General features: G+C 37.6%; 1 protein-coding gene across 8 annotated transcripts; it reads right to left on the bottom strand.

Moving 5' to 3' along the window:
• Nucleotides 1-30,118: 30,118 nt before the first annotated feature.
• Nucleotides 30,119-121,628, bottom strand: LOC113060502 (kinesin-like protein KIF26A). Of its 8 annotated transcripts, none has more exons than XM_026229453.1 (16): nucleotides 121,153-121,628; nucleotides 118,887-119,123; nucleotides 85,013-85,471; nucleotides 78,402-78,568; nucleotides 54,798-54,981; nucleotides 52,016-52,225; nucleotides 50,723-50,816; nucleotides 48,469-48,731; nucleotides 46,113-46,296; nucleotides 40,087-40,246; nucleotides 39,344-39,506; nucleotides 34,518-37,845; nucleotides 33,854-34,044; nucleotides 32,687-32,707; nucleotides 32,250-32,400; nucleotides 30,119-32,141 (listed from the first exon to the last, which is right to left on the bottom strand). In XM_026229453.1, the coding sequence occupies exons 1-16, from the start codon at nucleotides 121,330-121,332 to the stop codon at nucleotides 31,963-31,965; spliced, it is 6,171 nt and encodes a 2,056-aa protein (XP_026085238.1). In that variant the 5' UTR covers nucleotides 121,333-121,628; the 3' UTR covers nucleotides 30,119-31,962. The 8 variants fall into 8 exon arrangements, with proteins under 8 accessions (XP_026085238.1, XP_026085236.1, XP_026085240.1 ...); XM_026229451.1 differs by having other exon boundaries at nucleotides 54,768-54,981; XM_026229455.1 differs by lacking the exon at nucleotides 121,153-121,628 and adding an exon at nucleotides 119,403-119,625 and having other exon boundaries at nucleotides 54,768-54,981.
• Between the last annotated feature and the right edge of the window lie 21,071 nt (nucleotides 121,629-142,699).

A 142,699-nucleotide genomic window follows, 5' to 3' on the forward strand; every position in this document is an offset into this window, starting at 1 on the left:
TCCCTGGCCTGTTCTGTTCTATTCTTTTTTGCTGTGTCTAGCTATTTTTGAACACATGAACATGTCTAATGAAAAGGTTCTGACTGAGTGACATTTTAAAAATAGCTTAATTAGCTTCACAGTTTCAAATGAAACTGTAAAAGAAAAATGTTAATAAAAATAAGTTAAACTAATCTTTTAGGTAAACCACTGACTAGTCAATTTTGAGAACACGTATTTCCTAACAGTGTGTTACTCTGTCTTTCTATATTTTTTTTTTTTTGCGTAAGCCATTGTGAATGACCTTGAAGCAAAGAGGACATGCAGGAAGGATAGAAATGATGATGGTTAGTGGTTCCCATGTGGAGTCAGTGTCATCATTGCACCAGAACCTCACTGCTGGAAACACACACACAAACACACGAACACACACACATGCATGAGCGCTAACACATTGCAGCATCTCCTCTCAGGATTGGAGCCGACGAAGTTGATTGCCTGGTGCATCCAGGACCCTGTGATCACCAGTGTACATTTTCAGCATGGACACTGTGGCTAACTGTAGTTTCTGTGAATCACAGGAGGGCTGAATGATGGCGTGATTTGATTCTGGAGCCGAATCTGCTTGAAATCAAGATGATACTGTCAAGAAACTCTGTCAGTGTTGTCGCGATTGCTTCTTTCTTCTCTCCCTGCATATACACTAATCCCAAAAATGTTGAAATCATTTTGTTCATTAAGACAATGAAATAACACACTACTACACACAGCTGCTTTACCGTAGCAACATCTGTGCTCTCATTGATTATCAGTGTATACTGAGTCTCTCCAATATCTTTTAACAAGTCTTTGAACATGCAGGGGGAAGAATCAAGTCGAAGGGAGCATTAAAGTCCGAATTTACCACTTCACCCAAGTGATCAAATGAGCTGACTGCTGTGTCAGAAACCTTGCACACTGAGTCCAATGGGTGCGTTTATAAAGTAGTGTATTATTTTCCCAGTATTTGTTTTAGCAAATAATAATGATTAATACCTTAGCCAAATGGGCCTCTATCGTTCAATTTTTTTTCAAATCAGTCACCTGAGCTTTAAATGCCAAATGACTAATTAGTATACAGTATAAAATATGTAAATATACTGCTAATTCGAATGTTTTATCAAAGCTTTAAAACTAGATGGTGTAAATACAGCATTTACCAGCTGGGGCAAATAGCCCTGCATTCTGCCAGCATTCAAATCTTGACCCCTTGGCCTTAACAAACACCATAATGAATGGTTCATGGTGCTGAATTGCATATGATAAATAGATTTTGTTTTGTTGATGCTCAGATACCAAACAATTAAAATTAAATTGTTGGGCCGTCTATAGAGCAGTACAATATAACAGGCTGTACTTGTTACAATATCACGCTTTCTCAGAACAATGGTGTCACTATAACAATAATTCAGTAACACATGCTCATCTTCACACCAAATTCATATGCACAAATTCTGCTCCAACCATGCATGCCTTTGGCCAAAATTAGATGAAATACACTCACACACTCCTGGCCCTCATTTTAACAGATGGGGATTTTACCGAAACGTTTGCCTGCTTGAAGGATGGCAGCTGTTCCTCCTAAACTCTGGTATCACCTTTGGCCCTCTCCATAACACTATATCTGTTACTCAGTCCTTAACTTTTTCTGTTTAAAGAGGTGACAATCTACACTTTTTTTACAGAAACAGGTGATTTAACAGTTTCCTCCCTCTGAACGCTTTGAATTAAGATGGATGGATGATTGGTCATAAATTTACTCTTTTTGCAGTTTAGTTTGATTAAACCCTAGATACCACTTTAAACTATTTTGGATGGATAGATGAACAGATGGATGGATGGATGGATAGTCGGTCATAATTATACTGTTTTGCTGTTTAGTTCCTAGTTTCTATAAATGTTTAGATATATTTCTGATTTTGCAGTTTATTTTCAATAAATGATAAAGTACAAAAAAGCGGAAAGACGGATGGACAGATGGAGATACATATATAAAATGTATAAATATATAAATTGGTATACCAATGGGTGCTGGAGATGGCAAAGTACAAAGCACAATTCAATTTCCATGGCAGCCTGATCTGCCGGGGCCAGATCACTCACCAAACACTCAATAACCTTAGGCTTATATTTCTTCGCTGCTGCAGTAGTACTACTCTGCTAGCATTATTTATTTCCTCTCGCTACAAGAAGCGCAGTGACATGTGAGCATTCTCCGATGCGCCGTCCATCTCTTGTTTAAATACGTGTCTGCCAGTACAGTACTACTCAGTACTTTTTTATTGAATTAAATATATTTATCAATAAAATTCATCTTAATATATATAATGGCTTAATCTGATGTGTAGGTAAGCAGATGACTGTCTCAAATAGAATGTAAAGTTGGGTTTTCTGCCATCTGTTGAGATTTCAACTACAAATTATTATTATGATATATATTAATATTTATGGTGCTAAATGACTATTGAACTATTGAAACATTAGAGTTATTAATGAATGCATAGTTAATATTTCATTTGAAATTAATTTATCCATTGTTTCTCTGATATGAGATCTTTTTGAGTGAGATAATTTCTCCACCTTTTTTATGTTGCATGTGTGAATTTCAAATTAAATTCACTCCTTCCACCACAGAGGAGGAGAAAAAGAACATCTATAAATCTATTTCTCAGGCCTTTCTTTATGCATGCTGAACAGGGTAAATTCCACAGAATATGTATGTTTTTAAAGAGGATGTCATTGATATTCAAGAGAGGAGGAATGGTTCAGATGAAAAGGGGGCAAAACCCCCCACTTCCTTTTTGGCACAAGAGAGAGAAAAAAAAAAAAAAACTACGAAAATATATGAGATGCAATATAAGAGTAAGTGCATGTCAGTTAGTGTCTGCTTCCTAGGTCCTGAATCTGATGATGAATGTAAGGTCTTCCGACATATATATAGGCCTAAAGCTTACATAAAAAAAATTGAATACACTTTTTCTATGGACAGCATGTTTTTAATATTTGTATTATTATTATTATTATTATTATTATTATTATTATTATTATTATTATTATTATTATTATTATTATTATTATTTGGAGGGCACAGCCTTCGTATATCAGGGTATCCAGATTTGATTCAATGAATGAAAAAAAAAAAAAAAACGAAATTGTGAAAAAAAAATGTGTCTGCTATATTAAAGTTGTGTAGTGTGACCAATATGCAGACAAAAAAATAATAATAATAATATATATATAATAATAATAATAATAATAATAATAATAATAATAATAATAATAAAACTAATAATAATAATAATGAAACATGAAATGAAGCCTCCAGCAATGATATTTGAATACCTTAATTCACAAATACAAAATAACAAATCAATTAATCAATTTTTACTTTGAATAAAAAAAATATATATATTAAATGCCTAAAATTTTTTCGAGTACACTAGTATTTAAGGTGCAGGGAAAATATGTTATTACTATTAACTTTATGGCAACACCAATTATAAGTTATGTAAGTTTTTCAAAACCAAAATGGATAGCATGAGTAATAATTCTGCTGTCGCCACCTTGTTTTTTGTTGCTTTTAATTGCAGAAATGGTATACGGCATTTATAGAATGTAACATGTATTATTTTAAAATAATGTTAAGTCTTGATTCCTAAGAAGCAAATACTGATGTATTTGACGGACTGTAAAACATAGAAATACATGAATGCACTCCCACCCCTCACATAAAAAAACTAACTCCCCAGTGTCCTTTAATTTATTAATATAAAACTGCTTATAATGCACAACACATCAGCAGCCACTCCCTAGTAATTACTGCATTCTGTAAGCACTCAGAAATAATTCATACATTACATGGAACTGCAGCAAGACATGGATTGTAAAAAAAAAAAAAAATATATATATATATATATATATATATATATATATATATATATATATAATAACACACACATAACATAAATATGTATACAAACAGAACCATAGAGAGAGAAAGAAAATGAATATTTGGGTTGGTGATAAGGTCCTTGGAGCTGTTGCCCTGTTGCAACACAGTGTGATATTGATTGTAGAGCAACACAGTTCTATAGCGCATGAGCTGGGCTTTCCATGCACAAAATATGAAGTACTAAGCACAATATACAAGAAGTTAAAATGTATTTGCTAGTGTATTTTTGTAGATAAAGACACACATTTCTGTTTTAGGTAATTCAATGGTGGTGGAGGTGAGCAGGTGTTGGGCTGTCACTACATGTGTGCAAATGTTTTGGTGGAAGCTCTTGGTTAATGTTTTCCCCCTCTAAACACTAAATTATTAATTGAGTCTGGCCATAGTAATTATCATAAAGTCGGTTTAGTTTTCTGCACACTCCCTCAGCCACCAGGCTTCTCTAAAGGTCAAACAAAACGTGCCATTTTTTGTATTGGCCACAGTGTTAATTGCTCAATGGAGAATTCTGCAAGTGTTTAGATTTGGTCTTTAACTGAAAATTACCAACCTAGGATTTCCAAATTGAAGAGGTTCATTTCCCAATCAGTCTGAAGAAATATATTCTCCGTGCTGGGTCGATTTACAAATCATAATCCATTACTGATTCCTAGTTGCATGACAAAAAATATATATATATATATATATATAATAATAATAATAATAATAATAATAATAATAATAATAATAATAATAATAATAATAATAAAAACAACAATGTACTTAGTACCATAATCTATTATGTTACATATTTTAGTTAATATAATTAGACTAATTTTTTTATTACTTTTAGATGACTTTAGAGTTAATTTATTTAGCACATTGATTTAAATAGGATAATCTTCTACCATGTTGATATAAAAAAACAAAGAGAAAGAAAATATATTCAGTTTGTTGTTTGTTGTGAAGTGCATTAAACTTTGCATTACATCAAAGTTTCTGAAGGAACTGCAGGGGGTTTGTGAATTTAAAGAAAAGCTAATAAATAAACAAATTATAGAAATGTAAAATTAAAAATGTAAAAACTTAGTAAAAAATATGAAATATTTTATTTGTTTATCTGCATGTCATGTGGTCAGAGAGCCATGAACATTAAAAATCATAAAATCTCAGGGGGTACTTCAAATAAATATATTAGTTGCCAAAGATTCAACAACCAACAAGGTTTTGGAATCCATGTAATATATTGTAGAATAATAAATTGGGTGATAATTCAAATGATCATTAAAGTGTTCAGCAGTAGTTTATGCAATGTTGAAATGTTGAGATTTTCTGTGTAATTAAAGCCACTTGACTAGCGGCTGCTATTTTTGTGAATATCCACAAAACTTATGGAAAAAAAAAGATTTTCTGAGTGTATATAAAGCATAATCCAGATTACATGTAATCAGTTGTTACCCAGCACTGTATATTCTTCCAGTCATTTTAGAATCTTCTAGCGTGTCTTACAAACATGTCACAACAAATTTCCCTGCATTTAATTGACTGATTTCAACTGTCAAACGTAATACTTACATGTCGGAAGTACCTTTTAAACATGATTTAAATGGTTGTGATGAATAGTTTGGTCATGGTGTGACAAATTATGTCATCCATCAATCAGAAAACTGAAAGGCAATGGAGGAGTCTGAGGAGTTAATCCTTCCCCATGAATAGGGTGCCAGTATGGTGGGAATGTTTGAGTAAATATGCTCCAACAAACAAAAGAACACAAGACTCAGCTATATGTGCAGCCTTTTACACAGGAAATCAGCTGTAATTTAATTTCTGACAGTCAGAGATTAAGTCTATGTCTATCATGTGAAGACTACTGAGTGGCAGCATGAGTAATTAAGTTGGAGAGACAATATTGGATCTGGTGTGAGGAAGTGCTGACACATCAGAGTGTAAATAAGGCTTTGGCACTCCCTTTTTACTCCGGAATCTGCAGACAAAATTGTTTGTTATTGTCTCCAGACAAATAAGTACTTATGACATTCATTCTAATTGTAAAAAAAAAATCATGTATTACTACATGAAAATATACAACAATGATTTGACAGGGATGTTTAGTTTTTAACTCTAAAACTAAAAAAATATATATATTTTTTTTTTTAATTTTCAAGACATTTTTATTGGTTTTTATAAATGTATTTTTAAAACTATTTTTAATAAACTGGCTTACATATTCATTACATGACTGCATAGTTATATTGATAGGTACAAACTCATTATTACACCAAATACTTGTGTGTGTCAGGTGCATTTTATTGCTTATTCAAGTGCCACATTGCTAACTTAGCAACATGCTAAGTTATTTATCTTAGTAAGGTGCTGACCAACAAAAAGACAGATGCCTATGTAGAGCACAGACAGCAAAAGCATTAGATTTTGGAACAGAACTTATATTTATGTGATCTTTCACTTTAGCCCATTGATCAAACAATGCAGACTCTTTCAAGGGCTAGTTCTGCATTGGAAAGCCTTTGTGTAATTTAACACTGGGGTACATCTCAGCTGAATCTAGAGGACAGACTGTCACTTCAAACTGATTGACTCACATGTAGAGAGCCACCAAATGCCATTTATTAGATAATTAATGTCCGGCCGAGATGAGCATTGATTTTATTGATCTGGCAGGGTCTGATTGTGCTTTATTGATGTGCTACCATCACAGAACAACATTTGAAGCTTGGCCATTTACTGAACATGTACATAGTTGGGGTCTCTGGGACCCCAAAGATGAAGACAGCAAAGTTGATATCAATATAAGAAGGTTAACATAAGCTATTTAAATAAACATTTATGCTCTTTAAACAAGCTTTCTGTAAGAAAGTTTATTTAATTTATTTTGATCCATAATGTGAAAGTTAGTGTGGTCCAACAACATTTTTTTTTTGTTTGGCTTTTTTGGCATCTATGGTTCCATGAAGAACTTTTAACATTCATGGAACTTTTTCAATGCACAAAAAAAAAAAAAAAAACCTTTATACTTGAATAATATTATTTAGTTTAGATTATAATATGTTATTCAATATTTTAAGAACCACTTTATACTTTTTTTTTTTTTTTTTTTTTTTAAAGTAATGCTATTGTAATCTGGGATATTGTATAATGTGCATAACAATCTATGTAAGCCTTACCATATTCTAGGTTGGTTGTCTTGTAATTGAGATTGGAAAATTCTAGAATCTAGACGGATTCTAAATAATCTTTCAAGAACTGAAAGCACAAAATTATTATCACAGTTTAGTCTAATTCACCCTAATATATCCAGTAAGAATACATAGTGCCAGTAGATACAGCCACAAGAAGTGAAAATGGTTGAAAGTCTTTTCCATTCGGTATTGCTGAAGTGCAGAATGTCAAAACAATATAAAAACCTTAACACTCACATTTGAGCTCTGATTACTGATCAGAAAAGCGTTCTGATCTCAATCAGCTAGGGCAAGATCAAAGGGTTACACAGAGAACAAAAAGCTGTTCTGGTTTGATTCTGTCACAGGTGGAGTTGGTCACTTTTGTAACTGAGCCAGAGGCTCTGTGGGCAGTGAGGCACTGTACCAGACAAGACAACCCAGGACATCCAGACAGTGAGTCCAACTGCTGCACCCCTGTGATGCAAACTATTTACTTAAAGTAATATGATACATTGTCCATTAGCGAAAAGGACTCCATTTGGTATAAACTACTTAAATAAAGTACCAGTTAAATAAAGAACTTTAACTGGTTGAGTTGTTAAATAAAAGGAATAATTTAACCAAAATGAAAATAGTGGTCATTTACTCATCAGCTATTCATTTAAAGTGTTTCATAACTATAACTGAATGTGGTGTGCTTTTGTCACTAAACATCTTACTCATCTTCCATTCTCATGACTTTCAAGTCTATGTCTTCTTTCTTCTTCTGTTTTTCTGTTTGCTCAACACATGGAGCAAACTTTATAAATCCAGACTCCATAATCCTCTCCAGTTATGGTTTTATGAGCATGTTCATGCTTAGCATTATTTGTGCTGTGTAATTTAAACCGACCTGACCTGGTGAGGACATCAGTTGCCTTTTGTCACTGCCGTGTTTTTAAATTCATGACCTTGAGTTATACTTATAGCCTATCTGGAACATTTCTGGCATCGGATCATGCAAATAATGAAATTTTCCCTTACTCTCCCTCTCTCAAATGCACATGCTTGTGGAAAATCCCTTCGGGTGGGGTGTAGGTCTATTGGAAATTTGATTATAATTTTCTACATTTAAAAAAAAAAAAAAAAAGAACGTGCAGTCAAGAGTTTCACACCACGAGAACCCATTTTACATGCCTTCAGATTATAAGGTTCATGTGACACATTCCTCCAGGTTATGTTTCATCTCCTTAAAAACAAATCTAATACTAGGTCGTGTACATTACAGACAATACAAATAAAAATGAAACATTTTGTATTCTATACACAGAGACGTGATAATTAAACATGTTTGAGATGAAGAAATATATAAAACTTTTCACAAATATAATTTAAAAAGCATTTAACAGGTTATTTGTATTCAAGAGAAACTGACTATAAACGGATATGACTGCTCCAGGTCAGGGTCAGAAGCAGATCGTCCCCCTGTCAAAGTCAACTGAAAGACAAACAGACAGTGCTGGACTTTCACACTAAAGCAGTATCCAGTGCAGAGGAAGGGGTCAGTTCCTTATCACATTAGAGAATATTCAGCATTCTTGATAACTGTATTAGCACTCAACCTGCAGAGGTAATTACATCACCAGGTTTATACCAGTGTTCAGCCTTTCATAATCTCATTCTGCTTAAAGTGGGAGAACCAAGCTGTTAAAGCTGTTTATTGGGTTAGTCACTATCCTTTTCAGCAATTCAATGGTATTTTTAAACAGAGTTCAATGAGTGATGTGCCAGCCTGCTACATCCCAAAGGAAATCAAAAACAAATCGAACATGATGAGAGAATCAAAAGCATCATTCATCCATCAAAACAGTGCAGCTATATTCCACTCAAGAACCTCAGCATCACATGTGTGACTTTCACATAGATTTAAAATAGATTGAATTACGGTGAGGATGGTTAAAAAAAAAATATTGAAACTGTCATTTTAAAGGTCCCCTTCTTCGTGATTCCATGTTTTAAACTTTAGTTAGTGTGTAATGTTGTTGTTAGAGTATAAATAATATCTGTAAAATTCTAAAGCTCAAAGTTCAATGCCAAGCGAGATATTTGATTTAACAGAATTCGCCTACAAAAAACGACCCGTTTGGACTACAGCCCTCTAGTTCCTGCAGTAATGACGTCACTAAAACTGTTTTTTGACTAACCTCCGCCCACATGAGTCCAATCATCTTTGTTTGGGCTTCCAGGGACGCTGTACTTGGAGATCAATGGTTACAATTTATGGAAAATTCCGGAAAATTATAATCCACATGTAAAACTATGTGCAGCACATTTTGCTGAGGACAGCTTCCTCAGTCTCAATCAGTTTAATGCCGGATTCGCACAAAGATTATTCTTGAAAGATGAAGCAGTTGCCTCTTTGTCTGGAGAAGGTGTTGTTTATGGACCACAACTGGTAAGTGTATTTTATTATTCAAGTTGGTGCGTTTAACAGGTTCTGTAACTTATTACACATAGGGCTGGGCAACGCTGTTTAACTTTGTTAACTAAATTTTAGAGCTGTGCAAAAAAACGAATGCAATTTTCATGCGCATCTCGTTAGTAAAAACGCTCCTGTGACTATAAATACATCTCCTGCACACGCTCCTGCCCACTTGCTTCTCAAAACTACTCAAAAACTGGTCCAATCACATTACCAGGAGGGCAGCGTGTTGTAAGCTGGTGTCGAATCACAACACAGGAACCGCTGGCCCAATCAGAACTCATTACGTATTTCCGAAGGAGGGACCTTATAGAACAAGGAAGACATCAGCCCGTTTTTATGACAGTGAAAACAGCAGTATACAGATAGGTGAATTGTGTGAAAAATACTGTGGTTTTTTTCACGCGAAACATGAACACGTTATATTGCCCATTGTAAACACAATCAAAGCTTCAAAAAAGCACGTAAAACGGGACCTTTAAAAAAAGCACAAATGTATTATTAATATTTTTGTTGTAAACATTTTTACAGTCATTTTATGGTTTAAGTTGTTATTGTAATAAAGTTGTATAATTGGATATAACTTTATATGTCTTAGCTATACTATTCAAAAAATTAGTTTTCAATAATGGATAAAGTACTCAATCCTCATAAAAAATCGTCTCAAGTATGAGTGAAAGCTGCAGTTTAAAAAAAAAAAAACGTTACTTCTAAGTATTAAAGTAACTTATATTAAAACTACTACTACTATAAATAATAGAAATACATTTTTTAGAAAGGCAGGAAAGTTGTCACAGTCATATCACAGATAACCAGTGTTGGGGGTAACGCATTACAATTAGCGCAAGTTCTTTCGAATATATCCGTGGACATCCATTACGTGTTGTCTAGTGTACTTCTCAAAATTTAGTTTCAGATTCATAATTGTCAAAATTAATCCTTCAGACCTCATTGCGATTGCAAATGTATTTAAAGCAGTGGTTTCAATTTAGAGTGCCACAGCTCTGCAAGTTTTGTTCGGGCACTAATCAAACACATCTGAACCAGCTAATCAAGGTCTTCAGAAATACTAGAAACTTCCAAGCAGGTGTGAGTTGGAGCTAGTTGGAGCTGAACTCTCCAGAGCTCTTGGCCCTCCAGGAATTTAAGACCACTGAATTAAAGGGTCTGGAGAAATGTTTTTTTCTCTTTAAAATATAGAAGTAAAAGTCAACAATAATATTTATAATTGAGTAAAGTATAAATATATAAATATCTTACAACTATTCAAGTATTTGCACATTATTATTATACAACTCTGCTTCAGTTGAGGAATTCTGGATATCTAGACCAATCAAAATACAAAATTTAGAGTCATGTCAATTTATCACAACAATTATCACAACAAATGGTTCCATTAATTTCTGAAACTGCACACCATCATCCATTCCCAGTGGTCTACAATGTAAGAAATACTAAATTAAAAAGATAAACAATTCATCACGAAACTTAGTAATATGTCATTACACATTAGGCCTTTATACATTTCTTACTCCAAATGAATTTATCACAGACACAGCTCACCTCATTTTCATGTTAGAATCGTGTTGTCAGGTGTATAGAAATGGGCCATCCAGAAAACAGATTATACGTTTCCAATTTAAAGCTGCAAAAGGCAAACTTGAATTAACATCTCATCCATTAACAAATAATTCTTCTAAACAAAGCATAGTTGTTCACCAGTATTGAATTACACTGTGAATGAAAATGATTGATTTGAATGTGAAGAGATTAGCAGACGAGGCTAAACCATCCATCACAAGAGAATCATTACAAACATAATTCTCTGTCAGACAACACAAACAAAGCGAGGCATCCCAGACAAACACAAGAATTGAAAACTACAGTCAGAAAGCACTCTGTTTCAACCATCACCCTCTTCCCTGTTGTATACCCATTCTGGCCTTTTTTTGGATGTGATGTACTTTGTAAATTTAGCCTTTAAAAGACTAAAGATTTGGGGACCCTAGTTAAGACACCCGATAGCTACTGCTCTTGTCTTAAAGCCTAAGCAACCGTAATAAACTTGAGCTCAAGGTACATCCATATTTATAGAAAATGTCTGGTGAGCAACCCAGAACGACTGCCCTAAATCTGAGAAATTGTCTTTTAAATATCTCAATCTTGACACTCTTAGAAGAAACAATTGATGATGTAATTAACCAAGGCCACTAAGGTGCTCCAGTAAGCATCAATTTTTAATTTGTCATCCACTACTGAGGTAGAAAAACATAACACAACATTCGATGTCATAAATTGGGAATCTTGATAGAGGGAAGAATCTACTTCGAGTGTAAACTAAACGAGCCAATGCATATAGGCATGCAGTGATTGCATCCAGCAGCCACTGATTGCAGCGTCAGTATAAATAAGGCAGCAGATGCACAACACATTCAGCTTATCACTTCGGAACCAAGTGTGTGATCATTCTGCTCCAACTGAGAACTTCATGTGTTGATAAGTCAGATCGCTCAAAAGAGCTTCTTAGTGTGGGTGGTACGGCGCAATAGTGGGTTGCTCTACCTTCATTGAGTGGGTGCAAACTACAGACTGCACTACCCCCTGTAGTGTTGTGATGGACATATCCTTTTTGTGCTTCAGCACAACGAAAAAGAGAATTCATGGGTGAATGTCTTTGTAAATATGGCATTTCACATGTGCATTTCTGGATGTGGTCATTACCTGGTCCCGGGTGATGTTCACAATCGCTTCCTCATGTGCCTGGGAATTAAGAATGCTAAAGTGGCGTTCGTGGATGATCATGTTCTCATTTCAAGAAGATGACCATCTTGGAGTTGCGGACCAAACTCCATTACCTTAAAAGGGGTGGAGCTCCGGTGCCTCTACTGCTATCTAGTTCTCTTCCTGACAGAAGTGCTGGTTTGAGGATAACAGTGGCGGCAACCCCTCCAAGGAGCCTACCTCCCAGGGACTTCCCCTCCCTCTAGCACTCCACAGTCAGTTTGAGCTCCCTCAGGAATGTGCTGGGCCCTCTACAATGAACGTACCAGCCATATCCTTTGGGGATCCTCATAATGATTGAATGTCGATCACTGCATCGGTGGGTGACCCGGAGCTCTTTGGAGAGGAAGATTCAGCTGCACTGCCACCCTCCGGGATGGTAGCAAGATCCAGAGAGGACAGCTATGCTTTTCTGGGCAGCCGAGAGGGTAGGACTCAAGTGGAAACCTCCACTAGGTTGGATGACTGGGTTCTCGGGGTGGACCACGCTGGGGTTGGACCCACTCCGGTGCCATTCTTCCTGGAGGTGCCTAAGGAGCTCACCAGGTCATGGATGTCATTTTTTACTGCCAGAAACCGGTCTGATAGTTCCTCTTCCCTCACCACCCTTGATGGTGGAGCAGCCAAAGGGTATACAGAGATCCCCCTGGTGGAGCCATTGGTAGCAACGCAGTTGTGTACTGCTTGGTCCTGGTACCGCTTCCACCTGGTGGGGCAAACCAATCCTTCCCTCCCGAGCCTGTAAGCACTTCGTCTGGTCTGAATGGCAGTGGTTATGCGGCCTGTGGAAAGGCTGCTTCCACCTTACACATCATAGCATCACTGCTGTTCCACCAGTATCAGGCACTGAAGGACCTGCATAAGTGTGGTCATGATCAGGAAGTTTTGAAAGAACTATAAGCCGCAGCTGACCACGCACATCGAGTGATGGTGAGTTCTCTGGGTCATGAGATGTCCATGCTTGTGGTCCAGGAGCACCATGTCTTGCTGTGTCTGGCAGACATGAGAGACGCTGACAGATTTCAGTTCCTTAATGTCCCTGTATCCTAGACCGGCCTCTTTGGCAATGCAAACCCAGCCTTTGCTTTGCTTTGTCCTGTCAGCGCTTTAAGATCGTATGTGGACCAGACACAAAGCTTCGGGACCTCAGAACAGCTCTGTGTTTGTTCTGCTGAGGAATGCAATCTCTAAGCAGAGGATGGCCTACTGGATAGTGGATGCCATCATCCTTAGCAAAATGTCCTGTGCCAGGCCCTCACTCGATAAATCTGCGTGAACCGGTAAGTGCTTTCGACCCTCCTTTGGGAAGGATGGGCCTTCACAAACATTCCTGTTCCAAGTTGAATGTGTACGTTTTCCTAGTGCTATCCAATATTACTCAGAGGGTAGTGCTATGACAACAGTGATTGGCCTTGTTTTGGGGACACTGGAAGTGGCTGCATCCATGATGCTTTGGTAGGGATTCCAATTCAATGGCCACCGACGGGATGTCAAAAGTGACTGACTGAAAGGGAACATCTCAGTTACACATTGTAGCCCTTGTTCCCTGAAGGAGGGAATGGAGACATCACATCCCATCGCCACTGCTGTTGTACCAGCGCTAGGCAGCCGGGTCACCTGCTCAGTTCCTCAACGAAAACCTGAATATGTGGAGCATCTGCTGCCTATTGCGGAGATTGACAATTGTCAAAACTATTGAGCAATTATTGAAAAAAGACTGATTAGAACTAACTTAAGGTGTGGTCACATTAGCAAAATGTATTTATTTTATCATTTTTTGCAAAGTATTATGTTAATATTATGTTTAAAAAATTTGGAATATGCATGGGGAAATCTTTTGCCTCACACAAAATTGCTGATTTGTATTGCCTGGATTCCTGTTAAAATCGCTGAATGTTGTCCCAGAATAAATAAATAAATAATATAAGGTGCCAAACAACAATAAATGATCCAATACTTTAGGCACCATGACCAAAAGTGTATTTTTTTTTTTTTTTTTTTAAGAATGTTGAATGCAATACAGTATAAGAGAACCTTCTGTAGCCAAGTTATCATCTAAGTTTCACTTTATCCCTGTCCTGTTATCATCAGCATTTACTAGCAAAGCATTTGGAGTATTATATTGGTGTGATTTATGAGGACTTGTGGCACATTAATGATTCTAGCAAGACTCAGCCTTCATTCATATTCATGAACAACTGTGAGGAGAGACTGAACAGAGGAAGGGGGAGGGGAATGGAGATTCTGCCAAAACTCTTGCAGGCACAATCCTGGAGAGCAACAATGCCAGTTCACCAGCCCACAACCAGGTGTCCATATGTAGGATTATCCAAGTGCTCGAGTCAGAATTATGGAGACACACAAGACTCACTAATGAATGTAACACAGCCAGAAAATGAAGGCGACACTTCATTTCTTCTTCATTTCACAACACTATTTCAACTATTGAATTTTGCTTTTGCGTTAATAATGCATAATAGATCATGATGACCTTAGTCAGGGTAGACAACAGATTTATGCAAATTTGTAAAGATGTACACAGTTTTTAAAGTCTATTGATGAAGAATAGTGATAAAGTACTTTTCATTTAGCTAGCTATGAGATTTGAAAAACGGACAAAAAACAATTATGTGACTTTATTTTATCTGTAACTCTCTTATGGTCACCAGCGTTGAGTGAATGAAATGAATGAACATGAATGAAAAAGGGAAAATTAATAAAGTTAAAGCAGATTACTCCCAATATGATTACCTCCCTATATGATGTCACTTCCTGACACAGTTCAGTATCATTTCTTTCAATAAAAGAAACACCAGGACTTCACTTCTTATTAACCATCATGTCCTGATCAATGAGCTGTAGTCTTAAAACAGCTGACACCTAATTAAAGGGGCAGTGTGTGTGTGAGTTCAGCTGTAACAACAGTCAGGTAACCAGTGGTAATTAAACCATGGAAGATATGTCTGTCTACAGCCCAGCGAGGTGGGAGGTAAACTAGACAGTTCAAAATGAATGGTTATCTTGTTTCCAGAGACAGAGTATAATTTGTTCCACCAGACAAATCAATAGAACAATTTCATCTCAGGCACTTGAGGAAAAATGAACACAACAAAAATAATGAAACATAACAGGCACATCTTTGGGGAGAAGGCCGAGTTACGTGTTTTTTATAAAGCCATTTGGAAAACAGTCCGACAGGTTTATTTTTCAATGGGGATTCTTTTTCTCATTTTTCCACAAATTTACTTGAATTTGTCAAAGTTTAAAAGGTTCATAGCATTGAACAGAGATCCCTAATTAGTTTAAGACAATTAGTGCATAAATTAACAACCCAGTTTTTAACAAGCCATTTTTGCGCTGCATCTGAAACTAAATATACAATGATAAGGTGTATTTTCATTTTTTTTTTTGTTCAGTTTTACCTGTTTCGTGACACTACCACTCAAATGTTTGGATTTTTTTATTTTTATTTTTACTTTTACTTTTATTTATTTATTTATTTATTTTGAAAGAAGTTTTGAGAAATTTATTGAGAAAGGATGAATTCAACTGATCAATAATGGCAGTGAAAATATTTAAAATGTTACAAATAAAATAAAGGAATCAAATAAATGCTGTTTTTCATAAAGCTTTTAAGCTGCACAATTGTTTTCAGCACTGATAATAATAATAATAATAATAATAATAATAATAATGTATTTTGAGCACCAAATCAGGATATTAGAATCATTTCTGAAGTATCACATGACATTGATGAATTGATGTTGCTCAAATTTCATATTTGCCACAACAGAAATAAACTACTGTAAAATAAAAACAGTATACAGGGAAATACTGAAAAAAGTGTTTATTACGAAATCTGGATATAAAAAAAAAACAGGGGGCCTTTATTTATCCACTGGAGCTGTGTGAGGGACATTTTATAACAGATGTGCACACTTTATTTCACGTCTTCTGAACTGTTGACAACATACACCCGCTTACACCAATTGAAAGGCTTGGAAGAGCAAGGACAATTTTTAATATAACTTCGGTTGGACTATTCTAAAAGAAGAAATATAGGCCTAATGTATTATACATTTCTAAAAATATAAGGCTGAGAGTCAAAAGCCTTTTGCATACATAGATACAAACTTTTTGGATACCATTTTAAGAAACATCCAAATCCAAATGATAATTCACTGCCTACAGTTCATGACATGTGCTGGCTACCCTATATTCACTGACATCTCCAGCTGTCAGTTTGACTTCTATAGGTTCCAGCACTTTAGCATGTGATCTGTGCTACTGGGTGAGGACATTCACAACTTCTTCCCAGTAGCGTAGCCAGAAAAGAGACTCTGGGTGTGCATATGAAAATAAGGATGTGCCACATTTATTGTCAGATTACTGTGCAAAATTATGGGATAGTATTTTGGTCGCACTGCTTCCATCCAACCATACTCCTAGAGGTAATTTGCAGGTAGTGTCAAACTGTAGTTAAATTGTCAAATGTAATAATTTTCTTCCAAATACGAAAATTTTGAACTTCTGGTACAATACTTGGACATTTCCAATCTGGCAACACAGTCTGTTGATGTTGGGCCCGGGGAGGGAGAAACATCCTCATCAGGTCCATCAAGCCGAGGTTTTTTGCTAAAAAAATAAAATAAAAATAAGAAAGGAGCTCTGCGACATATTTCTAGCTAGCAATGTGCAAACAAAAATTATCTCTTTATATCATAGACTGGTGGGGTCAAAGTCAGCTGCTGTTTGCTGATTGGTTGGCAGTCCGAATGTCGGCAGATATATTTTAACAAAAATAATTTAAAATGTAAATTACATTTTAACATTTTTTGCATTATGACACTATATATTGGATTCTCATTTCTGTGCCCCTGAGAGTATGATTTAGAATGTTCAGTGACGTCACAGAACTGCCAGATTCAAACAGCTTTCGCGCAATGGCTCTGAGCCAGAGACGGAGACGGACGTGCTCAGCGATTGTCTTATATCACAATTAATATGCAGTGTTTTCAACCACATAATGTTTATTTTAGGTTTCATACATTTAAATATACATAATCACTAGTAAAATAATACATTGGTAGTTTGTAAAATACACACTGATGTCATTGGAAGCAGCAAAAACTATCTAATCAAATGTAATTTGCCGACGTGTTTTATTCATATATCAGACACACATAGCAGAACAATAAAGTTTACTCTATTCTTCGTCCAGTTCAACAGCCACTTACTTTCATGTATTTCAGGAGAAACTGGGGAATTCAAGTGCTGTACGTTAAATCTGGCTGACAGGACTCTGAACTGCAGCGCTCATCTCGTTATAGATCAAGATAGTTTATAAAGATATTTAAACGAAGAATCGGAATATCAGATAGTTTCCTCCGACCTTTTGATGCTGTAGGACCCTGTGAAAGTAAATATAGAAGTATAAGATGTTCTGGAAAGATCAAACATAAAACCATATACTTGGTCTATATAGTATCCAACGGTATAAACTATTTTAAAAATCTGTACAATAATAAAGCACTTTTCAATTAAGATGATGCTTATAGGCAGATAAATAAATAACAGACAGGCAGATAGACCCTGAAATTTATTTCATGGAGGAAGTCTAGAAGAATTTTGAAAAACATGTAAAAAAAACACTTTTAAAATGTTGATGTTTTGAGGGAGAAATGAAAGTGTGGCCAGTTTTACCTTACTCCATTTGTAGTAGCCTATTTTAATGTTCAAACTCTTCTCAGAAGTGAACATTTCTGTCATAAAGTTGACTCTGCTGCATCTATAGATGTTCAAAGCACATTCTTTTCCTTTTCTCTTTTCCTTTTTATGTGCAGGCAGCCAATTTGTTTGCCAAAGAAGATTACACTATGACCATCTGTGCATTCTCTGATAGAGGAAGCAATCAAGCCACAGCCAAATCAAATGTCCACCTGCAAATGAAACATAATCAGGAATAGACGCCTTCCAGTGAGAAGAAGGGCACAAAGAGCACACGAAAAAAGACTCAATTTGTGCATTTCATCCAAGAACAAGCGAAGCTCATGAATTCAATTCTTCTTATCATGTTTCTATAATGGAGAGCAGGCTGCGAGGAAGAGAATTCAGTTAACCTGTTGCTGAGATGGAGCCTACATTTAAAGCATTTTCTCTTGACTTCTATGCAAACATCAAAGCAATGAATATGTTATTATTTACTCATAATGACTCTTCTATTGAGAAAAGTTGAATTGCTTGTTAGTTTTGCATCTTGAAAATTGTTCTATGAAGACAATGATTCAAAGTGGAAGCCTAACAGAAGGATTTAAAGTTTATACTCTTTAGTTTATCCCATTTGTGTGTGTGTATATATATATATATATATATATATATATATATATATATATATATATATATATATATATATATATATATATATACACACAGTGGGGCTCGAAAGTTTGGGCACCCCTTGCAGAATCTGTGAAAATATGAGTAATTTTCAAAAAAATAAGAGAGCTCATACTAAATGCATGTTATATTTTATTTAGTACTGTCCTGAGTAAGATATTGTACATAAAAGATATTAATATTTAGTCCACAAGACAAAAAAAAAAAAAAAAAAAAATGCTGAAATTATTAAAATAACCCCCTCAAAAGTTTGGGAACCCTTGGTTCTTAGTACTGTGTTCTGTTACCTGATGATCCTCGACTGTCTTTCTGTTTTGTGATGGTTGTGCATGAGTCCCTTATTTGTTCTGAACAGTTAAACTGAGCAGCATTCTTCAGAAAAATCTTTAAGCTCCTGCAGATTCTTCAGTTTTCCAGCATCTTTGCATATTTGAACCCTTTCCAGCAGTGACTTTATGATTCTGAGATACATCTTTTCACACTAAGGACAATTGCGGGACTCAAACACAACTATTTAAAAAGATTCAAACATTCACTGATGCTCCAGAAGGAAACAAGATGCATTAAGAGCTGGGGGGTGAAAACTTTTGAACACGATGAAGATGGCCAAATTTGTCTTATTTTGTTGAAACATATTTTTTTTTTCCATTTAGTTCTGCCCTTCGTTAGCAGCAGAAGATACTTGTATGTTTCCCGGTACACAAATAAGTACAGTTTACCTTGATCTTCAAATTCCAAAAGTTTTCACCCCCCAGCTCTTAATGCATCTTGTTTCCTTCTGGAGCATCAGTGAATGTTTGAATCTTTTTAAATAGTTGTGTTTGAGTGTCTCAAATGTCCTTAGTGTGAAAATATGTATCTCAGAATCATAAAGTCCCTGCTGGAAAGGGTTCAAATATGCAAAGATGCTGGAAAACTGAAGAATCTGCAGGACCTTAAAGATTTTTCTGAAGAACGCTGCTCAGTTTAACTGTTCAGAACAAACAAGGGACTCATGCACAATCATCACAAAACAGAAAGACAGTCGTGGATCATCAGGTAACAGAACACAGTACTAAGAACCAAGGGTTCCCAAACTTTTGAGTAGGGTTATTTTAATAATTTCAGCAATTTTTTTGTCTTGTGGACTAAAAGTTAATATTTTTTTATGTACAATATCTTACTCAGGACAGTACTAAATAAAAAATAAAGTGCATTTAGTATATTCTCTCTTATTTTTTGAAAATTACTGATATTTTCACAGATTCTGCAAGGGGTGCCCAAACTTTCGAGCCCCACTATATATATATATATATATATATATATATATATATATATATATATATATATATATATATATATATAAATCAGCACTGTTCATGTTTATATTTGGTACAAATTGTTATGCATGTTTATACATGTATACATAGTTATATTTTAACAATATCAATGGCAAACAATCAGAGAGATTTTTAGTCATAGACTCTGGTTCTGAACTGAACTGAAATTTCCGAACTTAATTTTATCAAGCATGTTTCATAAACTATGAAAAGCAGCACTGATAGCCATGCTAGAAGACATTAAAATGCAAGACATATACACACTGATTTCTGCCATCACAGCTGGCTGTTCCAGTCAACTTCTTTCCTTGTATGCAAACAATTTAAACTAATTTGTTTCCTTTCACCACAAGACACTCAAGCTTTGAAATTAATGTCTGCCAAATGACCAAACCTACAAACATTGCATTCTGCATAACAAACCAGATGCAGTTGTCTGATTCTAATCTCAAGTGCTGTGATCAACTGCATTCCAAACATTGATTATAGTGCAGTCATGTGTGCGATCTGAAGGAGAAAAAATGCTGCAGAAGAAAGCTCTAGCTGTTGTGCAACAACTGCAGTGTGAAGGTTACATATTTCACAACATATATGGGATTTGTGAGTGTCTAGGACGACATAAGTGGCACAAATATTGAAGTCCGTCAACCAAAATCCTATGTTTGTCATGGCTGATGATCTAAAATTCAGAATATGAGCAAATTGTTTAAAAAGCATCAATTCACCTTAAACTGAATTTACGAACCTTTATGCCATTCTAAACCCATATGGCAGTGTTTTCTTAAGTGTTCTTCCATGGGTACTGAGAGTGGAAGAGAGCAGTGTTCATTCACTCCCTCCACCTACAACTCCTGCCGGCACTGAGACTCAAACCTGCAACCTTCGGCTTACAAATCTGACTCTCTAACCATTAGGCCACAGCTGCCCCAAAACCTGATTTGAACCCTGTAAATCGTGTCACAAGCAAAAAACGTTGTGGCCAACACAACACTGAAGCAGTAATATATATATATACAAATGGGAATTAGTAGATCATGAGATTTGCTGAAAGAAAGAAAGAAAGAAAGAAAGAAAGAAAGAAAGAAAGAAAGAAAGAAAGAAAGAAAGAAAGAAAGAAAGAAAGAAAGAAAGAAAGAAATTCATTGGATGATGATAGCACTTTTATTTTCGTGAGAACTTTTACATGAACACTACTTTGATTTGATAAACATACTTTCCAAATTAATGTTTGCCAATGTGAGCTCTTTTTTGCACTGGAAAGCCTTCATAGCCTCCAGTTTTCCAGCATAAGACAGCACCAATTCATAGTCGCATGGGAAGTCTCAGCTTAAAGCAGTGTGTAGAACTGACCCGCTGGATAGTGATATGTGTGTTAGTTAGGGTGTGTCAATAGTTACAGCATCCCTGAAGCAACCCTAGGCAGGGTGAGGCATGTGCGAGCACTAAATCTAACCCACACACTTGGGTTGTTAAAGGTCTCTTTCTGAACCAGCTTGTTCTAATTACTTAGAGTAAGTGGCAGCATTTGGCTGAGTTTATTGCTCGTCTTAAAAGAGCAGGCCCTTGCTTCAGAATGTGAACTCTGCCTGATTGCAAAGCTGTAAATCCCTACTCTTGCTGCTTCTCTAACAAAGCTTGGGCAGACTGCTGTACCCCTTGACTGGAGGCCACTCATAAATTCTCTTTTAATTTTTCAACTTGCAGAGACAATGGGTGGGACAAACAATCCCACATTATCAACGGCTGAAAAAAAATAAAAATAATAATAAATTAGGTCTGCATATAATAATAATGATAATAATAATAAAACATTCATGACTTTTAATTTTTTTTTTTTTTTTTTTTTTACTTTGGAAACTGGTAATGGTACAAAAAGATGTGTTTTGTTGTAACACTATTTTACAGTGTCCTTGTTACTGACTATCTTACTGTACTTCCTAAAGTAATGACAGATGGTAAGTACATATTGTAATCGCTATTACTCAATACTAATACACTGTATTAAGGACACCTTAAAATAAAATGTAACCTTATTTCTGTTTGCATGTTTTTAGCTAAAAAAACAAACAAACAAACAAACAAATGAATTAAAATAAACTAAAATAAAATAAATGCAGTTTGTTGTAGAACTTTGCAATTGTATTTAATAACTTTGAATCCTTTTCAATCTACTCGAATCAATAAACATAAAGCAGCATAAAAAGTCAAGGTGTAGAATAGAACTTTTAGTATGGAAATGTAAGTAATGCTCTGGCTAAATTAAACCATGAACCTATCATGTCAGGTGTAAACCAAAATAAGTTATAGGGGGCATGATAATGTTTTCCTTGATCTTCCTAAGCAATATAAGGATTTGTTCAGTTCCCTCACAAATCAGCTGTGGGTTTTTATGGTAGTGAACAACTCAGAGACCCTGTGTCATTAAGTTGCTGAAGGCTTTACTCATTAGTAATGACAAGAGGAAGTAAATCTAACAATCATTTTCTCTTGATCTTTGCACTCAGTATTGGTGGGAGCACCAATAATGTTTCCTGCTTGGCGACGACACTTCATAATTTACATTAACAGTCTTTTTTTTTTTTTTTTTTAAGCATTCTGGTATCATTTACCATAAAAGACAAAAGTAATTCATACTAAATGTGTACTTCACACCACACTAAGTCATACAACAGATTTGTGTTAGGATCTGACTTGAATTAAGTCTCATTTATATAAAATTCTAGACTTAGAAATACTATTGAATTATACAATTCTCCTCTGTAATAACATTAAAAAATATTCATTTGCTTACAAAAGACAAGAATCACTCTGTTATAATATTCAAAAAAATTGCATGTGGTGATAAGAGACAAGAGTCAATGTAATTTGGAAAGTAAGTAAATTATTGTCTAATAAAATTATTTAGGGTAAAACATTTATTATTATTATTATTATTATTATTATTATTATAAATATTCTAGAATATAACATAATTATTCATTACATTGTTCAGTAACCTGAAATGTTATATTAAGGCTTTAAAATTTAAGTTGCCATCTTTAAAGCCTTTAAAGCCATCTTTATATTTCAATCATGAATGATACATATTTGGTCTTTTGAACTAGATATGCTACGCAAGCTGCTACTGAGAAAGTGTGGACTTGCTACTACCAGAAGACAAACAGACATGCTGCTGTGAGCATGTCAAATATGCTGCTGCATTTGTAGAGTGTAAGTAGACTTCAGTTTATGAGCAAAGTACCTTAGTAAAAAAGTAATATGTATATAAAATACATGTGTTTTATACTAAGTTTAGTTCAGATCTGTTAACCTATTTACTGACATATCACTTGAGACTTAATGATATAAAAAAATAAAATGAAACTGTATTTGGTGTACTACTTGTTCACAATGCACATTGCTTAATATTAGGCTTGCAGTGTGTTTTAATGTCACTATTGATGAGGATTGTATGATATTTGAATAATATTAGTCTTTAAATGCAAGACATTTGAAAGTGTACCTGAAGTATATTTGCAATAGTTCCACTTTAGCACATTATATGTCAGTATATCTTTAGTTGGACAGCAATACTTCTGCACAATTAAAGCGCATTAAGTACAAAATTAATTGTTCCAGTTTAGCAGACTTTACCAATACAGTACATTAAAAGTACAAATTCAGGTTAATTGTATTCATTATATAAATATGTAAATTTATTTGTAGTATACTTAGCATGAAATAAATGTATTTCTAAAACATTTTAGTGTGATTATTTTTCACTAGGGTAAGCAGTAAAATGGCAGATCTATACAGGTGGAGCTGGGGGAAGCGGAGGGTTTCAGAGGTTTGCAAGTCAAGTCACCTTTATTTGTATAGCGCATTATACAATACTGGTTGTGTCAAAGCAGCTTTCCAGTGTCAAACAGGAAAACAGTTTGTCAGGGAATGAGGGGTATCGACAGTTCTCCTCTGACAGGATGAAACCAGGATGACATGGTTTGATTCCAGGCTGCAACACGGATGCAGAGGACTCCTCTGGTTCCCGAGGTCTTGTGCCAATGGTCGTCAAAGTGATTAGGTCTTCACAGGGGATCTTGACATGGTATCTGCTGACAATCAGGGCTGTAGAGGTTGTCTTTATGTGCTGACCCACCATCTGGACTGAATATGGCCTGGATCTGATCTGGATACAGACCGGATCTCTTGACCTCCTAATAAGAATGCAAAAGACTAATATTAGCATAGACACTATTCTTCTCACAATGTAGTGAATGCATTGGGTGTTATGGGAAGTGTTCCCAGTTCCGGTTGACCTAACTAATGTAGCCTAACACTCCTTTAATGGATTTGAATTATAGAAATGTGATACTGTGTAAACCAGATTAAACAGATGGGTCTTTAATCTAGATTTAAACTGAGAGAGTGTGTCTGCCTCCCTGACAACAATAGGTAGATTGATTCCAGTGATTCCAGAGTTTGGGTGCTAAATAAGAAAAGGATCTGCGACCCCCAGCTGATTTTGATATTTGCACTTTAGGACCAGCTTACAGCAAACTCTATACTAGACTACTGTAAATGTTGAAAGCAAAGGAGTTTTATGACTGAGCTAGATATATATTCTGGGAAGGTTTGTTAAGAAATAGTGGTTTTTGAGAAATATTTAGTTGTTATTTTCCTTGTATATTCCTGATTTTATTCCAGAATTCAAACTCATGAATATATGTTGGATTGCTTTTGGACTGCTGGGGTTTCTCCTGATTTTTCCCTGCACTCCTCATCACATTGCTGTCACGTTCTGACCTCTGCAGGAGCATCCAGAGGTTCTCATTTCAGCATCAAGGTCAAAATGGCCCTTTGAAACCATAGACTCAGCAGTGTAGCACATCTCCCTAAAGCAGCTTTAGAATGTCTCTGTGGTAACAGGTCCACTTCTGATGGGTAGAGTACAGGAGCTGGGGCTCTTTCTAAAAACTGAGATCCCATAGTGAGAGCTTAGGCACAGACACACACACTCCAGAGTAGTTGACTGCACAAGTTAATAATGGATGAGCATGAATAGACATAAACTCATCAGGAAATATGACATGAATGTGACAAATATGATTTCTGCTATCTTGAGGATGCTATCATACCCTGCAAAAAATGCTATAAAAAACAAGGAAATATTTTGTTTCCATACACACTAAGGTAGTTTTGTGTACGTCTATGAGAGTATGTATGCGTGCACCCTGTGGAGGTTTGTAGACACAGTTTTTCAGCATATCTCTACAGTATATCTCTGTCTTTTCCTGAGTGCCTGTTACTTTTAAGATTTTGTATCCCTACATTCCTAACAGCACACAAATGCTATACACTCTTAAAAATAAAGGTGCTTCATGATGCAATAGAAATGAACCTTTTTGTCTAAATGGTTCCATTAAGAACCTTTAACCTCTCAAGAACCTTTCTGTTTCACAAAAGGTTCTTTGTGGCTAAAGAAGATTCTACAGATTATAAAATGGTAAGAAAGAGATGGTTCTTTAAAGAACCTTTTACTGAATGGTTCTTTGTGGAACCAAAAATGGTTCTTCTATAGCATCGCATTTGAAGCACCTTTATTTTTAAGAGTGTATGTTGCAGAGCTGTACATTTAACATAAGCCAATATTATAAGGCAACACTTTATTTTGATACATCATTTTTGACAGTTTCACTTTTGGCATTCTACTGACTATAAGTAACTTTGCAACTACCTTTTGTCATGAAACAGAAACACAATTTCTAATATGAGTGAATATAGATGGTATTTATTAGACAACACCAACATGGGGCAACAAAAGAAGAACTGTAGAAAGTGCAGAGTCTCCAGCTCAGGCAGAGAAATAAATCTGACCAGTCCAAACAATCCAGGAGTCAGAGACAAAAGCAACCAGGTGAAGTAAGGCTTAGGAACTAGAAGGAATGACAGAGAGTAAGACTGGACATTAGCAACATCTGACAACACTCTACAGAAACGCCAGCCAGATATAGGGCAGACATTAGCGTATCAGTAGACTGTCTGTTACAGTTTTTCTCAGTCGCTTTGGTACATTTCTCTAATCATTCTTGAGATTTGCAAAACAGTAAGTGCATTTCTCAAAACAACTCGTACAAATATCAAAACACAATGGATGACCTGCAAAAGCCAGTCTCTTGCTCAAAATCCTTAGTTCATCTCTCAAAAATAAATATCTGTGTCAATGAACATGTCAGTGCCATCAGAATGACAAGTCCTTGTGTCATAGTTTACGGATAAGACAGTCAAATTGCTTAGTCATGTTGTCAATTTAACAGTGGAGGGATGTTCTGATGTAAACTACTGTATTGAACAGTATGCCATATGCTTATGTATGCCATATATCCATTTCAAAACTACACATTTACACATTACTGTTTGTGGGATGTTGATTGAAAGAGACTGGATAGAATTCCCAGTTACACTTTTACTAGTGGTCTGACCAAAAAAATTAAAAAAATAAAAAATACTTTTACAATGCCATTGTGATATAGAAAAGGAAATATGGGAACAAAGATGAAAATAATTCCATTTTCAGAATTTGTAACTCTTGTGTTGTCCTTTGTCTATACAGTATAAGCTTTCCTACTGAAGATTCATGAGATGAACCTTTGAGCTATTTCAGAGAAATGGTTTATCATTGGTTTATCATCTACATTCTCTTCATTAGTAAAGATTCACTTGCACAATTCATGCCAAATTGACAAAACATCTAATAATAGTGTGTAAAAATACAAATAAAAAGTGTGCTTGGCAGTTTATGACAACTAGATTAACCATTTTGCATTTAATGACTTATACGATGAACTAAAGACTAGATGTTTTGGGGGGTAAGACTATTGCACAGAAAACTGTATAATACATTTTGAGCAACATGACATTAGCAACTGATAATGTAGGAAACAACAGATAAATGTGCGTAATCAATTGCATGAATGTACAATAGCAATCGCAACTTGTTCAAAAGAATGAGAAACTGGTTTTATGATGTGTATTAATGACTAGATGATGTGGAGGTTGTACAAGTAGTTTTGAAAATTTAATTTCTGTTTTGAAAAATGCACCAAAGTGACTGAGAAAAACTGTAACTGAAAGTTAACAATTTATTTTCATTGTCCCCAGACATTCTACTCACTATAAATAACTTTTTCACAAACATGCCAACTTATTCTACTAACCATAACCCTAACTGTAACCTAATAATCTACTAATATGCTAATTAAAGTTAGTTGGCATGTAGTTCCAAATGAATGAGATTAAGTTGAAATGTGACAAGTAAGGATATCTTCATTTCCCAACTTGCAACACCACCTTGCTAAAACACACATATGTCGGAGATATGGTCATAAAAAATACCTAAAAAATAAATGACAACTTGAATAAGCCCATTTATATTTGAGTCATGCTCTTAATGAACAATGTTTTATTTCCTCTATCAATATTTTATGAAAAATAAAGGTGTATAATTTCAATTCGCTTGTAATATTTTTTTTTTTTCAATTTTATTGTAATAATTACAATAAGTAATTATGCTTACCTGTTGCTAACCACTGTTCTAAACCTTCTTAACTAAAGCCATTTTACTTCTAAAACAAGTTTACTCAATTAAAGCACATATGCTGTAAAGTATCAAAGTATGTGATAATATGCCTAAAACCTATGTAGTCTTATTGTCACTCCCAGTTATGATGCTTATACCAGCAATAAATGACACAGAAATACAAAACAGTTTCCCAAAATAGATTGTCTGTACATTTTAATCAATGTCATTGGAGTGATTTGGCACTCTTTCCTGCTGTCAAAAAGCTCCCAGGGTCCTCTAGGCTAAAGGCTTGAGATTTGATTAGCAATACAGTGACCAGCTGTTGCAACGCAATAGCCAAATCATTATTGCTCCTTTCACTGGAATGAAGACAGAAAGGCTGAGGGAATTATAGGGCCAGGGAGATGTCAACATACTGTATGTACAATGTAACCAGCTAGTGTTAGCATGCTGTGCAGCTTGGTCAAAGACCTGCATTTTATTTTAAATGATGTTTTCGATGTGTAGTGTGCACTGACAAATACCTGAACCATGCAACCTCTTTGTAGAAGAAAGCCAAAGTGTTATCTTGTTAGGTTGATAAATTGCAAAACGTGAGCTGTGCATTTTGCATTTGTGTGCATTTGTGCACGTGTGCTCAAGTGTGTGTGGGGGTTTGTGTGTACGCCCAATCGAACAGACTATTTGTGTGTGAAAATCAGAGCAGGTGGCAACACAACAAGATGACGAGATGACAGGGCCGCGTTGAATGCATGTGCATGGGTTTTCGTGTGAATCTGTGATGAGCTGGTTTGCCGACACAGCTCATCGCCTTCTATTTTTCTCTGCAACACCTGTGGATTGCTGACATATCTTTCATTCTTTATATATCTTTTGCTCTGTTTACCAAGATGGATAAACTAAACTAGAATTATTATTTATAAACTAGAATTCGGCTGTGTTTTATTGGAAGTTTGGCATTGGATGAAATTTTAACTGTGTGTATTAATACTTCAACAGACAAAATATTTACGATTTAATAAGGCACAGTAGTTAACAATGGAACTAAACAAGTTCTGACAGATATATTATAAACTAAAGTTTATGATCACGTTTTTAGCCATGTCCTTGACATTTATCATATTTAGAAAACATTTCATGATTTAAACATGGAAAATAACATGTATTCTTTATTCACAAACAAAACAGTGAGGGATGCTCTGCTGACATGATGATCAAACATATTCAGACACCAAAATCTGCACTAGCTGTTTTAGAAAGTGTGGCAGTCCTGCTGTTTTGCAAAGAGACACAATATTTTGTCCATTACTGGCGAGATTAAAAACCTGATAGCTAAGCAAATAAGACTGCAATCAAATCTTTTTAACAATATTTTAAATTAAATTAATATTATCATATATAATTTTCATATTAATATAACTGATGTTTGCAGATTTTCTAATTATTAAAGGATTAGTTCACTTTAAAATTTAAAAAATCCTGATAATTTACTCAAGCCCATGTCATTCAAGATGTGTAGAAATGAAGGTTTTTGATGAAAACATTCCAGGATTTTTCTCCTTATAGTGGACTTCAATAGCTACCAAACTGTTGAAGGTCAAATTTACAGTGTCAGTGCAGCTTCTCAGGGCTCTACACGATACCAGACGACAAATAAGGGTCTTATCTAGCAAAAAAAAAAAAAAAAAAAGATGTCTTTTATAAACACAAATGCTCAACCTTGCACTGCTCTGCGATGCGCATCCATGACTTCACGTAATGCATAATCATGCTGAAAACTCATTGTTTACAAGTCGAACATGCAAAGACCAAGTCAAACACCGGTTACAAAAATGCTAATTCCAAATTTATTTATTTATTTTTTATGTAAACAGCGTTTGACTTATTCTTTGCAACACTGAGTCGGTACTTCCGCGTATGCCATGTGTGACCTTTTCAATGTGATTACTTATAACGTCAAGTTATGGACATGCTTCACAGAGCAGTGCAAGCTTGAGCATTTGTGTTTATAAAGGATATACTTTTTTTTTTTTTATCGTTTTACTAGATAAGAGCCCTATTTCTCATCTAGTATTGTGTGGAGCCCTTTGAAGCTGCACTTAAATTTTAATTTTGACCTCCAACTGTTTGGTAGCCGTTGAAGTCCACTAAAAGGAGAATAAATAAAAACCTTTCATCAAAAACCTTCTTTTTGACTTAAGAATGTAAGAATGTAAACATATTGGATGACATGGGGATGAGTAAATTATCAGGACATTTCTATTTGAAAGTGAACTTAGCCTTTAATGGTAATGCTAATCCACAACACCCTAGAATTTGAACAAAATATTTCAGAAAAAATAAAATAAATAAATAAACTTATGAAACACACATCTGAATAATGAAATACATATACATTAAATATTACATACTAAATATAATATGTAGAAAATAAATAGACAGACTAAAACAAATAGGAAAGACATTTTTATTCACAGGAAAAACAGTGTTATCCCAAGCTGCCATATAATACATTTATACAGAGGGACAGAAAATTCTTTACAAAAACAAAACATTTAGAAAATATGAATTGGCATGAAACATGATAAAACATACATTGTCAGCATTCATAAAATAATAATAATAATACTTAAATAATAATAATAATAATAAAGTAAAAAAAGAATCAGTTTGGTGTCAGTTAAATCCATGTTCTTAAAGTATAGCGAATGTCAGCATAATCATTTCAAAATTCAAAGATGAAGAATAAAGTCTAGAAAAAAAAATACTAATCTCATGCAGCATCTTGAAAAAGGGCCTGAGAGTGTTTATAAAGGTAAATAAATTCACGAAAAGGTTTTGAGTTTCTTAACGTCAATGTTGAATGAGATCTAAAGTTCATTCACAGCCTTTGACAGACAAATAACAGCTACATGTTAAAACACTGAATTGTTTTCAAGATAATGATTGCATGGATGCATAGGAATAAGGCTTGGATATTCATCCACAGTGTAGTTAATAAAACCTGTAATCAATGGTGGACTGGGCAGTAATGTTTGGGTACATTGACTGTCAAGATTTTAATGACAGAATCAATGTTCCCTTAGTCTATAAAAAGTGTGTATTAACATCACCAAATATGCCACTGAGCAGGCCACAGTGCTTAAAATGTCATCAGATGCTGTTGTCTGTATGGGTATGGAAAAGAGTCCTGTACCCCACAAATGTCACCTCACCCCTCTTCAATCACACCCACAGCTCTTTTAATAATGCAGCATACACTCTGTGCCCACAGAGAAAGGATGAGCTATGTTACACTGGTGAATGACCTTTGCCAAAACATCTATGTAAAGTTAACAAGAACAAGAGGGCAATCTGCATTTTAATAAATCACACCTCTCTAGCAACACGCATCCATCGTGAGCATAACAATGACACTGATTTGCATGTATTGATGCGATCAAAACCTATAACAATGCTTGAGATTTTACATTCTTGGGCATTTTTCTGTTGTTCATTCAAACGTTTAACGTACATTCAACATGGTTGAGAAAACATAGTACCAATTAGAAAATAAACTATATGATTCTCTGGATATGCATCCATTTCAGTCCGGTTTAGAAAAGTCAAGGTTTTGTACTTTGCTGAGTGATGCTGTGGTCCTTAAAAAGACAGATACTTGATTTGAAAAGTAGGGGAAAAAAAACTCAGACAGAAACCTACAAATGCTCAAAAAGATTTAATACCAATATGCTGACAAAGGTGATAGTTCAGGAGGCAAAGGCAAAACATGGAAAGACAGCTTTATTGCTCTCCTTTTGCACCCAGAATGATATTTCACACACTGATTATATAAATACACTTTGCAATGCAGTACAATAACAAAAAATATGGTTTGGCTTGGGTATGCTGTTCAAAGCACAAGCACCAGTAGAAAAAATAATGATTGACAACAAATGTACAAAACAGTCATATGAAAAAAGGCACTTTGTGGTGTGGTATAATAACTCTTCGGTAAGTGAGAATGATTCTTCTCTTTCCTTGTGTAAGGAAATGCGTCTAACGCATAAAAGCTTGTTGGATTTCCAATTGAGTAAGTCTATTCCATGTTTATTGTGAGGCACTGCATATAACCAGAACAGTTTTCTCTTCTCCACAAGATAAGTTTGTACTTCATGCAGAATTCAGCGTTCCATCCTATTATAAAGATCATCCATTGATCCATTTGTGTTTCTTCAAAATCACCGGACCGGCCGCTACATTTCATTGTCTTTCCTATTCAGACATCCTTTTCTTCCTTTATCTCTTTGTCAGTGTCCATCGATCACCAAATTCTGTTCTTAAACCTCCACCTCTCGCGGTCCTTCCTGCATGTCAGATGATACTCGGATGTCAAAGCAGGTCACCATCATGACGCGGGACTTGCATAGGTTGACGTAGTATTCCAGTTCAGCCGTAGCCTGCTCCAATGTTTCCAAGTACTCTTGCGACTCCTGATCCAAATCCTGATCCACCTCAACTGCAAAACAAACCAGAACATTACAGACCCATTACAAAGAAATGGACTGAAAGTATTTAGCATTAAATCTCATCTTTGTCTACAAGAAGCAATAATAATAACACTTACACTCTCCAATCCACTTGCTGGGATCCATCATTAATCTAGACTTTGTGTCCTCCAGCTCTTCTTTCAGAGTCTTATGCTTTGCTCTGAGATCTGTGATTTGCTGCTGCCGTTTCTCAAGGACCTTCAAATTAATGTTAAAATACATCAGGCCCTGTGGACAGAAGATGGACATAATGGTTAAAATGACAGTTCCATTTTACAGATAAATTTGGGGCTTGACTAGATTGACTAAAAGAAAATACTGTGGTACAGTGCTGGTTCAATAAAATTTCTCCAATATTTCCCTGACTGTGAAATTTTCTGCACAAAGGAAGCATGGGTTACAGAATTATAATAATACAATGATATTTTTCAGGCATTTTAATGGAATAATTATTGCGTTACAGTCTGATTCATTTATACAGTCAAGCTACATCCATGCCAGTTAATCAACATACCTTCTCAACATCCTGAACTGACTGTTGGAGCAAAGAGGAAAAGAATGTCAGATGCTATACTAAGATGTGAGGATGCACAACATACATGCACTTCTATTATCCAATAATATTATAATACCCCATGCCTGGAGAGACACACTTTGCACTAATGCTATGGAAGGCACATGCTTCAAGGTAAATCTTGTCCATTGCAATGCCAATTGGTCTCAAAAACAATGACAGACTAACTGAAGATTATCTCCTTATATTTATGCGAGAACAGATAGAAAAGATAACATTATTTTAACTGCATCATTTTACTCCTGCAGTGTAACACCCTTTCTTGCTTGCTTGCTTCTGCCAAAACCAACTATTTCCAGATAGTTAACTGGTTTTCAGCACTCCAGTGTTTCAAATGTTAACTGTTTTTTTTCCAAAGAACCAACCATTTTTCCCCTCCCCTTTTACTAGCAGGTTAAGGCCCTAAGCTGTACATTATCTTAATACTTTTTAATAAGAAGCAAAGGACCAAAACCTTCATTCAGTGTCTAGAGTTGGAATATGATACGTATAGCATATTTCTGAACTAATAATATTTCTCTTTACATACAAAAATCGAATTCATCTTAGATCAAAGCAAATCTTTGGGAAGCTAGTTATGGACAAAATTGTTCTCTGACATCTCAGTTGTGCACAGTGCAAATATAGTTATAAACAGTTTTTAACTATGTATTATTCATCATATATTGCAACTTTTCTATGTCAGATGCATAACCATGTAAAAAAAAATACATTCCCATGAGAAAGGACTTTGGGGTCATTTACATGACAACACTTTCAGATAGAAACTTTTTATGGCAGAGTACATGGTACTGTTGTTGCTGCTCAAGAGTTTTCTAACACTTCTTCAGCAAAGTGTGATTTACTTCACCATTTTTAAAACCAACAACAGAGCCGTATCATATGCAACATATAACCGTCACTTCTTTGCCCGTTTTCGCGAATATGTGTAAACACAAAACATTTTGAAAACGTTGTCATGTATAAGTTAATTTTTTTTAAAAATGCAAGGGAAAAACTTTTCAATTTTTGACTACATCGTTGTTGTGTAAACTTGGCCTAAGGTTAAAATTTATGTACTGAACTGTATCTTATTTTCCAAACAACACCCAGACAACCCATATTAACCTCTTCTATCTTTTCTTGTCTTCGTCGTTGAAGCCTTTCCACATCATCGATTTCATACACTTTGATCTCAAAAGGCTCTTTCAGTGGCCCCGACATAGGGGGAAGGTCCACCCACTGGCCCGTTGTCCCAGACTTCCCCAAAGAGGAGGTGTCTGGTAAGGGAGCTGGGATGAGACGACGCCTCTGGAGGCCTGGTCCACAGAGAGACAAAGAAAATATGTGAGATAGAAAAGTAAATAGGACATTGACAAATGGCTAAACCAAGTTAGATAAACAAAAGAAAAGATGGATGGTTAAAGAAATAGCGAGCAAGCAATAATATATTGAAGAATATAATTATTTTGTATGTGTATGTGGACATAGACTGGATGGAGATTCAAATCAAAACCCCTTGACTAAATTGCATGTGATGTGCAGATGCATAGTATTAGCATTGTATGTGCTAAAGAGAGAGAGAGAGAGAGAGAGAGAGAGAGAGAGAGAGAGAGAGAGAGAGAGAGAGAGAGAGAGAGAGAGAGAGAGAGAGAGAGAGAGAGAAGCTGTGTTCCATCTGGTCTTCAGTGTCAACATGACCCATCCTTAAGGGCCAAATCTGCAAAACTTTAATAGCAATATGACTATGAAAAACTTCTAGTCTTCATAGACAACAAGAGATGCTACTCACCATTTGACCTCTTCTTGGGTGCTTTGGAGTTCCTTGTGTGACCAGAGGAGGACATCCCACTCTCACTCATGGATTCATGGGCTGAAGAAGCACTACCAGTAGCTTCACTGTCACGGATCATGCTTTCATATCCACTGCTTCCTCCACTGTGGTAGAAGAGTGCAGTTCGTCCCATGGCAGGAGGCAACTCCCCACTTAGGACACTACTGTTATCACTTCCATGCCCACTACTGTAGCGCTGAGGTCTTCTGGGGGCTGTGATCTTACTATATGGTGATGGAAGAATGGGGATTGGGGTATGCTTGTCATCATTAAGGTTCACTCCACTGTCATTGCCACTGTCTGAATCACCTGAGATCCTTGTATGTTTTCCAGAAGGATTGGCCAAGGCCAACTCACTAACGCGACTGTTTGCTGCCCGTATTGCTTGCTTGGTACCCATTATTGTTCCTCTGGTGGGTTTACCATTGCCCCCTACTGTTGCTCGAGGTAATGCCGTCTTTCCTGAAGGTGGAAGGTTGGCATTCCTTGTTGCTGGTGCCACAAGAGACTTAGTGGATGAGCTCAGGGCTTTGGAGTTGCTAGCAGATAATGTACAAGCTTTGTTTGCATTAACAGGTATTTGTCTTGTGTTAATGCTGCTTTTAACAATCCCACACTTTACAGTGGCTACTGGGGTTATACAAGAAGGTTGAGAGGTAGCAATTGGAGAAGAGGTGGCAACAGCAGATCCAAACCTATCGACAGACTTGCCTGATTTGCTGTTGAGACTAGCACCACTGTTTTCACGACTAAGAGCAGGTTTCGACCCCAAAGATGACAAACTGTCACATCTTTCTAGAGATATCTGGCTCCCATAAAGCTGTCCTGTATTACCTCTAGTTCCTCTGGCTTTTATACTAGAGGTTGCTTTTATCAAACTATGCTCTGACTTTAAGTTAGATATTCTTAAACTATTTGAATCACCCCTAGAGCGAAGGTCAATATCATCCTCTAAACCTGTAGCCCTTGGTGCAAAAGACTTTCCAGCCTCATAAGCACACTTTAAGGCACTTGAGGGAAACAGGATTTGATTCTTTTGATCCAAACTAGATTTGCGTACTGGAGGAGGAGGTGGAGATACATTGCCAGGTTTTGACATACTCTCCTCATGCTTGCTTGATTTTCCACTTTTTCCTGAAGAGGAAATCTTTAAACTTCCTGTCAAAGAACCAATATCTTGGGCAAGCTTAACATTAATGGACGTATGTATGACTGGAACTGTCCCAAGTGTTGTTGCACCTCGTCTGAGCTGTGGCATCTTGCTCGGGGACTCCACTTTCTTTTTGTTGCTGGATTTTTCACATCCGTCTACCACCCTTTGGGATTGGTTTGACCCTAGTGTTTTGGGCATTTGAGGTACACTGTTGCTGCTTGTGACTGTTTTTCTTGCAGGAATTCCACTCATTCCATTTTTAGCCAGTCTGCATGAAGAACCTGAATTAGAAGTTATAGACAACTCCAATGAGCCGTCTATTCGGTGCCATGGATCTGGTTTGCAGTCTTGCCTTGGTGTCTCACGTCTCCAGTTGCTACTGGAGCTGCTTGCACTGATACTGCTACTCTGGGCTGTGGGTGAGGTAGGTTTTAATTTCCTGGAAAGACTACACTGGACAATTTGAGAATCTTGAAAAGAATGAGGATCATATAAATGAAAGGTATTTGCCTTTGCCAGTTTTGGCAAACTTTTGGCAGACAGTTTTGGGGCCTCTGGAGAGGATGGGCACTTGCTAAGAGAGAGTTTGCCTGATATAACACTGTCGTTGTCTAAATCTGAAAAGCTACAGCCACTATCATTCAATGAATTCTTAAGTTCCTTTTGAGGGCTGCTCTGGAACATCCTAAGAGAATCAAGGTAGAAACTGCTATCTGGGACAGTATGAGTACCTTGAGGGAGAAAGACATCTACTGTTTTGTCATCTTCATTCTCCAGATTACAGACACTTACTTCACTAAGCCATGAAGTGATAGAAGAACCCTGGCTACCAAGTGAAGTACATGCTTTCTCATGTAATGGTGTCACCATTTTAATGTTTGCCTCTGAGGTACCAACACTACATGTATAGGCATCAAATTCATCATTTATACTACTAATTATGCTTACTGGTCGTGATCCTGAGGCAAGGGCCTGTAGTGAGCAATCACTATCGAAACTCACAATACTGGAGGGTCTTCCATTGTCCACAATGTTGCCAATTGATAACTCTTCCACAAGCGTGAACACAAGCTCGTCCTCACCATTTAGCTCCACTGGCTGTTTAAAGGTTACAGTTGTCCTCAATATGTCCTTCTCCATGCACCTTTCCCTTAGACTTGACCTCATTTCCCCAGAAGTTCTGGGATTAAGGTGATGGACTTTTAGCGGTGAGTTCTCATTTGAATCATCTATTTTTTGATGACTCATCCCAACTGGCGGTATCCTCATGGCAGACTTTTCTTCATTTTCACTACTGACCCTGACATAGACTTCTTGTTGTGGTGGTGGGGGAGCAGGCTTGGGAATCTTTTTACTGTAAAAACACTTTTCCCTAAATACAGGTTCCAAGTTTTGGGATAGTATTGTTTTACTTTGTTTGCCTGGAGTGCATAAGAGTTTTCCATTGTCTGACATTTGGACCTTTTCACCATCTGCACTTGTCCTACATAAACTTTCATATTTGTCTCTGAGTTCTTCATCTGATGTGGCAATTTGCAACTTGGAATGTTCTAATTTGGATTTGTGTTTTGGACTGCTAGGCAGTTTACTGGCTACAGAAATGGAATTTTTGGATATGCTGTCCTGTGTTGATAAGAATGCTTTGATAGGAGTTTTGGGAGAAACTGAAATGCAACCAGAGCCTTCTTTCAACTTGGTTGCATCATGGTCCATTTTAGGGCTTGCAGAATTTCCTCCAGATTCTCCAACAAAGTCTTTAGGTTCCTCACTACCATCAATACATTCTAATCGCTCTTGAAGCTCAGCAAAGGTGTTACATTTGAAGTGATCATGGTCAACTGGCCCTTCTTTCCCTCGTTGCTTACGGTTAAGAGAGGGGATAATGGGAACAAAGGTTGGGGGTCCTTCGTTGTCGCTGAGCTCTCGATCAGAGATGGCAGCACCACCAGGGCCAACATAAATTACAGTGTCACATGATTGCTCACTACTTGAAGAATAGTCAGGATCACTGAGGAATGATGGTAGATCTGGGTCAAGGGCCACAGTGCGAGGATGGAATGGCCGCAAATGTGGTGGTCGGCGGATCCTTCCCTCATCACAGGAACTCTCCCCTCCAGAGGAACTAGAGGCATACTTGACAAAAACAATGCCAAAATATAATTTACAAATACTTTGTAAGTCTGGTGTGGTATAGTTTTAATATATACTAAAGTATGAACACTTTAATGTCTAATTAGGTCATGCATTGACTGAATTCTGAAGCCAAGTGTTAAGGCCCCGGTATACTTCAAATGAAGTTTGTTTTCATTCTTTGTTTGGGGGCAAATAGAAGTTCAAAAAAGGCTGAGCGATGGTATACTGATTCCGAATGTTCCAACACCCCTGCGCTGCTGGAGGCGGGTAGTAGATTAATGTAAACATTTGTTGGGATTCTCACGTGTATCCTCTAAACACAACAATGATGAAATGGAGAAGTGTAGGCAATCTAGGTGTGTGAAGGGCCCCAATGCTCAAAATATTATAGACAAAAGAAAAATGATTAGCAGCAGTTCAGTTCAGGTCAAGTATCATGTTTGAACTGTCGAACTAACGAAACAAACTCAAAATGAACTTCGTTTCGGCCTGATGTTGTTTGAAATAACAAGGCCTCTATATATCAAGGCCTTTATACAATACCAAGACAACACTATGAATATAACTGGTTTTCAAAACCATTTATCTGATGCAGCACTACCCAAGGGCAATACATCAAGTAAATTTTTTGGTAACTCCCTCTATGAAGCCCATATTTATGATACATTATGAGGGTATTCTTAATGCATTATAAAAGACCTTATATAATATAATAAAATATCTGCACAGTATCTAACAACATTATGAGTGTTATTTGAGCATTCACTGTGAGGCTAATATTATTTTTAATGTCAGTTAATAATTTAAACTGAAAAAAATGCAATGTTTATATGTTAGGTTGCATTTTATTTTGATGGTCCCCCTAGTCTATGGACTATAAGCAACTTTGCAACTACATTTTTAGATTAGATTAGATTCAACTTTATTGTCACTGCACATGTAGGTACTAAGCAACAAATTGCCTTGTAATATAATGTAATGTAATGTTATCTAATGTAATCCAATCTAATGTAATCTAATCTAATCTAATCTAATCTAATCTAATCAATATAATCCATTGGACTACTCTGTTATAAATAATCATATAACCACATATAAGTAAATATTATGATACATTAACACTGTCTTATGAATTTTCATAAGATGATAAAACATATTATTAAGGATTTATTTTAAATGATGCATTATGTATTCATTACAATGCCTTAAGAATATCCATATAATTTATTATAAATATGGGCTTCATAGAACGTGTTACCAATTTTTCCTATGTCAATAAAAGTTATGTCAATTACAATCTTACTGTAACTGTTGATTTTAATATGCACTAAACAAATTTCTCTGTTTTTATCACTAGACAGTTTTTTTTTTTTTTTTGTTTCGTCTATAACAATTGAACATTTATCAAAATATTAAAATCAGTATCCTCAATGATCCTCAAAGTACACCATACAATTATCATAAAAATTCCTAAATTATAGTCAGTTAAAAAAGTCACCTTTGATTTCTTTTTCCTCATACAATGGATTCGGGAGGCCATCTGAATGGTGGTAAGAGATTCTGCATAATTGGCAGGGGAGTCAGAGATGTGGGCAATCATGGTTGTCCTACAGTTGATGTTGCCCAAAGAATCTTGCAGTAACATTGTGAGCTTGCTATCCCTGGAAAAACATTTTTTTTATTTTTTATAGCATAAACACAGGTTGATAGATTGTCAGCAGAAAGTCAGCTGTTTACACAAGTACTGTACAAGTAACTGTTCTCTAAAAGTGCAGAAACATCGAAAGGTTCACTATACAGTCCTGTTATGATATTAATCACAAAAAGCTACAAATATGTCTATATTGCATTTCTATAAAATATGCAAATATTTTAGAAAGGTGAGAAATAAGGCATTGTGTGACCTGACAAGACCCACTTAAAAAAAAAAAAAAAAAGAGTTGCATGATCTATGAGGCCAGCAAAATACAAATAAACAGCAGTGCATTAGTCAAACAATAAACATGTTTGACACGATATCTTTGTTTATGCGCTCAAATGCTTCAGGATAACATCTTCAGTGGAAACTCATAAGACTTCAGGAATATATTCAGAATTATCATATAATTCTATTTATGCTAGTTATGCTGTTTGAATAGAAATTTGTATACCAAATACTTTAGAACAGTATCTACACATTTATAGCAACATGACTCATTTTGATTTCTTATTGTCTTGTGGCAAAGATTTACATTTTCTTACCTGTATGGAACATGTTTAGCTCCATTGGCCAAAGCCAGTATCACATTTCCTAATGCAGCCAGAGACAGACACAGACCTCCTCCTGCGTCCCTGCTCTTACAAAGCACCTTCTCACAGCTTCCTAAGTCAATCAGATGTAATCTGCTTCTACCACCAGACACTGATAGAGGGGAAAAGAAGAGAAAATGAGATGTGATCCCTGGGGTCCTACACCACAACCAGTGCAAACAGACTGTCCTTTCACAAATTTCAGTTAAATTGGCACCAGCTCAGCTTTGATTTGGCAATTCACATTTATTAACATTCATATTTTGTGCTTGTTAATAATAACAGAACAGAACACAATAGCGTTTATGAATATTTTGATATATAAAATTGAATTACAGTCTTATGGTTGCAGACAAAGCATACTTGACCAAACAAAATAAATGATTCTAAATAATAAAGCACATATTGTAATAAAAAGCACTTAAGAGGGTAATATTTCATCAGTATATTAGATAAAAAATAACTGTCAACCCCACTCATTACGGGTATCACTGAAAATCAAGCGTAAATGCTGATTTATACTTCTGTGTCAGAGCTACGCCATAGGCTAGGCGTCAGTCTTCATTTATATTTCTGTGTCGTTTTCCGTGTTGATGTGCAGTACACATGTACACAGTACACAGTGTTCCCGGGGATGTTCCTGGTATAACCTGCAGTCCCAGACGGCGGCAAATAAATATCAAATCATTATTTAAAACTTCAAGAGGAGAAAACAACGGAACAGGAGAAGATGGCATTCTTTCTCCACAAGGACTTGTATGATGGCATATCTACATTATTTGTCGCGGACAACTACTGATGTATAATGCTATGTAATATAATAAGTGGTAAGACTATCGTTTTAGAATTGACGTGCTGCTAGATTTTTGGAGAGGTGCACATCAAGCTATGGTGTAAGGGAGTGCGGATGACGCAGAAGTATATATCAGCCTTAAGCGTTAGTTCTGGCAGGTCACGTTAGTCAAGCTCGCATCAGCTGATCCCCATCTACCTATGGGAATACAACACCTATCTGAGCATTCATATATAAGGTTCCTCAGTATTATCAGCATTTTTCGCATTGCTCAAAGGCTAATTCCCTCCTCCATCCCCAACTCCTCCTCTGTCAGTCAGGATTCAGCCCTCTGATTCCCCTTTGAATAAGACTGATTCCCCTTTGAATAAGAGCCATCTTAATGTGTACATTAAATTATTGAACTTTAATGATATCTGCAATTAATTTATGTTGGTTCTGTTCTGTTTACTCTGGGGGGTTATCGCTGCTCTCCCTGCTCTTATCCATGCTAGGGTGCATGGATTTGCAGGAAGTTCTTGCCCAGAACATAACCACACAGCCAATCCAAATTATATGCTTATTGTGAGTCATCTTTGATGATAGTGGTCCTGACAGAAGTTGGAGACACTGCCAGTGCAGTTCCAGAGACTGTCTTGCTATTGGGAGATGAGAGGGACTGGATTTCTTACTATTGGGAAAAGTGTAACGGTCAACTTGGATCACGTGATCACATTATAGCTTTGACATCACTGAATTTCAGTAGGAGTTGTGCAACACTCAATCTCCATTTACAGATAAAATAGGAATGAATGAGAAGTGCCATAAGATGAAACCCACCTGAAGCAAAAAGTCAGTGACTTCTATAATAAAACAACATTTTATTCTGTGTAAACTAAAAATAGTTAAATCCAAAAATATTGTTTAATGTAAAACATGTTGAATATTGGCTAATATGCTGTCAATTCATTAAATGATAATCTGTATCCTCATAAAAAGCTGTTTATTCAGTGTAGTGAAGAATATACTCCATTTACATACATTAAAACAAAACTACCTCTGGTCTCCTTCCCTGTGTCCTGCCAAAGCAGAAGTGTTAGCATTAGCCATTATCCTTTTTTGGCTAAAGGTTGCAGGCTTGCCTTCCAGTGGCTTTGGGGGTCCCCCCTCAGGGAACTCGAGCTGTTTTCAGAAAACTTTAGAAATGTGTGAACATGTTCTGAAGCATGCTCGGGGTGTGTGTTCACAGTGTGTGTGTGTGTGTGTTCACTGCTCTGTGTGTGTGCACTTTGGATTGGTTAAATGCAGAGAACAAATTCTGAGTATGGGTCACTATACTTACATGAATGTCATGTCACTTTCACTTTCACTTCCACTTTCATGTGTGAAATCATTTCAATGGAGAAGCCAGAAATGTGAGCACGGTGACATGAGAATCCAGGAAGCTTAAAAGTGCACCCGGCACAGCGCGTGCTAGCATGTTGTGGTGTATGTATGTGTGTTTCACAATCATTCAGTCAGCCGGTATATCGATGTTAGTAAAACAGTGATAATGTCAAAGTGTAAAAACGGACAGCATTATAGATTGTGTATTTCTCCCTGCCACTGTAATTTTACGGGTGGGGATAAAGACAATCTTTGTATCATCTGTTTTGGGAGCGGAGCATGCACGTTCATCTCTCAAGGGAGCTTGGGATCGCAAGTGGATTTAGTGGAGGGATCCATTATGTGATGGAGAAAGGGACTAGCCGCCACAGTTCCTTGCATAGGAGCTTGTGAAGGTTGTCACTTGTGCTGTAGCCAAGTTGAAAATGGATTGGCCAGTCGAGAAGCAGGACATTTGACAAAATAATAAATTTGTGTGATCCTGTTATGATTCTGCCTTCATGTCCTGACTTTCCTCTAGTCTTGAGGTAGGATCATGACAGACCCGTGTTTTGTGTACAAGCACTTGGCCTTGTCTTTGGGCCATGTGCTTGTGTTGTCTCGTTCCCTTGCCCCACCCCTCTTGTTATCCTAGTTGTCGTGATTGCCTTACCTGTGCCACCTGTCGTGTCTTGATTAGTTCTCCTATTTATTTCCCCTAGTGTGCTCAGAATGAACCGACCAACCAAGAACTCAGCAGACAGGAAGTCCTCCAATCTACAACATCAATTGGAGTTCCGCCGGCAGTGCTGGATGTCTTCCCCCACCGACAAGAAGAGGGTCGCCCTCCCATACTCGTCTGAGGGTGAGTGCGTTCTTCAAAACTATGCCCGGCTGTGGGAGAGTTTCTCCCAGGAGGAGCTGCAGAGGTCCCCACCATCTACACAGCTGCCAGTGATCCCAGAGGGTCATCTCCTGGCCGTTACAACACTGGGGGAACAGGCAGATCCCTCCCCGAATCCTGAGGTGCCTCCCACACCCATCAGTCTCCCCAAGAAGCGAGGGAGACGGTTCTCGTGGGAGTCTGCTTCGGAGGCCTCAGCGACAGAGTCAGCCCTGCCAGAGACCGAACTTCCTCAACCTGTCTCAGACCCAGCTGTGACCTCTGCACCGCGACCTAGGAGGAAGAGGAAGAAGGGGTCTTCCGATCCTGCGTCTCTGTCTCCTCCTGAGTCGGCCATGCCGCCCGAGCCAGCAGCGGTGAGCGCTGGCGTGCCCGAGCCAGCAGCGGTGAGCGTTGGCGTCCCCGAGCCAGCAGCGGTGAGCGCTGGCGTCCCCGAGCCAGCAGCAGTGACCCTTGACCCCGAACCGGCGACTAAGAGAACTGTATCCAAGTCCGCAGTCGTGAGGGTGGAGAGAGCTGCGGCTGACTCTGCAGCAGAAGCATTGTTACAGTCTGTCTCGGCTCATAAGGAGATGCCTGTTGTTATTGCTGTCTGATTATTTGTCTCGTCTTGTTCAGATCCTTGAAGTCCCTACCAGTCCTGTCTTGTCCCCAGACCCTGTCCCCAGAGATCCCGAGCCAGCCGCAGTTAGCGCGGTTCCAGACCCAGTTTCTGTCTCCACTGATGGTTGTCGAGTGTCCTGTTGATGTTGCCCCGTGTCCAGAAGATGTTGCCCCGTGTCCGGAAGATGTTGCCCTGTGTCCAGTAGATGTTGCCGTGTGTCCAGTAGATGTTGTCCAGTGCCCTGTGATTTATCCTGTCATGTCCCCTGATGTTGTCATTTGTCCTGAGACCACTCCCCACCCTAGACCACCCAGACCTGCCCGGACCCCTCCTGCCCGGACTCCTCCTAAGACTCCTGCCCCACCCTCCCACCCTTGTTATCCTAGTTGTCGTGATTGCCTTACCTGTGCCACCTGTCGTGTCTTGATTAGTTCTCCTATTTATTTCCCCTAGTGTGCTCTGTCTTTTGTCGGTTCATTGTTCCTCATTGTGATTGTTTCCACATTGTGAGATGTGTTTCTACATGTCCCTGTGAAATATTGTTACTCGGTGTTGCTCTTGGAAGAAGACGTTGTGAGACCTGTTATTGTTTATTTGTAGTAGTGTTCTAGTGTTTAGAGTCATTGTTTTCCCCCTCGTGGGTTTTGTTTTCCCCCTTTTTTTGTTAATAAATCCTGTGTTTAGTACATCCTGTCTGCACTTGAGTTCCTCCTTGACCCTCCACACAACAGATCCTGCGGGTTAGATCACAACCTCCATGCCGGAGCCTTCTGTTTTTCTCGAACTCCACACTGAGGTGTCGAGGTAATAGAATAATACCTATTCAGATTATATTTCATTATATGACTAATTATATAATCCCTCTAATAAAAAGTGAAGTGAGTGAAGTGATATCTGGCCAAGTATGGTGACCCATATTTGAAATTTGACCCATCCAAGTGCACACGTACAGTAGTGAACACACACCCAGAGCAGTGGGCATCCATGTGCTGCAGCACCTGGGGAGCAGTTGGGGGTTCGGTGCTTTGCTCAAGGGTCTCACCTCAGTCGTGGTATTGAGGGTGGAAGAGAGCAATGGTTATTCATTCTCACCCACCAACCATTCCTGCCGGACCAGAGACTCTAACCTTTGGGTTACAAGTATGACTGACTAACCATTGGGGCACAACTGCCCCACAGGTTCAGACTATTCTTATATTGTGGGGCTGAATTAACAGGGATAATGGACAAAGCAGAGGGTGGAGCAGCTGCTTCCCACCAAGCTCGTCAGAACAACGTCAGCCTTGGTGGTGTAAGCATATAAAGAGGAAGGTGCAGCATGCCTAAATGGATAACAAGAACAGAACAGACTGGGCATATGCTTACGTAACTCTAGGTTCACACACTCTGTCTGTGATGCGTATTTTTTTCAGAGCCAATATTAATCAATCAGAGCGTTCATACTGCTGAAAATATGCGAAAGATGTGAACAGAAAAGGTTAGAAATAGAAAGGTGTGAAAATATTTACTATCTACAGTACTTTCGCATTACAATAATGCACTCTCGCTGCTGCTTTTGCACCACATACACATACTGTATATGCACTACGTGTAAACCTGGCACAACAAATATATTTCAACACCTGAGGCACCGCTACAATAGGAAAAAGAAAAAAAACATCCCTGGACACAGGATTTATTTATTTATTTATTGTCATATGTCTAGACATTTTGTCACACCTTTACTTAGTGATTATTTTGACTTATGTCTGTTTTAGAGACATGTTATGATTTTTTTGATAAAGCTCTAATTGTTTTTCTCTTGGAAATATGTTTCAAATTCATGCTGAATGCATTTATGACTGTAAAACATGTCTGTGTGATTCAAAATCATTATTAAAATCGAAATAGCAAAACTGATCAAAGAAATCGCGATAGTTTTTTGTCCATATCGCACAGCCCTAATTTAAATCTATTGACCTAAGCAAATTTGCACCATGATGGCACAGTGACATGTACCTCTATACTATGATTAGAGCTGTTAGCTGCTCATGAATTCTTACTATCTGTTAAAATTCCCATTAAAGTTTAATGAAGTGGTCAAAGCAGACATGATTGATTTCCATCCTACCATGCTGGAGCGAGAGGCAAATTGAAGGGATTCTGCTAACTCTCTGATTTGGCCTGTAATATCACAGCAATTAGATTAATAAGCGTAAAATGAATTTTTCCTTTTACTGAGAAAATTAGGAGGAGGAGAAGGATTTAGACTACTTAGTATAATCGATTCAGCACACACAGAGCCTTCAACAATACAGCAGTTTAATTTCACACAGAGCAAACACAAGACTTACTTCCACCCTTGCCACTCTTATCCATGCGGTACTGGTAGATGTGTAAGGTGAACAGCATGTGGGAGTTGCGGCGGTCTTCCTCATCTGAATCTGGCCGGTTTGTGCTACGTGCTGTAATGGCGGCATCAAGAAAAAGGGCGGCCTTCTCTGCAGTGGGAGCCCTTAATTCGCTCTGGTTCTGGAGCTACAACAGGGAGAGGATTTTTAGGTGGGTGGGTTGTTTGTGTGTAAGAGTGGGATTTATTCTGGCTTATATTGACAAGTGAAACAAAACATGGATGCGTGTGTGAAAATTTTAGTTTTGGTCATTTTGGTAATCATGAGAATTTTTCTGTAAAATACTGTCATTTATTTATTTATTTTTAGAAATAAAAACTATGAACTATCATATAATTTAAAAATAAATATTATAGTCATACTCATAGATGTCTATGAGTATAACATAGATGTTATTCAAGTCAAAAATATTATTTAATATGACTTAAAACATAAACCATGTAGGCTTATGCCCAGTTGGTGGTAACGCAGAATATCAAGATAACTGAGCCTCTTTACACAGTTCTAGAGAATTAAATCAAATCTTTGGGGCAATAAGGGAAAGAAATAGAGGGGGCAGGATTACTGATGAGAGTGAGTGGTGGAAAAAGTGGGCAAGAGGGCAGAATATATGCTACTGCAGAAAGCCTGATGAAACGAAGGGAATTAAACATCCACTGGCCACATTTATTGTCTTCTTCAAGGAAACAAGCAATTAGGCTGAATGTAATGGATCAGTTCCCTGAATGTTTTTAATTGATATTCCTGATATGCTTACTGACTTAATCAGTTTGTATTCTTCAAAAAGCAGCCATCAAAAGAACAATAGTGGCCACTTTCCTATTGTTTGCCAACCTCCTGTGGCTAGCGAGACACTCTAAAACTAAAGTAAGTAGAGAATGCTGGGAAGTAGTAATGTGCATAAACCCAATCCCCAGATTTGAAGTTCACAGACCTCTAGCTAGTCTTTGATGTGCTGCTTCATATGGATCCCCCCAAAAAACAACATCTGATGCCAACACCTGGCAGTGCTTTCAACTACCCTCTACCTACCCCCAAACTCTACCTATCCCCTCCTGATATTTACCCCCTTCCAATAGAACGCAAGGGGGAGGGGGAAACATCATAGGAGCTCACCCATAGGGATCCTGATGGTGCACTGAGTAAAAAGAACCACCACAACATCTGGCCTTTAATTTGAGATTGAGTGATTAAGTTCAGCTAAAAGTATTCTGTGTAAACACTACTTAACTGATAACAAGTATGATACAATGATCAACAGAGGCATGACCTAAGCATTTCATGAAGTCGTGGCTTAGTGGTAAGAGAGTTTGACTCCTAACCCTAAGGCCATGTCCACACTAATACGTATATTTTTCTCTCCCTTTTGGCCTTCCGTCCACACTGAGACGGCGTTAGTGTGGACTGTGAAAACAGAGGCTTTCTGAGTCTTGGGCCGTCAATACCATGACTAAGGTGCCCTTGAGCAAGGCACCGAACCACCAACTGCTCCCTAGGTGCTGCAGCATAAATGGCTGCCCACTGCTCTGGGTGTGTGTGTGTGTGTGTGTTCACTGCTGTGTGTGTGCACTTTGGATGGGTTAAATGCAGAGCATGAATTCTGAGAATGGGTCACCATACTTGGCTGAATGTCACGTCACTTTCACTTTCTAGATACTGAGTTTTGAACCCATTCCCCTGCCTCTCTCCAACTCTTTACTATCTTAAAGTAGAAATATATTAAATATTAATTCAATTGCATACTTGCTTAATATTACCCCAAACTAGCATGTTGAATATATATTGGGTTTTACGTTTTTATATTATATGATATTAAAATATATTTATATTGTACAATTTGCACAAAAGCAACAATTTGCACAAAAGCAATCATTCAGCCTTTAGCAGCAACTATTCATTTCCCCTTTTTAAAGTGTATGCTACTACCATAAACTGTTGCATAAGATGGATGGTGTATCTTCATGATTTCATAGCCCATTTTTATAACATCAAATAACAAAACAAAATCAAATTTATTACAAAATTGAACATACATCAGTGTGATAACAAATACCTAAAAGGACGGAAAATTATTTGGGAAAAACGTTTATTTGAAGTTTAATTTGGTTTATTTGTTTGGCTCATGTCCCATTTGTTTACATGGAGGGGGCAGGGCTTATGACCTATAATCCAGGGGAGTGAACAAAATGTTTTAGCTTTCATTTTCAGGACATATGTTGCACACTTTGTTACTACATGACAAATAAGCTTCATCAGGAAAAACAAGCTAAAGTTGACGTCTAGTTGTGGTCTTACTGACCTGTGTGCCACAGATGGGGTCCTCGCGCAGGTAGACACCAGGCGACTGGCCGTCCTGCAGACTTCCTGTAGGCACATCAGAAAGCAGGTCATGCAGGCTCTCGTCCTTGCCGTAGATTTCCACGGCAGACACCCGTACCGAGAAGCGTGTGCCAGTCTTCTCCTTGCGCTCATCAATGAGCTTAAACAGCCAGGAGATGGCACAGGGTGCAATGCCAAGGCTCTGCATGGAGCTGTCTGAGCCAATCATGGTGTATGTCTTGCCTGATGAAAGAAAGAGAGAAAGCTGTTGATTCTGGCAAGGTGATGATGATGATAAGCACTTGAGGAGAAAGCATTTCAAGTACTGGTATTTCTACAGCTGATTCGATGAGATATGGTTCTTGGATAATATTAAACCACCAATCATAAAACATTATTTGTACTTGGATAGCATCTCTGACTCAGTATTAATTCAGATTTCTTTTTTTTTTCTTCTTTTTTTCAGTTTTTACTGTACCCTTTCAAAAGCTGTGGCAAGGGGTGTGGTAAAAGTAGCAGGGAACAAGAGAACGAGCCGGGATACGAACGCTAAAAAAGTAGGTCAAGCATTTGATTATTACCATGTGTCTCTGATTTCAGTAATTTGTCTGGAAAGAGTTGATATAAAACGCGATAGAACCAGGGTGTGTTTCCCAAAAGTTAGCCAACTATGGTCGCTAATTCCATCGTTATTGGTCTCAGCTTTAGATGTCATGTCCAAGGACCAGAGGCTTAGGGTTTGATGCGTAAGGGATGCAAAATGGGAAACACTTCGGCAGTTTCCATCTGGAAACAAAACGCCAAACACCAAATCCCTCATTGATGAAGGAACCGTCATGTTTACGACTGTAGCAATGATTGCTTATCAGGATCAAATAAATGCAGGATTTTCAAAAGTATTTGAAGTTCACAGCATAGATTATTGATGATTGATTGCTTTACATGTCTGTCAGACAGTCTAGTAGGTGGCCCTTGCCAATGAAAACTGCAATGGAGTCCAGACCTTCTGCTGCAAGACTACATCAATGTCTTTTCAGAATCAATAGTTTCAAAGTTGTTGAAAAGTCTCAACTACAGCACTCGACCTGAGGTTAGAAACATGGTTTCTTAATAATATGTGGACAATAGATCACACACTTGAACATACAATGCTAACATGTAGTATAATTTCATTCCTCCTCTTTAAGTATTTTAAGAGAGTTAAAGCGCCATTTGTGAAAAGTGTGCATGTGGGCTCTTGCTCTAGTATCACAGGGGAAACCCAGAGTGATGAAAGGAAACCCACAGAATAATGGAGAAAAGAAATAACAAATCAGTCCCCATGTGCCATATTAATTATTTACTTCAATAATCTGAAATCAGTTTGATCTCAAACTGAATAATTAGCTGAAGTTATAACTCCACCACCGCTTGACGTCATTAATGACAGTTATAACCAACATGGTTCAAATAACAACGTTTATGGAACACAGTCCTGACGCACGTCCTTTACAAATCTTACACCAATTGTGAATATGACAATTGTATTATCTATTATAAAATAATAACTTCCTTTTTTTTCATCACAAAGTAATGACCTTTCTATTCCGTGAAAGTAGATTTTTTTACATTGTGTGGAAGGGTAAAATAATAAATAATTGGATATGTTAAAAAGTAAATAATTCATATGTGGAATGTGTTTATGTTCACAATAAAATTATATCTCATTTACAAGTAAATTCCTACATTATTTCTATTGAAATGTATATTTTTATATGTTACATTAGAGAAGTTAAAGAAATGCCATGGTTAAGAGCATCATTTAAACAAAAATAAATAAATAATAAAACAGACAACTAGAGATGAATACTGTAACATATGGATAGTCTGGCTTTAAAAGAGACATACATAATGCTTAAACACTTAGACTGCATGTAGTAAATGATGCAGGAAACCATCACAACATCTAACAAGCATAATTGGCAATAGTGCAGTGGCAAACTCTGATGCAGTCTAATGTGAGAGTCAATTAGCCAGCTTTTAATTACAATCACTAGCCACTAGTCTCTCTCTCTCTCTCACACACACACACACGCACACAATTAAATGCCCCACTCATGCCCATTCTGAAAAGCAAAAGCACCTTTTTTGTAATTTTGGTTTTGATATTAGACATCAAAATGTCTTGCAAACTGTTTAACAAGATCAGTGGGTGTCATATTTAATTAACTAAAGAGAATTTTGGGATAACTTACCAACATTGACATGACCAAAGCAGAAAATACACCCATCTGCTCCGTTGACAACTGATTGAATAACTTCAGCCACTGTCCCTGAGCAAACTTCAGCCTGTGCAAAACAATTAAACACTCAAAACATACCTGACATTATAATAAGTTAACACATGCATCATATAGCAAGTCTGTATATATATATATATATATATATATATATATATATATATATATATATACACACACATAAATAAAAGCAAAATCCATGTAGACATCCAAGATCATTTTAAAACATGTACAATATTGTACTATGTTCTGATGGTTTTTAACATTCAGTTGTGCTGTGAAACGTAACCAAACCTTTTTTTGGCACAGTAGAAAGTAGCTAATCTTTTCTTTGATCCGGAGATAATTGATTTATTCACTAGCAAAAAAAAAAAAAACTACAAAAAGCTCCAACAAGGCAGATTCTCATCACAGATTTATCAGATATGGGGTGCTTTACACCGGCTGCACTGTACGGCCGTAACACTACAATCTGTTCCACTAGCCCCAGTCCCTGGAGACAATTTGCTGCAATTTCCTTCCATACATCATAACATACACACACATTCTTACACAAAAAAAAAAAAAAAAAACCTCAGTGATTATTTCCCAGCAGTCTCACTAAATCAAAAACGTAGTAGATTTGGAGGATTTACAGTTACATGACTTCACTGGGATTGAGAACCGAGACCTCAAAGCCTTCTGCTGGTCATGAGTAAAGGAACTCCTAAACGATAAGCTCCATAGATCAAAACTGTCAAAACTGAAGTATACTTTGGGCTTAAAAAATTTAAAAGACACCACAATGTCCCTGTCTGTCTTTGCTTATGACTATTTTGAAGCAGACGTACAATATCTGGCTTCAGTACTTTAAGATTACAACTTTAAATTGAAATATTCTAAATTGTTCACACTTAATCATCTTCAAGCTCGTGTGTCTCCTAAAGTTCCTCTTCTCTATTTGTGTCCATTTGTTAGCCACTTATCTCAAGATGGATGCCACTGCAGTTTGGAGGACAGATAATGAACTGTGAATAAGCTGCTAGATATGCGTGTCTGGAATTCAAACTATTTTCTATACTTAAAGAAACAGCTGTTGGGCTCATACTTTGAAGAAAGATGGTATCCCAAAACAGGGCTTTTTACATTAAGCTCCTTGCCCTGCAAAGAATGTGTGCTTCTCAAATATCTTCTTGACACTAACAAAACATTTTCATTTCAAAACTCAAAAGCAAAAGGCAACAAAATGATAAGATCTTCACAACTTACTTGAGAGGCATCTTGGGAAAAAACAGCGTCGAAGGCAAACATCTTTGGGACGGGAAGCACTGCTCGTCTATGTACTGAGGTGGGCTGTATGTTGAGAGAGGGATCACAGAGGGTGAGCTGTTTCTTACGAGTGTCCACCTTCAGGAAGGACAAGGACTCCGATGAATCCACAACCCCCAGAGATGGACAGATACGCATCATAACTTTGACCTGGAACAAAAAGAAAACGATGCTATTAAAATATAAGCCGAAGCAGAGAATTCCATTGACACTGTAGGTCACATAAAGTGATTGATAAGTCAATGTCAATGAAAAATCCATGATTACCAAAGAAAAAACTACTTTAAACACATGCCAAATTCTTAGTATGTAATCTGTGTATTTATGTTGGTTTTATACAGTTAGGGTTAGGTCAAAAATCGTAAAATTATTTCAATAAAAGCATCTGCCAAATTTACAAATGTAAAATGTGGGATAATCATGAATGAAAAAGTAATTACATATTTTCCTTACACTCTGTGTAACCATGTGAGTGAACAATGTATTAATAATTGATAAATTATTACTAGGACCAGTTTTATTAACCTGCAGTGAATTTTAATTCAGAAATCAATCATGGATAATCATTAATATATTTTTTTTAATCATAGAAGAGGTGTATTTGAATCATTGTCCGTATGACTTGCAATTTTACTGTATTTGTTAAAATAAATTAATAGGCAATAATAATAATAATAATAATAATAATAATAATAATAATAATAATAACAGCCATTAACTACCATTAACTACTGGTAATACAACACATTGTCACGGTTGTGTCACGGTGCACTTCTAAAACCATTTGCAGCAAATACTCTAAAGCAAAACAAACTACTGTAAGAGAACCTCATGCCCTTAATACAGCATTCAGAGCTGCACAAAGCCACAGTATTCCACGGCTGATTTGTAGCAAAGATATAATTACAACATTCGGCTCCAGAGCTATGAAACAAGGTCTGCACTGCTGATCCTCTTCCATGGCACCCGGAGCCAAGCGGCATGCCTGCGCCACAGCGGCGGCCGACGTGAACTCCCTCTCACCGCTCCACAGGGGCCGATTACACTGATGGACATGTGCACGTGGTGAATGAATTACGCCGGCCGTGACAGTGGAAATAAGCTTCCATATATGACTGGCCGCTGAATGGGACCAGCCACCCACACACCACAGAAATGTGGGCTTGGGTTGAACTGTTGAGTTTTACATTTGTTGGCAATTTGATATGCAAGGAGAGTTTGATCCCCCTAGCACGGCTGCTGGCTTCACACCTCCTAAACTCTGGTCTAGAGATGAGATCCCACAAGTTTATGAGGCACTCCAAACAGTAATTATATTGATGTGTCAGAATCTACCGACAACTTGTGCTCTGTAATAATTTTAAGTTTTGAGTCATATACAATAGATTTGTGTGAGGAACTGACAAAAATATTTAGTCTAAGTACAAACTGTAGTTTTTGTGGTGTGTTTTGCTTTAGTTGGAGCGCCATCAGCAGCTTTGTAAGCAGCATGTCAGCATGTTAAATCATTGTTGGAGCCTGTTAGTGAGGGAGATCAGTCTGATTGGCTGATTTGCTTAGTGAACCAAAAAAACTAGTAAAGAAAATCAATAGGACATCTATTTTTCATCTTCATCCCATGATTTTCATGAGATTTCATTTTGAAATCTGTCTTTGATGAGCGAGATTGGTGTAAAAATGGTGAGCAAAGTGTTGCTTTATTTATGGTTTGTATATATAGCTCATCTGGGTTTTCCTAATGAATGATGAATATAGACTACTGCTGCCTGCAGGTATGGAGAGCGACTTCCTATCACAGTTGGCTGTAGTCATTTTACAGCACTTTGAGGTGTATTAATGCACAACATTTTGCTGAATTTTGGGGCCTTTAGTCATTTTAACAACAAAAAAAAAATAATCATCACATACATCATTCACTCAATCACATTTGCACCCATTCAAACTTGCATGTCACAACTGGTCATGAGACATGTGAGAACCAATGGCACCAAATTGACATCATTAATGGCATGTGAATGGGATTTCAGAGCTCCATTAAAGCTATTTTCAGCTAATTTTCAGCTTGTTCTTCACACAGTTCTATTGCATGGCTTCTGAAGACTTGGAATATAGTGCAAGAGTCATAAGATCCACTTTGATGTTGTTTTTGGAGTGTGCCAGCTGCTGGAATTACAGAACATGTTTGACATCCTTCTGGACAATTTGGACATTGTGCACATAAAATGGTTACAGATGACTAGGCCATTATTCTAATTAATGTAGCTTTTTATAGATCGCCCAAAAGCTGCCAAGAACTGGAGTCCATTCAGGCAGCTTCAGTTGCGTGTTTGTAGTAGTAGAAAGAGGAAGCTCATTACTGAGGCTGGGATGTAATGATTCCATTCTCAGTGGGTACTTATCAATCATTTCAGTGGGCTACAGCTTTTGGCATGATGTTCTACAATCATCTCTCGGAGCAGGTGGCATCTAATCTGGAACAAATCCTCTCCATCACAATAATATACTATAATATGGTGCTAAAGACAAACCCTCTGGACAATGAGGAGGAGTGGTGTGTAAATTCTGAACAATTAGCTACACTTGGCCACAATCGTAATCTGGGTATTTCAAACATTTTGTAAAAGACTAATGGTGAGAATTCCCAATCAACAACCTAAGTGTTGCAGTTAAAAGAAGAAAGTGTTTGTCATACTGCTCTGATGTGGTGTGCTGGGTGTCTGACCTTGCCCATGCCAGGGTTCTCCTTGGCCTTTGTCCCCGCCCTGAGCAGACATGGTGGAGCAGGTGGAGGCGAACTCTGGAGGACAGCACTAAAGTTAGTAGGGTAGATGTAGGGCTCCTGGGGGTATACCAGAGGCGGCTGTTGCTTCTTTCTTTTGGATGATAGATTCAGCTTCTGAGCAGCCCTGAGATAATAGACAAAAAAGAAAATAAATAAATAACACAGAGCTTATAATATTGAGTCAAATGAACGTGATAACTTTTTTTTTTTTTTTTTTAGGTTTGTGCATTATTTTTTGGTTTGAGAAACAGATTGTCATTCAATTCATGCCAGAACCAGAACCAGAACCAGAACTGCGACAACATATGACCACCTTTGCAAAAACAATACCTATTCAGGTTATCCAATCACAACAGAGGACATTAACATATATTAGTCTTAAAGACACAGTAGCAACAACTGTGTGTTCAGTTTTAATGTGCTGGGCAAAGGTTGGAAAACCGTCATGAAAAACAACATTTTGGAACATTTGAACTTCAGCTATAACACACATACACATATGTAAGCAGTCGACCAAAATCTTCCAAATCCAATTGCTCTGTCAATGGGGGTTCCATTAAAATCAAGCCAAATCTCTTTGTCACCATAGCGAAGTGATTTTCCAATGAACCCTACATGTTTCAAGAATATTCTTTTGTCACTCAGACAGAAGTGTGTACATCTGGAAAAGATCTTTGGTCTTTTCCTGATTGATTTTACGGTAGAGCTTGACATTTAAAACTCAATGCTATAAAATTAGACCTGAAAGGTCAAAAGCCCCCTAGCGCATTGCCAAAGTAAACAAAGACCAACTCCGTCTTTCTCCACAGGCAGCCTTCCCCTCTTTATTTCACAACTAAATAGGCACACTGTGCTCAGAAAACCTTGAAAAATGTCCTCTAAAAATGAAAAATGGAGTCTAATGGAGTCAGCCCTGTGGTTAGCCCTAACATTGACCAATTGCTTAGTTTGGCTTTACAGTGACCCAGTTACAATCTGGAAATTAATCTTAAAAAAATCTATGTGAGATATCACTCCTGGACCCCAGAAATAGTAGAGCAATAAGAGTAACAAGCAACAAAACCTTTAACTTCCCAACAAGCTGAACTTTTCAACTATTCTTGTGATTGAATAAACCTATGAGTAAAACCAGTGTGAGAGGAACGAATGAGTGCAAGTGAGGGAAACTAAAAGATTGAGAGTTAGAGAGATCAAGTGACGTTTTGGGGCTTAGCTCACATTAAGAGGTGTATTAAGGCTGTTCTCTTGGGCTGAAGTGTAACAGCTGTCCACACCACAGCAGTCTTTAATGAAATCTGACTGTGATCACACTGAATGCAGTAATAATCAAAAGTGAAGTACACCGAAAATCACACTCTGAAGAATACCTTAATCCAAAGAGCACCCAGTAGCACATTGGACCTCTTACGTAATTGCTATCCCGCTCTTCCTTTTTCATCCCTTACAGAGAGCAATTTTTAAAAGAAGACAAGAATAACACATCCGGTGAACATGCACTATTAGTATATTGGTTAGATAAGGTTCTGAAAAACGTTATACTATTTTTTAGATATAATTTAAACTTACTGACTCTACAAAAATTTTACGAGTATGGAGTAAAAGTTTCTTACATATTCAGTATACATAATAAATATATTCATGTGCACGTGAGTGTACACATCTTAATCATTATTTTCAGAAATGTTATGTTTTTTCATGTTTTTTATGTAATGTGCTCTTTTAATTATTATTTTTTAAGCAAAAAAAAAAAATCTACTATTAATTAATGAAGATAAGTGTGATTTTGAAAAGTCACAATATTCATCGTTTTACAACCAGAGCTACCCTGAACTAATGTTTTTTTTTTTTTTTAGCATGTTTGTACACAATGGTCACACCACATGACTATTAGATGCTATATCAGTTTTCTTTTTCTTTTTTTTCTTTTTTTTTTTATGAATACTTACTACAAATTATTAATTTAATTCATTTAAAATATACGAAAAAATAAGTGTCACGTTGATTTATTTTTTATTTTTTTATTTTTTTAAGGTTTACCATAAAACTATGCTCTCAGTTACTCCTACAATGCAAATGTGATGGATTTACAATTACAAAAATTATGGGACATTTGTGTGCTAATTATGTTTGTGCAACCTGTGGTAAGATCAAATCGAATAAAAAAAATAATAAGCCAGGAGATGGGAAAGTAGAAGAGAACAAAAGAGAGCCAAAGCTGGGCATTATAGAAAGTGCTTGTGACAATAAATGTCTTTCTTGTCTTTTTTTTTTTTTTTTTTTTTTTTTTCTCTGAGACACATAATCCCTGATCATTAGTGTAAGCACCAGCCCTTGGGATATTCATGTGTGTGTTCCCCTGTATGTCTGGCACTTCTACATACTTTTTTTTTACCCCTCTCTGCATCAGTCCAAATCTCTAGAAGTGACAACCCCTCTCGTCCTTTTTACTCTCCCTCCATTTTCTCCACCCCACCCCTATTTTCTCTAGCCCCTTACAGCTATCCGCATCACCCCAAGAGTACACTCAGAGAGCACACTGCTAGCTGATGAAATAATTATAACATCCAGGAGGAATACAGGAGCGGCCCCTCCCCAGGGAATCAACGCCCCACAAGAGGATGCAAGTGTGTGTGCCTGCATGTGTGCAAACAGACGAAGAAGATTGAAGAAATGTGTGAGCACTGCATTCATAAAGCATTATGAGTAAAAAACAAAAACAAAAAAGGTATAAATGCATGAATAAAATAAATAAAATTTTCTTATGACAAAAAAAAATGTAATATGAAAATATGTAAGCAAATATATGTATTTAGGTTTAAACATTTTGAAGTCGACATTTATAATCAGGTTGACCAGAAATGTTTAAATGAATGAATGAATGAATGAAAAAAATACTTTAGGGAAGTTCAGATACTTTAATGGAAAATTTTCTTTATACTTTCATGGAAATTTTTCTTTTTTTTCTTCTTTTTTTATAGTGAATGAACAATGAATATTCTGTTATTGTATATTCAATCTATGGGGAAGTAATAATAAGTTGGAAGGGTTTTAGATTTCATTCTCTCCATCTCCTAAAGAAAACTGGCTCAGTTCATGAATGGAGAGCAGCTATAAATCACACGTCCATGTGCTTGCACTTTTTACTTGTCCACCTGCTCAAACTCACTGCAGCAGGCGCACGCTACGCTAAACAAACATGCTTTGACATGTTCCACAGTCAAGGAGCAATTCATATCCTAGTTATGTATAAACAATCAGACAGCAGCCTTTGTAGAGTTTGGCAGGTGAGCTCAGAGGACGGAGAAAGAATTCCTGGCGTTAAGACGGGTATGTTGCAACTAACATCTATGAGTCAAAACCCACTGCACACATACAGTATTGTTCAAAATAATAGCAGTACAATGTGACTAACCAGAATAATCAAGGTTTTTAGTATATTTTTTATTGCTACGTGGCAAACAAGTTACCAGTAGGTTCAGTAGATTGTCAGAAAACAAACAAGACCCAGCATTCATGATATGCACGCTCTTAAGGCTGTGCAATTGGGCAATTAGTTGAAAGGGGTGTGTTCAAAAAAATAGCAGTGTCTACCTTTGACTGTACAAACTCAAAACTATTTTGTACAAACATTTTTTTTTCTGGGATTTAGCAATTCTGTGAATCACTAAACTAATATTTAGTTGTATGACCACAGTTTTTTAAAATTGCTTGACATCTGTGTGGCATGGAGTCAACCAACTTGTGGCACCTCTCAGCTGTTATTCCACTCCATGATTCTTTAACAACATTCCACAATTCATTCACATTTCTTGGTTTTGCTTCAGAAACAGCATTTTTGATATCACCCCACAAGTTCTCAATTGGATTAAGGTCTGGAGATTGGGCTGGCCACTCCATAACATTAATTTTGTTGGTTTGGAACCAAGACTTTGCCCGTTTACTAGTGTGTTTTGGGTCATTGTCTTGTTGAAACAACCATTTCAAGGGCATGTCCTCTTCAGCATAGGGCAACATGACCTCTTCAAGTATTTTAACATATGTAAACTGATCCATGATCCCTGGTATGCGATAAATAGGCGCAACACCATAGTAGGAGAAACATGCCCATATCATGATGCTTGCACCTCCATGCTTTACTGTCTTCACTGTGTACTGTGGCTTGAATTCAGAGTTTGGGGGTCGTCTCACAAACTGCCTGTGGCCCTTGGACCCAAAAAGAACAATTTTATGTTCCTCCATTTCTCTTTAGGCCAGTTGATGTGTTCTTTGGCAAATTGTAACCTCTTCTGCACATGCCTTTTTTTTAACAGAGGGACTTTGCGGGGGATTCTTGAAAATAGATTAGCTTCACACAGACGTCTTCTAACTGTCACAGTACTTACAGGTAACTCCAGACTGTATTTGATCATCCTGGAGGTGATCATTGGCTGAGCCTTTGCCATTCTGGTTATTCTTCTATCCATTTTGATGGTTGTCTTCCGTTTTCTTCCACGTCTCTCTGGTTTTGCTCTCCATTTTAAGGCATTGGAGATCATTTTAGCTGAACAGCCTATCATTTTTTGCACCTCTTTATAGGTTTTCCTCTCTAATCAACTTTTTAATCAAAGTACGCTGTTCTTCTGAACAATGTCTTGAACGACCCATTTTCCTCAGCTTTCAAATGCATGTTCAACAAGTGTTGGCTTCATCCTTAAATAGGGGCCACCTGATTCACACCTGTTTCTTCACAAAATTGATGACCTCAGTGATTAAATGCCACACTGCTATTTTTTTGAACACACCCCTTTCAATTAATTCAACTAATTGCCCAATTGCACAGCCTTAAGAGCGTGCATATCATGAATGCTGGGTCTCATTTGTTTTCTGAGAATCTACTGAACCTACTGGTAACTTGTTTGCCACGTAGCAATAAAAAAATATACGAAAAACCTTGATTATTCTGGCTAGTCACATTGTACTGCTATTATTTTGAACAATACTGTACACACACAGAGAGAGAAAAACCTTTAAAAGTACTCACACTTCTTTCCAATCCATCATCTAATGTATTCACAACTCATAGCCAGAATGATGCAGGGGGAGATGCAAAAAAACGGAACTGTCTGTGTATCCATACCCACGTTTTGACTTTAAAAAAAGAGCAATAAAAAAACAGACACTTAAAAAGTCATTGCAAGTGGTTCTCTGGTGATCACTGCCCATTCTTAATGCACAAACATCTGCACATTACATTATCTCCAGAACTTTTTCTTCTTCACATTCATGTCATTTTATTCCCCTTTGCACCATTCAGCGTGCACCGAGCCACATTAAGCCTTCTCTCTGCTTTTAATGCTCTCTCTCCCTGGAGCAGTGTCAGTTAGTCCATTTCTTGTGTCAGGCATCCTGGTCCTATTTGTCATCTACCCCTCTTCTTATCCCTCTTTTGCGGAGGAGATGGGCTGGAATCCAGCAGTCAGGATTCGCCTCTTGCTGCCGGAGGAGTGCTGGCAGCTGCCCTGCTCTCAAACACATGCACACGATTCCTCCCTCTCTCTTTCTTTACACAGTCCAGCCCCTTTCCACTCCCCACGGCCAGAAAAGGAATCAGAGCTTTGCGAACACTCACTCTCTCACTTGCTCTCTCGCTCTCGCTCTCTCTCATCCTCACACACACACACACGTGCCCCTTATTGCATGAATTCTTCATGTGTGAGAGGTCTCTTTTTTATTCTACCCCAGACTTCAAACAGATTTACTTAGTATGTACTGCATGCCTGTCTGTTTGTCTATGTGTGTGTGTGTGTGTGTGTGTGTGTGTGTATTCTTTAGGTGTTTTATATTTGTGAGAATAAGAATGCTGATAAACAAAAAAATAAATAGTCCTTGCTTTGGGGATATATATATATATATATATATATATATATATATATATATATATATATATATATATATATATATATATATATATATATATATATATATATATATATATATCAATGAATCAACGAATCAATACATTAATAAGTATTATTTACCTTTTGGTTTTACCTATTTAATGGTATTGTATATTTTCATGGGGGGGAGGGGGGACCGTATATCGTATCTACTTGAGTAAACTTAAAAATTTACATGTGCATATTTTTTTTCTATCTTTTTTCTATATATATAAAAAAGTGAATTATGTGACTTTAGTGACACTATGCAGATGCTAAGGTGCTCTGAGTGGTTTTAAGTGCATTGCTATGGTTGCTAAGTTGTTCTGTCAGGTTGTTATGAAATTGTTATGTGTTTTCCAGGTGTTTTCCAGGGCTCAAGTTCCTCATTCAGTGTAAGTGTATGGATTTTCTCACTCATTTTATCATCCGCTAGGAGCTAATCATAAATTTGATCGGTTTGATCTACTCTCTAGGTTCATACTGAGCATTAGGGGTTTGTAATCCTTAGCGAGCACCACTAACCAAATAAAAATACAGGGCGCGAGGAAGTGTGTTTGTTCACATCCTGCACCTGTGTCTCCATGTGTGCTGAAAATCTCATTAAGTGTTTGCATTGTGACAAACATAATTGCGATGATGGGTGGGATAAGGCTATTAATTATTGCAAATGTGAAAAAAGCACACAGCATATGCTAGGTGTGGCGTAGCGTAGGATGGGTTTTGGTGTAGAGAAAATCAAACATCTATGGGTGACCAACACTTTAACTTCATATTCCAGACACAAACAGTGCTTAGAGATGCCCTTGGCCTGTGGGTAAGGGCAAGGGGGGGATAGCAGCAGCTGGAACAAGTCTATGCTCTTTATGTGAGAGAGATCTATTCCCTAAACTGCTAATTTGAGCTGTGGAGCTGTGGAGTGAGTCAGAGAAAGAGAGAAAAGGGGTGAGAATGTTTGTGAGAGACTCATAAGGTGCTCTGAACTTTTGTTGAAAACAGAATGGATTTTAGTGTGTGTGTGTGTGTGTGTGTGCATTGAGTTGGGGGCTGAGGAAGATTTTGAGAGTGTGTGGATGTGTGAACCAAAGCACATATTATGCCTGGCTTGCTTATCTACTGTTTTGAGAGCCAAACCATTTGGCTTGTTGTCAATAATCTTTGCAGGCAGCCTTCTCTGCCTTTCAGCTTTTGTCAAATTAAAAAGAGGAATTCCTCAAGCCGACTGAGTCATTAGCCTATAGAGCCATTAGCCTGTTCTTAGGATTTCTTTCTCTTCGTCCAGATAGCCTAATTGCCATGTTGGCCCTATTTACCATCCTTGACATTTCTTTTATGGTAACAAGGTATTTATTCTTTCTCTTGACAAAGGTGAGTAAAGCTCCAGACACTATGGATCACAGAGAGTTTTATCAGACTACATTCCTAACGTTTCCATACCTGTATCCCCAACTATTATCAATCACCACAAAATCAACAGGTTGTTTACAACAAACAAATGTGTGGGTGTGTGTGTGTGTGTGTGGGTGTGTGTGTGTGTGTTTATTTATTTTTTATATCCTTTTATGGATGCTATGAATTATCAAATTACAAACGAATCTAAAAGTATGGCATTAAATGCTCTGGGATTAATGTAGATGAAACAATATTCAGTAGAACAGGTCATAATCAGTCTCTCATACCAATAAAGGTATGTTAATTCTTAGTCACTTACTAAAGTAATGAATGTGCCAGTCAAGGATTAAAATCTTCCAGTGATTGAGGCATTATAACATCAAAAGATGATGTCATACTCTTTTATCCACAATCGATGGCCTGAAATGAGATTTAGTAGTCAGGTCAAAAGGCTGAGAGTAGAAACCCATACGTCACAGAGAGAGCTTTCAGTGTCCAACAAGATTCATCAAGCTATTGCAACATGTTGCAGTACATTAACATATTTTTTATGTATGCTGTGTGTATTTTGAGTTTTCAAGTAGTCATTATCCTAAAATTATATATAAAGAAGAAAAAGCAGTTTATCAGAATGTCCAAGCTGCTCTTTTCCATGCAATTAAAGTTTTAAAGTGTACTGTCCTGTTAAAAGTAGACTACAGTAGCCTACTTTCTATTCCTCTCATAGTATCTTTAACATTTACCTAATACTTGGCTTCTGTTTGAAAATTTCTCCTATAGCATTAATAAGAACCATAGATGCAACATAAGACATGTGAGACAGGATTTCTTTAAATAACCAAAGACATATGGAGTTGGCTGTACAGTAACCAGGAGCCTTAAGTTTCTTTCCCACGGAAGTGTTGTGACAGAATAAAATCCAGAAAGAGTATGTGAGAAAGTTTTAAAAGTGATGTTGGTCCACAGCTGCACTTTGACTGAAATTGTCAACCACTTGAATATTGTTCTTTATATTTTTTGCGACAAACATTCTCACAATATACTTTAGTGGTATAATGGGTTTGATCACAAGTGCAAAGCAAAAAATCTCCATCTACAGGAGGTACTAAGTAAAAAAGTAATAAAAGAATAAACAAAATCTCATTCACCGGAATAATTAGATGGACAGTACAGATATTCTTTTGTTGTAAGCAGCAGGAAAGGGGGGCTGCTCTCAACCTCCATTACTAAACACTTCCTTCGAGCACTTATGACCTGAGGCGTCAGTCACCCAGTAACATTATCCCTCATTAAAACAGAGTGTACATGAGAGCGCACTGTGTGATATCTGTAGAATTGGAGCATTATGTCAATACAGAAATCACCACAGGGCAGCTTTGGCTGTTCATTGAGCTAATACTGGAAAATATAGCCGAATCATAATTTAGTATAGCTCATAATAACCATAAGTCATTGAGCTGTGTAAAGTGATGGGCTACTGCATATTGCATATTAAAATTGTATATATGATATCAGATATGCTGTAGAGTTCCTTAATTAATATATGCTATAAAAACTGGCCTGGTCACAGTTATGAAATACATTTAAAACTAAAAAATATATATATAGAAATTATTATCTGTGGTAACTGACAGCATGATAAAATGTTACCCATAGATACTCATTTGTAAAAAAACAACAACAACAACAACAACAACAAAAAAAAGCTTCTAATATATCCATCACATGTGCCAAGAATATTAAAATAATAATGCTAATAACCAACTCAACAATGAAAGATCTAACGATGCATAAAAAAGAACACGGAGTGTGAAAATTCAAGAAAAGCAGGGACAAAGGACGAGGTAGAAGGAGAATAAAAAGCATAAAATTGCATCAAATGTGTGGAGAGCGAGGGATGGAAATATATGGAGAGACAAAAGGAGAGAGGAAGGGAGGGCGAGGTTGAGTATGAGACACAGAGGTGACAAACCAGAGAGCCCAAAATCTGAAAATGAGATGGAAATTAAAAAAGAAAGAGGGTAAAGACCTCCAGAGAGTGAAGAGAGACAGAACACATTCAGAAAGTGAGAGACAGTATGTCTTCTCAAAGGTAGATAACGAGAGTGCTTGAGTGATCAGTCTGGTCTTTGTATTTCGGCTGGGAGCCAGTCTGTGGCTGCCTGAATAGAAGTAAATCATTCTGAGCCTGAGAGTAGCACATTGAAAAATGATCGCTGGAGTCAGGCCGGGCTCAGCTAGAGATTTACTTGTTCCCTCGATGAGCCCAGGGTGGAAATCCCCAGCCAGACCCAAATAAATTAAGCAGTCTGAATCTAAAATATTCTAATTAAAAAGAAAAAAAGACCAAGAAAATCCCTAAGAATAACTGCACTGGGAAATGCTATGATTCTAGACTATGTTTATATTTTTTTTATGTTATTCCATTTATCTACTTTATACAAAGTAACAAAGTGACTTGTTAAAATTGCTTTTAAAAGCATAAAAATCTGTTCCAAGTAGTTTGAAAGCCCGGCACACTCAAGCGTGCGCAAATGAGGATTATCACATGTAGACGGTAAAGTCTCCATCCACAAACAGACGTACATCGTCTGCAGATATAAGGAATTTCATGACACATTAACATTGTTTTTAATGACCTGCCCAATCCCTCCCCACAAAATAAAGTGACAATTTCTTTACCCGCCCCAATATGAGACGACCCGTGCATGACTACTGGGCGCTGCAGCATAAATGTGGGTGTGTGCTCATGGTGTGTGTTTGTTCGCTGCTGTGTGTGTGTGTGTGCGTGCACTTCGAATGGGTTAAATGCAGAACAAAAATTCTGAGTATGGGTCACCATACTTGGGTTTATGTCACTTTCACTTTACTTAAGGAACTGAAAAAACTTCAGGTGTGTTTAATTAGGATTAGACCAACACTGTGCAGGACATAGCAAAATTTTCATATTAGTACTGTCTGCTGATATTTGCAGATGCAGCGCATGTGTGATTAAGCAACAAAAATCCACTACTTAGTGGTCCTGTAGCTCAAGTGGTAGAGTATTGCACTAGCAAGTGCAAGGTTGGGGGTTTGAATACCAGGGAACACATGTTAGGAAAAATTGATAGCCTGAATGCATTGTAAGTCGCTTTGGATAACAGCGTCTGCTAAATGCATAAATATAATATACTTCAAAATGTGTCCTTCTATACTCATGGCCAAAAGGGAATACTTTCAAAGGTTTGCAGATTTAACAGTGCATGAGAGTCAAGTACAACCTGAGCCTTTAGAGCAGGGGTGTCCAAATCTGTTCCTGGAGACCTGACATGCAGAGTTTAGCTCCAAGGTCTTCATACTTTCTAGAAAACTTCCAGGAAAGTGTCCAGGAAAGTGTATTGGAACTGGTTGGAATTTTACTCTGCAGAACGTTGGCTCTTCACAACCAAGATTGGTCACCCCAGCTTAACAGTTGAATTCAGCAGGTACTAAAGCTTCAGTTTCCTGCTTCCTGTGCTAGTTTTGTGGCTCATAAAACAATAAAATCAATATTAAAGTATCACCAGACATGTCCACAATGTTAAGCCTACCACCTCCAATAATACCAACAGCACAGAAAAGAGAGCATGATTTGTTTACAGTGCATGAAAAAGGCTGCTAAAGCATTTTCAAGAGGGGGCAAGTCGGTAAACGAGAGAAGCATTGTTGTCTTTTTTGCTGTTCCTAAATTACCCCTCAAAAGCATCTATGAAGAGGCAGGATGTGCAGCTAATCCAAGCTTGGCTTGTTGTGGCTTAGCCACGGTGGGGAGGCAGAACAAAAGCCATAAACATGGCCAGGGTTTTTTGTTCTTTAATGAGTTGCAGCGTTCAAACCCGAGCCCCTGGGGTAAGGCTCTAGAAAGCCACAAAATGAAGATAGTAATGGGGTTGTCATATTTTATTTATTTAATTTCTGAAGATGTTCACCTTTTATTCATGTGAAGTGTAGAGTGGTTGCTCTCCCAGAGATTGTTTAAAGCACAGCAAGCTAACATTCAGGGAAAATCAATTGCATTTCAGCAGAAAACTGACAGATAACCAAAACTCAAATCTCTCTTGCACACTCCCTCTCCCTGTTTACAAAGATTATCATCTACTTTCATCTCATCCATGATACATCTCTCTACCTCTTCTGCACCACTGGGATTTGTTCTACAGGTAGGCAACCCACAGCATCGGGTTTCACTAAAAGGGTGTTTAGGAAAAGGAATTTAATTACAGGACAATTGTGTGGAACAGGATAATTATGTCTCCACATGCTACAAAAAGTGCAACCCAAGTTAGGAAGGAGTCAGTTAAACTAGCTGACTCCGCAAGGTCCAATCAGATGCCTGACACGCTCTTGACCAGGACCTTGAACTATGTTTACACAATTATGAAGTTTCAGCCTTTAAAGACCTAAAACTAATTGCATATAAATGCACATAAATCTCACCTCAGCACTCATTCATTAATCACTGTCTGGCAGGGAGGACACATAACGCCTCTATATTTGCACTCTTTCACTCTGAGGCTAACACAACAAACAAACCCAGTGGCTGCTGGGAATATTTGTGCGTGATTAATCAGGGGCGGCCTGAACAACAGGGTGGGAGATGACAAGGGGAAGGAGAAAAAGAAAGTAACCAGGGAAAGGGTGGAGGACTGAGGAAAAACAGATGTGCCTGGAAGAGGGTCGGGGGGATGAAGGTTGCCTTTTGGTATTCATTTGCTTATTTTGATAATATGGAAGCAAGAGGAAATTAGGATTGACGGCCAAATAAAATATTTATATTTATTCAAGTTTATAAACATGAAAATTGCCCATTCTAATATATTAAAATAAATAAATGTTTTATGGACATGTTGTTGCCGCTGTCTACCACTGGTGTTTGCATGAACATTTCTATGAATTATGGTGTTTTGCAGTGTGCATATTTCACTTGTTGTACTTTGATGAAAACTAAATTTCTCCATATAAAGAATGCACATTATTTAAATGTTGTTAAAAGCCCATTTGGGTTTGATTTATAAATAATTAAGCCATAAGTCGGGGTGTTAAATGGGACTTCTGTGTGCAGTGCAGCTCAAAAAAAGGTTTTGATCAACTTTTAGAAATGACACTGAAGAGAAAGAAACCGTTATAATTGTCAAACTCAAAAACACATTAATGGTACTATACATAGAGAGACAGAAATAATTATGTTATGTTAATAATAACCCTATTCAAAATCAAGGGAACATCCATCTATGCCAGTTACCTCGCACCCAAAATGCATTAAATATGTCAATGGTCTTTATTGACTAATGATCGCATTTTCATAGACAGAAAGATGGATGCTTCCCTTAACCATGCGGGATGTGACAGATCACAGTTACTGGGTTCATCAGACTAATAACATCTTCAGCTGACTACATATAGCCACCAGTGAATGAGGAGATTATTACATTCAGTGGTGACCTTCACACCGCAATATAATCATTGCCACTGCAGTGTGCATAGATGTGCCCTTACACGGCAGGAATGCTATCAATCCATACAATGTGACACATTCTCAAAGCTTATATAGTCTTGCTATGGACAAATACCAAGAATCATGCCATTAAGAAACCCATAGGTTATAGCAATAACCCAAAGTATGTCCATTAATAACAGCCGTATGCATAAGCTTTTACAAGCGCCCTCTGGTGATACTGCAAGAATTCAGGGTTTGGGTATAGCAACTTAATACTGAAATAGAGAATGAGAGAGTGAGATAGCGCTAATGGGATTCTCAGCTCTCTGCAACAGGGTCTCTTACATGCTGGGTCATGAACTGATTATACGCTGCAATCCACTCCATTTCAGAGAATCTGCATGCAGAGTAGCTTTCAACAAATAAAAACAGCAGATAAACTCTAGCTCTGTCTCTCGTTTCTACCCCACCCCCCACTTTACCATAAACCTTTACTGCCTTAATGTGCTGTGAAATCAATTTCAAATCCTATAAAATAAACATTAATATTCAATTAACCAAAACTGAGAAACGTCAAACTACTGAGATTAGTTTTACAGACCATTTAGCTAAACATTTTATGAGCTTTACGTACATCAAGGAGTCAACGTGTGGCTAGTTAGCATGGTTAGCTTAGCCCCAGTAGTCAGATGCTAACGTACCTGTTGAATCGAGTCTAAGATATCAAGCTATAAGCTAACAATAAATAGATAGCTTATAAAATATAAGATACAGCTCTATTCAACAGATGTACTTAATTTTCCATGAAACACTATCGAGGGCAACAAAAAGCATTAGCAGACAGTCTGGCAGCAAAACTTCCCTAATGTTCCATGAAAACAGTTTTACATCATTTAAAATAAACATTAATATTTAATGAACAACTTTTTTCTTCCATAACGAAAATTAACGACTTTTAGAGACCAGCTTTCTGAACATTTAGTCCGTCCGTTGAATCAACTGTAAGATAACATGAACGAACACTGAACAGTTTGATTAAAACACTAGATTCAACTCAAATCCACAGATGGAACGAATTGTTACTAAAGCGCTATTATGGGACAGCAAAAAGCATTAGAAAAACAACCTGGAAGCAAAACTAAGCAACCATGAGTAGAGATGAAATATTTAAATTTCCTTCACCACCTGGGCAACTGCTCAAGAGATTCATATCAAATGAATGCTTACATATTTTGCAAGTATTATAGATATCCTTAAGTGAGGGTTGAGAGATTAAGGCTAAAGAAACTCCTCCTTTGACAATTAATTTAATCAGTAGTATGTGTATAATCAGTAGAGTGTGTTGGTAATGACAAGCAATAGGGATCACATTAAGTAGTCTAGAATTTTTCGGTAGTTACGGTAAAACATGCAACATGAATAAGTATGAACTGTACACTAGGGTGGTTTTGGGCTGGGAAATCAGGGGAAGGTTGAACACTAATTAGACACAAAGCTGTTTTCCGATTTTTTTTTCTTCTGCTCAGGTTTAAAGAGTAACCGGGTGGATCGTGATGGGATTGAGAGCCGCTGCTTTTGTTCTCTCCCGCCACGACAGAGGATATTCGAGCTGGATGACCTCATGGGAATTTTCAACTTCAACCACATCTGCGGTCTGAAAAGACAATAGGTAATAAACCTTTAAATGCGTATTCCACTCAAGTCTGGTAACACAATTAATAACCTTGGTTGATCCGATCTGTATTTCACAAATACGGGCAAACCGGAGACCTCCTTAGAAGAGCCGCCAATTCCCTCTTCTTCCTTATTTACCGTTTTCTCTAGTAAAATGTGTTTAAATAGCTATTTTGGGTTTGTTTTAATCAGCATTCTCGAGAAATAAAAGCTTCGAGACTACAAAAAAGTTGGTGATGGTGACTTGCCTGTCATGCTTACAAGTGTGAAGTACAGAGCTAAAGCAATTAAGAATCAATCCTTGTTACGCTACCAAACCGTGGGAAGCTTGAGAGCAGCCACAGCCTCTGTTATGAGCTTACATTTCCAACCACCACGTATGTATTTCCTGAACTATATAAGAGATTTACTACAATCTTATTTCAAAAAATACTTCCCAAAGGCCTGTAAACATCACTTTTTCCTGACTGACACAGAGAACCCCTAGACCAAATGGCACTTGGAATTTGACAGCATTTTTTCTCCTCTATAATGTTGCAGCAAACATCAGCTCTTCTACAGCCCCATGTCTATTGAGTCCATACACATGAATCAGCAGATCCTTGTGGTCTAGGGGACTTACTGATGCCTTCTGCTCTTCCTGTGGTGACTGTATGCAAGTGGGCTGGCTAGTCTTCCTGACGCAGCCGTTTTCAAGCTTTTCCCTGAGCTGTCGCAGACCCCCAGCTGTAAGAATGAAAAACACCAACTGTTTGCTGTATATGTCCTTGTTTATCAAGGAAAAAAGGTTTAGGTGTGTGCTATACCATGCCTGCTTTGCATAATTGTCACCGAAAAGGCCATGTTTGTTCTGTATCTTGTGTTCTGTCCTGTTCTGTACTTCACATTTAATTTGAGCTCTTTTACATTTGGTATTAATTCATCCTGGCTGTTTCAATAAAGTGAAACGAAGTATATCGGTTCCTTTTAAGTACTTTTGAGAATGTCCAAGGATGCAGACCGCAGTGTGAAACGTTAAATAACTTCTTGTCACAACTGCAGAACAAATGCTAAATTATTCACGACTGTGTCCAAATTGGATCAAAAGTTTGGAAAAATGTAGGTTTTTTTTATGTATTTACTGTCATTTTTGATCAACTAAATGGATCCTTGCTTAATATAAGTACATAATTTACATCTCTTTCTTGGCTGACCACTGACCACGATCCAGTTTTCCAAGACAGATGTCTACACCAGGTGTAAATGAGGTCCAGATGTCTTGCCATTGGCCAGTCAACTGAGGTTTGAATGCTGTTGTATCATGTGACAACATTTCCTTCTGAGAAACACAGATGTGCAAAAAGCTGTTCAAGATGCTGGTGAGGTTTTGATGAGGAAACATTCTTCACAGGTTTAGTTATCTGGTAGTCTATTTTCTATATATGAATTGCTGTTTGTGTAGAACAAATGCAAGAAGCTTCAAGTCTGTGACATATTCGAGGGAATCCATTGTGATGCTAAAACACTGACAGTACATTTGTTTCACAAGTGCTTCAAAGGTGAGTATGCCTCCTTTCAGACAAAACAAAGAAGCTTTAGTGTCCTTCGTGTTTTCTCAAAGGTGATAATCACCCCGGTGAGAACTGTTTGGGCTGAGAGACACACAAAATAGGGGTTATTCATACAAACTGGGTGGTGTAAAAACCAGGATGATGTGGGGAATAATGGAGAGTGAGTGGGAGACATTGCACAGAGGAGTGATTTTGAGTTGTGGCATAAGTGTGGGGTTGAAGACAAGACAGAAGAAACAGAGTGTACAGTATAACAAACCACATTTGTACAATTGTATTGTAATATCATATTTCAACTATATTTTGTTCCAGATTTGCAATGTTATTTTTTAAATAAGTCTCTTATGATCACCAAGACTGTATTCATTTGATCAAAAATACAGTAAAATATATTATTATAATTTGAAATAATTATTTTCTTTTAAAATGTAGTTTATTCCTGTCATGCAAAGATGAATTTTCAGCATCATTCCTCCGGTCTTCATTGTCACATAATCATTCAGAAATCATTTTACAGTAATGTGCTGATTTGTTAATATATATTATTAATGCTGTTAAATATAATTTTCTTGTTTTTCTCGTTTGATTTTGGGGTGAAATGTTCTTGTGAGATTCACTTACAAGAACACTAAATACAATCGATTAAGAAGAGAAAACGTGAATTATATACAAAAAAAAATTAGATAATGGTATAAACAAGCTATATACAGAAAACCCGAGAGTGTTCCCGAATCAGTCCACTTGGACACATCAATACTTAAGTCCAAACCCCCTGAGGACAGGAAGTGGGTTTGGCTTGAGCAGATCCCTGGGGCCGCTGGCCTAGAGCGATAGATCTATCAATACCTCCATCATCCACCCTCACCACCCAAAATCACACAGCAGAACATCACTTCCCACCGCAGGCTCTTCACACCTGGACATTCTGTCCTGAGTGGCCCCCTCTTTCCCAGCCTCCACTTCTCAAGTACCAGCCTCAGCTGCTTTGTGACCATTACACAAACACACACACACTTACAGGCAAACTCAAGCTTGACCACATGATTAGGACTGGGGACCACCAGCTGGAGGTTCAGCCAGAGTAAATACACAGTAAAACAACAAGACATATCCCAGCACAGAACTGTCAACAAAACAGATCCTACTACAGCTAAAGTCAACGATCAATGAGATAAATTAGGACCAAATGATTGAGAAAGAAACTTGAAATGTTGTCAAAATACATAGAATACACCACTCATAGAGAAGCATCCGCAAAACCAAATTCATTTGAGAGAGTTTTTCACCTGAGTAATCTCTAGAAAGCCTGGTTTATTTGAGAAACTGCAAATTTATTGATTCAATACACCTGTTTAAAAACTATTCATTTGATTGATCACTCAAAGGTGGTGCAAATGTTTTTTTATTTTTTTTTTTTAATAGTGAATTTTAACACTTTTCAAATAAATTAAACAGAATGTTAAAAATAAAAATAAAATCTACCATATACATGAGTCATGCTTTGCAAACTGCTCCAACTCAGTCATAAAAAAAATAAAATAATAATAAATAAAAATAAAAACCTTGTCAAACGTCCTGCAAAGTCCTAACTTTTAATCTCAAAACACAAGTTTCTCTATCTTGGAGACTTACTTCAGTTTCATTCTGCATCTCCACTCATTTTCCTCCACAGTCCCTGATTTTCTCTCCCTCCAGCTGCGAGTGTCGGTGTGGTGCATCAGTCCGAGTCGGCCCACCATCCGTGTGGATTCACCTCACTGCCTACCAGCTCAATGAATCAGTGTCTTCAAAGCAACTGCACATTGGTGAGTTCAGCACTATCAGCCTTGACTGGAGCGCTCCCGTGTCCTGGCTCCCGTCACACAGCGGTGCAGCAGGGCCCGGCTCCGCTCCAGGTCCCCGACCACTCAGAATTAATCTGTTTTCCCAATTTGTCCCTGTCAGGGATTAGTGCTGTCACTCAAAAAGCAGCCATCCACATGGAACATTTGCCTGTTTCTTTTTCCACTGCTCTTTTCCTTTGTACTTTATCTCTCCATCTCTCTGCCACGGCTCTGTTTCGGGATATCTTTCTCGCTGTAATCCTCGCTGTGATGGGTGGCCTACGGAGCCGACATTATCAGCTTAGCTCAGTGCTGTTGTGACTATGTTCAAGAACTCTCAACAGCCCCTCTCTTCTCATTCACTCACCTCTCCACTCCGCAGTCAACCATCCCCCATGTCACCATCCCATCGGCTCCATTAGAGTCCCACCCCCTTGTCCCACCCTTTAGAAGACCACTGTCCACATTAGCATTGACACAGCATGAGTGTGGAGAGGTGAATGACATCCCACTGTTTACAAATCTTGGGATGCTTTATCATTATTGGCCCACTACAGTGGTAAAAGGAAGGAAATCTTCCAAACAATGAGATGAAACGGATGCATTTATGTACCTAATTGACTTTAAATGGAAGCACACTGTGAGAACTCAAGAATTAGGTGCAATGCTAGTCATGAAGGGGTAAGCACCCAAATGCATCAACTGACCTTTCATTACAAGAGGAAGAATTGTTAAATATCTACTAACTTATGCATGGAAAGGTTACCTGAAAGCTTTGTAGTCTTTGTTAAGTATACGCATGCAAAACAAATCGAAATACAGGCTAAATGGGAGGCATTCAGTAGTTTGGTGCCATTTTTGCCATTTAATCGCTTATTTTTTTATTTCATATTGTGCAGGTTACACCGTCAATGTATTTCACCTTTCTGAAATCATGTGACCTGCTGTGTTTCACTAAACTTAGGAGATAATCATCATGCTCATTGGCTCTGTAGGTAGTTTAGTAGCATGTTGTTTGGTGATGCAAAGAATGAAAATTTGACAAAAGAACACTAATTTTTGTGCTTTAGAAGCAAAGACAACAGGAGAATCAGTATCTGTATGGTCAAAGAAAATGAATCGATTTGAATTCCAGGGACAGAGACATAAAAACTGCATTTTCACTTGATTTTGGAGCATGAGCTCTGGCTCTCCTGAGATTGCATATGGGAGTGTAATCTTACTCATTATATATATATATATAAGGGTTAAGGCATCCAGGATAAGCACAAATATTTTTTGATGTCCGGTACAACAATCAATCAATCAATCACCTTTATTTATATAGTGCTTTAAACAAAATACATTGCGCCAAAGCACTGAACAACATTCATTTGGAAAACAGTGTCTCAATAATGCAAAATGATAGTTAAAAGGCAGTTCATCATTGAATTCATTGATGTCATCTCTGTTCAGTTGAAATAGTGTCTGTTTTAATTTGCAATCAAGTCAACGATATCGCTGTAGATGAAGTGACCCCAACTAAGCAAGCCAGAGGCGACAGCGGCAAGGAACCGAAACTCCATCGGTGACAGAATGGAGAAAAAAACCTTGGGAGAAACCAGGCTCAGTTGGGGGGCCAGTTCTCCTCTGACCAGACGAAACCAGTAGTTCAATTCCAGGCTGCAGCAAAGTCAGATTGTGCAGAAGAATCATCTGTTTCCTGTGGTCTTGTCCTGGTATACTCTCTGTTACAAAACAAACCCAGCGTCAGCTCACGTAAGCGTTTGCTCTCAGGCATACGCCATTATGAGGCAGGAAGCTTGCACTCCAGACTCCCATGAACATGTTTAGGACTTTTTACCGCTGGCTATATAGATTACAGGTAATAAAGTTAATGTTCAGTTTCTTGCTTAGACTGATAATTTCACTTCATAAGACCTCAATTTATTGTCAAGAGCCATCAGTATTAAATCTGTGGTGCCTATATATAATTTTTTAGCCATGGACTTGCATTTTATGAATCACAAAGACTGAAAATCTTTACTGTTCTTCTGAAAAAAAAGTCACTTACATCTCGAATAGCCTGAGGATGAGTAAATGAACTGCAAATTTTCATTTTATGGGTGACCGATCCCTTTTAAGTAGAGGACAAACTGTAATGTTAATGCTATTTCTAACTAAAGAATGCCTCTTTATCAGTAGGTATTAGCAGATTATAAACATTTAACATACAACTATTTTGTACTCTGTTTGTAAACAACTTGGTAATAAGATGTAAAGTATATCGTTATACTTCAGGAATCCTGTAAATAAATAATAAATACTTTTGAAATGTTAAAACATGCAATCTATCCTAGTTAGAACAATTGCACTCAATGTGAATTAGCACCGAGGAAGTTCAGACGTGGCAAAAGAATGAATGTATTATTTGCAGTTCATGTGAACTAACGCCTCACCTCCCCACTTCATCTTCAGTTGGCAATTACGTTTATTCAAGGCACAGAATATACATGGCATGAATTAATTCCCTTTGTTTCTATGGTTACTCCCAAGACCAATGCAACAAAGAACTTTGGCTGTTCAACTCGTCTGGTGGTAGTCTGGATTGTTGTACATGTAATTACGGTGGAATGTTTACTCCAATCATAGTCATTACTGTTCAAGCTCACCTGGACAAGCAACTGAAAGTGAGTGCTAGGTCATAAAATAAAATTCCACCATGTGTCGTGCTCTATGCCACTGCAAGTCAGCATACTGCCAAACAGCTGTGCCTCTCAATGCAGACCTGCATGCATGTGCATACAAGCACACTCCCTCCATTTACACACCTTGAAGTCTTGGAATGGGCAGTCAGCTAATGAATTGTGGCAGCTAAAATAAATACATTTGTTAATGTAACTTTAAACTTCACACAATGTCTACACCATGTGGACAAGCATCACATGTAGACAACATCGCTTTTAACAATTTTTAACAATTGTAACGCACCACTCACTAAGTATGAATAAGTAAGCTTGTAAAACTCATTAAATTAATGAAATTAAAACGATTTTGTTTCTATTAACATTTACTTATGTGTATGTATGTATAAATACACATATATTCCCCACGTAACTAGTTTTTCAAAAACCCACAAATTAGTCCACTAGCCCAAACCTATTGTGAACGTCTAGTATTTGCCACTTTTCCAAACTTTTGAAACCCAAACCCACAAACAACCCTATTTTTTTTTACCATTCATTGCACATCATTTTTATTTATTTTTATTTTTTTACCCACATGGACAGTCGCTCTGATCTCTAGACAAATATCTCAACCTCATTTTCTTTCTCTTTCTCTCATCCCTTCGGAGTCAATAGTGCATGTGGCCGTCTAAAACAGAACTATACTTTGAATCAGTCCTACCCCAACTCCCTCCTAGCAAAGGCTCAGATGATTCACTCACATGACCCTGAACATGATGCACAGTTCAGGTTTGTTTTGAACCATTTCATCTTGCGGAGCACCGAGGTGGAATAGCAAAGCACACCAGGCTGTTGAGTGTGACAGCACATCCTATAGCTCTGGGAAGCTCTTTGGACCCTGTGTCTGTATTCATTACAGGAGCCAGCTAGAATGTCAATACACTAATCATATGCTCCGTCACTCTGGAGCATATGCCGAAAATGGGGGTTAGGGAAAAGTCAACCTTCTCAGCTCTGAATCTATCCGTCATCCCCTACTCTATTTTCTCGCTAGATGCCCGCAAATATTTATACAGTAAAAGCTGAATAAAAGAAAGTTAAATCACCTTATGGGAGACAAAGATACCTTACAAAAGGACTATGGTAACACTTATTCATAGACCAAGGTACTTAAACCAGACTTCAAAAGTACTATGGTACCATTATGGTAGTGTCCATTATATGGTAATAACATGATGCATATTTGGGGGATGAAAGGTGAAATGCTGATACTGTTAGCAAATGCAAGGTAACATTTTGCATTGACTGAATTATAATAAGGTAACACCTGACAGAATTAATAAAAGCTGGGTTTAAAAAAATTGCATCCAAGACACATTGTTGAAACAAAATCAGAGATGGACCGGGATATATTCTGACAAGGGCTGTTCTGAAAAATGCTATTTGAAATCAAAGATCTTAAAAACTCTAAAGGGATGACTGGAAACAGATTGACCTTGTCCCTGATCACCCTCCCCTCCAATGTGCAACCCTAATTGCAATCTAATTAACATTTCACTTACAAGAGAGGATCCTACCTCCTGCTTGTTCTACAAGCTGGTTAAAAGCCCAATGCACACTAGCGGAATAACTGCAGGTCTGGATGTTCTCTACCAGCCTTTGATTCAAATGTAGAAGTTTGATAATGACTCCTTTAGAGGATGCCCTTCATTATTTTTTGACATGCCTGAAAGCACTGGCGTTTCTTATTCCGCGCACACTGAGCAAATCAAACATCTGTGAGGGGCAAGGTGTCTGGAGGTCTTAAATTAGTTGCTAGGTGGAACAAGATATGTTCTTAGAGTTTTATGGCCTTGATTTTAATTAAACACCAATGTATAGTTTATACCTGTTCATTGCTTAAACATGCAGTTTATCGTTAATCCAACATGTATGACTTGTGCAAAACTAACACTAATGTATATCTAGACTGCATCTAGTCAAAGTCTGTTTAAGGAATATCACACAGCAGGCGCCATACTGAGAATCCCTATTACTCACGCATGTGTAAGTGGAATTTTAAATACAGTATGCTTATCCCTGAAAATCTTACATTTCTCAGAATTCGATTGCTAATTTAATGTCAGCTACACATATTAGTGGATGTTAGTAACAAACAGTCACACATGTCCTACACAGTATTCCAAGAATGCAAGGGTGTCCAGAATGAAAACACATCTAATTTCAAATCATAAAAACAAAACTCCTGGCAGGCACTAGAATTTGGGATGAAACAAGAGGTGGCGCCCAGCATAACTTCCTACTTCTTCTGTTTTTCCACCCAGAAGTTTAAATTAAGAGATGAAAACAAATCTATTTTCTCTCTCTCTTCCTCGTCATTCTCTTTCTATTGCATAGCAGCCTCCCTGTTTATCCGCTTTATTTTTTTAGATCACCTCCAAAGAAAACAGACGCGCAATTATAAATCAGACCACAAAAATTAACCTTGTCCTACATGGGGTCACTTCTGTCTGTTGTCTCAGAATGACCTGGAAGTGCTTGGGCAGGTGGCAACACCCCCAAGCAGATCTAAAAACTTAGCTGCCGTCATTCTCCTCAAAGGGAGAGGCCCCTGATCACTCTGTAATGTCTCAAGTTGTCGCTTGGCTTGAGAAATTTGTCAAATGTGTTTTCCGGGACCTTTCCAAAAACATTCCTATCACCACCCTTCTCCACATACCAGAGGAAATGAGAAACTAATACACTGTCTGATAAAACACAAGCATGTATGTTCCTAAAACCATGCAATAATTTAATAGAAACAGTGATGTAGCAGACATGCAACTCTAAGAACACTTATTACAGGGACAATCTGGAGCAACACAAGGTTATGCTCAAGAAAACAACCCTTCCACTTTGCCATGCCATCCTATATTAATATACCACATTACACCACGTCCAAAATCTGTAACCTTGACATTCAGTTCTCAAGGTAAAGAAAGACCCAGATGTATCTAGAAAGTAGCCATGCTTTGCTGCATAAGGATGTTTGAGAGTATTAAGTGATCTATGTTAAACCTGTCTTCTTACCTGATGAAAAAGGATGCTGCTGCTGAAGTGGGGTGGTCAGAGGAAGGAGGCACATCCTGGTCAAACTGAACCGGACTTCTCTGTCTGGAGGGAGTCAGGGGCACTCTGGAGACCGTGGTGTCTGAATGCCATTCACTCTGCTCTGCTTGTCCTACGAGGCCTTGTGTCTGTGGTGGGAAGAAGCGTGACAGGTAATTCACACTTACTAACTTAATAATGTGACATTAAACTACCCTCTTACATAGTTCCATTAATCATACGTCTAGGTCACAAAGAATCGATTTTCTTGAAGAAATTGAGAGAACAATTCCTTACACAGAGCAAGAGGCAGCTCCCTTAGGAATTATGATTCAAAGGTCACATATAAAAAGGAGAAGGTAACAATTACTCTCATGCATTTATCATAAAGTACATAATTAGCCATGACGGAGGAACATCCTTCCTATACCGAAGGTATGAATACAGTTTAAATGGGTAGAGATTAAACTGATTAACAAGAAATTTGAATTCCTTATCCAGAACCATAGCACGATGCAGAGGTTGTCAATACAGAAATTGGTTCACCATGATTTGAGGCAATAAAGGTCAGTCTTACGCAACTCTCGAGAAAGTAAACAGATCATAAACTAGTCTTCTGTCGGTGTTTCCAGTGGTGTTCCCACAAAAGCTCAGTGAAGGAATACTATGAATTGACTCTTGTGATATTTGAAATGCTATCACACAATCCTTGCATGAAGTCTGTGAGGAATTGCTTTTTCGCTGATAAGGAACAGAGTTTTTAATCAAATAAAACATCTGGAACATTGGTTTGTAGTTGTTAAATATTCTTTGACTGGAGCCCATTCATTCACAGACATTTTCATTATTTCTCCAGAGTCGGTCTTTGTCTCCGAGGCCTGTGAGTAACTAAGTAGCTTAAACCCGCAATCAATATGATCTGTCAAGTGCTTGTTTTAAATGAAGGCAGTGTGCTAAAAGGCTTCAGGTAAGGTTGGGCAATTTCCTAGAGAATATCTTAAAAGGTAGTCACTGACAACACATTGTGCAATAGACAACCACGGCTTTAGTGTGGCATGCCATTTGTGTTACGGTGGTTGTGCATAATGGCTGGATTTGTGTTTGCTCTGGATTCATGTCTGGCAACTAAAATAACATCATTAACAATATTTTCATGAAGCATAGGCCATCCAGTGCATGATGTGTCAACAGAGCTCTGACAGGAGAACTATTTATATACCTTGGATGACATATGAGCTCCATATATCACAAACACATGAAAGGATTACTCACGAGTCAGCGTACGACAAGTGGCATCCATTGTATTTCAAGTTTGTACATTTTTGAACTGCGACACTTATGTATTAAGTGTTACATAAGCTTCAACTGATTTGAGGGTTGGAGGATTCTGAACAAAGTGAGTATTTTTGTCTGTTTAATCAGATGCTCCAGGACTGTTTATGTCTATAATTGCTTTCTGTGTATGGTTGAAATCAATAACTATTATGTATGTCAGGTACAAATTATGCATGCAGACATGACTTTTTTTGGGGGGAATGGCTATACATAAACAATAGATGTCCGTGTCACTTTTTATGTGAGCTTTTTTTACAGCTTAGATTAAAACACTATTCCAGAGTCCAGGTTTTTAAGCCCATGAGAAGTCAGAAAGGGCTCAGATGAACTTAGTACTCATGCATCCATCAATGCAAAAAAAATGCCATGCTGGATCCGTGACATGACAGTCATATCACATTGTATGGCAATCCGGTTTCAGATTCGTGATAAATCAAAACAGCGTCACACTGACAGCGAATGGTGTCTATCTGGACATAATGGTAATCCCCACATAAAGAAGGAACGGGTGTCACATTTCACATCGACAGGAAGTTTAAAGGGGCTACACAGTAAAAAAAAAAAGACTGAAAGTTGGATGTACAAACAGACATTAGACACACATTCACACGTACACACACACACGCACACTGAAGCAGCTGTCAGAAAACCCACAATAGGTTTTTGAGGACTTAAGCCCTCCAGTCAAGCTGTTTTCATGAGTGTCAGACACAGAGCATGAGGTGCCCATGCTGTATCCCCAGGTCAGGTCATTAAAGTACAGCTGCAGAGAGCTCTCAGAATTTGATAAATCAGGAATTCTCTTTATGCTGCACCCTGCACCATCTACAGCCTCATCCCTACATCAGAGTCCAGAAAATCCAACTATTCACATCTCCTTCTGAATGTCTGTGTCTTTCCTTTTCTTTTTTTGAAAAGGAGCAGCATAATTTATTTCTCTGACTTCATTCTTATTCTGGCTCAGAGAAAGCAGATCACAGTCTATTCATGCTGCTTAAAGATTCCTGGTTTTGGGCTCCCAGTAGGCCAGTAGGTCATTCCAGCCTATATGAAACCCACATGGAAAATCCCATCCCGCTATGCTCTAATAATTTTATCTGCCACCTCGAGTAAAGAGCAATAAACTTGACAGTAACATGCTCTCAATATGGTTTTTCTTCCTCTTTTTAAAGGTGCTACTAATCAAATTATAGTAAAAAGTGTTTCACCAAATAGTCTAATAAGCATAATATATATATATTAAGAGTTTTGGAACAGCCTGCAAGTTGGAAATGTGGCTATGAGGTTTAAAAATGTGACCTTTTGCAATAGAGATTCAGTGACAGAATTGGCAGCAATTGTAAATGGGTGTGTGAAACGCATCAATCAAACAAAAATAAAAATAAAATTACTTGTTTTTGTGTGTGTGTCTAAGTTATGAATGCAGCAAATCGATAATATCAAATGGTAATACCATGGGGCTTGAATATTGTAATAATACATTACCATGGACAATCCAAGAGACTTAAAAGGAATGCAATTGTGTTACCATATAGTACATGTTCAAAAGAATTTTTTTGAAACTAAACTTGACAGCTGTCAATCTTGTGTTGATAGTGAATCTCCTGAACTTTGCATCAAAGTGCTTCTTGCCATTTGATATTTCCCTTCTTGCTTTCCAGGAACTCTCACCTGCTTCAAAAGTAGTGACGTGCCTTTACCAGGTAGCACAGTCACAATCTACTTCACAGAGCATAAGCCCCCTCCAAAGGCTTCCTGTCAGACTCAGTCCATCTCAATGGCTTTGTCTCCTCCTCTTTTCCCCTGCTGCTTTTCTTTTCTCTCCACAGAAATTAGATGAGTTAAAGCTCTTTGCTCAAGGCTCTGCTGAAGTCCCAGTGCACTGCATGTGTTATTGTCATCCCTCCAATCTAATGAACAGGGGCGTGTCTAGAGCATTTTCAGTGGGGGGGCCATGCTGGGGCACTGCCTCCTAATGGGGTGGCCGCCACTGCCCCCCCCCAAAAAAGCGAAATTCTAAAGTGTATTACGTATATCCTATTGATTTAATTATTATTTTTAACTTGAATAAGTTACTTGTAAACAAATGCAGTAATAAAGCACATTTTTGATTACTTTAGTTTTTGTCATCCCTGTATATATCCATTAAGTTAAATTTGAGAATACATATATATATATATATATATATATATTTTTCATTGAAAGAAACTCCCTATATCTTTACTTCTTTTCATGGCTTGCCACTGCTCTCTTCCCTGCCTTCAAAAGAAACACTTATGTGTGTCTGTTTTTCTCAATCTCAAAAAAAAAAATTCAAATTGTAAATGAAATGCACAGAATGCATCCACAACATTTCATGTGTAAATGGCTAAGTTAGGCCTGACAATTTAACTGACTCTCTAACTGACTTACTCTCATGCATTAACAAGTAACGTGTCACCAGACAAATATTATTATGGAACATTCTGTGCATATTGTCATTTGGTGCAATCTTGCTATATGTGGTCACTGTCACAAAATAAACTGATACAAAATATGCAAATCAACATGACATGTTTATTGTTTGATAGCCCCCCATCGTATTTTACTTTTATTGTGTTTTATTAAACGTTGATTGAACATTCGATTGAAATCAACCACGACCAACGCGAGCAGAGCCTGACGGGGTAAAAACATTGATCTGAGAAAACCATACAAACATTTTAAACCATACATAAAGGTTACCTACCAGCTCTTTGTTTGGTGTCTTGTGATGTTTCGTTCTTGAACGACGAATCTTTAATGTGACTAGGGAAGAACAAGTCGTCTCTATGACGGCGACATCACTTTGATTGTTTTTTTTGTTTTGTTTTTACAGTGGATTCTAATCTTCAAAAATGACCGTGTTGTATGATTTATATCTTTTGAGTTCACCCTTCAGATTAGACTATAGAACTGTAGTGTTACTTGTTTAGGATTCAAAATGCTTTTAATTTATGTCATTATGTCCTTTTTGAGCAAGCATCTTATACATATATTATTAAAAATGGATTAAAAATTAAACTAGGCTATAAATACTTTATTAGATTATTAGATTATTATATAGCCTAGTGTTTATTTACTGATAGACAGTCAAAAAGACAAATTAATCAATATTTTATTTATTAAAAGGTTTTATTTATTTATAAAATAATAACATCACAGATCCTCAAGAAACAGTAACAAAAACACAGTGACAGAAATGTCAGAAATAGCGCATGGGTCTGTCACGTGATTAAGGAATGATTTGAACCCGAAGACTTGTCAGACACGAGGTGAGTTAATCACAGACTGAAGACCCAGGTCAAGAATTAATTAATTAAGTCCAAGATCGCGACGAGCGTTGTTTCTCTGAAGACGCTGCACTTCTTTGAATCCCGAACTTCAGTAGAGTCTATAGACTGATTTGCCATAAAATGAACCAATCACAAGACATCTTATAGGGGGGGCACCTGGGGTGGCCAATCGAATTTCAGGGGGGGCCGGTGCCCCCCCTGGCCACCACGTAGACCCGCCCCTGCTAATGAAAGTAAGGAGCCTTTCCAAATTTATACAAGGCATGTCTTTGAATAAGGGAAAAGCACAGAGCTCAGAGCTATTACTGTCATGCACAGCCTACATGTGCGAGTTGTGTGTTTGCGTAAAGCAGACAGCTTCTGTTGTTTTTTTAAGATGTAGTGGCCCATCAGGCTTTTTGCTTTGTGCATAAACAAATACTGATTGCTAAAAGCTTCAGTGTCTGCTCGCTCGCTGGAATAAAAGCACCTGTTGACATTAACTCAAATAGCAAATGCACAGGCTATTATTAACTCCTGTCTTCAAAAGTGTTAACAGTTAGCAGGAACAAAAAGTCTCAGAGGCAACTGCGAAAGTTTCTAAAAGCAACAATTGATACAAAATATATGTGTTACAATTAGACACCACTCTGATACAACAAATACTCAGCTATGAAAGACAGACTGGTATAGTTCAGCTGACTACCTGAGTTGGTGAGTTTTGTTTAGACACTAGTAAACTAGTGTGAATGGTAGGCTGTATATACTGCCTCAATGTAAACCTTATTGCAGGGTGTAACTGAAACACCAAAGCCCCTTTCACACTGCCATTCCGGCAAATACACATGTAAAGTGTTCCTGCAATTGTTCCTGGGTCGCTAGATTTTGCACTTTCACACTGCCAGTGATGACCCAGTATATGTGTGAGCTTTCACACACAACCCTTGAAGATCCCGTAACAACACGTGACATCAGCGTGTACGAGTCTAAAACGCTAGACACGTTATACTTTCACTGAACCAAGCAAACGATCTCTGCGTCAGTGTGGAAAGTGAGGAACTAACTGATCTCTGCTTCATTACAGTTTGCACATATGTTTTCGTTGCGAACGTTGATCTTCCTTCAAAACAACCGGTAAAAGAGTCGCGCGATAACGCGCATCATCACTTCGACACGGAATTAGATCTGGCTTTTGTTCACACAGCGCTCATCCTGGGTCGAAACCCCGCAATGTTACTAGGTCCCCGACCCGGGTTCAATGCGGTAATCAATCCCGGGACGTGGTTGCTTTCACACAGGAGGCGACCTGGCAATGTTCCGGAAATACTGTGGGTCCGACGTGCCCCGAAAGGGGCTCAAGTGATACACAATCATTCACTCAAACCACTAAATCAACAGGTGCACTGACATTACGTAACATTACTACAGATGTACAAATGTGTAAATGAGACAACATAAATTGTTAACACACTGTGTCAGTGCATTATGTTTCAAACATGCTCTCTATGTATAACTGAGGGCATGTGATTCAATTATTCAAGTGTTTTCAGCTGCGATTCATTCAGACAGCCGTAAGCTCAAATAACCGGACCAATCATCAGAAGATGTCTATGCTGGTAAATAATCATGCTTCAAAAGCCCTTCAAAGTGAACTTTTCCATACCTCTCTACCATTGGATGGCACCAAAAGCAGCTATCTTGACTTGGAAAGATGTCGAATTATATCCAAAAAAAAAAAAAAAAACTAGCAAAAGCAGGAGTAAAAGCTCCTGCTGAGGACAATGAAGACTTTGCAGAGAATAAAAATGGTCACTTCTAAATTCTAAATACAGTGAGAATTGGTTTTCTTTAGTAGTTTATAATAGTATGCTTGAACTTTTACATCAGATCAACTGATTACAACTATGTTCAGTGAATACATAAACAAAAGATCTGGTAGCTGAAGAGAAATGGAAGGTTGCATACCGGGTTTGGCTGAGGCAGGACGTTATTGACGCGTGAGATACTCCACATGCCCTCCAAGTACTGCTGGGCTTGAATGGTGACTGAGTTGATGGTTCCAGTCAGAGGTCTTCCTCCCGTGGTCACCTGCACACTGGGTTTCAGTGCCCCAGCGCTGGAAGACGGGCTCTGAGAGCAGCCTAGCCTGTACACTGGGTGAGGTATCCTCGATTTGGTAGGCCTGGAGGAAAGAGTGACCATGCTGTGAGTCGTCAGCCTAGTGGGGCGCCCAGGGAAGGTATTGGGAGGTAGGGACAGCATGTCAGAAGCAGGGTACAGTTCTTGGAGAGTCTGAAGTAACTGTTGTTTTAGCCGCTGTGCAGGTGTTCCACACGCCTGACACCTCGTTCCTTCATGAACACCTTTCAGCGACCAATCAGGCACTTGCAGCTGATCAATGAAAAAGGAAGCAAATCCAGGATCCTACAGAAAGCAAGAGACAACAAAAAACATGCTTGCTTGGTTTTGTTTTTTGATGTTGGTTTGGTTTCTAAAGTTTACAGGGGTCATCGGATGCCCGTTGATATGATTATTTAGGGTCTTAATAAAAAGTCTCTAACATAGTTCGGTAGGAAATTCCTCAATGGTAATGAAAAAAAAAAGCCTTTACACTGTCAAAAACAGCTCTTTTCAGAGCAAGCAGTTTTGTAGCATTTTTCCTTTAAATGTTAAAGAGCTCTACTGATCCCACCCCTCTCTTCTCTTCCGAGCTGCTCTCTGGGTTTCATTTTGCCGCATTCCTCATGAAACTTGTTAACTAGCTCATTATTAGGAAAGGTGATTTGTAAAGATTCATTAAAAAGCACTCACTTCTTCTGTTGGTGAAGCTGGATCACACATGATTTGTGTGAACAAATACATTTAGGTAGATTGGGGGCGCATTCCCTTCAAAAACAAATGTATTTCACTGCGTCTTCAGCGGCTCAGATGTCGGGAGTAAATGATGATTGCTGTGTTCATTATTACATCCAACAACAGAACACCTCAATCGCTTAGGAGACATTCTTGTCTACATCTGCTCTGGCGGTGAAACAGTGGTGGACTGATAAGCTAAGACACCAGTCCAGTCTGTGCTGAAACGCCACTGTCAATCAATATATCATGGGAGGGGCCTGTCTGAGTGATGTCACAAAAATGGGCATCTGAGATTGGGTGCACAATGGGTGGATTTTTACCATTATAGGGTGGCTGTGTAAACACACTGCCAATACACATTTCAGTTCAAACAACCTGTAAAAGTGCATGTAGCACCCGATGACCCCGTTAAAATAAGAATTCAAAGCTAAATCTCTCAAATTAGATTTTATTAAAATGTTCAATATTGTTTTAAACAATAATATTAATAATCCATATTATTATTATTATTATTATTATTTACAAAAACAATCATATTTTATGTCACTTCTTTATATATATTTAAAGCCATAAACTATGTAATTTGAAAATAATAGAAATATAAATATCTGATTATTTTTAAATAGTGCTGATTATTTAAAAATAGTTTTAATATAAAGAGTATAAATGCATTATTATTATAACTGTTAGTAACAACATTATATACAATAAATATAAAGTTGGTGTGTATATTTACAGCTACATATATTTATACATAAAACAAATTCTAGATTTTGTTAAAGAATATAAAGAATACAATTATATAAAAAATATAAAAAAATTTTTTTTCTTATTTTCAGATTTATCTGTGCTTCTGGAATAAAATAAAGACTTGTGAAGTAGATAATAATAAAATAAAAAAATATAAAAAAAAAATCATTGTCCGTATCACAATAACCAGCATTTTCATAGCATGCCATTTACAGATATGCAGAAAATGTGTATTTGGATGTGTTTTACTCATTAAAAAAAAAAAAAAAAAAACATAGCCTACAGACATTTAGACAAGATTTGCCTAGTTTTCCCAGAAGCATCGTCTTAATTATAATATTTCAAACTAAGCAGAGCTGAAAAGTGAGAGTATTGTGGGTGGATGGATTGAGCTGTGGGGAAGGGATGGGTGGCGGGGCGATAGGGTGTAAAGAAAACAACAGCTGAGCCCGGGCATGAAGCACATTGCAGTGTGTATTTACATTTGATAAGACTCCCAGCAGGGAGTGATATGACAAGAGACCCAGCATGAAAATAATCATCTCCCATCCAGTGCCAAGGACATGATGCCAGTCTCCTTGATGGACAGGGGCTTATGTCTTACACTCACACACAATGAAGTGCTTGGAGCAGGTAACTTGCAACAATAAAGGCTCACTTATCATGATAATACTACTGAACATAAAGGATTATTGCCACCAGCCGGCAAACAAATGGAATTAATAGGAATTAAATTAAAAAGAGCTTGTATGGATTTTAGAGGAAGTCTTCACACAAGCCTGCCATAAGCCTTCACACCTGCCATACAGTTTTGGATAGACATGAGAGTGAGTAAATGACAGCAGAATGTTATTTTTTTGAAGCAAATCAATGCTGTAATTTCTCTCTGATATCCACAGACTTCTAATCTTTTGAGAGACATATCTCTCATTCTAGATCAGTATTAGGGAGGTTAGATTCTGACTGGAGCACAGGGCAGCATTAATGTTTATGGTACCTGTTTTTCTCAGAGTCACAGCAGTAAACTGGATGAGTGAGAGCCCAAAGGCACAGCCACGGCACATAAATCATCCACTAGGAGATGTAAAATAAGGACATTTATGTGGATTTAACACAATAATTAATACACAAAACACTCTTAGGTCTATTCAAGCGACTCAATTAAGCCAGACTTCGATATTACAGCAAAAATCATCCCACAGCTCCTTTGTTTGATAAAATATGGGGTCTCCTATGATAGACAGTCATCAAGAATACTGGCAGATATGTTTGTGATTTGTGACCTGGCTTTAAACTTCTCAACTCAGGTGCACTGGAGTCAAATTATTGTTAATATTCTGTGTGGGACTATTCAAAAGGGCTTGAATATTTAAAGATGATCATTCAGATAAATAGCTGAATAGTGCAAACTGGGGAAAAAGAACAGTAACACAATCAAATAAACTGTGAAGGAACATCATAAGTTGTGCTGAGATGAGGTATGTTTTCAAATGGAATTTTTTTGAATACTGTATGTGGTCATATTTCATTTATGTTTAAAATGTTTCCTGTCAGATGGTTAGGGCAACATTCTGCAGATGTTTTCATGACAATTTAATGAGTTATTTTTTATTTATTTTTTTTAAGGGACTGTTTTCATGATTTCTGAAGGATCATGTGATTGAAGACTAGAGTAATGAAATACAATATAATAAATTACAATTACTATATTTTATTAAAGTAAAATATGACAATAAAAACATTGCTTACACACACATACACATATTACTGTTTTTACTATATTTTTTAATAAATAAATGCATCCTTGGTGAGGGTTAAATTTTTTGGTTGGTCTAATTTTATCTGATTTTAAACCAACATCTTATCAGATGTTATCTAATAAAGAGATTTCAGTGGAAGAAAGGTGAAGGTTGTGACTTGATTTTATCCATCTGTAACTGTTTGGACACTGAAAATGTATCATGTCAAAATTAAAGTTAGAAAAAGTATTTTCAGAGATGGAACAAGTTAACAAATGCTGCTGAAAAAAAAAAAAAAAAGAAAAAAAAAAAGTAATAATCTTTGAAACAACATGCACAGAATCATGAACAACAAGATAAGAAACGGGATAAAATTGTAAACAGGGTGAATTCTGATTTCACATTGAATTGTAAACATACATGTACTTGTTGTGGTTCAGTAAAATGAACCACCATTAGGATGGTACTATCCATACACCAATGCCAGATAGAGAATTATAAAAAAAATTAAAAAAAAAATGAGAAGAAAATGTGAGAGAGTGAGCGAGAGAGACAGGATACGGGGTAAGATGAGGGTTAGACCCCTGGCCTTGGGGCTTGTAGTTGGCCATTGTGTGACTTTATTGGCAAGCAGCTCTGGGTTTTTATGAAGCTCAGGGGATGAATGCAGGAGCCTATCTGCTGATTAGTGATGCACCAAAGAAAAGAAAGGGAACAGAAGGATAAATGACTACATGTGAGCCCTCAGCCCGCTAGTCTGACTGTCTCTAAAACTAATGATGATGAGATATGGGTGTGGGGAAAGGACAGAGAATATGAGGGAGGGGGAGGACTTACAGAGATAGAAAAAAGAGAGAAAGAAAAAGAAATGCAGAAGATACAACTGACAAAGAGAAAGTGAAAAAAAGAATAATACAAGAGAAAATAAATGAGATTTAAAAAAAAAAAAAACTTTATCTATGATTATTTTATTTTAAATCATATTTAATTCAACAAGACCAAAAACAAGGCTGTGAGGAAAAGTCGCCTACAGTCCATTCAATACTTCAAAGCTGAGAATACAATCTTTCTATGAATTTCCAGAAGAATTTCCAAGGTTCTGAGAACAAAATGTTCACCTTAAAGCAGTGAGTATTTAACTCGAAGGTCTTCCCTATTGTCCAAAACAATAATCAAAGGCCCCCATGGGCTAGGATATTTATTCATGCAGTTCTGCTTTAATTATGACAAAGCTGCTTTTTTTTTCCAAAAATCTTGTGTTGACACAAAATGGGAAATGTAAGAAATAACGGGCCATTGGATTATTATAAAATAATGCACACCCGAGGTGGTGATGCAGCCATGATCCAAGCGTTAAAATGCTCATGTGAGCTAATTCCAAAACATAATTTTGAAAACTAGCAATGGAGGCTTGAGCCATTGATACTACACTACTGCAGTTAATAATGAAGTTATTAGATAGAGAGAAAGAGAGAGAGAGAGAGAGATTAAGCAGGTGTGAATTATTGTCTGTTCATCTTTCAACAGTGTTCAGCAGCAGCAGCGTCTCTACTAATAGCAAAATTGTAAGGTTACCTGGTTCACATTTGTCATCATGTATATATATATATATATATATATATATATATATATATATATATATATATATATATATATATGAGGTTCGAGCAACTGCTAAAGATGATTTGGCAGTTTTGCTGCACATATTGAGGGAGGAGCTTCTCTGAGGTGGAGACGGGTTGCGTGAAAGTCCCAGGAACAGCTGTTGCTACACACCCTGTAGTGAAAAGGTGAGCGCTGGGTCTTCTCACAGCAGGCCATTAATACAGATTACATTTACTATACTCTAAAAAGCTAAAGACCACATCCAATGCTAATCCCCGTGGACCTCTACAAACACACACACATATGCCATGCTCAGTCTACCCAACAGCACTGCAGCCCAGAAGGAACTCCTAAGCAGGACCATAATGCAGGCTATAAAGCAGGAGCTGTGAGAACCTCTGAGCCTCTGTGGGTGTAATTACAGGAGCAGGAGCATATAAGAGGACGGCAGGTGTGTGTGCATGCACACCTGCATCCATATCTGTGTGTAATAAAAGCATATGGGGTTTGGCTTTCCTTGACTACTATTAAGAAGAAAAAAACAAACGGTAAAGGCTGATTTCTGTTTATTAGTATAAAGTAGTGATTGACTGATATGTGTTTTTTGACAGCCAATGCCGATATCTTGGAAAGCTGGGGGCCGATAGCCGATATGATTTTTTAATTATTATTATTATTAATATTTAAGAAATTTGAAATAATTTGCCAATGTAATAAAAATAGATGTGTAAAAGAAAAATACTTATACTTTAGATGAAAGTATTCTTCACAAATAAATAAATAAATATTTAATCAAATTATAATATAAAAAAGTAAACAATGTAACCAACAGTGCACTCAGTATTATGGGAAGTTTTTGTGCATTAGGGATTCATATTTTTTAAATAAAGCCAGGGTAACCCTCATTTTACATACAGCACACAGTGAAAAGGACATGGATATGACAGAGGGCAAATGCATAAAGTGCAGCATAATTTAAAATCACGAGTTTAAAGTTTAAAGCATTCAATTTCCACAGACAGATGCCCTCATCCTGAAAGCCTCTCCACTTGCACGTGTCAGTGATTATTAGACAGACTTCTATCAATATTAGACAGAACTGTTAACGACAACGACAAACAAGAGAGAGAGTGTGAGTACTGTGTGCACTCAAAATAAAAGTCCCACCTCGAACACATCGCCCAAGCAGAAAAACGTATAGGCCGATGCCGATGTTTGAAAAATGACAAATATCGTCCGATATATTGACAGTATAAAGCACATATTAATGCCTTACTCTGCATGACCATATTCAAGACCATTTAACCCCACCCCAATACCTAAACATTACTATCAATATGCAGCAAATTAGCAGTCTAGAGAGGGACAACACTTAGTTAATAATGCATATGTGTTCCCTATCTAATCCAAACTTCCAATTATAATAGAATAAACTGTGACTTTAATTAAAAAAGACTATCATAAAAAATGGAGTTGTACATCTCTGTGAAAAGAAAACGAAACGAGTGAAATCAGTGAAAACCAGCAAAGCTCAGCTCCTAGTAACACATGCTTACTGCAGTAAGATGATCACGCACACTCACACCACAGGAGAATGTGACAGAGGGTCATTAGAAACACAGATGTTTGTCCGTCTGTTGGGTGACTGTCTTGACAGGCCACAGTTGGTGCTCTCTCATTACTGTGTGATTGATTACATCCTCTGTCTGTGGCACTATTTCTCATATTCTGCACATGTATGATACAACCACTTATTACATGGCTCTCTCGAATACTTTATTGTAATTGGCCAATCTCAGCATTCTGCTGTCAGATATTTTTGTGAAGTGACCGCTAAACTATAATTGACCAGTTTCTTATACAAATGTAGTTTCATAATTCACAAATAATTCTGCACTTTCATTTTTTTTTTCTGATATAATATATACATAAATATTATAATATTAAGTTGAATTAATATTACAAGTCATTTGTTTATTTGTTTGCTGTTTTAACAGTAAATTTTACAGGCTCAGGCACTTCGCTTTCAGTTCTGGTTTTCTGATTAAAACTAAAATATGCAGAAAATGACATAATAATATTAACCACAATGCAAAAATCTATTCATCAATTAAATATTTAAAATGAAATAAAATCTGACATGCATGAATATTCATGCAGCAAAAGATCAAAACACTGGCCTGTTTTCACAGAATCAGCTTAAATGAATCTACAGAGAAAAAGAATATATATGATTAGAAATATAAAGTTAATCAAACATTTGGTTTTCTAAGAAATGTATTTATAGTCATGTGGATTACTGACCAGCAAACACTGTCTCAAAAATCAATTAGATCAAGTCTAGAACAATTTTTAGTTCACCTTGCAGATGTACTTTACGGTGGATTTACTTTATTTTTGCTGTTGTATATAGACATGACCCTCTCAAAACTCCAGGGTCCATGCAAAAAGAATTCAGGTATGTCTCAATCACCTATCCATCACAGGTCGCTCTCGTTGCTAGGACACTTAAATGGCTTTTCCTGCTCACCGGGGCTTGAAAAAGAAACCAGTTTCCGCACAAACTGTTTGGATAACCCACAATAATGTTTCCCTTCTGTCTGTCACCCTCCCATTCTCTCTCCTCATGGATCACTCCAGCTGTCAGTGACCCGTCAGACCTTGCACGGGCAGGCAATCAGAACTGTGTCTGCAGTAACCACAGACTACTATTTCCAAAGCTTCTATAAGCTTAAATTGTGGTTCATTGCTGCAAGAAAAACTTTGTCTGTGTGCTTGACTTCAGCTCTGCTCCAAAACCATGTGAGCTTTTGTGCAGTCTATGAAAGTCTGTTTCTGTGACCTTTTTTTTTATTTTTTTATTTTTTTTTTCATCTCGCCATTGGTGTTGGAGCAGAATTCACAACTTGGTAACTTGAGAGTGGTTGCATATGATTCAGCTGAACTTTTATGGGACCTGTGGTTAATAAAGCAGTCAAACTTAGTTAAACTCTCCAGACTGCTCGTGATAATTTATTTATCTATTTAGCTTAGTTTATGGGGGGAAAAAAACTATAATACATTAACTCTTCAGTCTGTTTAGAAGCCTGTAGATAGATGAAGAACAAAGAAGGAATTGTGGGTGATCTTGACTATTAATAAGGTAATCAAGGTGGAAATGACAATGAAAAACAGGCTGGGCCAGTGTGGCCACCTTGTGGATCAACTAATAATCGGCAAAAATGTAATTCTGAGCATTACAGATTATAGTAGGGAGCCATTCACACAGAAAGTGTTTTTACACTCCACTGAGCTGCATTTCTATAGTTTTTCTATGTAATGTGCTAGATATGTGTTTGACCTTCACTCTTGTGGTTTGCGGCTTTTAAATGGTATATGCCATTCTAAAAAAGCTGTGTTCATGTTACAAGTAGTTCAAGATAAAAAAAAAAAAAAAACATGCTTCTTGTTTGTTTTTGTTTTTTAATTTTTTTAAACTGCTGTTTTTAAATGCAAAACCACAATCTGTTTAAATCACAACTAAATGTGGTTTTATAAAATAAAATAAAAAACATGTTGACCGTGCTGATGATTATGAATTAATTATGCTAAATTATGTGCATCACACCTAGCATATGCGTAAAAACTGAAGTATACACTGTAATGATTTTTGAAGTTAAAACAAAGATTATTGGTGTACATTTTTACAACAAAACACTATTTCAATGTTTTACTTTTTAACGTTTAATTCAAACTGTTACTTGCTGTTTCTTAGTAACTGTTCATAAAATTTACTAACATTTTATGAGTTACAAATGTTGTTTTCCATTAAAACTACATAAGAATGAGGCCCAACGTACTTTATTAATTTGAAAAAAAAAAAAAATGTTTTCTGTATTTTTAATTTTGCACTGCATTGTGTTGTGTTAACAAAAATGTCTGTAAAATGAATGGATAATGTCCTGGCATAAAGACTACCAGTGCATTTTCCAATAGGCTTAAATATACAGGGCTTTCTTAACACCAGTCACTTAGTCTTTCAAACAACCTACCAACTAGTCGAGTATGAAAACTGATCACTACGTATTACTCCAATCACACGCTCCATTAGTTTAGCTAATCTGGATTCATTTGTGTACAAATTGCTTTTGAAACTTCCTTTGCACACAAGTACTAAAATTTTATATATAGGTTATACATCTCAATCCACAAACAATGCACTATGAACAGAGCTTCTATCCAACTTTCATGAACTTTTCTACAACTTTAAGCCTCCTCACGACTTCCTGTAAACCCTCCCAGAGCCATCTGCTTTCAACAGAGACCTGCTCTCTCAGCTCTAACAAACACCAGTCTGTGTGGGCAAGAGAAGAAGTTAATTACCTAATGATAAATGCAAACAGGAAGAGGTAAACACACAAACACAAGCGTCAGTAATTTGTATGAGCTCCACTCGTCTGCAACCAGCAGCACGGGAGCTGATGAGATTGCTCACTCTAAAGCACTCGTCCCAGGAACTCAATCTCCAAAGATAAATCTAAAGCAGCACATCAGCATTATTAGGCAGAGTAATTCACACAAGAAGCTGATGTCTTAGACCACTCGGAGTGTGTAAACTTTTGAGTGGAATGTGATTAGATGACTGCGGCTACTACATAATTCACAGGACAACTGACTTTCAACTGTGATCAGCTGTGCTCACACGAAAAGAGCTTTCCTGAAGCATCTCAGTCATTGGTAGTGCAACTGAAGCAAACAATCAACTGAAGCAAACAATCAACTATGAGAAGCAAGGGGCTGTCAAAAGATATCTGGGTTAAAGTGGATACCAAAACATTTTGAAGGCTTTATCAATGCCTAGAAACACAATAAAGTCTATTATTAAGAAGTGGAAGGTATTTTGTACAAACTGGATGAAAGAGTCAGGAGGAAACTGGTGATCAAGAGGCCTACAGCAACTCTGAAGCAGCTGCAGGAATTTATGACAAGAGGGGTCATTGTGTGCATTTGACAACAAATATCACTAATTATCCACAAATCTGGATTATGTGAGGGTTTAAAGAAGAAAGCCACTCTTCAAGAAAGATCATATGCAATAATGGATGAGTTTTGCCAAATCACACTTTGAAGATTCTTAGGCAGATGAGACTAAAATTGAATTATTTGGCCTCAACACCAAACAATATGTATTGTGTAAGTCCAACATAGCTCATCATCCAAATAACTGCATTCCTACAGTAAAGCATGGTGGTGCTAATATCCTGTTATGGGGTTTTTCTCTGCAGCAGGGACTGGAGCACTTGTCAGGATAGAAGGAAAAATGTATGGGATAAAATACCATCAAATTCTAGAGGACAATCTGCTGCCCTCTGTCAATTAGAAGAAAGTTACCTTCCAACCTGACAATGACTGAAAGCACACAGCAAATCTGAGCAAACAGTGATTGAAAAGGGTGAATGTCCTTGCATGTCCTAATCATAGCCCAGACTTAAACCCCATCGAAAATCTGTGGACTGACAACAGACAGTCACCAGCACATTTAACTGAACTTGAGCAGTTCTGCAAATAATGGTGATCCTTTATCCAACTCAGTGATTCTGTCAACAAAATGTGCACAATTTAAAAGGGGTGATTATTTTCTAGACTCACTGTAAAATAAGTAATCTAGGTACATTTAACAATTAAAAAGACTGTGTGGCTGTTCTGCTAAAGAAATACAATTATATCTGTTAAATATGTGTCCAAAAAGTCAATTAAATAATCCAACAGACATCAGATTTTAATAAGCCTTTTTGTGCAGATATTTGGACACACATCAAGACAGCCATTCCAGACTCTCGGAGATTGGCAGGTTTGAATGTTTTCTTTGGATGAATAGAGACGTCTAGACACAGCGAATAAAGATAGACAGAGAGATAGAGAGAGGATTCCCAGACCCTTCTCCGTCTGGAGCAGACATAAGAAAGAACACAAATGAACCCCGTTAATGACTCTAAAAATGCTTACTGCCTTTCATTTTCTTCCTTTTTTGAAATCCTTGCTTTTCAAAAATTGTAACAATAGGCATTTTATACATCTTGTATGATGGTAACAATGGGGAGGACTACAAATGGCCTTGATGCGAACACTGAAAAGGCAAAATCTATCTGCTACCCATTGATGATGGGATGGTGAGGTGAGGGAGGCCCTGACTTATAAATGGAATGAATTGAAAGAGAGGCAGCCATTGTGAAGATGAGACGGATGGAAAAAGAGAGATTACCTTGGTTCTTTAGGTTGTTTGTACTGAACCAATATTATAACTGTTGTTCATCATAGCTAAAATGTCTCTTTTGAGGGAAACAAGACAAAAAGCTAAAAACTAACCTCTCCATCATGATTTAAGCTCTCTCCCTGAACTCCATTCAAAATATGTTCAATTTGTCATTGCCTAGAAGCACTACACCAACTTAAATGCATCTCTCCTGCACTTACAGAAAACATTGATGGATTCATACTGCCCGTTGGTCCTCTGTCCATCAAGGCAATTAAAACATGAAAGCGTGCAGAGAATATCTCCACAGTGATGTCTCAAGCATCAGTGTGCAACGAGGGAGCAAGAAAGGCCAGGACTGAATCCACAATGATTTGCATATGAATGAGAGCCCATTATTTTGAGCGTTCATTACATTATTTTTAAAGGCCTGACACATTCACTCAGTTAAAGCAGGGTTGAGCGGGATGATGGACTCTCTCTATCCAGACGAGGGAGTTTCATTGAGCACTTCTTGTGCGATTCTAAACCTCTTCCAGTGTGGTCCAGCTATTCGGAATTTAGAATTTTGTAGATTCAGTACATAGAGTGCAACGTTGTCTTGATTTGTCTAAATGAAATAGTTATAAGTATTATGTAGTCATTTTCTAGCTCCTTTTCCAGTCCACTTTTTTATATATTTATTTTGATAATAAAGTTGTAATATTTTAAGAATAACCTCATAATAAGAATTTTATGTGAATTGAGTCAGTAGAATATAGTCCTACAAATTAAAGTAGTAATATTTTGAATAAGTCAAAATTAAAATACTTTTTTTTGCATTAAAGACAATAGTGTTATGAGGAACTTAACATTTATTTTATTTTATTTTATTTTATTTTATTTTATTGCATTGCATTGCATTGCATTGCATTGCATTGCATTGTGGATGCAGAAAACAAAAACCAAGTCAGACACTAATGACAGAGTATCGTCTTTATTTGTTTGAGCAACTTTATTAAGATGTACACACAAAAATGCAGGACAAAGGATGTGTAAGCATGTTCCCGAAGCCTAAAGGTTCATTGGCTAGGATGCGATGTCAAAGGTCAGCTAATTGTGCCGCTCCTGAAGGTCAGGGTTAGAGTGCAGTGGAGCTACAACAGAGTTAAGCTTTCAGGGGCACTGAGCTTTGACCCCTCACCTTCACCACTCACAAAATAACCACACACATGCCACATCCTCTCTGAGTTACTGCTACAGAATTGATTTACAATAAATCCTGATCATAATGATCAAACTTCTTCTCACGTAAAAAATACATCCAGATTTCATATGCATTATTTATTTGTTCATTAGCCTTGACATATTCAGAATAATGTACAGAATATTAGTCATTATTGTAAAATCTGAAGGTACATTATGTGTTACTACACCCTGGAGATCCAGCCTGGTAAATCAAAGGTTGCTGGTTTAAACTTCAGAAGGGACGGTTAAACCACAGCACTCTTGAGCATGACACCTAATTCCAAGTTGCCCTGAGGGCACTGAGTAGTAAAACTGGTTTGGATAAAATAATTATATGATGAAAGAAGAAGAAGAAGAAGAAGAAGAAGAAGATGAACTAAAATAATGCAGCGTTGAAATATTTTACAGTTTTTGCCCGTTGCTTGAACACATTTTGCAAAACTTTGCTCATTGTGCCAAAACTCTACACACAAGTAAACATGACACAACACTGGGAAATATACCATTCACATCTGTGTCAAATTGAAGCTCTACTATCAAAACCTAAACTCTGCTATCAAAACCTTACATTCCTTTGTTTAAAATGTAACTCTGATGACAAAATGACACATACTTGCATCATATGCATACACATTCAGATCAATGGGAACACACTAGTCTACTTTATATAAAACACTGCAGTCTTTGATTTTCACTGTTTATTCAGAATGCATATTTTCAGGAGGCACATTTTCAATCAACCAAAAAAGCAAAAAGGCTTGCTCAATATTGTACATAGCACTGTACATTGCAGTAACATGAATTCAGATAAAGCAAAAAAAAAAAAATATATATATATATATATATATATATATATATATATATATATATATATATATATATATATATACGTAAAAAAACACTATACTGTAAACACAGAAAATCATGGCAATTGTGCATTTGTGGGCTCATGGATCCCACCGTCAGTTGGCCTCATCGACCTCACAAGCAATGTCTTCTCCCGCTAGGCACCGGGGAAAATATCCCCTTGCATGTCGAAACCATCCACGGATTGCTGTCACCTGAATGTCACCACAGTTCCATTGCCTGCAGGAGAGACATGCGGCGTGTGGGTGGACTCTCTGCCCAGCTTCCCTCACAGTCAGGCCATGGTTGATGACATGGTCCACCAAAGTTGCTCTTATATAATCAGAAAAAGGGTCATCATCTTCCTCCTCCCCCTCCTCCTCCTCCTCTTCCACTTCCCGCTCTTCCTCTTCCTCTTCCTCCTCCTCCTCCTCCTCTTCCTCTTCCTGCTCTTCTTCTTCCTCTTGTTCTTCCTCTTCCTCCTCCTCCTCTTCCACTTCCTGCTCTTCCTCTTCCTCTTGCTCTCCCTCCATCCATGCTTGCAAAGTTCTTGAAATGGCTAAACTAAGGGCTTTTTGTAGCTGGCTGATAGGTGTTCAGTTTTGCAAGTAAGTGCCTTCAGTTGTGTATTTGAGTGGTAGCAATTACCTGATGTCTTTTGTATTTTGGATACATGTGTTTTCCAAATGGCACTCTGAGATTTCATTTTTGAACGAAGTGTCTTATGTATGAAATAGAGTGTAGTATGCAGGACCAAGTGTGTCGCATAAAGGAGTAAGTGTTGCAGAATTGCAACTAGAGTGCAAAGCAGCGCTTGTGTTTAAGGTAAGGGTACATGTGTTTGAGGTATGGTAACAAAAGCTTCAAGTTGTGTTACTTTAGTCTAAGCATGGGTCTATAGTGTTCAAGCAATGGGCAAAAACTGTAAAAGACAGAGTAAAAAGAAGGTCAAATAGCTAAGAAGATAGGTAGTACTGTAATACAGTACGTCAAAGTATGATACTTTCCAAGAATCTAAAACAGAGGGCTTTTGTGTGCATTTGACTGCGTGCAATTGCTTTCTCTCTACAGTCAAAATAAAAGTAGCATTTAGAGTAAACCAACTCCAGGCTACAACGAAGAAATAAGTGGATTGCAGTCTAGTGCCAAGGTTAATAATCACTGAATTTCCTAATTAGCTATTTGAGGCAATGCATAATGGTATCGTGGCAATCTGGCTGCCTGTCAATGTATCCGGGCTGCAATCTGAGAAGGAGTTGTGTGTGTGTGTGTGTGTGTGTGTGTGTGTGTGTGTGTGTGTGTGTGTGTGCATGTGTGTGTGTGTGTTAATAAAATAAAATAACTAAACTACACTAAACTAGTTGTTTAAAATACATGTGAACTCAAGCATCACAACATAAAATTGTACAATTTGAAAAACTGAGGTTTTATTGAGATTAAATGTAATATTAACATTTAGTGTATTAAAGATGAACTAAAATTAGCATTTAGACCACGGCCAAGGTGAAACAGAGGAATTTGGCATGAACTAATTTGGTCCATTGTAACATCTCGACTCAGCTCGCACTGGCGGAAGCTAGGTGTGAACAGAGGAGATGACTTCCCTGCCCACAGAAAGATTGATTGCAGTGATGGATGGAATCTGATGGAAAAACAAAAGAAGCCAGTGCTTTCAAAAGTGTTGTATTGTATGCGGGTCAAAAAGAGCATCCTGTGAATTTTGGCCACCACTTCAGAAGTGATTAACAGCATTCCTAACGAAAGCTTCCTTTCCTAAACACACGTGGCAGGGCAATCTCATTAACAGGGTGTAAGCGGTCAGTCAATGCCTGCATGCAACTACCTGAGGACAGCTGGCTGTGCTACCCAGCAGTCCATAGCTCTCGCTGTTTGTGCGAGCAAGCTATCTTCCTCTGCTTCCTGTCAAACAGGAAATGAGCAAATGGGAAATTGCTGTATACTGTAGATGTGCATTGGCTGAAATCCTACTCTTGTTTTCACAGTTCAAAAAATAGGAATGTGAAGGGTGTGACCCATGGCAGGACACGCTACATGTTATTTATTCTACATCACTTTGGCATGGTCATATCACTTCAACTGTTAATCAAAGACTGTGGATCAGATAAAGGTTCATTGGCTGGGATGCGATGTCTGTCCGTCAGTCCATCCGTTTATCCATCCATTAATTTTTCCTCCCATTTCAAATTAATTCCACCACTAGTTTATATAGAAATTTGGAGAGTGAAAGCAAGAATATTGCAATATTTTTCCTCCCCTTACATATTTTTCAACAAGCTTAACAAAACAAAAAACAAGCTACTATACAATGTTGAATAAGGGGTGGGGGGGTGGGGTGGTATTTATCTATTTTTTTGTGTGTTTTTTTATTTTTATTATTGCTTGTAATTTATTTTGTTTATGTCTATTTTTTATCTATTTATTTTAAAATGCTATTGCTATACGCAATATTTGTATTATTTTTTATATATTTATTTTAACTTTTATGTTTTTATCATTTATCTTAAATTGAATAGTGTTAATTATCATATAAATTCTAAGATTACATAACAACATAAACTATCATTTATATAGAAATTCATGAAATTTAGCTGGTAATAGTGTAAACTACTGAAATGTTGCTTTCCCGACAACCCCACCCTCGATAATAAAACCAGACACACAGACACAGGACGTAAGCAAAACAAAAGAAAGAAAATGGAACAATGCATACATGCTTTTGCAGTGTGATTGTGTACTTAAAGTATCCTAATGAATGTATTCTGCTGTCTGCATGGTCGGGTGGGAGGTGGAGCAGGGGGTGGCATTCACTTTGAAGGCCATCGTTTGGTGTTGACAGGAGTTCCTCCTCTCTCCACGCATGTTTTTTGGGGCACTGTGTGCTCCTTTCATGTGTTCAGGAAGCTCCTCACGAAGAGACACAACAAACCCCTCGCTTGCCTCTCTGATCTTCACTGGTCCATTGTTCAAGAGTTAATTAAGAATCATGCAGCACGGCAGTTCATACATACACTCTCTCATACACCCCACAAAAACTTTTTTCACTGTAGTATTGTCGTTGCTGTCGCGGCCATGTTGTGGAGATGCTGTGTGTTACATTGTGAAAGCAAAACTATTTTGTTTGGCCTCCAAAAGAGGAAACAACTAGAAATCAGTGGTTCAACTCTATTCCTGAACAGTTCAAGCCAAATATTCAGATGTGTGCAGAGCATTTTGCAGAGGATGAGGACTCTTTCCTGTGAGAGTAGCAGGTGTCTGTTTCTACAGTGGGGCAGTTCCAACTTTGCAAGGACGGTCTGACGCTTCTGACTCACAGTCTGTAAGTACGTTTTCATATTTAAATAATTTGTCACTGATGATTCAAACGTTAGTTTTAAAAGTGTAGAATAGCGCTTGTTGTTTGTCGTTTCCCCCGATCACAAATTCAGACATGGTTTTATGTTTATGCAGCGTGATACGCAACAGCGTGTTAAGACAGTATAAGTCATTATTATCAGTAATTATGTCCCTACTGGAAGCAACAAATGCCTCATTTGTAATGGGTTTTACTGGTTTTGTCTTGTAGTACCGCATCACAATGTTAAGGGGCTTAACATTTCCGTCACATGCTTGAGGCATTCGGCCAAACACAACGCATTGGATAGCTGGCCAATCAGCATACACCTCGCTTTTCAGAAACGATGAGCTTTGTAAAAATCTATGCATTTCAGAAAGGCGGGGCATAGAGGAGCAACAATATTGCACATTATGTGAAAAATAATGTTTTTCCTTTACTTTAAACTGTGTAAACACATTGCATTACACCAAATACACAAAATAATGTTATTTTTAGCAACACCATCTGACCCCTTTTTAAGTTTAGGTATGGGATAGGATTAATAGATGTAACACATGGTATTGGGGAATAAGGCATTGAAATGTCCTTTATAAGTACTACTAAATCTATTCACCAAATCCATCAGTTGTTCTGTACATCCATCCATTCATCGTTCTATCCACCAATCCATCAGTTGTTCTGTACATCCATCCATCCATCCGTCCATCAATCGTTCTATCTACCAATCCATCAATTGTTCTGTACATCAATCCTCCATCCATCCATCTATCTTCTTGGATTCTTGGTCCGGTACTGTTCTTACTTTATATGCTCCTTTAGGGAAAGCATGGGTTCTCTTTCCATCTATATCCAGATGACACCCAAATTTACATCCCCTTAAAGCGTGGTAACAAGCATGCCATTAAGCCAATTTAGGATTGTCTGAAGGATCTGGGAGTTTGGCTTGTAACTAATTTTTTGTGCCTCAATGAGAGCAATACTGAATTAATTTGTGTTTGTTACCAATGATCAAAGTGTACACGACTTTGAAACTGCATCTCTGTCACCATACAGTACTACCTGTGTTAGAAACTTGAGTGTTTGGTTTGACAACTTTAATTAAATTTGACAAGCAGATGAGTACAGTTGTTAAGTCCTGTTTTTATTATATCCGGCTTCTCTCCAAAGGGAAGTCATTTATTTCATTAAAGAAGCTTGAAATAGCAATACACATTTGTTACACCCAGGCTTGACTACTGTAATTCTCTGTATGCTGGTGTTCCTCAGTCCTGTAGTTTCTCATCTGCAGTTAGTCCTGAATGCAGCAGCTTGACTTCTTACTGGAAAGTGCAAATATATAACTTTTACACCAGTTTTAATATCACTTCATAAGCTTGCAGTAAAGTACAGAATTGATTTTAAAATTTTACTTTCTTATTTTTATATTTACGCTTGTTTTAAATGTCTTCACAATCTGGCCCCATTGTTCTTAACCAAGTTGTTACAGCCTCATACTTTGCCGAGATCGCTCAGATCTATGTATTCTGACTTGTTGCATGTTCCTAAGACAAGGCTAAAAATGAGAAGTGACCGTGCCTTTTCTCTTGTCAGCACACAATTTTGGAATAGTCTCCCCTCTCACATCAGAACTGCCTCTACTTTGTCTATTTCTAAATCCACTCTAAAGACCTATTTATTTTCATTGGTGTTAGATATTCCATGACAACCTGTCTTTGACTTTGTTCTCTGGAACGCCACAAATTTCTACAGCTTGTGTATATTCTATGTATATTTAATGTGTTATTTTGTTTTACAACTGTTTTATTTTTCTATTGTTCATAAAGTGTTGTAAAGCAGGGGAAGTTGTGGCCTAGTGGTTAGAGAGTTTGACTCCTAAACCTAGGGTTATGGGTTTGAATCTTGGGCTGGCAATACCACGACTTAGGTGCCCTTGAGCAAGGCATCTAACCCCCAATTGCTTCCTGGGCGCCACAGCATAAATGGCTGCCCACTGCTCTCTGTGTGTGTGTACTTTGGATGGGTTGAATGCAGAGCATGAATTCTGAGTATGGGTCACCATACTTGGCTGAATGTCACTACACTTCACTTTGGTCAACTCCAGTTGTATTTAAACTGTGTGTGTGCTATATCAATAAAATTGTATTGTATTGTATCTTTCTGTCTGTCTGTCTGTACATCCGTCTCCTGTGCTGTCTTTCTGTTTGTCTGTCTAGTATCCTCTTTGTCCATAATTCAAACTTAAAGGCTCTGAAAAGACTTTTAAACAAGGCTTTAAGTCAAGTCAATTTTTAAAGTATATCTTGAACACTGCGTTTTAAATAAATAAATACAGTTATATGAATTTCAGTTGACTTTACAGTAATTATACTTCCTTTTTGTTGCCTGAATTTAAATTCTAAATGAAATTCAATATCAATTCTGAATAGTGCACAACCATAAATTTCACACTCTTATAGCCAACACATTATCTACTCTTATTCTAAAAACTCTTTAATAAAAAAAAAAAAGTTGACTAATTGCACTTCCAAGGAACATGAAAGAGTGAAAGACAAACAACTCTATCAACAGTTGCTGGCTCAGAAAGTGTGGGAAAGTACTGCGTCAATGATAGTTGAACTCTTACTTTAATGGAAGGACCACAGGGATAACACACAACTTTATAAATGTTACTGCTTTAAGGCTGCGACTTCACTGTCCTGTGTGAAACTCCCGACTGCGCTGTTTAGGTGTCCAAAAGTGACAAAATTTTACACAGAGATCTGTCAAGGAGTTGATGTCTGTAGGAAAGACAGCAGCATGGCTCATAAAGGGAGGTGTGAGGTAAAATAGCTGACACTGTAAGGATAAAACACAAGCTCTCCAATCTAACATCATAAAAGCCTTCAGGCTAGGAGAAGGACGCTACCATTTTGACAACATAAACAGTGCTATGGTAACAGATGGGCTAATACAGAGCTGCTTTTGTTGAAACATCATTAGCAAGGCCATGGTAACAGACTGGGTTATACAGAACACTAGAGAGAGAGGCAATTACAGGCCAGCCAGCGGTATAATATGGCACTGACATCATAAAAAAATTACATTTCTTCCAAGTTTTCATTTAACAAGCTATATTTTTTCTAACAAGCAGTGGTTAAGCGTGTCAAAATGTTACATCTTTATTTATTTTTTTAAGTTAGCTGATTAATCAAACATGCTCTCCTGAAACAGTTCAATTAGACAGTGAATTGAATCAATTAGACTATGGCTGCATGATATATAGGGCACAACAGGATAAGAAATCTTTGAAGGACTTCCATATTTGCAAAGCAAAACTATTTAGTTCCCTGTCAAGGGAACTTCGAACTGCATTCTCTGAAGGGACACTATGGGGAACACCTCGTCGTGACCCATGTCTGAAGCATACTTTGAAAAACGGCAACGTGTTGGCCAGCGACAGCCTCTGACGTCGCTATCGGCGCGACTATAAGTACGCGCCCGTAAGACCCGTCACTTATCTTCTTCGTCTTCATTGACTGTTTTGTTTGAAGCGTGCATCTGAGAAACGGTAAGAGCGATCTGTTATCATGGCATCCACTAGCAAGGCGTTTAAACAGTGTGTGCATCCATGTCAGCGTTATTTGACACCTGATGACTCACACAGTCTTTGCGTCTCTTGTTTGGGCGAAGAGCATGCGCGCGATGTCCTTGAGGGGGCAATCTGCGCGCACTGCGAGCGTTTTTCTGTGAAAAAGCTCCGCTCTCGTTTGTCATCTGGATCTCGCGGCTCAGGACCCGCCGTTGCCAAGGCATGGAGGAGAATGAGCTCGTGGGGATCACAGGTGGATCTCGCTGAGAAGTTCGGGAGGAAGATGCATTGTCATTAACCCTTTCTGACACTGAAGTTAGTGCTTTGCTGGGTTCTACCCAGAAAGAGCATGAGATATTTGAGAGTGGCGAAGAAGCTGAGGCTGAGCCGCTCATTTCTCCTGCTCTGCGTATGGGGAGCTGTTAGAGGTTATGGATCAGGTAGTAGGCCTCACCAGGCCTCCCTGGAGTCGAGTTCCATATTACCTTCCACTGAGGTGGTTATCTGGTAACAGGTAGTAGGCCTCTCTAGGCCTCTCTGTAGGTGAACTCCCACATATTGTGGTTATCAGATAGTAGGCTTCACAGGTCTCTCTGAAGGTGAGTTCCCACATACAGTGGTTGTCAGGTAACTTTTCTGTACACACGCTAAGCCTGTGTACTTTCTCAAAACCACATGGTGGTCAGTGTGCACGTTAACGCTCTGCGCACTGTCTGAAATCCACATAAGTGGTAAGTGTGCACACAAGGCTCTGCGCACTTTCTTGAATCCTGTACGGTAAGGGTTACGCGCTGCGCTTCGTTCCCTTTCTTAAGATGATTAGCCCCCGGGTTCCTTGGGCTTCATCCAACCAGTGTGTATTTGTTATACACCTCAAGCACCGCCCCTCAACATGGGGGGCTGTGTGGGCAATTCTCGCGGTAGTTTAGCAGCGCTCCCCTTTTCAAAAAGGGTCGCCTATGAGCATGCTGCTCGGGGCTCGGAGTCCTCCTCTCATGGGAGACTGAATTCTCATTTTTTTTCATCAGAGCGCTCCAGTACTACATACTGTTTTGAGACGCACTGTGAGAGCAGACATCCTGCTGAGGCAGGGGCTGAGACTCGGGGAATGGCGCCTTCGCAGTTAGAGAGGTTGGCCAGACCTGGGTGGATCTGTTTTGCGGCTCAAGAGAGCGTCGCACTATCCCCTCTGGCTTCCTCTGACTCATCCAGCTCCATTGGGGCTGGACGCCATGTTACAGGCGTGGCCGAGGCTTCATCTGTACGTTCCGTCCTCCAATTGATTTGCTCCCGGGCCATTCCATCAACGAGCTGCTCTATCAGAGTGCCACGAGAGCCCCTCCTTTGTGACAGGCAGGACTTGGTAATAAACAGTGCTAGGTTCTTAGCCGTATCCCTTTAAAGGAATATTTCGTGATTCCAAGCCTTCAGCTCTACCCCGGGCCGAGGCCCTTCAGGTAAGTTGGGTATGTAGCTTAGGCCTTTGGCCATAAGGGATAATGTCATGGACAGCCGTTGAACCGTCCCAGGGGCGACTCCCGGTGAAATGGTAGAGTTGGTACTTAGCGTTTGCCATGATTCTGGCCTGCACTCCCCTCAGCATGGCAGTGTGGGTATACTGTTCCCCATAGTGTCCCTTCAGAGGACGCAGTTCGAAGTTCCCTTGACAGGGAACGTCTCAGGTTACGAATGTAACCATGGTTCCCTGAGAGGGAATGAGACACTGCGCCCTCTAGCTCCCTGCCATGCTTCGGACGCAAGCTTCACGAAGAAGATAAGTGACGGGTCCTACGGGCGCGTATTTATAGTCGCGCCGGTAGCGACGTCAGAGGCTGTCGCTGGCCAACACGTTGGTGTTTTTCAAAGTATGCTTCAGACACGGGTCACGACGAGGTGTTCCCCATAGTGTCCCTTCAGAGGACGCAGTGTCTCGTTCCCTCTCAGGGAACCATGGTTACATTCGTAACCTGAGACGTTTGGCCTTCCAAAAGAGGAAACAACTAGAAATCAGTGGTTCAACACTGTTCCAGAACAGTTCAAGCCAAATATTCAAATGTGTCCAGATCATTTTGCAGAGGATGAGGACTGTGTCCTGTGAGAGTAGCAGGTGTCTGTTTCTACAGTGGGGCAGTTCCAACTTTGCAAGGACGGTCTGACGCTTCTGACTCACAGCCATAGTCTGAATCGAATCATTCAGACTATGGCTGCATGATATATAGGGCACAACAGGATAAGAAATCTTTGAAGGACTTCTATATTTGCGCTCCGTTTCCAAACACTTGACAAAATGACAAATAATTGCATGCTTTAAAAGAGATCCACCAGACATGTTAGATTATATTACTGGATGCTTGAAATTGAAAGTGTGAATGTGCATTTTAAACAGCTTATTGTACAGGTAGTTAAGTTAATCACCATTCTAATCTAATGTGCTGTCACAGCTCCAGATTTATTTGTTCATTAATGATATCATCAGCGACTAGTCGACTTCGACTCGACTTTCATCACATTAAACTCGACTTTGAAAATCACAAGTCGTTCATCCCCTACTATGAAGGTTCATAATTTGCATGCATTTTAGGTCCTGTCGGTTTAAACATTCAAGCGATTTTACATGCAAAATTGTCAAAATGCATGTCTCTGCAAGTATCCAGTTGCTTATGGCTTAGGTGAAAAGGTCAACAATTGAGAAAGAAAACCAGTGTGTAACATTATATTGGTTCACAGCATTTTAATGTTCCTGTTTCTTTAAATGTCATGAGTGTAAATCAAACAACAACAACAACAACAACAAAAAATCACCTTTGTAGCTTTAACAATGATTTATTCGATTTAATTTATACAGTGAAGAATATGCAGTGTTGTTTTACATTGGATTATTCAATTTCTGATCAGAATAGTGAATACTGTCAGACTTACCTGAAAAATAAAAAGCACTATTTATTTCATTGTTATCATTTTTATATTTATCTTTGCTTGTTATTTGTTGGTCATTATTATTATTATTATTATTATTATTATCAAATAGAGCTATTCGAGTAATCTGGTGATTTTTTTTTTTTTTTCATATCACAGAAAAAAATAAATATTGCCATGTGAGTTTTTTTCCAATATCGTGCAGCCCTTATTCAGACAGTTTATGTAAATGAAGTATTTAATTTAATATTATTCAACATTTTAGGTCTTTTTATAGCGCAATATACTACACATATAAATGAGGGTGTTCTGCTAGTTTTTTTAAGTTGTATTTTGTGTCTATTCAAGTTTAATACTACCCTGATTGTGATTCTTAGTGTTTTGTGATGGAAAATTGCAAGATAGCTACTGTTTGCTAGTAATATGAGTACTTTATAAACAGTGTCTCAACTCCAGTTTAGCCCTTTTTAATTATGTGTTGACTGGCATGTTTTATGGTAAATGATACTTAAACCAAATTAAAGTCCAAGTTAAAGATTCTTGACTACATCGTTAAATCTAGAGTAACATACTTAACAGTTTTTTTTTTTTTTTTCAGAATATAAAAAATATATATATATATAAATAGCAGGACATGATTAAGGAAACTCTTTGCCGGTGTATGAACTCTGAACAACCCTTGCCTCCTAGGGGAAAAACCAAATAAAGTCAAAGTTCTGGCACTCTGACAGCACTCAAAGATATGTGAGTGGTTCATTTCTCCTACCGTCATCTGCTCTAATCAAACTTCAAAGAACATTAGGCCATTATTCATAATAAGGCATTACAATAAACTGTGATCTTCAACCATGTGACAAATTATCTTACAAATGATAAGTTTTACATGTCCATCACATAAAAGAAACTCACTTTAGATAAAAGAACAGATACCACATCCAGAAAACAGAAGTGATTCTTATCTGCTCTTTGTGAGAAAGGTCTGTTTGTGCAAAATGTGAGAAGAAGCCAGATGCCATGATTTTACAAGCCCACGAAAAAGTGATTAGAAGATCCTTGCAAGAAGCCTCCATTTATCATATAATGCTAATAAATGCTAAATTACTGTAGGTACTCATCAACTTTTTGTTTTGTTTTTGTGATAACTGGGATCTAGCTAAAATGGACTTAAGAATCAGAACCTTATATATATATATATATATATATATATATATATATATATATATATATATATATATATATATATATATATATATAATTTAAGTGCTTATGGTGTGAGTTGTTAAAATAGTTGTTGGTGTAGTAGGTTATCTGCAATTTTGTTTACCTGACAAGTTTGAGAACTTTTGAACTACACTATTATACAGAAAGAGAAAGAACTGAAAGCTGTTGCTTTTGTTTAAACCAGTGAATCACATCTGCAAAGGTGAGACAAATCATGTTTTACTGCAACGAGTGGTTAAATCTTCCATCTTTGAAATAAACCTTTTCATAGAAAAGCCCAAATCAGTTCGGAACATGCACACACTCTCAAACACAAAAAAAAAATTATAATCATTCCATGATAAAGAAGCATATTTTTAGGCAAAATCTCACACACATCCTCACGCTAACATGCCGCACCACACACGCAGAGGAAGACAGTGAAGCATGAAATGAACTTAGGTGTGAACTTCGACTGGCATTTTAAAACACAGATTTATGGGGCCCACATCTGACTATGAGTTCTGCAGAATGAAGAATAAATAAGGGCATACAAAAGAGGCATCACACACACACACACACACACACACACACTCATATCACGCTTACACATGCCAAGCCAAACACCCAAGGGGGTCCTCCCAAACGTACATGAATGCCAACAAGACAATTACAGGTGGGGCTGACAGCTGACCCACTGACCAAGCAGACAGTGACGCTGAAGCCAAGACCGGTGTTATGGATCAACCAGGGATCGTGTTAACTGGGGGTGTGCATGTGCATGTGAGATATTTTACATCTTATTCCAGCAGATTCGTCAATAGCGAGTGTAAATTTGAATGAAAAAGACGTTGGTATGGTGATATGGTTCACAAACAACACCCATGTTATCTTTGAACATTCACTTTCAATATGGAAAATGACAATCACTCATCTCATGTGTAATTCACTTCTATATACACTGAGAGAAAATAGCATTATTTAGCAATCTGTTGTTTGCAAATATGTATTATTATTTCCGCTATTTAAATATAGCAGTATATTTGCATTTAAGTGTAGATAGGCAGATACCGTATTTTTCGGACTATAAGTCGCAACGGAGTATAAGTCACATCAGTCCAAAAATACATCATGATGAGGAAAAAACATATATAAGTCGCACTGGACTATAAGTCTCATTTATTTAGACCCAAGAACCAAGAGAAAACATTACCGTCTACAGCCGAGAGAGGGCGCTCTCTGTTTTCAGTGTAGGCTACAGGAGCACTGAGCAGCATAGAGCGCCCTCTCGCGGCTGTAGACGGTAATGTTTTCTCTTGGTTCATTTCTCTCGGTTCATGTCAAATTAATTTTGATAAATAAGTCGCACCTGACTTTAAGTCGCAGGACCAACCAAACTATGAAAAAAGTGCAACTTATAGTCTGGAAAATACGGTACTCTATAGGCTACATTAACAGGTTAGCAACTGTGGTTTTAGGAAACCCCCCTCCCCTGACTGGGTCAGTCATAATCACCCCAGACGTGGCAACACTGAAGGTGGTTCTCCTTGTGAAAGTACATAAAAATAATGTTAGTGGTTATGTGATGATAACTAAATATTCTACTGTATTCTATTTTATTAACACACAGTATCATCTGAACATATACAAAACAGACATGTCCTTTTGTTTTATTTGTCCAGTGAATGATTTATTCTGGAGAGCATGAAAGTTCTTTATGCCCAATGTAAAATCTGCTTTCTGGAGCAATCTAAATAACTGGATTAAATAGCTAAGTTCTGTTTCCTGTGCTGAAAGTTTACTAAGCCTGTGAGAACAAAGGCAAAGAAATATTGTCCTGATCAGGTGATAGCCAGATGTGTTCAAATGTAGATATTCAGAGCCAGTGCAATATGCCACATATTTATTTCTTATCTACTAGCTTGGAGTCGGCATATAATACCAGGCAGAACTGGAAAGAGAGAGGAATTACTTTGGCTGGAATATTCCTGGATGTTCCTTTTACACACAGATTCAGTCGTGTGGATTCCCAAACGCTCTGACACCACACAAACGCCAATGCACTCAAGCATTTATGCACTCACACATGCACACACAGTTACACAGGCTTTTGCTCGAACCCTCTTCAGCCTGTATCCTGTGTCACACCCTACAACTCTGAGAAGTTTCCTCTCACTGTTGGCAGCCTGAGATCAAATAAAAAATAAAAAAAGGATGGCTGTAAACAGTGTGAACTCAAAGAAATAATTTTCACTGCATATTCTGCACGAATTGAGAGGGGACTGGAGAGACTTCTGAGATCATTGACACAATTCCAGCACTGTCCTGCACTGCCACAAATCATAGTGCTGCATATCTCTTCTTGAAATCATTTTCTTTTTTGACATTTCTATCTTGCTATTAACAATATTTATTCCTTTATTTATTTATGTATTTATTGGCTTAAGTACTTTTTCTGTACATAAAGTTGTTTATGTAAAATTTATTTGAATATATAAATTGTAATATGCAAATATCAAACCAAGTGGTATTTATTTATTTATTTATTTTTAAAATAGCAAGCCTTTCAAGCTAAATATTTTACATTAAAGTTTGTAAATAATAAAAAGGTAATTATAAAAAAAAACATCAAAAATAAACGTCTAATAAAAGTTAAAAAATAAAAATAAATAAATAAATAAATAAAAGTCTAAAAAATACTATTTTGCTAGACATCTTTGTAAAAATGGCTGAAAAATGTTAGTACTGTAAATTGCTTTAAATATGTATAATTGTATTTTTTTTTTTTTAAGTGTGTGTTTAAGTTTGTGTTTTGGGCCACTGTAGCTATATTACTCTCTACTGTTTCAAATTCAAAATCCATTTATTTAACCTCCTATAGAACATAAAAGTCAATAGATGCATTTGAGAAACTGATTTGATGGTCAAAAGGTAAAACAACTAATATCAGCTAAAAAAAAAGAAAGAAGAAAGAAAGAAAGAAAGGTTCATCTATAAAGCAAATGGACATTTTTTGGACAAGTTTATTTACTACTGAACTACGTTATATCTACATAAAACAGTAAATAGTTCAAAGTCTCAATATGCAAGTTCTTTAAAAATACTTCACGACATCTATGTATATCAGCAAGCATCAATACAAGCCCTTTAGAAAGACAAATGCAAAACAAATGCTTTGTTTCAACATCAAAAGCCTGAGAGTGAGAATAAAACAATTTAGGAAGACCTTATCATAGTCATATCAGCTGAGCACACAGCGTAACAGTGAAACAGCCTGGAAGCAAACAATGAGTTTAAACACTCACTGATTGAGAATCAGATAGCAGGGATCACCGGAGGAAACATCAATAACACAATGCAGTACTTGGCTTTCTCAACCCATCATCTCATTTGGTTTATATTCTGGTTCTCATATGGCAATGGTCGGGTTAAAAGGTTAAGAGGAAAACAAAAGCAGCATGCATAAAATGTCTGTCTCCCAGTTTGGAGATCTGAACCTCTGTGAGGTGAGTGAACCCAGGGCAGCCGCTTCCGGGCACACACTGTTAAATATTATTCACACTTGACGTTTGGAATTAAAAGGCTACTGGTTAACAAAATCATGCTATCAAGGTATTTCTGGATGGGCGTAAATGTTTTGAATTATATCATTATCCTCTATATTTTTAGGCTATAAAAAAAAAAAATCTTAAATTCTTACTAAATGTTTATTTCAATAAAACTGTTTCACTGAAAAAAGTCTGCCATGTTAACCGGTGTGACCATAGTCATCGCAGAAGCATGCAGGAAATAGCAAATGACACCATTTATGAATTATGAATTTATAATATTTGTAAGAATTACTATGTGATATATACATGTATACATAATTAAAAAGCTTATTTACATCCAATGCAACTTTCGTTTTATTAAAACATTATAAAAGTTTACAATTTCTATGAATTAAAATATTTCACGTTTACTGAAATGCAGACAATTCAAGGAATCAGGTGAGTTGACGTAAAAATGTTCGACACATGCCATCCGCCCCCATGTTTCGTCACAATTCTCCTGTTGTTATGTTTTAATCAACGGCTTTAGATTTCTTGTAAACTCTAAGCATGCGAAAGTACAAGAAAAGGACACAGGAGCAGAAGTGAATGAGAAACTATTAAAGGCAATAAATCTTGAGTGATTTATGGTAACTGCTGTGGCATGTGCTAGGCAAACCTCCCCTGCAGGGGTTGAGAGTGAACAAATGGAGCAAGCAAGTTGAACCAGGACTTCCAGTAGGCCTTCAACTCCACTTCAACCAGCCTTGCTTCTCGTGAGAACTCGTGAGTTTTCTCTAATAGGGGTGTGAGGAAATAATTGTCCTCAGAATAAACATCTGAACAGTGCCTTTGGGCATGCAGTCACATTTAAAGTAACCTGAAAATTCAGATGAGCTCACAACAGTGTGAGGCATACAGAGGCATATCTCTCTGTAAAGAGACGATACATTCTTTAAAATAAACATTCTTTCCAATTGATGATTCCATGAAGAACACTTAACGTCCATGAAACCTTGCCAATGCACAAAAGGTTCTTCAGATTATTAAAATGATCTGAGAATAAATTATTATTTAGGAACTGCAAATGACAGCATGAGACTTATTGATGCACTTTACTCAATGAAGAGAGTACATTTAAAAAGAAAAAAACTGAAAAATACAAAAAATGTTCTTCAATCTAAGAAAAAAAGGTCCTTTTAAAAACTGCTCATAACAGCATTATGCATTAGACTCAAAAGAGAAGTTACATGAATGTTTTGGCATCTATGGTACCATTGAAAACTCTTTAACATCCACAGAACCTTTCCACTGCTCAAAAGGTTCTTTATAGTGGAAAAAGCTTCTCAAGATTATTCAAATGTTCTCCACACTAAGAGAAAATGTTTTTTTCTTCTTCTTCTTCTTTTAAGAACTGTTCACTGAAAGATTCTTTGAGGAACCCAAAATGGTTCTTCCATGCCATTTCTATGAAAACCCCCTTTTGGAATGTTTATTTTTAAACTGTAATAGTTTTAAAATGTTGCATCCTTTCAAGCATGTCTAAACCTTTTTTCGTAATACTTCTTTTGAGCCCTGGCCCACAAAATAACACCTAAGTGGCTTATGCAACTATCAATTGAATGAAGCAATCGGCCACCGAATAATTGCCATCTATATTGACCAAGACAATGTACTTTAGTCCAATCAGGCGAGGTCCACCCATTCTCATCCTTGGTTATGATTCCTATCCCATAGCAGCCTACCTCAATGACCTTTCACAATGGCTGCAGGGGTTAAGTGCTTAAAATGAAAATGGCAAACTGCAAATCCATCTAGCTTTGCTTAAGATGATCCTGCTTTAGATGATCCATGGGTTTTCAGGTGGTCTGGTCACAAGAGAGTTCAGGGAAATGACTGACAGCAAAGGAGAGCTACGTATTCTCATTTCAACCATCATCTAAAGTTTCACCCAGCGTTTGATGGATTGGGGGATGCAGGCGTTTTCAACCTGCCCAGTGAATGGACTTTTAAACTTCTTACGTCACAACAGAGAGCTTATAGAACCTTAGAACTGTAGTGGCTATTATAATTGATGACAGCCATTTCAGTGAGTCTCTTTGGACAATGGAGATGAAATAACGGCCGCCCCCAAGCGCATATTCGTCTTATTAAATGTGATACCATAGGCTGTGTAGTCCTTCATCACAATAATGGGATTAGGAATGCTACTGTCCAAACCACTTGATTGTATTAAACCAGGTGCAAACGGCCTAAAATTTTGTTGAGTGGTCTTACAATTGAAGCAGACAGCCGGTGGAGAGAAAGAGGTTGACGTTAGACATCACAGATTCATACTTATCATAAGATTTAGGGTTAATGCTGGCCATTTTAAAATTGTTAATATGTGATGGAGCTTTGAGACTAGTTAAATGCCAGTCACTGTAGGCAATGAAAGTCTTTGTCCATTGTCCCGTGTTAAGCATCCAGGCATTCCATCCTCAGGCATTGTTCAGGTGTTAAGTGCCCTGACATTGAAGTGAATGAACTACTGAGGGGAGAGCTTCTTTATTGTTTGAAGAGAAGAGACCATTGCTCACTGATATCAGCCGAGGGAATCACTGGTAATAAATAATAAAACAAAGGATGGTGCAGGCTGAAAGCAAACCTGGTGAAAAAGAGTGAAGCCATTAAAGCTGTGGGGCATGAAGAAAGACTAATTGCCACCTGCGAGCATGTGCTTGGCAGAAAACTGCAAAGAAACGTCCTGTCTAACGCTGGGCTGTGATACTGACCACACATATCCTGGAAGAAACCCAGTTCTAAACAAATATTAAGATTTTAGAACATTCCAATGAGGAATAGCGTCTCATGCAGGCAGTCTTACAAGCTCTAACCTGTTAACATGGGAGCCGAATTAAAAACAGACACGCCACGCAGCTGAGACGCTTAAACGACACATCGTGCAGCCCTAATTAAAATCACATTATAATTAATTGCATCACTCTTGATGTTACATACATATCAAATTTAGATTAAATTGTTATTTATACATTTCACATATCGACCCAAAATTTGCATATTAACCTAAACCTTTCACAGAACACCCTTTGGAAGGTACATGTTGCTGGACTGAGCACTTTCAATGATAAAATATTAATTTGATTTCCCAAAATCGAGGAAGCTTGTGCCATCAAATCAATTTGATGTTTTGGAATTATTAAATAGGTTTTATCTAGAGTGAACAAAATAAATGTAAATGCAACACTTTTGTTTTATGCCCCTATTTTTGATGAGCTGAACTCAAAGATTGAATTTTTTTTCTATGTACACAAAAGGCCTATTTCTCTCAAATATTGTTCACAAATCTGTCTAAATCTCTGTTAGTAAGCACTTCTCCTTTGCCGAGATAATCCATCCACCTCACAGGTGTGGCATATCAAGATGCTGATTAGACAGCATGATTATTCCTTAGGCTGGCCACAATAAAAGGCCACATTATCTCTGTGCATTAAAAATAGCATCAATAAAATGCACCTGTGTTCATTGTCCATAACATACACCTGCCCATACCATAACCCTACCACCACCATGGGCAATTACACATAAATAATTGACTAAGGGGCCAGTGCTCATTGCTAACACAAGCTGGTGAGGATAAATGAGCTCTAGTATAAACCAGTGAAGTGCAGCTGGGCCATTAGGGCAGCCTGATATCTGAAACTTATTGAGTGCTGCAGTTCCCAGATTTACCAGCAAACTGAAAGAAGGTGTGAATCTCATTTGAAAATCAAGAATAATGAAAACCCGGCCAATTTAATCCTACAGGCCACCCATACTTTAGTAGAAGCAGTAACTCTCTGTAGCTTCTCATCTAGAATCATATCGCTTGAGACTCTAAGTTCAGGTCAGGTATCTACCACACATCTCTAGCTGGACAAAGCATATTTTATTTTCCCAACTGCAGGGAAACCAGGACTCCCATGGCAAATGCTTCCAGAGTCATCAGCAAAGGGGCCGATAGAGGCGTAACCTCCCTGACTTGACCCCATGGCTTTATCCCTGACACATGGAGCAGACCACACAGGCCAAACAGACAGAGTGAGCGAGGCAGCCAAACTTGCCATGAGTTCAGATAACCATCGCTGATGAGAATGAGTGAGTATATTAGCAAGCTCTGGAAGTACAAACTAAATAACACATCTTAGGGTGGAAGAGGTCATACGCATCCACTATCATCAATGCACACCAACACATAAACCCTCTCTTTATTCCCTGAGGTAACCTGGAGAGAAGAGAACTTGGGGGGGGGGGGGGGGGGGTCAAAGCAAACCGGAGGGCTTGTAATCCTACCTAAGCATGAGATATCTCTTGAAACACATCCACAAAAGAAGGCGAAGGGAGGGGGAAAACCTGAGGCTAACCCAAGCAGCAAGTCAGACAACAATAAAAAGTCGACAGCCTATATTTAAATGTGGTGGGAATTTGGTGAGGAGTATACAGGAACACTGTAATGCATGATGAAGGTCAACTGGGTCTGCACTTCCTCAACAGACTGCGCAGAGAGTCAGCTGAACTGTTTTCTCCCCCCAATGTCGATGAACAAGGGGGGAGATAAGCATTGTTTCCCAAAACAATGGGCCACTTCCAATAGCCTTCTCTCTTGTCCACAAACTCTCGTGTACTGAGTAAATACAGTGTGTGAAAGTAAGAAAAACTGTTGATAACTGTAGAAACGGAAGGAAAAAAAATGATTGGCTTTAGGAATGAGCAGATAGATTTTCAACACTCCAAACAAACAATGGCAAGTGGTTTTGTAGCTTCAGTTTACCAGCATTCATCAAAACGGTTGGCGATCTGAATGGTTTCAATTTTTTTTTGTGCCACTCAAGTAGAACTGCAGAGCCAGACTTTTGAATACTGGTATTAAGGTTCTATCTATCTATCTATCTATCTATCTATCTATCTATCTATCTATCTATCTATCTATCTATCTATCTATCTATCTATCTATCTATCTATCTATCTATCTAATTAAGAAATACAAAAACGGCTGATTGTATGAGTGAGCCATTGAATCGTTCATTCAAACAATTCAATTCAAAATTAAGTTATTAAGTTATTAAGTTAATAACATCAACACTTATGTTATAAAAGTAAAAATCTACACTAGAAATGTAACCTCACTGTTGATAAGAATTCCATATTAATTTCTGTTTCAGGTAAGACTTTGTTTTAATAAATTTGGTGCTAATTTAATAGTTCGTTTTCCATCAAGATTGCTATCTGTACATCATAACCAGCCGCTTTCTGCACTGGCAAGCATAGGAGAACATTGTGCCACACAGCTGAGCTCATATCTCACTCCAACCATCCCACTCAAGGCATGATGAGGTTTCCTACATTTTTGACCACACATCAAACATCCAGCAATGAGCATTTCAAACAGCATTTTTGCTGAAGCCATGCTCACAATTTTATCCAAGCCTATATGCATTTCAGACTTAATATGATTTCAATGCATTACTGATCATTCTAAAGTGCAACAAAGCCAAATGTTTGAAAAAAAGGTAATTGAAATATTTGCTCTTTGTGCTGATATAGTAAAAAAGATTAGGAATATCTGATAGGATATCGGTTTTCTGATAAGGGAGTCATAAACCTTGCTTGTTTGAGTCAACATTTCATCAAATAATGAGATTTAAACACAATATGGCCTTTAAGAGGCATCCAATGCAATACATCTGATTTATGTGAAGCATTCACAATGCTTTAAAAACAACAGAGTGACAGAATGAAACAAGGTGAACTTCTAGAGCTTTGAGGCTCAAGTGAAAGTCAAGTGCTTCTTGAAACTAACAAAAGGTTCTTAGTCATGCAAATGATGCATGAATCAAAACAGTTCCTTGAAATATATAATTATAAGTCTATATAAGTAATAAAAATGCTACAAACAGCAAGTCAACTGATCTCCCCTGTCTTGAATGTGATTGTTTGTTTTGCAAGGCACTGAAATGATGTTTCTCACTCACTGACCTTAAAGGAAGCAGGGTCAGACAGAGAGAGGGCTTGTCTCCTCAGTTCAGCTATAGTCATTTGACATTGCTTGCACAGATCTGGCTTAGTCTCATCCCTGTCAGATTCAGAGACGCTCACAGCTCCTGCGCCTTCAGGTGGGGGTCTGCTGGCACACCTTTCCTCCTCCGCTGACAATCTCTTCCTCGGGCTCAGCTCAAGAGAGGTTAAGGACTCTCCACTCGAACAGCCTTCCACCTTTATGAAAGACAACAAAATCAAGATGCAGAAAGACGCCATATATTTAACATCTGTCAAAAATGGCTAATTACGAATGTAGAACATACAGATTACAGTCAACTGCATATTACTAATTGTTTATTATATTAATAACAATTGTGCAACTTTAGTTTTTTAAAGTGTGATTTAACTTTCTAAACGTGTTGCAAATTACTCAACAACACTGCACAAACAGCCAGCTTGGGAATTCCAATAGACTGTAACTTCTCAGCGTCAGATGTTTATTAAAGGACTTACATTTGACCGGCTGATCTTGAACTCTCCTTGCGCATTCCCCTGTGTTAAATCCATCATCTCGGTATAAATAATCAAAACGCGGACATCTAGCGCAGTTTATTGCGTGTCTATTTGTATACAGGCATTAATTAGGAACACAGTTCATGGATAGTAAGTGGAAGCGCAAAGGTAAAAGCATAAGTAAATTCCCGTGAAGTTTTGCTTTGCTTTAGTTCCATGACGACGCGCGTACGCGGGAGTGTTTGACTGCTGTCAATGTGCGCTTCTCAGTCACTTGCTTGAATGGGTGGAGCTGAGCATTCAGTAGCTGTTCAGACACTGTTATGCTGTTTCAGAGAGATTTGACTGCTTTTGCACAAACAGAAAGTGAAAATAAAGTTGATTTCAATTAATTAACGAATTCAATGCTTAATTATGTGTTTCCTAAAGGGTGTGCCTTAAAAAACAAACTCATGTGAACTAATAAAACTTTCAAATTGTTTAACATTTTTATGACTGCATGTCTGATATACAATTGTTCGTAATGTTTTTGTTGTTGTTGTTTATTATTATTATTATTATTATTATTATTATTATTATTATTATTATTAATTTGTATTATTGTAAGTAACATCCCGTACACTCAACTTACAAATATGTATGTCTGAAAATAAATGAATAAATAAATAATCCTTCCGACATAAATTACGTCATCTTTTATGTTACAGTTCACTTGTGTCGACTGTGAGATTACGGGTCTGTTGGAGTCTTTTGCTTTAATACTCTAGCGCCACCGTCTGGTTTTTAACTTAACTGCATCTACTCACCTCTCGGTTTGCAATGAATTGTGGGAATGTTAAAAAAATAATAATTACTCATCTCTAAATAGTTTGTGTTCATGATGTCTATGCTAGCTGGGATAACGTGACGTATACTGTCAATCTCCCGCCTCAAATAAATAAATAAATAAATAAATAAATATATATATATATATATATATATATATATATATATATATATATATATATAAATACATACATAAATAAAAAGAAAAAAGAAAATAAAAACTGTAACTGTGAATAATAACCATCAGTAACGGACAGTTTAACCTGGGCGAAGAAAACTGCTAAATCTGTTGACAGAAATATGGCTTTTTTGTGTGTGTGACCGTCTAATATCTGTCTAGACCACTGATCTATAATATAGAATAGATCATATATAGATCAGTGGTATAGACTCGTAACGTAATCTCTAAGATACTGTTTCAGAACTTTTATTTGAACATTATTGTCTGTTTTTGTGAACCTCTTAATAGTGGTTTGTTAAAACATCAGACTGATGTGTTTTCTTATTTTCATGCTTTAATCGGAAAACCTCAAATTGTAGTGCATTTTTAATTACTGAAATCTTATGATCACTGAAAAACTTTTAATCGAGCACAAAGTTCACTATCAGATGAAAAATGTTGTACAAAATGAAAGTTTTTATCTGATATACTTAACTGTATTTTAATTTAATGTATTTTGGATGTTTTTTTTAGGGAAGTTGCTAAAAGCGCAACTGATGATTGAGAGCTGTTCGTGGTGCTGAAATGAACAAACCGCTACACATTATAACCAATGAAATGTTAGGATTCATATATGCTGACCCCAAAAATACCATAGCCTTTTTTTTTTTTTTTTTTTTTTTGAATGGAAACAACCCAAGTGGAGTCTAATGAGCACTAAATTGGTCAACTTGTGGAGTCTTTAGTATGTTCTCAAATGCTTACCTTGGCTTTTCGCTTTAGTAGATGGCTTGTAAATCCAAAAATGATGTCAGCATCCACGAAAAACGTCCCCAAGTCAATCAGACTGGGCTTCTGATTGTCCGACACAGATGACCCGTTAGAGTTTTGTAAATCCATTGTGCCGCTGTGGATGTATTTCCTCGCCCAGCTTACAGTAAACATGCAGAAGTCATCGCAGCACTCTGGAGTTCCGAGCCATGTACAGATGGTTCTCTCTAATTCCAAAGCAGTGTCGTGGTTTTATCCAGAGGTTCCCTCTTAGGTACATCCAACTGTTGACTCATTTAGATCGTCCGGTTTCTGTTCCAAATTATTTGCCGCGGATAAAATCATACATCCAAATGTTGGCACTCGTGAAAGCACACAAGAACCCCATACAATCCATAAGTGATCCATGCGCTCCTAGCATACATCCTTGCGGGATAAGCTGTCCACGCCTTGTCTAGTCTATACTGCAGGTCTAGGAGTGAACTCACACGAGCCTGTTGAGGAGACTACTTTGAACAGCTCCACCTCTCTCTCTCTCTCTCTCTCTCTCACACACACACACACACACACATTCTCGTGGCTAGTGTAGTCCCTCTCGCGGTTGATGCTCATCCGGTGTGCGCTGCTCGCTGCAATTCATCAGGTGTGGCCTATTTTAGGCTAAATCTTCCATTTATGTCTAAAATTTTAGAAAAAGTTGTGTCTGCTCAACTGAGCTCCTTCCTGTAAAAAAATGATCTGTATGAAGAATTTCAGACAGGTTTCAGGCTCCACCATAGCACAGAAACTGCACTTAAAATTACAAATGACTTGCTTCTTGCGTCGGATCCAGGCTGCATCTCATTTCTAGTTTTACTTGATCTTAGTGCTGCGGTCGACAACATAGATCATGGCATACTCATAGATCGATTACAAAACTATACAGGTATTCAAGGGCAGGCTCTAAGATGGTTTAGATCCTACCTGTCGGATCGCTACCATTTTGTTTATTTAAATGGGGAGGCATCTCATTTATCACCAGTAAAATATGGAGTGCCACACTCTCTCTGTTTAAATCTAGAATAAAAACGCATCTCTTTCGCCTAGCTTTCGAATAATGTATCTCTTAAATTGTGAATGTAGTTGCATCTGATCCCATGCGCATTATTATTCTTTAGCTTGGGTTAATCTAATTAATTTTACTTTGCTGGAACAGCAGATATGCTAATGATGTCTCTATTTGTTTCTACGTTTTGCCACGGGGTGTAACAGGGATTACACAAGCTCCAGTCTGGATTCAGAACACCTGAGAAGAGACTGCATCATATAATAATTGCTGTTAATAATGTTCATCGTCTGGCTGACTACGTCTTGTATTATTTTTTCAAAAAAATCCTGTCATACGTGCACAAACAGAGTCACCACTAATAAGCTACTACTAAAATTGTAGAAACGTACATTTCTGTAAAGTTGCTTTGTAACGATTTGTATTGTAAAAAGCGCTATACAAATAAACTTGAATTGAATTGTGCTGTGACGGGTGTGCATCATTCAGTGCAGTCAAGGGTGCTTAAATAAGATAGCCTGATTGTTTTTTTGTTTTTTTTTTTTTTTATGAGCCACTTGTCAGAGCTATAGTTCAACGACAGTGCTTACTGTTTTAAGGAATAGCTCACCCCAAAATGTAAATTTGCTGAAAAAATGTACTCACACTCAAGCCATCTCAATCTGAACAGATTTGTAGAAATGTGGCATTACATCACTTGCTCATCAGTGGATCCTCTGCAGTGAATGGGTGCCATCAGAATCAATCCTTTTAATGGCCTGCTGAACAAAATGGTTGAGCACATTTTGAGTCACTATATTCTACTGAAATAACCTAACTGAACTCAAGCTGATTGAGCCATCTCTACCATTTGGTCGAGGTACTGTATGTTATGCCAAAAAAAAAAAAAAATAAAAAAAAAAAAAATCCACCATTATATTTTTGAGTAGTTTTTCAGGCTTGCTTTTATAATGCAATCTACCTGAATAAATCATGTGAAATCTCCTAAATTAATTAATCTATGACACAATGGATTTAATATAATTAGGGAAATGTGCTAATTTATTTTAAGTCTATTCTCAAAAGTCTGTGATTTTAAATGAGGTCTGTTTGTATTTTGTTATTTTATACATTTACAAGACTGTATAAAGCCAATCAGCTCAAGTAGGAAACTACTTGAGAAATGCTGGAAAGTACTGCACTAGCACTAGAATGCCATGCATTGTTTTCGTTTTTGTTTTTTTCCTTTTTGTTTTCTCGTTATAACGACTTAATTTTCTCGTTTTCTCGACATAACGAAAGATTGTTTTCTTGTTGTAACAACTTAATTTTCTCGTCAACTCAACATAACGAAAGTTTATTTTCTCATTATAACAGACATGACAATTTTACTGTTGCTATCATAACGAACTCAACTTTGACACGCATCTGATGGACTACTGCAGGTGCTCTTACAGTAGACTATATTTCAGCAAATTTTGCTTTGCCTAGGTAATAACGTCTACAATACTGTACATAAATAAAGGCTGATCAATCACTGTTGATTTTTCCAGAGACAGTACACCAAATGTTTTGTTTTTGTAATTAACTTGTTTAATTGGCAACACTGCAAACACTTCATAATGCAGAACTATTCTAAGATCTTTTAGAGCTGCTTGGATTAAACTCACTTTTAATTTTCCCTTTATTTAAAATAAAATTATATATAATTTGTAATTTTTAGTAGTCATCATGTGCGTTGCAAGCTTCTGTTTGAAAAGAGCGCTCAACACTATAGAACAAAACTGAATTAAATTAGCCAATGCACTATACATATACATCATATTTCTCATCAATATGGTTAACAATAAAGATTCGTAATAAAGAAAAGAAGCACATCACAAATAGCCTACACTATTAAATCTCGTCCTACTGTTGATAAACAGAACATCTCCGCTTATTAACTACCTAATCATGTGGCTAAAAGAAGGACAAATAAAGATATAGGTGCAAACAGAACACAGTGACGTCAACCTTGGTTTTGATAAGCAGTTATTTTATGACCCAGAACACGTTGGTGAAACTCATGCATCTAGCAAGAACTTTATTCACAAAATAATCATATTGATTCAAACATTTAACATTTATGAATTAATTAAATGTCAGTAATGAACAAAACTGCACAAATTATAGCGATCACAAGCAAGGTCCGCGCACAGTAAAGTGTACAACACCCCATCAGTTATATTCAGGTCTATAGTGCCACCTGCTGGCGCAGTTTTGTAACTTCTTAGAGAAAAATTAAGTCGTTATAACAAGAAAACGACTTTCATTATGTCGGTATGTCGAGATAACGAGAAAATTAAGTCTTTATAATGAGAAAACAACTTTCGTTATGTCGAGATGATGAGAAAATTAAGTCGTTATAACGAGAAAACAAAAAGGAAAAAAATTATAATGCATGGCCGCTCATACTTTCCGTAGGTATTAGGGCCAGAAGCTACTTTAAAGTTAAGACGTCCTAATGATTAATTTGTTTCTAACAGGCAGCTTTTTGCTTCACAGTACATTATTTGATGGTATGGAGTCGTGTGGATTACTTGAGAAGTATTGTGATGTTTTCATCAGCTGTTTTGACTCTCATTCTGACGGCACCCATTCACTGCAAAAGAACCAGGAGCAAGTGATGTAGCGCTATTTTTTTTCCCAATCTGTTCAGATAAAGAAACAAACTCCTGTACACGATCTAGCTTTAAAATGACAACTGCCATCTTAAAGTATGATTGCCCTTATTGGTTTTCTTTTCAATAAACTTTTGGAACAGTAACATACATTTATTAATTAATTATTTATTTATTTACAAAATAAAATGACTTGTAACTCAGTGGCGATTTCAAAAGACTTGTTTCAAAACCTGCCATTATTTTTGAACAACAGATCCTTCAACACCAAAGCGGATCCACCGAACGTTTCCTGCGCTTGCTTTCTCAGCAGCCAAAAACGGTCTGTTATTGAGCATCTTGAATACGAAGCTTAGATAAGGTTGGTTATTTGCTGTTCTTTGAAAGCCGAACACGACGTTATTGATGCCCTCTCAATAAAAACTCTTATCTCCAGCATACAGAGGAGCACGCTGTAGATAAGCAGGCATTATTGCAATAATATACTTGTTCTTGTAGACTTTCTCTTGAAAGAGCGGGGTTTTGTCGGTCCGATTAAATTAGGCAGTTGACTGTTGACAAGTCTTATTGTCAATTTAAAGTGATATTGGTTCATCAACTTGGCCGAGTATACAAAGTAGTAAATTGCATTGATAGCCAGCCTGTTCTAGCAATGTTTCAGATTAGTTTGGATGGGGAAGGGGTCGCACATGCATTAGTCCTCATGACTGCAACCCATTGTAAAGGTGATTTACCACATGCACAAGCATTTCTCTTACTCTCCTCTACCAGCACGATGATGAAATTCCGCAGATCGGGTCTCACGGGAGCGCTGCTCGACATCTGCTGCCCCTGCGCATGTACGCAAATCATTAAGTGTAGAGGTGGAACCTCTGGATTGTTCTGATAGACCTTGGAAAACTGGTGACTCTGGTTAGAGAGTAAAGGGCTCAGAGAGTAACATCCAAGAAAGCTTTAATGAATTGGGTTTATACAATCCACGTTGGTGAGCATTAAGATATACAGGCAAAATGCATTGGAGTCCGTATGTGCGTGTATGTGTGGTCTGAAATAAAGAAATTGTGGAAATTAGTTATAAAGAATATTACAGTCTTTCCATTAACTTACTTAAAATGCTAAACACTTCCATGCTGAACAGATACAGATAAACAATCATCAATGGTCTTAAATTTACTGACAAATTCACAACCATGATAGCACAGCAAATCAAAATAATCTCAAAATAGCTAACAGATCAAGATTTATACATAAAAATAAAAACAACACATTGCAGCATGTGTCAGTGATACTAGCATGTTAGCTTCCCAACACAGATTAACAAATAACCCAATATTGTGCAAATATACACTTACAATATTAGTGTATCATCAACACAATAACATCAGCATTATTAACATTCATGTTTCTGCTAGAGAATGCAAAATAAAATTACTTTTCTGCATGAACACACACAACACAACAGATTGGCAGTGTACTTTTGCCATTTTTGGCGGGGCTGAAGGCTTGGTAAGTAATGCCGGATAAAGTTTACCCAGAAGTGTCGCCATCGTCTTCTCCCTAACAAATCACTAGAGGAGTAGATTGCTTGTGGGAGTGAGGCATATCGACGACCCATCAGTAACAGATTTGGTGTGACAGGGTCTGGGCCGGCAACATCTGATGAAACGTAGCTGAGTGGCTTAGAGTTGAGAATACCCTCAACCTCTACCAGCACTGTATGCAAGACTGCTTCAGTCACTGTTTGATTGCCCAAGACTACCTGAAGAGCACTTTTCACTGACCGTATCTCTCGCTCCCAGGTTCCTCCAAAGAGTGGAGCATGTGGAGGATTAAACTGGAAAGCAATTTCCTGGCTGGCTAGATGCTCCTTAAGTGGACCTTGTAACAATGTGAAGGCTTCCTGGAGTTCAGTGGCTACTTCTCTGAAAATTGTGCCTCTATCAGCCAGTATCTCATATGGCTTACCACGACGTGATACAAATCGCCTTAATGCCATCAGGAAGGCACCCGTGTCTATGTTCTCTTGTATAACTTGTTGTCATACATTTGAATATGATACCCCAGCGCTTCTCTGTGCGTCTGCCAATCTTAATAGTGAAAGGGCCGAAACAGTCTATACCAGTGGACCAGAACGGTGGTTTGTACAGTCTTAGTCGTGAGGTGGGCAAGTCTGCCATTTTTGGAATTACAGGACTTGCTCTCCATTTTTGACAAGTCTCACAATTGTACTGGTGTTTCTTGATGGATTCTCTGCCACGCAGGATCCAGTACTTGCGTCTGATCTCACCTAAGACTCGTTCTGGACCTGGATGCAGAAGCTGGTTGCCATATTCTTTGATTAAGAGCAATGCAATATGATGTTTAGGCTCTAATATTATGGGATGTATTGTGTCTGGATCTAGGCCCTCAGCTCGGCAGAGTCGTCCCCCGACTCTAATTAAGTCAATGTCTGATCATACTCAGCGGAAAGTGAAGCAAGACCACTCTGGGCCGATATGGATTTACTTTTAGTCAGCGCAGCAACCTCTTCTGGGAAGCTGTCCCTCTGAGCTTGTCTCAGTAGGTGTAGCTCAGCTGCTATGGCATCTGATGCAGTCATGATAGCAGCCGCCCTGTGAAGGGACTGGTGAGTAGCCTTCAACAATTATTTCCAACTCTTAATATTAGAGATGTCAGACTGAGACTTGATGAGACTCCACAGAATAATAGTTTTTTCAGCTCATCACATTCGTCAGGAGCTGTGAATTCAGGCAGTGATGGCCAAGTGCTAGGATGTTGATGGAGGAAATGTGGACCTTGACTCCAGCGCTGAGATTTGCTTAACTCTAACAAAGTCTTCCCCCTAGTCAGGTCATCCGCTGGGTTATCAGTGATGTTGACGTATCGCCAATTTGACTCCAAAATCATGTCCTGGATTTCAGCGATGCGTGTCCCTACGAAGACTTTGTAGTGACAGGATTCTGATCTCAGCCAGCTCAAGACTGTCGTTGAATCGATCCATAGGATAATATCGCTTGCAGGAATATCCAGCTCTTTACTGAGCAACTTTGCCAGCTGCGCTCCTGTGAGAGCTGCACAAAGCTCCAAACAGGGCATTGATATCTGTTTGCGGGGAGCCACTCTGGACCTTGCCATCACAAATGCTACATGGATCTGAATTGCTTATCTTGATGGTGAAGGTAAGTGACCGATCCGTATGCCCTTTCAGAGGCATCACAGAAAATATGGATGGTTTTCCATGTGCCCACTGTATCAGCACATGGTGGTATGTATGCTCTTGGTATCTCAACAGTGTGCAAGTTGGTCAGTTCGGCTTCCCAGGTTTGCCACTGTACAAAAAGATTTTCTGGGTGGATGATGTCATCCCAACCAATCTAGAGTTTCCAGAGATCTTGACCCAGTATTTTCACTTTGGTTGTAAAGGGTATAAGATAACCAAGTGGGTCATACGGTGTGGCCAGTACTTTATACACGTTTTGTAGTGTGGGTTCAGAGTAGTCAACAGGACGATGTTGATATCCAAGGTGGTCAGTGAGACAATTCCAACAAAGACCTAAAGCTGGCTCTTGTGGGTCTAAACTATGCTCAGAAAGCCACAATTCAGTAGTGGCTGCTCTGTCTTCAACTGGAAGGTGTTGTACTACAGCAGGTACATTACTGGCCCACTGGCGGATTTCAAACCCACCAGAAGACAAATGCTCGCGCATCCTGACGATAAGGTTACAGGCCTTCTCTGGGGAGTCAAGACTCTGCAAACAGTTATCAACATAGAATGCCTGCTCTACAGACCTTTGAACATCTTCGTAGCCTTCACTATTGTCTTTCATATGTCTTTGTAGTGCATATGTTACACAACAAGGACTGCAGGTAGTCCCAAATGGGAGAACCTGCCATTCAAAGACACTTGGCTCTTCGTCCCTCTTCATGTCCCTCCAGAGGAAACGTAACAGTGAGCAGTCTTCTGGCAAAAGTCTGATTCGGTGGAACATTGCTTTGATGTCTCCACTGATAGCCACTATGTTCTCACGAAACTGGAGTAAAACACCAAGAAGGGAAGGACCCAGGATGGGACCAGGAATAAGTTGATCATTCAGTGCTTGTCCATTGTACTGATTTGAGCAACTGAAAACAAGCCTTGCTTTGTTATTGTGGTGGACTAAGTGATGAGGGAGGTACCATGTCTCAGTAGAAGAATCTACAATCTCAGGTGTCAATCTCTTTACATAGCCTGCATGTATTGGCAATCCTTATCCTGTTTTACTATAGCTTTGCCATCATGCACACAGGTAGGGGTGAAGTTTGATACGCAGACACACAAAGAATTTCCAGAGATTATTGCAGTTGAGGTTTGTGGTTTATTGTAATAAGTTGTACAAACAGATGAACATACCTTTTGATTTCTTATCTTGTTTTCAGTTGTTTGCGTGTAGGCCTATGCTGTTTGATCTGTAATCCGTGCTCTGTAGCTTTGTTTGTGGCTCTGTTGTCTGTGGTCTGGTGAGAACTGTTTGTGCTCCCCCTACCTGTGGCTACCACTTCCTGTCACCTATGCACCCTTATATACAACCATGTGCATCTAATCACTGTCACCCTGTGTCCAAAATACTGCTATAAATATATCCAAACAAAAATATTATGCAAACATAAATGGCTCCAACACTGCAGTTTCCAGCTTCTGAATCTCTTGACAATAGGTCATGGCTTGTTCTGTGTCATTTACGATTTTTCGCTCTGTACTTCAAAGCAGTGAAAGGCAAGCGAATTTGGGTGCTTTTAGACAAGGACTGTCCTTCTGTCTGAGGTGTGGTTTGGCATATCTCATTATGCCATTTATTTTCAACCTAACAGTGCGCTGCTCAAGCAATTCAAGTGCTTGCTGATCAAACTTGGATCGGGTAGCTGCTTTCACACTGATATAAGGCAAAGTGTCAATTTGCCACAGTTTCTCCACATGCACTTGAAGATCAAAGTTAGTAGGTCCAACTGCAGTAAAAAAAACACTGCTGCTCATCCAAAGGAAGATGAATCACACTGGCAGGACCTTGGAGTGTCCAACCAAGGGAAGTGCATATTGCCACAGGTCCCCCCGAAGGGCCAACACGAACAGGCTGAGTAGGGATAAGCAAATGTGGAAAGCCAGTACCAATTAGTAGTACAGGTCGCACTTTGTCAGTTGCTGGGATTGGCAGTCCATGTAGGTGCCTGTACTTCTTCATCAGTACTCTCACTGGGTAACTATGCTCAGAAAGACCCAGGTCATCAGCAGTGAATGCATGATTAATATTGTATCTATGTTTCGGGTTGTCAGCTGGGGAAATTTTGAAAGACACAGATGCCCCTTTCAGGTGAACAACCTCATGTCGTACAGTTTTTAGAGAAAGTGTTTCTGGTTCTTTCTGTAGCTGGAAATAATGTGCAGCGGTAGAAAGGAGGATAGTCTGCTCAGAACCATCGTCCAGCAAAGCATATGCCTCAAGTGAGTGTTCGGCATTATGCAAAAGTACTTTGACCACCTTTAACATGACCTGTTGAGGACGGTTGGGACGGTCAAGATAAATGGTGTTTGGAGAGGCACTAACCATAAGGATATTGTTGGGCTCCTCCATGTTCACGTCATGTAGCACTGTAAGATGCTGCTTTTGACATATTTTACAGGGTTTCTTGAGGGTACAAGCCTCAGGTTTGTGATTACGTCCACAGCGGTAACAGCTTTTGCCTTTAAGCCACTCTGCGATCTGGGTAGTGAATTTTGAACACAAACTAAGATAGTGCTCTCATGTGTCACAGTATGGACAATAAGGTTTAAACTTGTCTCCCGGCTTTGGTGGGAAGGTACAGTGAGACGAAGAGGTAAGGGGTGTTTTATCTGGACTACTACTGGTGTTGTAGTACACAGATGATGATGACTGACTCTGACTTCTCTCCCTTTCCTGTGAGGATTCATATGCTCTTGAAACATGTCAACAGCTCTGCTAGAGATGCGCTTTTCCTGTGATTTTAGCTGGAGCCATGCTGATAGGTCCAGAAGAGTGTATGTTTTGTCTGTTCCAGTTATAAGTATACCACGACTTAGACAATGTTCAACAAACCCATTACGGTAACTGGTAGGCAATTTGGCTAAAAGTCTGTCTATGTGTGAGCCACATTTCAGTTCATAACCATTCTCACCCTCCAAAGAACGAAGCATGCCCACAAGAGCATTTACTGAGAGCGCAAAGTCATCAACTGCTTCAGCATCTCCTACTCTGACTGGTGGAGAGTTCCATATAGCTCCAAGTTCACTCTGTACAAGCTGACGGGTTGCCCATATTTGTCTTGGAGGGCTTGCAATGCCCTTGTGTAAAGGGTGGGGTCATGCATGTAGGCTTGTGCTAATTTGTAGGCACTTGGTAGCTTTAATCTGTCTAGCAGCACTTGATATTTTAACTGCTCTGTAAGATGAGCATGGCCACCAAGGAGACTATCTAGTGCCATTTTGAGTAGGGCAAAGTCAGACTCCTTACCACGATCAAATTTAGGCAGAGCTGGTTTGGGTTTACCATATGAGCAATCAACATGTCCATCATATTTACCAGAGTTTGTGGCTGTACACACGGGACAGTAGGCGCTAATAATGGCTGTGGGCTAAACTGTAGTTGCCTAACAGGTTGTTGAAACAGACCTGTTGGAGGATGAGGTTGAGTGTCTGCTGGGACTAAAGAGGTAGGTTGTTGGCCATAACTGGTCCCTGCTGAATCTTGAATCTTGAATTTCGTTTAGCTGAAAATAGACTATAAGTTTGTCTCTCTAAAGACAAGGATGGCTGCACTGTTGTAGGAGGGTAAACATCTGCAGTCTGCAATTTTACCAGTTGGGGTAACACACTTCTACAGGATAGATAGGAGAAGGAACAACAGTTACAGGTAATGGTTTGGATGTACAGAGAGATGTAATGAGCTCAGGAACAGAATGTGAAGTTGTGGACTTAGTAGTTACAGGATCACTCTGATGTATGTGAGGTGTAGAGTGCTGTGTATTATCAGATAACTGATGTGGTGTGTGGTGAGCAACCTCTACCTTCTGTAAACAAAGTTTATCAGTCTGTACCTGCCCTGAGTCAAGTTCACTTCTGGTTTGTGGAACAGTTGCTGCATTTTCAGTCTCTGATTCTTGAAAAAGTGATGCAATGAGACATGCCTCCTCCAGCTCCATCTCCTTCTGCTTAATGCGGCGCTGCCTTTCGAGCTGTTTGGTGATCAGTTCTTTGGTCTTATGTGCTGCATGAGCCTCTTCATCTATGTGACGACTTGTCCTTTGCTGCTCTCTGAGTAAATCTTCTTTCTCAAATAGTGCTAGGCGTGCTTGTTGATCCAGGAACTTGCGATGCTCTTCAGCTTTGCTCTCCTCCACCATCTGCCTCTGAATCTCTGCAAGCTCCATGCTCTTCAGTTTCTCCTCTACAATAGCTGCCTGTATCTCTGTCAGTTGTGAAGCTGTCGTCCGGTTGGATCTGACACTTCTGCTGGTCTTTTTTCTGGATTGGCTGTGACATGAACTAGCAGATGAAGGTGCTGAAGGTGTTCTGCAAGGCACAGGCATTTCATCTGATTGTGCAGCTGGAATGGTAGCCACTGGCATCATACTGCTTGCATCTGCACTGGAATCTGGAATGTGGCTTGGTTCATACCCAACATCATAACGACTTAAGTAGGCTGGTGAATGTCTCTCCCGCTTAGTACGAGGCCGCACAACTGGGCTGCTGATCTCATTCTCTGACTGCATGTTGTCTTCAAGGTTACTACAAAGAACATTCAAATAAACAATGCAAAATTACTCATATTCCTAAAAGAAATCAAGAACACCTTAAAAAAGATTTAAATGAAATCGACTGGGCCTCCAAAATTGATAAAGAAAGCTGTGTACATACATGCAACAATATTATAATTGCTATAAAGAATAAAATTGATAAACATTCAAAGCTCAAACATAGAAAATCACATAAAAAGAGTCTCCCGTGGTTTAATGAATCCCTTTGGGATACAATGAAACAGAGAGATAAAGCTCTCAAGGTTTCTCTTAAAAGTAAATTAACCACTGATTATTACATTTATAAATCTCTTAGAAATAAAGTTACCATGCTGCTTCAAAAAGCAAAAGCAATTTTTTTTTTCCTAAACTTAATCAAAGAGGCAAAAGGTAATTGTAAAAATCTGTGGAGAAGCATGGACAAACTATTGGGAAGGAAAAAAATAAAATATTAGTTCTCTGGCGGAGACTTTCCCTGAAGTGAGCTGCTGCAGAGATGATCATGGGGATGGCAATGCGTCTTCCTTTAGTTTGCAGAATATAAATGAAGACAAAATTTTCAAAATAATGTCAGATTTAAAAAATAGTAAAGCAAAGGATATATTCGGACTTGATACATCAATTAAAAAAAAACACAAAACTATTCTAATTTCTCCACTAACAATAGCTGTGAATCAATGCATAAATGAAAACAATTTTCCTTTGGCGCTAAAAAAAGCAGTAATCAAGCCGATTTTCAAGTCAGGAGACAAGCTCTGTGTCTCAAACTATAGACCTATTAGCATTCTACCAGCCATCTCCAAGATCTTTGAGAAGGTGGTGGCAGAACAGCTAGTAGAGCATCTTAACCACACTGATGCATTACATCCTTGCCAGTTTGGGTTCAGGAAAAGATACTCCACAGAGTCTGCGTGCTGCTACCTACTAGAAGACATCAAATCCAGTCTTGATGGTGGAGGTGTGGTAGGGGCGGTCTTTCTGGACTTGAAAAAGGCCTTCGATACAGTTAATCATCAGCTTCTCTTTAGCAAACAATCTGATTTTTCTCTTGACACAAATACAATAACATGGATTCAATCTTACCTTAATGACAGACAACAATGTGTTGCGGTTGACAATAAAAAAATCACCATTAAGACCTTGTAGCATGGGAGTGCCACAAGGTTCCATTTTGGGCCCCCTGCTTTTTACCCTTTACATAAATGACCTACCAACTGTGTGTAAGAGTAAAATTATTATGTATGCTGACGATACGGTGCTATATGCACATGGTAAAACTGCGGAAGAAGTCGCTCACAAACTGACCAAAGAGATGAAGAAAGTTTCTTTGTGGCTGAAAAACTCATGCCTCACTCTAAATTTAGATAAGACTGTTCCTATGTTTTTCACAAATCGTTTTAAAATACAAATTTACCCTAATATTTTAATTGATGGACAAATCATTTCAAATCAAGAACAGGTCAAATATTTAGGTGTCATATTGGAACCAAATTTAGGCTTTAAAAAGCATATAAAAAAGTTATAAAATTTATATGGCACAGTTCAGATACATTCAAAATTCCTTTACAATCTAGGACTCAGGGGCCTATCTAAATGCCATGATTGTTCCTCATTTTCGATATTGTATGACAAGTTGGTCACGTGCTACTAAAACTGCCCTCAAGCCACTTGAGTCATTATATAAAAGCGCTCTAAAGATTCACGATAAGAAAAAAGCAGACGATTCCATCACTGTCATATTCTTGTAAAATACCAGTTTCTCAGCTTTGAAAATCTGATAATTCACACCAATCTGTGTTTGATGTATAAGATACTTCATGACAACGCTGCTCCTCCACTAAAAGAATTCATATCTTTGGGCTCTGAAATAACAACTCGAGCCACAAGATCTACAGTGCGAGGTGAATGCAGGATCCCGAAACGCAGGACAGTATTTGGAAACTCTGCTTTTTCTTGTGTGGCCGCTCGTCAGTGGAATATGTTGCCTACAGAGCTAAAAAAAAAAAAAAGCACAAATTTTTACACCTTCACACGCCAAGCAAAGAAATGGCTTTTATCAAATCAAATTTGTCCCCACATGTGACCAGATATGTGTATGTGTGTAAGTGTGTGTTCTAAGGTCTAAGTATATGAAAGGTGTGAACATGAACTTTTGTACAATTTTTATTTTATTAATTTTTTTGGCAAGTGTAAATCTTATTACTCATGTATGTTTATATATTGTATCTTAACATCAGCCTTTCCAGGGACTACGGGTGAAAATTATCTCTTGAGCTAAAACCCGGTACTATGCATCTCTCCCTTTGAGGTTAATGTTTATTGTAAGCTGTCCCTGTTTCTTTAAAAAAAAAAAAAAAAAATACTACCATCCAGCTCGAAGGACCATTTGTAGAGGTGGAACCTCTGAATTGCTCTGATAGACCTTGGAAAACTGGTGACTCTGGTTAGAGAGTAAAGGGCTCAGAGAGTAACATCCAAGAAAGCTTTAATGAGTTGGGTTTTTACCAGTGGTGGACAGTAACGGAGTAGCTTTACTTCGTTACTGTACTTAAGTACATTTTTCAAGTATCTGTACTTTACTGGAGTAGTTTTATTTTGAGCAACTTTTACTTTTACTTCACTACATTCCAAAGCATAAAATCGTACTTTTTACTTCACTACATTTCATAAAACATATCGTTACTCCCTATAATATATCACGTGCTCCGACACGCAGAAGCGGTGTCTGATTCATCATGAACGAACCGAGTCTTTTCAAAATAAACTTTTAAATCGGATCGCGAATCACACCAAACGATTTGTTTACGAATTAGAATGATCCGATTGCAGCTGTTCTGGAATCGACACCTCACTGATTCAAATGAACCGTTCAGTGCGAGTCCCCAGAAGTAAGAACCGGGAGATCTTGTGAGCGCGCGTGCGTCTGACGTTGCTAAAAGTAAGTTATTAATGTCGAAATTTTGGATTAATTATTGTAACTGAAAATCATATTTAGGTCAAAACTGTCAGTTGTTTGGAAAATAAATCCGTTGTAAAGAGTGATCTATTTAAGCCCACTGAAATGCTCGAGTGCAGACGATGCAGACACATCAATTCTAGGTAAAAAACAACAACAACAACAAAAACCCATAAAATAACACAGATTAAATACAATAACTCGTGCACGTTCAAATTCCCCGCTGCCGTAATGTTAACAGTTTTATTAAAATGTCCTATGTTACGTCTGTTTTTATATTGTTTATCGACAGTAACGTTATACATATGTATATTGTTTGGATTAACTAGACGAGTAGACAGACATGAATGTTCATCGTACTGAAAATAAGTAAATATTGTTAGCTGATGCTAACTGTCTAGCTAACAAGCTTGTTGGTGCTAAGTTGATGTAATTTTTATAAATAATGTCCAAATATTTTTATTCAGCCACCTATATATATATATATATATATATATATATATATATATATATATATATATATATATATAAAATATATAGTTTACATCTGGTTAGAAAAGAAAGGATGTGATGTTCAGAACATGGTAACTACAGTAATTATCAGTGGGAAGAGATGCACCCCATTTGGCCAGGGGTGTTTTTAAACCACAGACAAGATTTGAGAAGGAAAAAATCATTATCTTTATTTACATTTTTTTTATTATTTTTTTCCGTAAAATGTTCTTCCTAACTTCAGGCCTTATTATCATGTCATATATAGAGTACAGACCAAAAGTTTGGACACACCTTCTCATTCAAAGAGTTTTCTTTATTTTCATGACTATGAAAATTGTAGATTCACACTGAAGGCATCAAAACTATGAATTAACACATGTGGAATTATATATGGAATTATATACATTTCAAAAAAGTGTGAAACAACTGAAAATATGTCATATTGCAGGTTCTTCAAAGTAGCCACATTTTGCTTTGATTACTGCTTTGCACACTCTGGGCATTCTCTTGATGAGCTTCAAGAGGTAGTCACCTGAAATGGTCTTCCAACAGTCTTGAAGGAGTTCCCCGAAAGATGCGTAGCACTTGTTGGTTCTTTTGCCTTCTGTCTGCGGTCCAGCTCACCCCTAAACCATCTGGATTGGGTTCAGGTCCGGTGACTGTGGAGGCCAGGTCATCACTCTCCTTCTTGGTCAAATAGCCCTTGATGCCTTCAGTGAGACTCTACAATTTTCATAGTCATGAAAATAAAGAAAACTCTTTGTATGAGAAGGTGTGTCCAAACTTTTGGTCTTTACTGTAACTTTGATATTCTGTAAAACAACAAACTTTAAAATACTTTTTTCTTACTGGTGAAAATCAGATGGTCATCTCTGTTTTCTCTCAGGTACATCACAGTGTAAGCTTCACAGTGAACATTACTCTCATCAGCGTAGTCCATATCAACAACAAAAATATATCTTGACTCCATATAGTGGTTATTTTGAAAAAATCCAAGGTATTTTGAGCAGTAGGATTATAAAAAGAATATGTGCTAATATAAAATTAAATTAAGTAGCCTATATAAAATTGCAAACATCTATCTTGCAGTACTTTTTTACTTAAGTACATAAAAACTCGAGTACTTTTGTACTTTCACTTGAGTAAAATTGAAAAAGGAGTACTTTTACTTTTACTGGAGTAATATTTTACCATATGTATCTGTACTTTTACTCAAGTACTTGATTTGTGTACTTCGTCCACCACTGGTTTTTACAATCCACGTTGGTGAGCATTAAGATATACAGGCAAAATGCATTAGAGTCTGTGTGTGAGTGTATGTGTGGTCTGAAATAAAGAAATTGTGGAAATTAGTTATAAATGTGTAATATGAATATTACAGTCTTCCCATTAACTTACTTAAAATGCTAAACACTTCCATGCTGAACAGATACAGATAAACAATCATCAATGGTCTTAAATTTACTGACAAATTCACAACCATGATAGCACAGCATATAAAAATGATCTCAAAATAGCTAACAGATCAAGATTTATATGTAAAATTAACAACAACACATTGCAGCATGTGTCTGTGATACTAGCATGTTAGCTTCCCAACACAGATTAACAAATAACCCAATATTGTGCAAATATACGCTTACAAGACTAGTTTATCATCAACACAATAACATCAGCATTATTAACATTCATGTTTCTGCTAGAGAATGCAAAATAAACTTACTTTTCTGCATGAACGCACACAACTTTAAAGTTCGGTTGCTCACCGTAACCCAGCACTAGTGATGTATAAGCTCAGTGTCTTAAAGGGAAGGTATCTGTGTTTAGGTATCAGTAAAATGGAACATATACTCTAGTGGTAAAAGATGTCACTGAAACTAAAGGAAAAGACTTTTCTACATTGAGAGTTTTGAAATATCGGAAAACGGAGCGTTTAGCGAATATAGGATGCGCCTCTGAGATCAAGAAGAAAGAAAGCGACGAGCGCCTGAGCGGACACTGGTAAAAAATAATAAGTGATTGGATTAAACACTCATGGATAATTTATCAGTAACAAAGGACAGCAAAATATGATTGCATTGGAGCATTCTACTGAGGCGAGTTTTTGGAGTGAATTACGGGGGAGCCATTAGGCTCAAACAAAAGGTTGGGGTGATCTTAAACATTACATGTGGATATTGAAAATTACGAGTTTTAGTCAAAGTGCATACTTTCATCTGACATTAAAATTATAAATTCGAGACAAGAGTCGCCTAAGGTAACCATTAAGGTGTTATATCAAGGTCTTTGAGGCAACCATGCAAAGCCATACCAAAGCACTATGAGGCAAAGGAGGGGAGACTCAATATATTTCTAAACATAAAACACATTTTCTCCCCGTTTGAGTTGTTTTACTACATACACAATTTTTAAGTATAAAATGTTGTTATTTACAAATAATAGACTGGTTTCTAATCATATGTTGTTGTTGTTTTTTTTTGGGGGGGGGGGGTGTTTGGGGGTTGGGGGACAACCCTAAAACCTATATGAGCGGGGTCCCCAGGACCAGAACAACTGGTGTAGCATTTTGTTCAAAAATCAATATGACTTTTAGCCAAATGACGTTTACATTTAGAAATCCTGCTGTTTTTTTTTTTTTTTTGTCTTACGAATAAGATTAAAACAATTGAATATATGCTATATAAAACTCATAAAAAAAATATATGCTATTGTAAACTGGAATGCTATTTCTATATTTTGTTATTTTGCTCTGTCTGCCGTATGGATTAATCTTCAAGTTTTCTACTTTAATTTACAATTCATGAGATAGCCTGTTTCCCCAATCCACTCAGTGCCCCTCTTAATTACGATCACATGCACAATCAATTTGTTCTTGCACAGTTTGATGTGGGTGTTTGATGCACAGCTCAGAGTATGGTTTCGCCGGACTCTCTAAAAAGCAGGGTCACAGGTCAGTCTTTTGCTTGGTTAATTAACGGATGAATTTGTTGAGACACGATAATTGTTACTATTGATTTCCATGGCACATAGTCACGCTGATGTCAAACCTTAAATTGCGTTAAATTGTAGGACTCGGACAGTTTAACTTATGTGGAAAACCGGAACCAGAAAAGACCATCAATAGTCCCCAAGAAAATTAGGATGTTCAGCACCACGGACAGCACACAACTGAAAACACTCTGCAGCTACTGGTCAATCTATATAAAAAAAGCAACAACAACAACAACAAAAAAAAACTAAAGAAACACTAGGCGGGAGGTGCCGAAAAGCGTGCTATTTTTCTACAATTTTACAATTTCCCCCAACAACAGCCATGTTATCACATAAGCACAATTTACCCTTGAAAAAAGTCGGTGCTCTTTTTTTCCTCTTTGTCTCTCCATGTGCAGGCTTCCAAATTAAGAAAAATAATATTAGCTTCTTTACCAAGCTCTCATGTACATTCATGCTCAAATCACATTCACTTTAATTAACTCACAGACTTGAATTAAGTCCTATCTTTCGTAATCACTGACTGGACAAGTAGGTTGTTAAGCTAGCTTTGAATAACCAGTCTAGCTGCTCGTTCTGCTGTTAGCTGGCAGATCATTTGACTTCATATAAACAAGTTACAGCTAGCAAGAAACGTTGACAAACTCTTCTAATCATTACACTGGGTAGGCCTATCTAGTTAATGCAACTTTGATAAAGGAACTCAAACTCCTAATATTTATTATAAGCAATTATGGATTGCCTGATTGCTGCCTCGCGCTAGGAAATAAATTAACTACTGTTATAAATACAAAACGTCACTAAAACCTATAATTTTCACAATATTTTTTTATGTTAAAATATATTGGTTGGGGACCCCCCGAAATCCCAAAATTCTTATGGGTGGTCCCTAATGACTTATGGAGAGTCTGGGACCCTCCCAGATCACCCTCATTTCGAACCCTGTTTTTAATGGAATATTGAACAAATGAGATTCAGCATGATTATGAAGTGCCATAAGCTCACACTTTTTTAAATTCAGTTGCAGACCAGAAACTTTTTTTTTTTTTAAATGAGACACCAGATGAATGGCTACTTGAATCTGCTCTGCATCACTATAAGAAAAGGGTGGTATTATCTGCTATCTGACTTATCAATAACTGACTCCCTAAATCATTACTATTTTCCACATAAATTGCTAACAGTTCAGCTGCTAAAATAAATACAGACTTGTCGGATCCCCTTGTCTAATACCTCTATTAATGTTAAACCTCTCATAGGTCCCAAATGGTAACAATACTGAACTATTTATGTCTTTGTACAACATCTCTATACATTTAACAAATTTATGACCAAAACCAAAAGACTCCAATGTACCTAAAATTAAAAAAAACAGAATGCCTTATAGAAATCAAGAAACAGTTAAGTCTGTTCAAGCCTCAATCAAGTCTAATATTGTTGTGTATTAACATCCTTTAATAAAACCAGATTGAGTTTCACTTATAACTTGACTTGATCTAAATTTTAACCTATTAGCAATTGCAGGAGTAAGAATTTTATAATCAACATTAAGTAGGGTAATCGGTCATTCTCAATAATTATTTTATCTTTGTTTGACGAATGAGAATAATTAACCCCTGTCTAGTTGGAAGTAAAGAATTGGAATCAAAAGACTCCTTTAGTGCTTTAAATAACTATTTTATATGTTATGGTTTGGCAAGGAGGAACTCAAGTGCAGACAGGGATCACAACACACAGGGTTTATTAAATACAAAAAGGGGGAAAACAAAAAACCCACGAGGGGGAAAACAAGGACTAGGGCAGATACAAAATAACTAAACAGGACTGTGTTGGCACGATAAACAAAGACTCAAAACACAAGAACACTAACTACAAATAAACACTCACCGATATACAAAGACTTCTCAAAGGGCTGACAAGTAGAAACACATATAAGGAGACACATCTGTAGAAACAATGTACCAACAAAAGACAGAGCACACTAGGGGATCTAAATAGGGGAACTAATTAAGACACAACAGGTGGCACAGATAGGGCAATCACGGCAAGACTAGGATAACAAGGGGGGCGGGGCAAGGGACCGAGACAACACAAGCACATGGCCCAAAGATAAGGCCATGTGCTTGTACACAAAACACGGGTCTGTCATGATCCTGCCTCAAGACTAGAGAAAAGTCAGGACATGAAGGCAGAATCATGACATTATATCCTCCCAGAAAAAAAAAATAATAATTAGTAATCAAACAGTCCTGACCATGCATTTTTATTTTTTTTTAAATAGCAGAATCCAGCTTTTGGTCTCCATCACACAATCTGTGGGATAATATCTTTCACCTTTCCAAGAAATTCCTTGGCATTATTTTTGGAGTATGATGAAGAGTAAATGTCACTATAAAATGAGTATATTTCCTCGGATAATAATTTTGGATCTGATTAACTCATCATTAATCATTAACCTTTGAACTGCATTACTTTCCTGTCTCCTCTTTTCTAACTGACAAGAATAAGCTGTATTCTTCGCTCCTTCTTCCATCCATTTCGCATGAAAAAATTTTTTGCGTGAACTTACAAAAGTTCCTTGATCTTTCCTTAGATGCATACTAATTTATCTTGAAGAGAGAGTAACTTTTCAACATCTTGAGATTTCTGCTTTTTTGTTTAGCAACCCGAATTTAGATTTCTCTAGTTTTACATTTAAAATACTACTATTTAATCCCGTTTGAAGTTAAAGAAAAGTAATTTTAATCTCATTAATCAAATTTCTTATTTGACTAAATACAATAATCTTTATCCGTTAAAAGTTCTGCATTAAACTTCCAATAGTCTTTTCTGTCTGTATGTTTTATTGCTGGTGTTAAAGTTAATGAAACCAGGCAGTGATCAGTCAATTGCGCCACAGAAATTGAATTTTTTTTTTTTTTTTTTTTTGCAAGCTCAGAATATTCCTCAGTAATGAGCCAAAAGTCTATCCGTGATTTAGAGAATCCATTGGGTTTGACCCTGACTAGCATTTGGATGCTTGACCCTCCAGATATCTGTAAGGGAATTTAAATGGCAAAGCTCCTGAATAATAATATTTAAATGGTGGCTTGTATAACAAGAAGGAGATTTGTCCAGCCACTCATCAGGTGCCATATTAAAAATGACCTCCAATTAGAACAAAATTTGCATGATATTTAGATTTAAACTGTGTAAGGCCATCTGTAATATTAGACAACAAAATCTTGTTTTGCCAACTAATGTTATAGGCATAAATATGAACTAAAATAACAAAAGTCCCCCGATTTTAGTGAGAATATACTCCTCTGGAACTCACAGGGAAGGACTGTGTCAACAACTTTTCATTTCCCAGGGCACATGAGGAGAAATCTTGGAAAGCAAGGCGATCACCTCCTCTCTAATGTTCTCGTTCTATTTCTCTGGCAGTCCTTTTATACATAAATTCCACCGTATTTTGTAGCGATCCAATTCTCCTACCCTAGGCCTCAGCTCTTTGTTCCCTTTTTGAGATTAGAACGTTTCAACTCCAATTCAACTGCTTTCGTTTTTAGAGCTTTCATCTCTTCATTGACTTCGGAGGTGATGCTACAGTTCTGTTCCATTTTTCTTGTCAACTCCTCCAACTTCTCT

The sequence above is a fragment of the Carassius auratus genome, chromosome 42 (assembly GCF_003368295.1).
Source record: "Carassius auratus strain Wakin chromosome 42, ASM336829v1, whole genome shotgun sequence".
In the NCBI taxonomy this organism is placed as follows: Eukaryota; Metazoa; Chordata; class Actinopteri; order Cypriniformes; family Cyprinidae; genus Carassius; species Carassius auratus.

Bases quoted from the DNA above. Each gene is read 5' to 3' on its own strand.
- LOC113060502 (XM_026229451.1), bottom strand. From the start codon at position 121,332: ATGTTTACTGTAAGCTGGGCGAGGAAATACATCCACAGCGGCACAATG. The intron at 78,569-85,012 runs GTATGCAACCTT...TTCCCACCACAG, and splicing joins TCCTGCCTCAGCCAAACCCG to ACACAAGGCCTCGTAGGACA. The intron at 40,247-46,112 runs GTAAGTCTTGTG...CCCCTCTATCAG, and splicing joins TAAGAGTGGCAAGGGTGGAA to TGTCTGGTGGTAGAAGCAGA.